At 36.9% G+C, this 144,179-nt stretch overlaps 7 protein-coding genes, 1 non-coding gene and 2 pseudogenes across 9 annotated transcripts; 4 read left to right on the top strand and 6 right to left on the bottom strand.

Moving 5' to 3' along the window:
* Positions 1–25,023: 25,023 nt before the first annotated feature.
* Positions 25,024–28,732, bottom strand: LOC143582117 (zinc finger CCCH domain-containing protein 32-like). Its single transcript, XM_077064749.1, has 6 exons — positions 27,810–28,732; positions 27,399–27,467; positions 27,214–27,333; positions 26,841–27,131; positions 26,480–26,767; positions 25,024–25,596 (listed from the first exon to the last, which is right to left on the bottom strand). The coding sequence occupies exons 1-6, from the start codon at positions 28,092–28,094 to the stop codon at positions 25,300–25,302; spliced, it is 1,350 nt and encodes a 449-aa protein (XP_076920864.1). The 5' UTR covers positions 28,095–28,732; the 3' UTR covers positions 25,024–25,299.
* Positions 28,733–47,062: 18,330 nt separating this feature from the next.
* On the top strand, positions 47,063–52,221 carry LOC143582119 (peptide chain release factor APG3, chloroplastic-like). Its single transcript, XM_077064750.1, has 15 exons — positions 47,063–47,295; positions 47,384–47,440; positions 48,070–48,150; positions 48,249–48,306; positions 48,389–48,492; positions 48,581–48,632; positions 49,242–49,291; positions 50,018–50,083; positions 50,163–50,327; positions 51,137–51,209; positions 51,308–51,440; positions 51,521–51,578; positions 51,673–51,720; positions 51,807–51,890; positions 51,979–52,221. Exons 1-15 carry the CDS (start codon positions 47,134–47,136, stop codon positions 52,048–52,050), a joined length of 1,263 nt encoding a protein of 420 aa, XP_076920865.1. The 5' UTR covers positions 47,063–47,133; the 3' UTR covers positions 52,051–52,221.
* A 16,005-nt stretch (positions 52,222–68,226) lies between these two features.
* Positions 68,227–75,020, top strand: LOC143582118 (metal tolerance protein 2-like; annotated as a pseudogene). Its single transcript, XR_013143934.1, has 12 exons — positions 68,227–68,596; positions 69,966–70,035; positions 70,445–70,542; positions 70,655–70,800; positions 71,404–71,519; positions 71,600–71,696; positions 73,292–73,376; positions 73,493–73,555; positions 73,655–73,760; positions 73,851–73,957; positions 74,735–74,829; positions 74,912–75,020. The product of XR_013143934.1 is annotated as a metal tolerance protein 2-like (transcript).
* Positions 75,021–76,759: 1,739 nt separating this feature from the next.
* LOC143582127 (small nucleolar RNA Z103) lies at positions 76,760–76,845 on the bottom strand (annotated as a pseudogene).
* Positions 76,846–76,999: 154 nt separating this feature from the next.
* LOC143582128 (small nucleolar RNA R41) lies at positions 77,000–77,083 on the bottom strand. The gene has a single exon (XR_013143935.1). It is a non-coding gene; the product is annotated as a small nucleolar RNA R41 (small nucleolar RNA).
* A 30,492-nt stretch (positions 77,084–107,575) lies between these two features.
* On the top strand, positions 107,576–109,564 carry LOC143582125 (uncharacterized). Its single transcript, XM_077064755.1, has 2 exons — positions 107,576–108,328; positions 108,395–109,564. Exons 1-2 carry the CDS (start codon positions 107,801–107,803, stop codon positions 109,562–109,564), a joined length of 1,698 nt encoding a protein of 565 aa, XP_076920870.1. The 5' UTR covers positions 107,576–107,800.
* Positions 109,565–113,939: 4,375 nt separating this feature from the next.
* LOC143582120 (glutathione S-transferase APIC-like) lies at positions 113,940–115,558 on the bottom strand. The gene is made up of 3 exons (XM_077064751.1): positions 115,390–115,558; positions 115,272–115,320; positions 113,940–114,486 (listed from the first exon to the last, which is right to left on the bottom strand). The coding sequence occupies exons 1-3, from the start codon at positions 115,534–115,536 to the stop codon at positions 114,050–114,052; spliced, it is 633 nt and encodes a 210-aa protein (XP_076920866.1). The 5' UTR covers positions 115,537–115,558; the 3' UTR covers positions 113,940–114,049.
* Positions 115,559–120,537: 4,979 nt separating this feature from the next.
* On the bottom strand, positions 120,538–122,342 carry LOC143582121 (uncharacterized). Its single transcript, XM_077064752.1, has 2 exons — positions 121,680–122,342; positions 120,538–121,606 (listed from the first exon to the last, which is right to left on the bottom strand). The coding sequence occupies exons 1-2, from the start codon at positions 122,205–122,207 to the stop codon at positions 120,680–120,682; spliced, it is 1,455 nt and encodes a 484-aa protein (XP_076920867.1). The 5' UTR covers positions 122,208–122,342; the 3' UTR covers positions 120,538–120,679.
* A 3,100-nt stretch (positions 122,343–125,442) lies between these two features.
* On the bottom strand, positions 125,443–127,098 carry LOC143582126 (uncharacterized). The gene is made up of 2 exons (XM_077064756.1): positions 126,526–127,098; positions 125,443–126,453 (listed from the first exon to the last, which is right to left on the bottom strand). Exons 1-2 carry the CDS (start codon positions 127,051–127,053, stop codon positions 125,443–125,445), a joined length of 1,539 nt encoding a protein of 512 aa, XP_076920871.1. The 5' UTR covers positions 127,054–127,098.
* Positions 127,099–138,372: 11,274 nt separating this feature from the next.
* Positions 138,373–139,878, top strand: LOC143582122 (glutathione S-transferase APIC-like). The gene is made up of 3 exons (XM_077064753.1): positions 138,373–138,519; positions 138,589–138,637; positions 139,425–139,878. The coding sequence occupies exons 1-3, from the start codon at positions 138,373–138,375 to the stop codon at positions 139,859–139,861; spliced, it is 633 nt and encodes a 210-aa protein (XP_076920868.1). The 3' UTR covers positions 139,862–139,878.
* The last annotated feature ends 4,301 nt before the right edge of the window (positions 139,879–144,179 follow it).

A 144,179-nucleotide genomic window follows, 5' to 3' on the forward strand; every position in this document is an offset into this window, starting at 1 on the left:
TCTAGTTAATCAAACAACTTACCATACAACCACTTCATACAATATGTATGTATCCGAAGACACATAATCCACTGTCTAACCTGTCCACCTTACCACTTAACCACTTAACTGCCCCTAACCACTTAGCCACTTGTTTACGGAAACACATAGAGGCTTTCCCTCTCATGTGTTCACGTTATGCCACTTAATAACAGGGGCACGTATAGGCTTTCCCTATCACGCACTCACGTTATGCCACTTAATAACGAAAGCACGTATAGGCTTTCCCTATCACGCACTCACGTTATGCCACTAACACCCTTACTAGACTCTTGTCACTTCTAACACACTCTACCTCTACCTGCCTATATCACACTTCATATCAGTTCATTATTTACGTAATAAGCAAGTCACATCATAGCATTCATACACACTAACAACCACTTGGAATTTACTATCCTTGGCGATACGTGCAATATCCGAAGATCGTTCACGTACCGACAAGCATTATAAAATAGCTACCTCGTATAACATCTATAGCATACACTTACCACTTAAGGTAAGTGTATTCACACTTCACATCGAGTATGCACACAGCCCCGAAAACATAACAAGGAAATGGGGCTAGAAACTCACCTGAATGCGGTTCCTTTCTCCGTTTATCGTGGTTCCTCTCTTTAACTGTGCTCTGCTAACTGTATATAGGTTACACGTATCAATACTCGTCCTATCGTATCAGATTATTTCAACTTAGTGCTAAGTTAAACTCAGGTGAAGTTAAGCTTAGGTGAAGTTAACCTCAGGTGAAGTTAACCTCAGGCGAAGTTAACCTTAAGTGAAGTCATCAACAGGTGAAGTTAACCTTAGCGAAGTTAACCTTAGGCGAAGTTAACCTCAGGCGAAGTTAACCTTAGGTGAAGTTATCAACAGGTGAAGTTAACCTTAGGTGAAGTTATCAACAGGTGGCGGCGGTTTTGATTTTAACTTCATTAACACCCATGTTCAACCCGTAACCCTTAATGATGATGTTAATCAGTCTCGCGAACATCCCCATGGCCGTTTTTAAACATGGTTCGGCCCGAAAACGCGTAAAGGTTGGACCTTTAAGTTAAAACGTTCAATACTAGTTTAAGGTCCTCTTTTAATCGAGCCGTACATGATTATGGTTTCATTAGTTTCGTTTTGGTATCAAGTTTACAGCTTTTCGTTCTATTTACACCCGATCTAATCTTGTTCTAAGTTTCACGATTAAACGTTATTAAAAACATAAACTTTAAAGGCGAACGGCTTACCTCGATGCGTTCTTCGGTCTTGGTTAGCTTGCTTAAGGGCTCTAGATCTTGTGTCTATCTTGAATCGCGTGTGCTTGCTCGGATCTCACCTCTCTTTCTCTCAGCCGAAGGTTTATGGTGTAGGTGTGTGTGTTTTTTTAGTGTGTAGAGATTTGGGTGAAAGAAAATGAGGATTTAGGGTTTTAGGGTGGGTATTTATACTACTAAGGCCCATGGACTCTAAGCCCATCCCACTATCTTGATCCATTTTAATTACCCAAATCCATAATTCTTTTCTTTATTTAGTATTATTATTATTCCACTGACTCATTTAATTCACCTAACGAAAATATTATATTAAATATTAATCTGGAAATTTCGGGATGTTACAAATTTTGTAATTCACTTTGCGTGTTGTTGATCAATTAGACTATAACAATGGCGATGACTGATTTCGTGGACGATTGGATGGATGGATGGCTGCTCACTGATTGGGCGGCAGTGTTTGATTGTCTGGCAATGACGACATCGATCTCTTGCCGGCATATGGTTGAAGAAAAGAAGAGGAAAAAATGAGTACTACACTAACGGGGTGTTTGGTACAGAGAATGGAAAAGGAGAGAAAATAGAAATGGAAATGGAATTGTAGAGAAAGAGAATTGGTATGGAGAATGAGAATCATTTCTCTTGTTTGGTACACGAGAAAATAAACAGAGAACTCTTCCATACCCAACCCCACCTCCACCCAACCTGACACCACTCACCACCGCAGCCCCACCACCACAGCCCCACCACCACCAGCACCACCACCACAGCACCACCACCACAGCCCCACCACCACCACCAGCCCCACCACCACAGCCTCACACCACCAGCACCACCACCACAGCCCTTTCTTCAACCACAGCCCACCACCACCGGCTGCCGCCACCAAATCCCCTTCTTCAACCACAGTACACAAGAAATTAAAAAGATTCAAATTTTTGGAACATAAGATATAGAAAAAGGAGGCTCAGATCTGTCATCACTGCCTCTTTGGAGATTTTGTGGTGGTGGTTGTGGTGGCGATGATGATGATGATAATCAGAAGCCACCTGCGACCACCGCCGATTTCCACCACCACTGTCACCCACCTGCGACCACAATCACCCGACCATCTGAAAACCCTAACCTACCACGAACCACCACTTGAAACCCTAATCTCCGTTCACCCGTACCACCTGCAACCTACAACCGGTTACCATCTCTGTGTTCACCACTGCGAACGGCGGAGACGGGGTGGTGGTTGCAGACTTGGAGACGAGGTGGCGGTTGCAGACTTGGAGACGAGGTGGCGGCCGGAGACGGGGTGGTGGTCGGAGACGAGGTGGTGGCCAGAGACGAGGTGGTGACATGCTATGAGGAGGCTGCTGAGAAATGGATTTCTCTTTGTTTTAAAGAGAAATGGAATTCTCTAGTTTTAGAGAAATAGAAAGAGAAATAGAAATGAAAAGTGGAAAACAAACAAAAGAAATATTTCTAATTCCATTTCTCCCCAATCAAATCCCTCTACCAAACACCCCCTAAGAGAATTATAGTACAACAATATCCAACACTTAGCAGCCGGTTTTGGTATTATAACGTCAATAGTATTATGCTGATTTACCATAGTGTCGCTCAAATATCTCCTAACATACTCATGTTAAGGTTTGTGGACAATGAAGTCGCCATGGTCTGCAAAGTCTTCTCGGCTGCATAACTCGACATCCTAGTTCAAGGGAGCAACCCCAAAAACAACCCAGAGTTTTTCACTTCGTACCTTCACCAATCACTAAAGCATCCAATTTGCGGACTTCATGTGTTCTATTGTCCTAATTTGATCTTTCGTTCATCACAATAAGTCATAACCACCTTCAAAGTATTAAAAATAGCCAAGAATGAAAGTACTTCAATAGAAACGAAAAACCCTAATCATAAAACCATATATTTCTAATGAAAGAAATATAATATTAAGACAAGATTATGTAGTTCATGTAATATCAATAAAAGAATAAAAAAAGAGGTAAATATAAAAATTACTTGGTAAGTGTATAAAATGCAAGACAGGCCGAGTTATACTGCATTAAAAACTATTATAGCCTTAAGTGAGCCAGACCATAAACCGCAATTTCTTACTAATTTATTTGTCTAACTGGTTAATTCATATATTGTGTTTTAACTAATTACCTCTAAAATAAGTTGATTCAATTGTCTAAATGAGTTATGTGAAGCGTAGCGCAATTTAGAGTTGTACAAAACCAGTTTATTTGAAAAAAGAAACGATTCAATTTACAAAGCGAACCGGGTTGGTCAACAGTTTAGTAGTTTACAACGGGTTTGTAATAACGGTTCAGATTATAAACCAGTATAAAAAGAAAAATGTTGGCACTTAACGAATAGATTCAGATTAAAAACCAGTTAGGAACAAATAAACAGTTTTTTTTTCTATGTTTTTCAAATCCAGGTCATGTTCAATACCAGCTCAGTAAATGCGACTACGCACTGGTATACGAACCTACAAGTTGAGTCAGGTTCGAACTGGTTAAGCCCAAACCAAACTTTTTGGTATTTTGTTTAGAAATTTGTTGTGGTTTAAGGTTGGACCGGCATAACAAGAACATCTAGAAAATACAGCATCTTGAAATATGGTAGAAGACTTAATGCATTGGTTGCACCCTCTACAAACGCATAAGATAATTGAAGGGTAGTTAATAGCAGCAGCCAAAAGCTCTCCATGACCATCATCTAAGGCAGTTTTTTTCAGCCAATTTACACAAAGCCATTGAAGCTTTAAATGGAATGGAATGATTGTAAAAGCTCCAAAAGTAAATCGAATGAATCAATGGGGAAAACTAAGTTGCATCTTATAAAATAAAAGTATTCTCTAAGATTGAAAATATTATTGTTCATTAACCGACAACTTAAGTTGAGACATTGATAATTAAATAAAGAAATGCATACATAACATCATTAACTAAGCATTCTAAATTGATGTTTTAGCATATGAAATTGATGATGTCTATGGAATTTAATCGAGATCAATTTGAAGTTTATGGATTAAATTCAATAGACATCAATGAGGTCAGTAATTATGATGAATGAAAATATAACTGAAACAATACTTGGATGCTGAACCTGCTTGGAATCATAAAGATGAGTGAATATTACTGAGTATTAGGTTTACCACCTTTTTACAAAAGTTCGTTCTTCGATCGGTAGCTGAAGAAACACTAATCGACCCCGGGCAGATTACGGATAATCTGGGGGTTAAATAGATGTTTCCCACGAGGGGTTAGACCCGGCAAAGATGGTTCTTCTGATAACCTGCAAAACAGACACCGTGAGCTCGTCACTGAGAAGGGGGGGTACCTCCTTGTGACCACCCTCCGGCGTGAGAATCAGACTAGATTGCTCTTGAATATAAGTATATATTAAGAGATTGCTAGAGCAGATATCAGGTATTAGATATAAGATACAAGATGAGATTAGATGATCATACCATTTGGGGTATTTATAGCCGAATGTAGGTTTCCAAGAAGGTATAGCCGGCTGAATAGTATTCCTGTTCTACCAACTGTGGCCTACGCACGTGCCATGCTGGTAGTTGGTGGGTAGGCAGCGGCTGACAGTGACCAGGCCTGCTGTGTACTATTCCTTTTCCACCAACTGCCGGCTATGCACGTGGTATGACAGGAGTTGGTGAGTAGGCAGCGGCTAATAGTGACATACAGTACAAGAGCATGCTGCTCGCCATACTGTTGTCAATGAGCTGTCGTATCTCTGGTCAGATCTTTTGCCCATACCTCTTCAGGTACAGTACAAAAGATCCTCCAGTATCGTACGGACTGGCTTATTTGGGCGGGAGTATTCCCCCTCCCGCCTTTGTGCGGGATTGTTCCCGGCTTTGCTCATTCCTTCAGGTGACTACTGAATTATTGAGAGCTAAGTGCCTTGTGCGTGTAGCCTTGCTGCGCGGGTGGCCTTCCCTGATGGCTTGTATCCGCAGCTGCGGGAACAGGCGGAGTACTTCACCATTGGGAGGCATTTCCTGCGGGAACAGCTTGCGTACTGCGCGTAAGGACGTCACGTCTCTGAGCATGGTGGGTCCTGCGGATCCAGTTGGTTTCTGCGCAGACGTCTCTCTTCAAGGTGAGTCCTGCGGGTCCAACTGGGCTCTGCTGGGACCTACCTCTTCAAGTCCCCCCAGTCCAATGTTCTTCTCATGAATGTTTAATAAAGTGAGGTGAACTTTTGGACTTAAGCAAAGGGTTTTGAAAAGGGTTTAGTTTTAAGGTTTTCCATGGGGATTCTTCCCGCGGAAGTCCTTATGTCACTTGCAGAAATTCCCGACTTTCCTGCTTGATCTTTGGGTATGATGCGGGTAGGTCTGTAACCTCCTCGCAAGTCAGGAGCGTTGAGTCCCACTTGTGTGGATTCTCCATGAGGTTTTGGTAGTTTTGAACATAGTGATCAATTATGTTAAAACCACCAATTCCATCTTGGAGCTTCAAACAATGTAGTTCTCGACGTTCCCGCTATGCGGGGATGTTATTCCCGTTTCCGCAAGCATTGCCCAGAAGATCCTTCTTGGTTTCAATTCCCTGCGGAGCGCTAGGTATGTGAAGGGTTTTGCCTTGACACTGTACCCGCACTCGTCTTATGGTTACTTTACTTCCAAGGTTTTCCTGGCGTCAATTCCCTGCAGGTGCTAAGTATGTGAAGGGTTTTGCCTTAACACTGTACTCGCACCTGTCTTACAGTTACTTGGTTGCCAAGGTAAGGGGTATTTTCCCGCTTACTTTTGAATCTTTTTGAATTTTTGAAATTCGAAGAGTTGGTGAAAGGATAAGAACAGTCCAAACTGTTGAAACGTCGTCCGACGGTTTCTCTGACTGTGTCAGGACGTGCAGGAAGTTATGGTGACGTGACAGTACATGGTCATTCCAGACGCTTTTTCAGGCGCGTGGGCGTGATTTTTCGGGCGCGTGGCCGCGAAATTAATGGCACGCGTCCTTTCAACAGCTGTTGCCAGCTTGCTTTTTTGCCACGTGTCATAGTTTCATTGCACCTGCGATTTCTCTCTCTTCCGCATTAAATTCATCGCATTGATTGCGATTAGTATATAAAGGGGGAGAGGGTCCTTTGTAATCCACACTTTCACTTTTCTCTTCATCTTCAAAACGATTTCCGGCGAATACTCACCTTTTCAGTCGAGCATTCTCTTGAAATCGTTCTCTTCTTTCATACCTACAAGATGTCTTCTGCTCACGATCTTGAGGCTACAGCCCAGGAGGCTGGGGTGTACGCCGAGAACCCGTCATCCACGTCCGACAAGGATGACAAAAGTACTGCTGGCGAGTGCCAGTGTGCTCTGCCTGTCGATCTATATCAGTACATCGTCAGGAAGTTCATGCTCGAGTTTTTCGAGCCTGAGTTTCCTGAACCTCATCAGACGGTGTATGATGCCCCCAGAGGCAAGATCGGGGTATATGCCGCATTCTTTGTCTATGGGAATCTTAGGTTCCCCTTGACGAAGTTTGTGTACCGTGTTCTGGAGAGGCACGGTGTACACCTGACCGAGGTACACCCGATGGCGATCGCAAAGATTCGCCACTTCGAGTGGGTGTGCCGGATTCTGGGCGTTGAGCCCTTCGTCGACCGCCTGATGACCTTCTACTCTTGGAGGTGCATCCAGGGGTGGTATACTCTGATAACCCGGATCAAGGGTTTGAAGATTTGCGCAACCGAGCGCAGTCTTCGTTCATGGAAACGGGAGTTCTTTTATATCTCCGCTCGCGCCATCCCCCTTGCCATGAAGTTTAAGAATGGGCAAGCACTCCCCAGCCTTCACGCCTCAAACTACCAGGAGGCGGAATGGTTCTCAAAGATTTCCCGAGTCCAATCTCCGGTTTACCGCTTTGCGGAGTCTGGGATGGTGATGCTCGGGATGAGCCGGGTGTGGAAGGATGCGGAGGCGCAAAAGATCCCGATCGTCCTTGAATACGGTTTGAACTCTGTCCCTTACGGTATGCTCTGTCTTCTTTGTTTATATAGGTTTGTCTTCTAACTGTTTTTCTTTTATTTCAGTGGGGAACGACTTGCAGTCGCTCCTGCATCCGCGGGAGGCTGATAGTCCCGCTCGGATGGGTACTCGTGCTCTAGATGAGAACGAGTTGCCCATCCTTGAACAGACGGCGGATCGGTTCGTGGAGGTCTACCCGCCAGGCCACGAGATCCTGAGCGCCAGGCGGCCAGGTAAGGCGTTATTCAACCCTCGACCCCTCAATGCTGAAACCTCTGCTGGAATTCCTCTAATCTTGTGTTCTGATGAGGAATCCGCAGATGGTCCTCCGTTGGTGCGGAAGAAGAAGGTTGCCGGCGGGAAGGGGAAGGCGAAGGTGGCCTCCACTGTCGATCCGGTGCCTCGGTCTGATTCAGAGACCGAGAGCGAGGAGGTGGCGGGGAACCCTGGTGGTGATAAGACCACTGCTCCGGAGGCTGCGACGACTGTCACCTCCGGAGAGCCCAGGATGACGACGGTGAGCGGCGTAAAGAGGCCGGCTCCATCGGGTTCGTCCCCGCCTGTCCGCACTTTTAGGCTCAAGAAAACCCGTAAGTACAAACTTCCTTTATTTGACTTCATAGCTTTCCATCATTAATACTTATCTTCCTTGTGCAGGCGTGGATGCTACCGCATTCCAGGGTGGAGCGGGGAGGAGTACCTCCGGACCCATGACGGTAGGCTTGGTCAGCCTACCTGAGGCGACGACCCAGGCGGCTGCGCCTGCTTCAGTTGGTTCAGTTGCTCACCCAGTTGAGCCAACTGTTCCAACTGTGATGACATCACCGCCGGCTGTCAGTGCCATATTTACTGAATCTTTCACTGAGCCGGCGGTGACTATTTCTGCGGGTACTTCCGCAGCGGCGACCACGGTTGTGAGTTCACCTCCGTTGGCTTCTACCGCGGCGGCCTCCATGCCTCCGACGTCGGCAGCTACAGCCGATCCTTCAGGTATGCTTGGGGCTTCTCGCCAACCTCTGCCTCCTTCCCATCTGCCTGACCTCTTGGATGGATTTCCCTTGGGTTCAGGTGATGGGTTTGGCGGCTATCGGCCTGTTGTCGACCCTACAGGTGCGTAGGGTTCTTTTGGCCTTTTTTTTTATATATCATCTTTTCCTAACTGCTTTTTGTTTTTTGCAGTGTCGGATTCCAATGAAGTGTATGTTCCACGATGGAACATCCGCCGAGGAACAACCCTTCGCACGCCTGTGGAGTGCGTGGAGTGGGCTCGTCACGCAGCTCCCAGTGGTGCGTTGGGGGAAGCAATGGCTAGCTACCAGGAGGGTAGGCTAACCAATGAGCTGCGGATTCTCCTGGCCCGGATGCAGCCGCGCGTCGAGCTGCTTTGTCGTGAAAACGACAAGTTAAAAGCAGCTCGCATCCAAGAAGTAGCTCAGGCGCGGGCTGTCCGGGAGGAGAACAAGAGGCTTACCGCAGTGGCTGCGGAAAAGGAGAAGGCCTTCAAGGCCCTCGAGGTTGAAGTTCAGGCCCGTCTCGAGGCCCGTTCCAAGGCTGCCCAAGCTGTTAACGAACAGCTTCGGCTGGCTAAGGAAACTGCACGGAACGCAACTGAGAGGGCCACCAAGGCTGAAGCTGTTGCTGAGCCTCTACGCCTCGAGAATGAGGAACTTAAAGCCAAACTACAGGCGCTCCAACAGGCTCATGATGCCTTGGCGATGGAAGACGCCAAGAAGCTCCAAGAGATCTTGGACCAGAGGGGGGTGCTTGACCACACTGAGCGGAAGCTAAAGGGCGTTGAAGAGGCTGCGGCTAAAGAAGTGTTGCTTGCCAACCTCAACAAAAGTGAATCCGAATGCGCCCGTAACCAAGCTCAAGCTGCCCTCCAGGAGGCTCTGGTTGCCAAGGAATGGCTTCTTCGAGAAGCGTTGTCTCAGGTATGTTTAATTTCATTATATCTTTACGCTTTTCTTTGTAAATAGAAAAGGTTTTGATACTTGTATTTTTTCTTTTTGTAGGTTGTGCATCGAGTCTTCACGGACACATCATACGACGATGCCATGAGCGCAGCTCTCAACGCTTCTCATGAGGATGGGGAAAATGCCGGCTTCCTGCTTGGTCTAGGGTTCGTTGAGAAAGGCATCCCGCCTTCCAACTTCCCTTTGTATGATGTGGATACTGAAGCTGTTTATGACCAAGCAGTGAATCAGTATGCCGCCTTCCCGCATCTGGTGGTGGAGAAGGTGAACGAAGTTGCTGCTGCTGATGATGGGCTAGCTATCCTTAAAGCTTTCCTTGAACCGCCACGCTCTACTGATGGTGCTGGTCCAAGTGGAAGTGGTCCTGAAGCTTGATCCTGAAGATCCCTTCCCACTGTTAGGATAGGTTTAGCTTGTATAGATTTATATTCTTGTAGGCGGGTAGTTACCCGGCCATTCTTGTAATTAATATTATGAAATATAAATCTTTGTGCGGGTAAGACCGCTACTTTCACTGGATGACTTGCTTTATAAACGTTATATGACTTGCTCATGCATACTTTAGTTTAAATTAGCAATTTTCCAAGTGTTTAGAATAAGTTAACCTTTGAACGTGGTAGATAATAGGTTGAAGTTTTGCTTCCTCCTTCGTGATTGTGCGGGTAGGACCGTCACTTCCACTTAGTAGGATGGCTAAACTTTACCTATATCTGACCTGCGTGGAGGTTTTCCTCATCTTTTTAGAAATTTTCTAAGTGTTTAGAATAAGTTAACCTTTGAACGTGGTAGATAATAGGTTGAAGTTTTGCTTCCTCCTTCGTGATTGTGCGGGTAGGACCGTCACTTGCACTTAGTAGGATGGCTAAACTTTACCTATATCTGACCTGCGTGGAGGTTTTCCTCATCTTTTTAGAAATTTTCTAAGTGTTTAGAATAAGTTAACCTTTGAACGTGGTAGATAATAGGTTGAAGTTTTGCTTCCTCTTTCGTGATTGTGCGGGTAGGACCGTCACTTGCACTTAGTAGGATGGCTAAACTTTACCTACATCTAACCTGCGTGGAGGTTTTCCTCATCCTTCTGTTAGAAATTTTCTAAAGTATTTTGAATAAGTTAACCGTTCGACGCGCGGTTGTCAATAGGTTCGGTTTCCTCTCATGATTTGTGCGGTTAGGACCGGCACTTTCATTTAGTTGGATGACCAAAGTTTACTTATGACTGACCTGCGTGAAGGTTTGCCGTTTTTTGGGTTTATGCGGGTTTTGCCGCCTTCCCCACGCAACGATTTTCTACGTAATTATGCGGTGAAAACCGGCATATCAGTGTTGAGTAAATTAACCGTTCGACGCGCAGTTGTTAATAGGTTAGTGTTCAGTTTCCTCTATCATGATTCGTGCGGTTAGGACCGGCACTTTCATTTAGTGAGATGACTGAACTTTACCTTTAACTGACCTGCGTGAAGGTTTGCCGTTTTTTGGGTTTATGCGGGTTTTGCCGCCTTCCCCACGCAACGACTTTCCACGTAATTATGCGGTGAAAACCGGCATCAGTGTTGAGTAAATTAACCGTTCGACGCGCGGTTGTTAATAGGTTAGTGTTCAGTTTCCTCTATCATGATTCGTGCAGTTAGGACCGGCACTTTCATTTAGTGGGATGACTGAACTTTACCTTTAACTGACCTGCGTGAAGGTTTGCCGTTTTTTGGGTTTATGCGGGTTTTGCCGCCTTCCCCACGCAACGACTTTCCACGTAATTATGCGGTGAAAACCGGCATCAGTGTTGAATAAATTAACCGTTCGACGCGCGGTTGTTAATAGGTTAGTGTTCAGTTTCCTCTATCAAGATTCGTGCGGATAGACCGGCACTTTCATTTAGTGGGATGACTGAACTTTACCTTTAACTGACCTGCGTGAAGGTTTGCCGTTTTTTGGGTTTATGCGGGTTTTGCCTCCTTTCCCACGCAACGACTTTCACACTTATGTATGCGGTGAAGACCGGCATATCCGTGTGGAAAGTTCATTAAGTATAAATGTAAAACCATCAGCGTCGATGTTCTAAGGAGAATCATTTCCATTAGAAGTGGCTCTGGGCCTTTTCTTTACAAATTTGGAATTGATCTACATGCAAACTGTGTAATTGAGCTCCCTTCCATGTTGTTGGGATGGGAGTGCCATCGAGCCGATATGCACCTGGTTCGGGATCTCGTTGTTTACGCAGTATGTAGTCTCCAACATTGAAGCTGCAATTTTATTCGTGTTTTCCCCAACTGGGGTTCTACACGCATCAGCCTGCTCAGCGTTCATTGCGCCACGAGGTGCGCGAGCGTCCCATCTCTGACAAATGCTTCGACCATGTCCTTTACGTCTGTGCATTCTTCAGTGTTGTGGCCTTTTGTCCTGTGAAAGTCACAGTATTTGCTCCGATCAGCATTGTGACAATGTCGGATTATTGGAGCCTTTGGCCATGGGAGCTCCTTAGTGGCGAATATCTCGGTGACGCTTTTGGTGAGTGGCGTCCATCTGGAGTTCTGGTTCGACTGTACGTTATCCCTTCCGCCTAACCGATGTTGCAAGCCGGATGAGGTGTCAAAGTTTACCCTTGACTGCCAAATGCCTAGCTTCCGCGTTTTGTTTAGTCGGGCGGTAAGGACGTTGTCTTCTCTTGTTTTCTGGGTGTAGAGGTTTGTGCTCTGGGGGAGATCTCTACTCAGTTGCTTCTCCGTTTCCGCAAAGCGTTTAGCTGCTGTCATGATGGCATCCCATGTGGATGGCATGCCATCTTTACCCGTTAAGGTGCGGATGAGCTCTGGGTCGTTCGCGCCCTGGATAAAAGCAGCGCGAACAAGATCTTCGCTAATATTACCCAGACTTAGCTTCTTTGAGTTGAAGCGAGTGATGAAGTCTGGCAAAGATTCATCTTCCTCTCGAATGCATTTGAGGATTGTCCATTGCTCTTCGGTATACTTTCTTTGTTGGCTGAAGTGTTGGCTAAACTTCTGTTGGAAGTCTGCCCAGTCGTAGATGTGGTTGACCGGTAGACGATCGAACCACGCTCTAGCTGGCCCAACAAGCGTCATTTGGAACATGTAACACCACGTAGGTTCCGTCCAACTACTGACGGTTGCCCCCGCTATGAACCTTTTCAAATGATCGTCTGGATCAGATATACCATCGTAAGTGCCGATGTTGGACATCTGTTTGGCACTTTTCGGGACGATTGCTTCCGCAATGTCCCTTGCAAATTTGGACGTTCCCGCCTTTGCAGCAGTTGGTGTAAATGTTTTGGAGAAGTCACGTGGGTTTCCACCCGCGTTTTTTGGTTTGAAGGTTTCTCCAAAATGCCTTCTCGGTTGGGAGTCCGTTTCCTTACGCTTCCCTTTCGCCCTATGACGAGGGTTTGCGTCACTATCGGATTCCTCCGAATCATCGTCAAAGTACTCTACGAATTCATCAGCCTGTTGGAGTAAACGTAAGCGTTCATCCAACTCAGCTTGGAATTCTTTTTGACGTGCTTCCGCCCACGCTTTAACTTCATCGAGTGTTTGGCGGGGGAGCCTCGTTCGTTGTCTCTCTAACTGGGTATCGATGAATCCCAGTGAGCGATTATTTACTGCACTTGCCCCAGCTTGGGTAACTGGGGTAGTGTTCGTAAAATTTACTGCACTTGCCCCGGCTTGGGTAACCGAGGTAGTGTTCGTAAAAACTGTGTAGTCGCCGGTATTCCCCCCAGTAGCTGGGGTTGTGGTTACCGGAGTTTCTTTAACCATCTTTCCAGAAGTTTGAAAAAACTGAAAAGAAATGAAGTTCTAGCTTTTATGCACGGATGGCGCCAATGAAGAAACACTAATCGACCCCGGGCAGATTACGGATAATCTGGGGGTTAAATAGATGTTTCCCACGAGGGGTTAGACCCGGCAAAGATGGTTCTTCTGATAACCTGCAAAACAGACACCGTGAGCTCGTCACTGAGAAGGGGGGGTACCTCCTTGTGACCACCCTCCGGCGTGAGAATCAGACTAGATTGCTCTTGAATATAAGTATATATTAAGAGATTGCTAGAGCAGATATCAGGTATAAGATATAAGATACAAGATGAGATTAGATGATCATACCATTTGGGGTATTTATAGCCGAAGATAGGTTTCCAAGAAGGTATAGCCGGCTGAATAGTATTCCTGTTCTACCAACTGTGGCCTACGCACGTGCCATGCTGGTAGTTGGTGGGTAGGCAGCGGCTGACAGTGACCAGGCCTACTGTGTACTATTCCTTTTCCACCAACTGCCGGCTATGCACGTGGTATGACAGGAGTTGGTGAGTAGGCAGCGGCTAATAGTGACATACAGTACAAGAGCATGCTGCTCGCCATACTGTTGTCAATGAGCTGTCGTATCTCTGGTCAGATCTTTTGCCCATACCTCGTCAGGTACAGTACAAAAGATCCTCCAGTATCGTACGGACTGGCTTATTTGGGCGGGAGTATTCCCCCTCCCGCCTTTGTGCGGGATTGTTCCCGGCTTTGCTCATTCCTTCAGGTGACTACTGAATTATTGAGAGCTAAGTGCCTTGTGCGTGTAGCCTTGCTGCGCAGGTGGCCTTCCCTGATGGCTTGTATCCGTAGCTGCGGGAACAGGCGGAATACTTCACCATTGGGAGGCATTTCCTGCGGGAACAGCTTGCGTACTGCGCGTAAGGACGTCACGTCTCTGAGCATGGTGGGTCCTGCGGATCCAGTTGGTTTCTGCGCAGACGTCTCTCTTCAAGGTGAGTCCTGCGGGTCCAACTGGGCTCTGCTGGGACCTTCCTCTTCAGTAGCATTAAATTAAGAGGGTGACGATTCTGAGGTGTTTCGATTTCTGCTTCCTCTACCTGCTTCTAATCTTCATTAGCAAGAGCCAAGTTGAAACAAAGGGGGTGTTTGGCTTAGCTTTTTTAACAAAGCTTATAGCTTTTTAGCTTTTTTTTATATATATATATAAAATAAGCTAAATTTAGTGTTTGGTTTAGCTTTTTAAGCTTATGCTTATAGGCTTATATAAGTTCATTTGAATAAGCTTATGTGAATATGGTTTTTTAGCTTATTTGTATAAGGTTGTATGTTACTCATTTGCACTCAAATGATGATGGATTAGTCTTATTGAAGCAACTTATTACTCTAACAAATTAAAAAATTGTTGATTTAACAATTTATTAAGACACATAATTAACTTGTAGAATATAAGCTAATCCAAACACTTGAAGATAGCTTATCAAATAATACAAAATAAGCTATAAGCTTCTGTAAAATATAAGCATAAACCAAAATAAAAAAGCTAGGCCAAACACCCACAAAGAATCAAGGAGAGGTGTGGAGCAGAAGAGAAGATGAGAGAGAATTCAAATTTTGGAGTGCGCTATAGAATTTGAATTTGAGATTCAGATAGAGATTTAGGGGTTTAAAGGCTCCGGATTTAATTTGAGATGGATCTCACGGTGACAATTTGGTTACGTTCACCGGAAACAATATATTATATAATTCTTATAATCTAGTTTATCTCTTTGTTATATCTCTCCCTCTTTGTTATTTCTCATTCTTTTATTGAACTTCATACTAATTATGGGGCAATAGGATGATGAGCCTACTTTAACCGCTAACCTTTGGAGACTAATCAAGTCACCAGCTATTTAGCTATGAAATGTTTGAAAGTGATTTTACTTACATGTACAATTAACAGAGATATTCTTTACTTGTATACACACACACTGGGCCCGGGCTTGTTTATAAACGAGTTAAACCTGAGCCCACATTTTGTGTTTGTGTGTATATAACGTATGCGGTGTTGTTTAATAAATGAGCCCGAGCTCGGTGTGTGTGTATAAAATAATACTAGTCAAACAAGCCGCCACGGGTAGCTTGTGACACGCTTTGTTTATGTGCATATGTGTAAACAGTAACAGGGGATGGTTCAAGAGATAAATCATATTTATGTGAGAAATGCGAGAAATAAATCTTGACCATTGATTATGTGTAATCAATGGTAAATAACAATAATGACAATGTTGTAATAAACTTGAAATAAAATGTTTACTAATTTACGTAAAAAGGTTATATAGGTCTTTGTGTAGATAATGTATTATAGGAAAGATACAAGACTAATTACATTCTTCAACATCTTCTAAAAATAATAGGTAGAAACTTTAATCTCACGTTCACACATCTTTGTCATCTTCTTTACTACTTAGACATATAAAATTAAGGAAAATTGAATTTTAATAATCCAAACTATTGATATTTGACCAATATTAATCTCAACTATCACTTTGACCGGTGGCAATTCCAACTATCACTTTTGTTACTAAGAACAATCCTAGACTAACAAAATATTAACCCCGTTAGTTATGTTCTTTTAAGTTAATGTGAAATGACCAAACTACCCTCACTAACAAATAAATAGATAAATAATAATAATAATAATAATAATAATAATAATAATAAAGAGAACAAACCAAACTCATCAGTCATCTTCTTCGACTTAACTCCACCGGAAAATCGGGAACTCCGGTAACCACCACCAAAACTGCAACTAGACTAAATCAATAAATAATCACAAACTATACTCTCAGACAATGTTAGAGATCGCATTTGTTTGGTCGTATCACGTCCGATCTAAAATCAACGCATAATCACAAACTTCAATATGAAACTCTACTTCCAAATTGGCTCAGATCTGGTTCAGAGAGTATGAAATGTCATCTGAAACGCTGTTAGAGACAACCATCATCTTTCTTATCGACCGACCGCACCCGACAAAGAGAGAGCGAGAAATCTGGTTGTCTACGGTGGAGATGGTGATTCATGGTAAATAGGTGGAGAAGGAGGCGGAGACCGGGGATGTGAAGAATGGTTGTCGGAGCAGGTTTGTGGTGGTCGCCGGAGTGGAGTTCTGCGGCTTCTGCCCGTTTTAGCCGGTGATGAATTGTTGGCCGGTGAACAATTTATTTTGATTACTCCTGGTTTTAACTTTTACATAGGGGCGATTTCGGTATTTCAGTCATTTCACATTAACTTAAAAGAACATAACTAACGGAGTTAACATTTCGTTAGACTAGGATTGTTATCGGCAACAAAAGTGATAGTTGGGACTGTCACCGGTCAAAGTGATAGTTGGGATTAATATTGGCCAATACTTAATAATTTGGATTATTAAAGTCCAATTTTCCTAAAATTAATTATATATAATTAGCTTGCCCTTTAAGTAGTTTGATTTAATAAATTAAAATTATTTAAATAAAATCAATAGATTACTAAAAAAATGTTTAAGTTGATTTAAGATACTTTTATTTTCTCATAGCGCACTCATGGTCTCGTGAAATTTTCAAAATATATTAAAAAAAGTTTAAGCTTTATTAAAATTTTATCCTACACGTATGGGACTTTCAACCTATATTGTGTATGTCTATGTTGAACTTTATAGGAAACATTTTACCTTGTGTGTGTATTTTTTTATTTAGTAATAAAAATGGATTGTGTGTAAGAAATGTTCTACCTTGTAGGAAAGAATTCTAACGCTTATATAGTTTAAGTGAATGTAAAAATTATTAAAGACAATGACCCTACACAAATGTTAGTAAAGCCAATAATCCTACACAAATGTTAGTACCATACCCCTACAGTAGGTACTAAACCCGGCTTACGACCTTAATTTATTATGTCTGGCTTATTTTATTATATGGACTAATACAATATTATTGGGCTGAGGGGTTTTGTGGAGGTAACCCTAACTGGGCTAGGCCCATTAGGGTACCATGATGGTGGCCATGAGGCTAGAGGTGGTCAAAAAAAACCGGTTCGGGAACCGGTTTGCCGGTTTAAACCGGAAACCGGTTTTTACAAAAACCGGTTTTTTAAAAACCGGTTTGACCGGTTTACAAACCGGCGGTTTGTACTTCGGTTACAACTTTTAGATCCAAAACCGGTTTTCAAACCGGTTAACGAAAAAAACCGGTTTTTTTTTAATAACCGGTTTTTATAAACCGGTTAACCGGTTTTTACCGTTGGAAAAAAACCGGTTAACCGGTTTTTTTATAACCGGTTAACCGGTTAAAAACCGGTTTAGACCGTTGTATAACGGCTATATAGCCGTTTTTTTTTTTGACCGTTTTTTTTTTTTACCATTTTACCCCCACAAACATCTATATATAGTTTAGGTTGGGTATTGGTTACATCACACTCGATTATACAACTCCAAACGCTCTAAACGTTTATTTCATACGCGATTATTTTGTTATCTCACGCTCAATTATACCACATTACCACTCCATACGCTCTTATTTCGTAGTCGATTATCATGGCCTCCCAAAGTGCTGCTTCATCCGTCAACATGGGTGCCTCGAACACGGGAGAAACGGTCGTTCGGGTCATCCCCACGAAACGAAACCAAGATGTTTGGCAACATTTCGACCTATGCGAAATGTCTAACGGTAGCCAAAAAGCTCGATGCAAACATTGTTTGAAGTTTTATGGCAAAGATGCAAACTCCACTTTAAAAGCGCATGTACAAAGGCCCTTTTGCAAGGCCTTGAAGGACGAATCAGAAAGTAGTTCGCAGCCGGAGATGACGAATCAAGGAGCGGTGTTTACGTACGACCTTGAAGCGGTACGTCAAAAGTTTTCAAACTTTGTGATTCAACAAACACTTCCTTTCAACCACTTCGACAACCCTCACTTCACGGAGATGATGCAAAAGTATGTTCAACCACGCTACCAACACGTAAGTCGTTCGACCCTTAGAAGAGATTGTCTTAAAGCATGGAAAAAAGCTAAATCCGAACTAATTTCATACTTTTCAAACTTACAAACTGGTGTAAACTTAACAACGGATGTGTGGTCGGTACCTAATGGTTCGCCCGACTCATACATTTGTGTGACGGCTCATTGGGTTGACCCCGAGTCGTGGCAAATGATGAAACGAACCGTTGCGTTTCAATTGTTTGATTACCCGCACACGGGTAGAAATATTTTTAAACTCTTGGATAAAGTCATTCGACAATACAAGATTGAACATAAAATCTTTTCAATTTCGTTTGATAACGCGTCCAACAATACGGCCGCGGTTGGCCATTTAAAATTAAAGTATAAACCTATTTGTGATGGAGCGTTTTTTCATAGCCGATGCATTGCACATATTATCAACTTGGCCGTGCAAGATGGGTTAAACGTGATCGAAACGCAAAGAAACAATTTTAAAAGAATGTTACGAGATGTTTTCAGCAACAATAAAACATTTTCAATATACAAAAAATTTTGTGTAGAAGCTAATTGTCAATGGTTGGGGCCAAATTGGGATTGTCCAACAAGATGGAACTCGACTTGTGATATGTTTGAGAAAGCCATCCAACAAAAAGAATCATTAATTGCGTTTCATCAAATTTTGTCAAGTAGGGGTAAATGTGCACCGTACGATCCTAGAAACTGGTTATTGATTGAGATCGTTACGGAGGTCCTTCAAATTTTTAAATCTTGCACAATTAGTTTATCCGGGGTTTACTATCCAACAAGCCCCATTGCTTTACCAAAAATTGCTGTCATGTGCACAAAGTTGAGTGAACTTCATTGTAGGGGTGCACCTTATTTTGATATGGGTGTAAAAATGAAAGAAAAATTTAGAAAATATTTTCAAGAACTACCCGCTGTTTTGACATGTGCTGCTGCGTTAAACCCTTGCATCAATGTTGGTGGTGTTGAAGCTTTAATAGAAAAAATTTGTGATGAGCTAGAGTTAAACGACGATCAAACCCCCTATTATAGCCAAACTTTAAAGAATGCTTTCAACACCACATTGTCAAACATGTATGATGTTTACCTTACAAAATACGGGTCGTCTTCCCAAATTCATGACTCGTTAAGAGCTGTTGCCCAATCCCAATCCCAAACCGACCTTGAAATGGGGATGTACTACATGATTTGGGAAGACGCCGGTAAACGTCAAAAGGTAAACACCCCAAGCAGTGAACTTGGAAGGTATGGTGGTACCAACTTTGTGAAACACATGACTCCGGATGAATTTAGAAGTCTTGATTTGCTGGCTTGGTGGAGAGGTAAGGAGGATGAGTTTCCGATCCTCGCCGCCATGGCCAAAGATTTACTAACGGTCCAAGCTTCCACGGTAGCTTCGGAGTCTGCTTTTTCTGTTTCTGGCAGGGTTATATCGATTAGGAGGACTCGACTCACTCCACCAGCTGTAGAGATGTCGATTTGCTACAAGGATTACTTGGACTCTTTAGATAGGGCACAACATCAACGCTCACTCGAGGGGGAAATGGAGTATGAGGCGGGCTTGTATGAAGACGAGGTCAATCAAGGACACACTCAACCAATGACCGATAAAGAAGCCGCGTACGACGATTACCTAAGGAATAGCTCGGGATCGGGTAGCGAAGAAAATTAGTTAAAGAAACAGCAAACATGGAGGCAAATAATGAGTAAGAAACAGCAAGTTGTTCATGTAATCGTGTCTAAGCATTCTTTAATGTTTGTATTTTTGAGTTACGAATATGCGATAACGATTTAATGTTTGTATTTTTAATATAAAAACTATAAATGAAAGTTATGTGTTTTTAATCTTCCAAGCAAAGAACCCTAACAACGAAAGCAAAGAATGGCTTCGGTCTTCCAAACTAAACCCTAAACCCTAAACCAAAAAAAAAAAAAAAAAAACGGTTAACCTAAAAATCGGTTATTAAAAAACCGGTTAATAAAAAAACCGGTTCTAACCGGTTTCTAAACCGGTCCTAACCGGTTAGACCGGTTAGGGTTTTCAGATACAAAAACCGGTTATTAACCGGTCCGGTTATTAACCGAACCGGTTTTTTTCCGGGCCAAAAAAACCGGTCCGGTTAATAACCGAACCGGTTTTTTTAAAAAAACCGATTTGTGCACCTCTACATGAGGCTCCCTATATAAGGAGGTCTCCACCTCCTTATTAAGGGTGGGTTGTTCTCAATAAGAGCCACCACCATAACCATTTTTGTGTATGTAAACAAAAGATCCTTGAGATTTCTTAGCAGTCACCTCCACACCCCCAAAAACCTTTGCAGATCTTAAGCTACCGGAGAAGAAGATCGAGTCGTGGTTCGTTCATCTCGAAGACCGGGGAACATCGTCATGGATCAGGTCAGATTCATTTCATGTTTCTACATTGGCGCCATCCGTGGGACCGGCAACGAACCACGTCTTGTTTTTCGTCTCGGTCCTCCGATCTGTTCATCAAATACTCTAGGTTCTACGATTTCTTCTTTCGTCTCGGTCCTACGATTTCTTCATCAAATACTCTAGGTTCATCAAATACTCTAGGTTCTACGATTTCTTCTTTCAAATACTCTAGGTTCTACGATTTCTTCTTTCAAATACTCTAGGTTCTACGATTTCTTCTTGTTTTTCGTCTCGGTCCTCCGATCTGTTCATCAAATACTCGGTCCTCCGATCAGGTCAGGTTCTACGCCATCCGTGGGACCGGCAACGAACCACGTCTTGTTTTTCGTCTCGGTCCTCCGATCTGTTCATCAAATACTCTAGGTTCTACGATTTCTTCTTTCAGATCTGTTCTATGGAAGTCCAAAAATCCGTAGATCTGAAAATATTTCTAGATCCGGAAATATACAAGAAGAAATACCACCAAACTTTGGGGAAAACCCTTAGATCTGTGTGTTTTATAAGTGAAATATACCAGATCTAGTTATGATTTTTTCAGATCTGGGTTCGTTTGAGCAATAATCACCTTTCATATTCATAGATCTATAAATCCTTTCAGATGTGTTGGTTTTTACATAAAACCTACCTGATGTGGATATTCAGATCTGTTCCACGCGCGCTCAACCCCCCGCCATGCATGCGCGCTCAACCCCCCGCCATGCATGCGCGCTCAACCCCGCCATGCATGCGCGCTCAACCCCCCGCCATGCAACCGCGCTCAACCCCCCGCCATGCATGCGCGCTCAACCCCCCGCCATGCATGCGCGCTCAACCCCCGCCATGCATGCGCGCTCAACCCCCCGCCATGCATGCGCGCTCAACCCCGCCATGCATGCGCGCTCAACTCCCCGCCATGCATGCGCGCTCAACTCCCCGCCATGCATGCGCGCTCAACCCTCCGCCATGCATGCGCGCTCAACCCCCCGCCATGCATGCGCGCTCAACCCCCCGCCATGCATGCGCGCTCAACCCCCCGCCATGCAACCGCGCTCAACCCCCCGCCATGCATGCGCGCTCAACCCCCCGCCATGCATGCGCGCTCAACCCCCGCCATGCATGCGCGCTCAACCCCCCGCCATGCATGCGCGCTCAACCCCGCCATGCATGCGCGCTCAACCCCCCGCCATGCATGCGCGCTCAACCCCCCGCCATGCATGCGCGCTCAACCCTCCGCCATGCATGCGCGCTCAACACCCCGCCATGCATGCGCGCTCAACCCTCCGCCATGCATGCGCGCTCAACCCTCCGCCATGCATGCGCGCTCAACACTCCGCCATGCATGCGCGCTCAACCCCGCCATGCATGCGCGCTTAACCCTTCGACATGCATGCGCGCTCAACCCTTCGCCATGCATGCGCGCTCAACCCCGCCATGCATGCGCGCTCAACCCTTCGCCATGCATGCGCGCTCAACCCCGCCATGCATGCGCGCTCAACCCCCCGCTCAACCCCCGCCATGCATGCGCGCTCAACCCCCGCCATGCATGCGCGCTCAACTCCCCGCCATGCATGCGCGCTCAACCCCCCGCTCAACCCCCGCCATGCATGCGTGCTCAACCCCCCGCTCAACCCCCGCCATGCATGCGCGCTCAACCCCCGCCATGCATGCGCGCTCAACTCCCCGCCATGCATGCGCGCTCAACCCCCCGCTCAACCCCCGCCATGCATGCGCGCTCAACCCCCGCCATGCATGCGCGCTCAACCCTCCGCCATGAATGCGCGCTCAACCCTCCGCCATGAATGCGCGCTCAACCCTTCACCATACATGCACCGAAAGCTCTCGCATAACGTATGTTAGCCTAATAATATCCCAAACGGCCACGCGCCAAACATAAAGGTCGGGAGCCTAATAATATCCCAAACGGCCACGCGCCAAACATAAAGGTCGGGAGCCTAATAATATCCCAAACGGCCACGCGCCAAACATAAAGGAGCCTAATAATATCCCAAACGGCCACGCGCCAAACATAAAGGTCGGGAGCCCAATAATATCCCACATGGCCACGCGCCAAACATAAAGGTCGGGAGCCTAATAATATCCCACATGGCCACGCGCCAAACATAAAGGTAGGGAGCCTAATAATATCCCAAACGGCCACGCGCCAACGTAGGTTGGGCACACCTCATAATTTGCCCGAGGATGGGAACCTTGTAATACATCCACTTTTAGTTGATATGTTTTTGCAGGTTCGGCTACGAGTCGCACAAGCACATATGACATTATTATTATTATCTGGCCGTTTGTGCCTCCATTATTATTTTGAAGACAAGCCGGGATAGTCATCCTGCGTAGAAGAGGCCCTTGTGGGCCAGTCATTATCATCATATTATAGCTCATAAGCCGCAACTCGCGCATGCTTCGTTATTTTATAGCTCGTAAGTTGCCTCGCGCGCAAGCTTCATTATTTTTATAGCTCGTAAGCTGCCTCGCGCGCAAGTTGCATTACATTATTATCGAGATGCGCACTCTATCTTTTATCAGGCCCCGCGCCACTACTGTTATGATGCGTGCTATATCTTATTCATGCCAGTGCACCATTATTATCATAAGGATCACAACATGTCACCATCATGGAGGAAACCTCTCAAAACTCAAAGACAATAAAGACAAGGCCGAAGAAAGAGGAAAAAACCGCCTCATATCCTAACACACCTTATGAAGTCCAGCGCTCCACCTAAACGCTTGCACGCCTAGGAGCAACACTGGACTTGGGGGGCTTGTAGGGGTATGGTACTAAACCCGGCTTACGACCTTAATTTATTATGTCTGGCTTATATTATTATATGAACTAATACAATATTATTGGGCTGAGGGGGTTTTGTGGAGGTAACCCTAACTGGGCTAGGCCCATTAGGGTAACATGATGGTGGCCATGAGGCTCCCTATATAAAGAGGTCTCCACCTCCTTATTAAGGGTGGGTTGTTCTCAATAAGAGCCACCACCATAACCATTTTTATGTCTGTAAACAAGAGATCCTTGAGATTTCTTAGCAGTCACCTCCACACCCCCAAAAACCATTGCAGATCTTAAGCTACCGGAGAAGAAGATCGAGTCGTGGTTCGTTCATCTCGAAGACCGGGGAACATTGTCATGGATCAGGTCAGATTCATTTCATGTTTCTACAGTAACATTTTACTATTATGCCCCATAATTAATTTAAATAGAAATGAAAAGGATAAATTGTGATTGGTTGAATTAATTTCTCACACTTTTTGCAATAAAATGACTTCTCTCTTGAACTTAAACCAACAGTAACAAAGTTATATATATTTTTAAAAAAATAAACAACTTGGCTCGCGAGCCGACTTGAACTCGGCTCGTTTATACATGAGTTGATTCAAGCTTTAACTCGGTATCGTTCTTGTATTATATACATGTCTTCTCTAGAGGTTTTAGAGATTACAAAGTGTTGAAAACACATGACAATATAAAGCTTAGCAGAGTTAGCTAAACATAATCAAACTGCATTTACTCATTCAAAGGTTAATTTGGTACTATTCTTTTAACGAGGTTAACTGAAATGTGATTGTTATAGATCTTTTCGTGACATGCAGGCTCAAGTGCAATCTTTAAAGCAACGGTTTTTAAAAAATTTAGATGAGATTTTACTGATGGATGATTTGCCTTTTTTGGAGCCTTGGGTCTCGCATCTAATTTACTTGGTGACGCTCTTAGAAGTGGCGCTAATATCTCATCTATGCACCCAGGTATATAAGTTTGGCGTGTTTATAAATCGATAGCAATTAACTTTGATATCCCTCCTTATATATGATTATAGTTTACATTTATCATATTTATGTTTTTGAGAAAAAGGTTAGTAGACCTTCTGGTCGCGCAGCCGGTTCTCCAAACTTCTACTGGAGAGACCCAACTACCCAAGCTTGAACCTTACTATTTGCCAACATTTCTCTAGGTAAGCAAGTCAGGGGGTTTTACAAGCTAATCGGCTTCCTCCTGGGATGGCTTGGCGTCATCCTCGAGTATCAAACTAACAATGGACGATTGTAACTCCGTCTTGGATATGGATATATACCTAATCGGCTGAGCTATGAAGAAACTCGTTATTGAGCCCGAATACACCTCCGCTCAAAAAAACATGTAGTATATTATTGCTGACTATATCAAATAAATAATTTACTTTTAATCTTTAAAGACGAATATTAGACATATATTTCGTTGTGCAATAGAAATTTCTTTCTGTTGTAGTTTATGATGGAAAGTAATACTTATATTCCTTATTATGTGACATCATATACCGTCCAATCAAACACATAAAAAGTTGTGCTCGGTTTAGCACTTTAGCCTATAGAATGGAATACCATATTCCTTTTGAATCATCTCGTTCCATCCAATCAAACACAGTTCATATGTCAAAAGTTGTATTCTGTGTTTTCTTGTGCCTGTAGGATATATGTTTGTTGGATTTATATATAAAAGATACACCATATAATATAATAGAATTATTTAGTATATACACAAATCATTTAAAATAAAATCAACAACCTTATATAAATTAGAAGTTGCATTCATAGAGGTTAGAAGCCTTGTGGCTCATCCTTTTATTCCCAAACTAGACAGAATGCAACCAAAAGTGTCATAAATTTCAAGTTACACAGACTCAGTATTAGCATAGATATTTGCTATACATAAATATAATATTAAATATAAATATAAATAACGCTTCACAAACATGCACCATACTTCATACAACACACTTCACATATTATATATATTTATCTTACTATGTAACACCTGAAAAATGCAGCACCACGTGGAACCCGATTCATATCTAAATTGCCATCTTCGACTACCTTGTTTGAGAAGAACTTTGACTCTGACTTTGACTTTGAACCGAGAGCTGCACTTCACTGGTGGAACTTGGTTGACCCTGGGGAAACATCAAACCGACTGAACTACTTGAATGAGGATCCATTTGGGACCGTTCTGAGAATGAACCCGAAGAAGCCATGGTCATGTATGGTGCGATTGGTATGTCAGATGTTGGTCCGTAGCTAACCACACCTGGTAGCGGGTGGTCAAATTTGCAGGTGCGCCCGAACTTGCAGTGTCCGTTTTGCATGTAGAAGTTACATGGCTCCACCCCCTGTTCAAGTTCACTCACAAAAGTTAATTTTAGTCTAAAGGAAATCGTATTTATGGTTAAATGAAAGTCTTGTGAATCACATACATAGCAGCAGATACAAATGCATTATGCGGTTCTCAACATACTACTGGTTTATTTGGTTCTGAACATATATAGATATAGATATAGGGTTCTATGCAGAAGACATTTTTTGCAAAAACAAAAGGAAGAAAATAAATTATTCATTTTTCAGATTTAAAAAGTTTCAATATAAGAAAACAGTATAATGCAATGACTATTCGTCTCTTCTAACATTCTAAAAGTACATAAACAAAATTCATTAATATAGGACCTACACTAGTAAATCATGTGAAGGTATATTTCCTACAAATAACCTTAACCTAAACGTTTAAAGATGAAAAAAAATTATGACCAATAAGTTTAGTGGTTTTTTTATGTACATAACATAGACATATGTATGTAAGGAGTGAAAGTTTTAAAAATATCAACCATTGATAGAAAAAAATAAACGATTTTAGGTTTTAACTTTTTGTTCTCGTATTAGTCTTTTATAAATACACACACACACACACATATACATGCACACACACATATACAAATATTATATATATATATACACATTTTTGAAGTGGTTGGTATTACACTCACACATAACACATGTATCAGCTTTTAATGCCGAAGAAAGTTAACCAACTTCAAAAAAAATTACCATCTTTCATATACTATGTTATCTTTATATTAATAAGATTACAATTTCAGTCTTAATCAGTGAATCCAAAATCATCAGTGTACTTATCACACATAGTTAATCTCATAAAATCAGTTCACCGACATGAGCATGATCTTATAAATAATAAGATTATTATAACATTAACGGGCTTACCGGGCGCAGAGGAAACCCGAGGGGGCTAAGCACACAATTATCCTTTGTTATTGCCCAATCTGGCGGATGATGAAACTTACAAGACGCCCCAAACTTACAATCACCAGTTTTCATGTAGTATTGACATTCAGGTTGACCAGGTCTTTCAGGAAATATCTTTTCAGTTTGACTACTACTTATCGGGCCAGGTGTCAAGGGCCGATATTGTGCTGCAAAAGACGTGCCCGAAGTATTCACTCCATATACAGAAGGTTGAGCACCCGGAGACAAAGCCGGGCTCACACGTCCCTGCAACTCATTAAATTTTAACACAATAACCGAATACACGAGTATTAAGTTACGAAATAATATTATTTCTTACCGAATAAGGACTCCAATTTGGTAAAGGAACCATGCCAGGTGAGAGTAATATAGGACCATAAGCACCTGGCGGGTATGAACCGGGTACTAGTGGCGGCCTTGCAACCCTAAACGAGGGGGCTGATGGGCCCGCATACTGTTCAGGTGAGGGAGACTGCACTGTTGAATAAAATGGACGTGCAGATGCTACTGGCGGCATTGGCTCGCCAGCTGGTTGAGGGTGGTTGAATTTACAAGCTATACCAAATTTGCACTGCCCCGTTTTCAAATAGTAGGAGCATTCTTTCTCTTCCTGTTTCGATACATAAAAAGTTCACACCTTTAACATTCGTGCACACGAACAAGAACAAAAAAATACGGATTACAATAGTTACCGGTCGTAATGGATATCCATAAGTATTTAGTGGCACGTTACTCAAAGATCCACCCGCATGTCTTGGATGGTTAAACTTACAAGATGCACCAAACTTACAGGTGCCCGTTCTTAAATAATACTGCACGTTCACAAATTAACACAATCAAACAGATTTAACGCAGAAGTTGAATTAATAAAGCATGCCTGACAAGAAGGTTCTCCAGGCCGCTCTGGATAAGATCCCATTCCCGCAGCCCTTGCAGCACCTCCAGCCTAATAACAACCATCAAAATCATAACTTACACTAACAGTCTATACTTTATACGTGCTCTGTTTTTTATTAGTGACAACAGTTTATACGCGCTCTGTTTCATGACAAGACGGAGTCTAGTTAGATTCAAAACATAAGCGTACCAATAACCTATTTTTCAATCATAATAAATATTTTTATGCATCTCCAGCCTAATAATATTAATAAGCATCAAAATCATAACTTATAAATTAATGATTTAACCATTTACACGCACTCTAATTTCACGCCCTAATTTAGAATAATAACAAAATATAAAACCATTATCAACCGAACACGATAACTTATTAGGATTGAACGATTACCGAGCTACTCCGACCGGGAGGATGATTATATCTGCACTTGGTACCATATCCACAAGTTCCAGTCCTCATATAATAAGCACAATCCGCCATTCCGGGTCTCTCGGGATAATACTCACCTCCTCTTACACCCAATAACCCCAACCGCCTCATTGATTCTACACACATTCCCCAAATGACACACAAACAAGACCAATCAATAATAAAACACCGTACATTGTTCAAACTCCAAAACCCTAAAAAACCCACCAACAAAATCAATATCTGAACCCAAAAATGAGAACCCATTACCTTCAAACCCGGTATCTTGCTGAATATGATCCGTTGTGGTCCGTCCGTACAACTCCATTAATTAGGTTTTTCGAGGTTTTATTTACAAAATTGGGTGACGAATTTGACGAAAGTGGAAGTGAAACAGCACCGGCAGGGGTTAATGCGAACTGGGTTTTCGAAAAGATCGATCAATTTGAGCTTGATCGATCGATCGAGCCAAGGGTTAATTTGATGCGTGTGTGTGTGGGTGTACGAGTCTTCACTGCATCATCAACTTTATTGTGTTCGATTGTATTGTATGCAATTGCAAGTGACACTTTATTTGTTTGATTTTGTTTGGTGGAAAAAGAAAAACGAGATGAGTAACCGACACTGCTGACTTTGAAATTACAGTTTTACCCTTCAGGTTGTGAGGGTAACGTGAGTAAGATGTGTGGTTTTGAAGGGTAGTTTTGTCTTTTGTTATGAAGTTCTAATTATTGGGTGTGTGAATATGGAGTAAATTCTTCTCAGTTTATGTTTGTCCCGGAATAAATATGATTATATTTATGTGAATGTTTATGGAGGTTTGAAGCAAGAATAGGTGAAGAAAAGATCGGTTTGTTAGGAGAGAATTGATGTAAACTTTGGTTGTAATTGTTGTTTAACATGTTTAGGTGGTTGGTTTGGTTGTTAAACTTGGTTGGTCTAAAGTCTTGTTAGATTATTAATAAAATTTTATTGGTCGTTAAAAAAATAACAAGAATTGAATTGGGAAATATGTGTTTGTTTATGATAGTTTTTATTGGATGAAATAAAAGTTAACCTCGGGTACCCTGTGTCAATGAAGGAGGGAGCGGGGGTAGGATGAGTGGCGTAAAGAATTGATGGTGTCGGGTAAGGGAGGGGAGGCGGCTCAATTTTGATTTGCCACAACGAAGAAATAGGTGGAGCAGAGAAGGACGCGGGATGTCAAAAGATTGACGCTCAGTACCTTTATAATTTTTAAATTTTTTACACTTTAAATATAAATTAAATTAACGAGATGTAAAGTAATACGTAATTTTAGTTGTAACACATTTGAAAGACGTGATAGAAATATATTGTGTGAGAAAAGTTGCTATCATTCTCTTTTCAATAATACTAGAAGTCGTATTTCTCTATTTATATCGTGTAAAACTTTACTCATTTATAACTTTAACAAAAACTCAGAACATTGTAATTAATTACCATAAACAACCTACTAATATGACACTTTAACATAAGTGATTTTTTCAAAACTTTGATCTCTTGTTCGTCCAAATACCTGGTATTCAATCAACCATCGACTTGAAACGCCTTACTTGAAATTATATGACACACACTACATTAGTAATCAAAGTAATAAACTCAAACCCCAACATGTTTATAAAAGTTACACATCAACGTATCATACGTTGGTAAGTTAGTCGGTATGTGATTTCAACTTTTGATTATTTTAAGATTTAAAATAAAATATATTTTTTTATCCGGTATAGGTATTTGATTTAAGATTTAAAAATAAACATATTTTTTTATTTATTATCTATAATACATATAAACGAAAACATAAAAATCCTACGTGTCGCGTTATGGTCGCTCCCCTTTTTTTGGAGTCACCAGATTTACTTGATTTTTAAATGGAGGCTTCTCATGCATTTGACCCGAATTCATGGGTATGGGTCTTACCAAACCCAGATATTCCTTAAACGGGTTATAACATCTCATTAAATTAAAAATTATTCTCACCAAATTATTGATGTAAAAATCCTATTAAATAGGATATACTAAAAGTTAATATCTTATTTATTTTAAAATATATATTATATATATCATTTAAATTAAAAAACCAATTTTATAGTAAAAAAAATAAACGGGTCTTGAGTCTCATCAAACTACAAGTATATTATTAACTTTCATAAATATTATTTATAATTAAAAAAATCCAATTTTATAGTAAAAAAATAAACGGGTATTAGGTCTCATAAAAACCATATACTCCCTCCGTCCCATTATAAGTGTCTTAGTTTGACTTTTCAAGTTATTCTTTTGCAACCTTGATCGTAGATATTTTTGTTCGTGTCATATAATACTTGATGAAAATTATATCAATGTATAATAAATTTAAAACCCAATCCATTCATATATTTTACATCAAGTATTATATAACACAAACAAAAATATTGTCGGTCAAGTTAAACAAGAAAGACTTGAAAAATCAAACTATGACACTTATAATGGGACAGAGGGAGTAGCTTTTAAATTGGGTTATAACATCTCATTTATTTGTGAAACAATTTATCATCAAACCATAAGTATGTTATTAACTTTTATTAAAGAAAAAAATTCAAAAAATAAATAAATATTATAACAAACAATATAAAACAACCCCCGTAATACGGGATAAAAACTAGTTGTTTATATATATTTAAATGATATTATTATTTGATGGTGAATAATAATTTAAAATACATTTTCTTTTATTTCTATTTCTAGACTTAAATAATTGATAGTGGACCCCAAAATGTGTCGGTGAATACACTCCAAGTTTTACCTCCTCGGCTCCTTGAAAGATTATTAAAATACATATTTTTTTGGTTCTTTAAATAAGCGTATATTTTAACAGGTTTATTTAATTTTGTGTTTAAACAGTGTTTTAAGGATTCGTATACGTCGATGTGGATTAGTTTTAGGTTCTAGGCTCAAATTGAATTAAAATTCAAGTTTTTGTTTTTCAAATTCTCTTTTTTTTTATAGTTTACCTTAAAGAAACAATAAAGTTGATAGAAAACCTATGGTATGTCATAACTCATGAATACTTTAAATAGTAACTTAATCTAGTTGTCATCAACAGCAAATCCGGATTCTAAAGAGCACCAAAGACTAAGTTTTCTTAAATCAATCGTTTGGATTTTGATTATGAGACAATAAGTTTGACAGTCTTAGCATAGTGCTTTTGATTGGTTGTTTAGACTCTTTTAGGTCAACTTGGTTGGATTTTATGTCGGTTATGTCCTTTAATTATCAAAACAATTATTATCTTGTTTATCTGGTTTTCTAATAAGGAATTTGAACTTGGTTATACGAATAGGATCCAAACTCAAAACTAAACGGTTGATCTTATTTTACATGTTAGAACTAAACATAAATTAGTTAACATTAAACAATATTTCTAAACAAATCAATTATAACCATTGCAAGCTTTATAAGTGTTATTTTAGTAAATCGAGCAAACCTAATGCGTTGATCACTAATTCCCTTGAATTTGACACCATACTTGAGTTAAGGTACTTAGAAACATGTTTTTAAACTTATCTTTAACTGGGACTTCGACCCTGATCATTTTCATAATGTTTATCTATTGTTAAAAACTACATAAGGCATGGGGCGTCCTAAGTTGGTGTTAGTAGCATCATGTAGGCGTCACATTGAAAGATGGCACCACTCACGCTCATATGGGGTGGGCGTAAGTTGTTTGAGTGTGAGTGGGTTTTTAAATAAAATATTGTCTTCACTTATTGACTACTCCTCCGTCAAATACATGTTGCAACACTAACATGATCTCTATTCATGGCCGACTCACAACCACAGGAGACGTCTTGAAAGTTTTATGTTCACGTAGACAATGGTACACCCCATATCTAAATTCTTAAAATTAAATGCTTATGAGAATAGAAATACAGTATTTTATTTACATTTTTCCTTAAATTGGGGAAATGAAAATGATAGGATAGCCTCTTTATACGATTATGACCGATCTTATTGAATTTAATTTGTACTATTCCTATATTGTCTTTTTCTATGTTGTCTATATATTTAGTTGTCTAATTTAAATTTATATATTTTATTAAAGTAATTTAATATTTAAGGCATATAAATAAGCGGTATGACATTGAGTCCGAATACATACTTTATCGTACAAAATTTTTATTAAAGGAATTGGGTTATTCTAAAAAATATTCTACACAATTAATCTTTAACTAGTATAACAAGCTTTTTAATCCTACTCTTAAATCTATACATTTGTTCATCGTGCCCTAATACTTATAGGAAAAGACACATTTCATCCACAACTTGATACCAACATCATTAGTGGGCTAACGCCTTGCTCAACATCAGTTGAAAACCACACAAAACACCAAAGCAGGTGACGCGTAGAATTTTATCAATATGACATGATAAAATATTATAATTTTAAAACATTTTATATATGTAAAACAAACAATTCTCATACTCATAAAAAAAAATAATCCCTCAAAATCTCTCTAAATGCTTTTAAAAAAATCCATATCGTCAAATTCATATGAGGAATATGAGTCGTTAAAATGTGTGTTCCAACTTATACACAAAAACGTCTTGTACACGACTATTTTATGATAATTGCACATACAATGAATGTTATTTTAGGCTCCTCTTTTAAATGACTTGACTACTTTAACAAATAGTTGACGATTTGGAGAGACAATTTTAGTATTTTTAACAAAGAGAAAACGCTCGACGTAAGCTAGTTTCACGGCTTTACAAAGTGTATGTCCCCAATTCGTCAACTTGCATACAACATTGCACATGATTCATTTGATGAATATTTACAGATGTTAGAAAAATCATCATGAGACAGTTTTTGTAAAAGTGTATAATAGATAATTATTATCGTTATTATTATTATTGTTATTGTTTTTATAAGTTTTATTGGTGTGATTGATCTCTACAAAAAGAGATGATTTTAGAAGAAAGGCGTTAACTGTCATTCAATAAATATATGAGGCCCATGAAGACATAGGTGAACCTTATATAGAGACCCGGACCCCCCCCCCCTTTTCCCTTTTCTCAATAGTGTAAATTTAAGCAGTTTCATCAGAGGATTTTGAGACCCCCCTCCCCCTTCTCTTGCGTCCAAGCCTTGCAACTGCATGAAGTCGTACATTACATTCCAAGGATGTTTGATAATATTGATTGCACGTAGGGTAGTCAAATTGTCATACGACGTGGCAAAGTCAATGTTACACCACCATCTAGGGCCTAGGAGTGCGATCGACAGTTGTTACCACAATTGTAAATAAATCAGAATTGCGTTAATTTGAGGAAGACTTTATAAACTTTAAGGATCAAAATATAACATTTACATATTCAAAAGACGAGATTTATAAAATACCCGTTTAAGTTGTTACAAAAGTATTACTTGTTTTATAATTACAAACCATCATTTAATATGTTAAGTTTACAAAATAAATCCGAGCCATCGGATATTCAAAGCACTTCGTCACTCCAAGTGCTAACTTTGTTCACCTGCAAAATGTAAATAAAATACGTCAGCAACGAATGCTGGTGAACACGCTGACGCAAAAATACTTTATTTTACTTTATTACCCCTCGAGACTACGCCTGTCTCGGCCAAACGTGGCTTAGGAATAACAAAGTTAAATCAACACATTTATAAATTCGAGTCTCTACTCTAGGTCACCCCAGCAAACACCGCAGCGTTCGACTTAGTTAAGTACCCGTAAATATACACAAAAGGTCGTACTCCCTGCAGGAGAGCGTCCTACGACCAAGGGTGGTGCGGTGTGCCCACCGCGTAGTACCACCATGTAAGGATCCATACACACGTATACCACAGCCTGAGGGCTAGGTTTATACTCTTATTTATAACGGTTTTAGGAACACATAGTTCCTTGTAAACAATTTTCATATAACACGTTTGACTCATTTGAAAATAAGTTTATAAAAGTTTGGGCCTTGGGGGCGTATTCACCTTGTCGCTTTGGGATCGGCTTCACTCACCATCCGAGGGTCTTTCACTTTTTATCTCGCACCTATAGTACGAGTATAAATATTTGTTAGTCGGATATACAATCCGGCTTAAGACTTTTAGTCTTGTTCTATACCTCGATGAACCTTTAGTTCATATATCTCATTTACTTGAAAACCTTTAGTTTAAAAGTAATTTATAAACTAAAAGTTTAAAAGTAATTTATAAACCTTTAGTTTATATAAAAACCCGACTTTTCTTCTTCTCTAAGAAACGTATTCTTTTTCTTTTATCATTTAAGAATACTCATTATTGCTTAAATAATAATTCCATAACAAAGAATATACATATACACACACACACACACACACACACACACACATATATATATATATATATATATATTTCCAACTTAATCTCTTTATTCTTTTCTTTGTTATGTTGATTTCTCCTTTATCGAGGCATCGAGTATAACCTCGACTTAAGGCTTAAGCCTCTAATATAATATTGTATTATATTCATTTGTTACGCCTAACCTTGTTGGCGTATTGGAAACCCTAGGAACTCGAGCAGCACTCCGTTGCCGCTTCACTTCTTGATCAACTTTGGTATGCCAATGACGACACCAATCTTTCAATATTCGACAACATTTTTTACGAGATTCGTCGTCATGATAACAACACCTTCTTGGTTGTATGCGGGTGATGGGTGGCACGAACTTTGAGGAAACGTTGGTACACAAACGAGGAACCAGGGCACGCATATCGAGGTGGATCGTTAATATAATTGTCGGGATCTAGTGAGAAGTTAGAGAGAAAAAGGAGAGCAGGTTTTGGATGTCAGAAAATGAAAGCTCGGACCTGCTATTTATAGACAAAAATTTGGATCCCATCGCGGTACGCGATGGGCTCCTGGGCACCCGTCGCGTACCGCGACGTAGCCCTGCCCAGTCACATAGTAGGTCTGCCCAGGCCCGGCTCATGGGGAAGGCAGGGAGGGCTCAAGTCCCAGGCCCATCCCCTATGAGGGCCCATGGATATTTAATTTCTTCTTTTGTATATATATGTATTGCAGGCCCAATTGATTAAAAGACCCAGCTCATTTAATTTAAATAATAACAACAAATCAAAAACAGTCATATCTGTTTGAATGAAGCGTACGTAGCCAGGGTTTCATTTCTTCGTTCAACCATCGGACTTCCTGCCGGCTACCTTGAGATCTTCTGTTTGTCCGGTGGCCGGTGACCAGAGGAAGAGACCTTCGTCGACCTTCCATTGCCTTCTCTAACATTGAATCTTGACTCTTGAGAGTACTTTTCTTCTTTGTATGTTCGGTCTTTCAAGAAAAGGCAAACCACAACCAAGTCGGGTAAGGTTATTAATTTATTAGTTATCAGTCATGTTATTTCCTATTTGTTATTTGTTAGATTTTATTTAAGTTTTAAACTTTTATTGTTAACTAATTTCTTATTTGTTTAACATTATTTTTTATTTTTTATGTGTTTGTCAGTTGGACAATTGATTATTAGTTGGACAATTGATTATTGATAGTTAATTAGTTATGTTAATATATGTTTCTTTTATATATTATGCATCCTAAGCCTAAGCACTTATCTGGTTGTCAAAGCGAAAAAAAAAAGAAAGATATAAGAAGAGTTATGAAAGACATAAAGAGTACTTAGTTGAGGGCCTTGCTTCCAAAAATGCTAAACATCACGATTCGTTTAAGTATTTTAGTTAGAAGTTTTTGCTAAAAAATATAGTTTTGTTTTATTATTATTATTATTATTATTATATAAGAGTTTTTGAGTTTGTATTTTAGGGTCTTTTGTTTTACATGTCCCAGGCCCAATTTATTTTTTGTATTCTCGGAGCCGGCCCTGGGTCTGCCACGTGGCGACACATGGCAGCAGGTGGTGTCACCGTGTGCCATGTGGCACACGTGTCAAAACGTGTCAGACCACGTCATCGCGATACGCGATGACGTTGGTTCAACAGCGATCGCGTATCGCTGTTGATCCTTTCCAGAAGCTTTGACCAAGCCTCATCGCGATACGCGATGGGCTTGTCTTTTGTCACGTCACGTATCGCGATAGGACAAGAAATCAGAATTTTCACTTTAAACCCTAAGGTTTGGAATTTGGCATTTTTAGTCCCTTAACTTTGAAAAGTTGACATTTTGAACTCGAAATTCACGATGTTACAGTCAACATCAACAAGGAGACCATCCACGCCCGACATTAATGTTTGAGATTTTGAGTGATAAAATTATATAATCTTTGGATATGACATGTATTCTTTGATGTTGCTGCACGTATAAAACAACGATATTAACAATCACCTATTTTTGACGACATCATAGACATAGTTGCACCCAGCTCTTCATTATAGCCAATGATATGGGGTACAAATACAAGTATTATCTTGATGATGGTATTATCCAGATTACTTCACATTTTTGTGAGCATTTGCATGTCCACAAAACTATGAAGATGGCACCAAACCGGCGAGCGTACTCCTAACAGCTGAAGGGAAACAATCAATTCGCATAGTTTACATAGTACAGAAACGGATTTACTATAGTCTTGGTTTATAGCTACTTCCATAAATGAAAGGATGGCAAACTAATCCAAACCCGACGGATAATGCCGAAACATCTAAGACTGGTTTTCGAGTATGTTACAAGGTATGAGACTGGTTTTTAAAAACTCTTAGTGGACGGGAAGGGGTGTGGCATTATGTCGGGGTATTGCATTAAGGGTTATCGATCTAATTACGACGGGGTATTACATTAAGGGTTATCGATCTAGTTACGTGAAACTCACATAGTTTTTTACTGGAGCCATCCCTTAAAATAGTAAAATAATATAGTAATCTGAAACATGATTAAATACATTTTATTTTTAATATGAAAACAGTGAAAAACAATTTGTTTTTATGATTAGGTTTATTTTTATAGGTGTTTGTTGTTATTTTTTGTTCGTATTTGCTAATTTTCGATTATGAGACATTATAAGTATTTGCTGATTTATATTTTGTTGTTATTATTATATTTTTTTTCTTTTGTTGTTATAAGTATTTGATGTTATTATTTTGTTCTTGATTTCGATTATTTTGTTGTAATTGTTAGATTTTTTTCATTGTTATTATAAATCATTGTTTGTGTAGATTGCTATTGTAGTTGGTATTGTTTATTACGTTCTCATTTTTTTATACATTAGTATTATTTCTCACATTCTCATGTTAAGATTAAAATGTACATGAACCTTCCCCACAGTAATCTACTAGTCCATTAACTTTAGTTTTTATATCTATAATTTATTTATTTAATAAAATTATATAAGAATTAACATAGTAAATATGCATTTGAAATTCACAGTGAGTAATTTTATAACACTCTGTTTAAATTTATAAAAGTTTTTCAACTGTTTTTTTATCATTTGGCAATCCTCATTCAGCTATCTTATATATCATTACATGAACTTTTCTCATTATAAAAAAAACTAGATGTGGCAATTCGGCTGTTAGGAGTTTTTTTAATCAACAAAATCAAAATTTAATCATTTAGACATCATTTCTCGTGTTTGGGGAACGTACGATATGGACATATGAATAATTGCATTTATCATTTTTATAGCATGTTAAACAAGGTACACATTTTACAATGTGTGATCACGTCTTCACCAATAGTACATGATTAGAAGTTTAGGCTGAGGGGTGTGGGGCTTCAGCGGGGGCGCGAGCGGAGGGCACCACACCACCGGGGCGCGAGAGGGGCGCGAGAGGGGCGCGAGCGCGGAATTCAAAGCAGGCGCAAGGGGGGTCGCGGGAGAAAGGTGGCGTAAAGGAGCATTGGGGTGCGTGACATAGATTCAGGTTATAGTTACGACGATTTATGGTCGTCGTAACTAAAACAATTACCTAAAACAATTACCACACCCAAAATCACATAAAACAATTACCACAACTTCAAAAAAAAAACCCAAAATCAACCCATCTTCCAAACTTTTTTTTAAAAACATGTCTGGAAATTGGTACCCAAACCTAGATTCAGGTTATAGTTACGACGATTTATGGTCGTCACCAGACCAATCGATGTTTTTTTCGGGGTCGCAAGAAACATCCGGCTTTCAACAATCCAACATACAACCGTCTCCTAACTTTGTTGTTCCGGAGACACAAGAATCACACGGTGATGCTACGGGAGCAAGGAGACGCGTCCACCGAAAAAACAACTTGCAACGGAAGGGCCGGGACCGGCTTCGACTCCGAGGATGAAACGGAAAACCACTCCGTGGTCATCAGATGAGAAGGAAGCCTTGTGTCGGGCTTGGATAGTCATTTCTGAGGATCGGCGTTGCGGTAATTGTTTTAACGTTTTTAATAATGATTTTTAAAAAAATAGTTAAGTAAAAAAGTTAACTGGAAATCTAATTTAATTATTCATTTTGCAGCCGACTACCAAAAAAACAAGGTTTTTTGGACAAATGTTAGGGAGACGTTCTATACGCTCGTTGGGAGTACAGAGCGAAATGCCGATATGATTTCGGGTCGGTGGTCCGAAATCAGAAAATTTGTCGGCTTGTTTACTAATCTTTTCAACAGGAACGCCGGTCGTATGAGACCAAGTGGCAGTGATGATTTGGCGGTTTACAATTTCACTGTCGAAGAGTGGAGGCAGGAGTGTTTGCGGAGGTATGGGACGGTGAAGACGTGGGACGATGTAAAGTTATGGGAGAGGTTGAAAAGGTGTTCCAAGTGGGTTGAGCTGGTGGCGCCGGACACTGATGCGGAAGTAGGGCCGAAACGGTCTAAAACTAGTTCGTCTGGAGCGTATAGCACTACTGCCGGGTCGGATTGCCGCGTTGGATTCGACCTAAACATTGCGGGGGAGGAAACGTCTTCACCGCCGAGGAGGCGGCCATTGGGACGGGACGCCAAGGGGAAAAAACCGGCTGAGGGGGGAGCCGTAAACATCGTCGATCTTGTTGAATCCCTCAATAAATTCAACAAAACCATGGAGGTGGTCTCTAATGACAAAAAGGAAAAAAGTCGAATGAGAGATTTGGACTTCCTTACAAGTGACTTCAGTAACCTAAATCCGGTCGATCAAATGCTGATGGAAAAGCAAAAGGAACGTATCCGAAAGAGGTTGATCGAAGAAGACCAAGCCGAAGAATAAGAATAATGTTTTTTTAGTACTTTAATTTTTTTTTATTTTTAGATATTAATGTGTGTTTTTTTAATAATTTATGAGTTTTTTTAATAATACGTTTTTTGAATATATTTATAAAAAAATATAAAAAAATCCGCTGGAGCCCCTGCTGGAGCCCCTCCACACCAGGGCCAGGGGCTCCAGCGGGGGCTCCATCACCCATCTTATCCAGTTTCTCTCTCTGCCACACGTCACAATATTATTGGCTGGAGCCCCCACTCGCGCCCCCGTTAGAGCCCCCCACACCCCTCAGCCTTATAATTTTATTACTTTGGTATACTTAACTTCACATCAATCACTATTTATACATTCCAAGTGGTGCCTACCGAGACCAATATGTTCACTATTGTGGCTCTGATGGGTCCAAAGTTCTCTCTTGGTTATAAAATGTTTCAATATCTAGTCTTTTCATATTAATAGTTTTCTTATAACTTCATTTACCTTCTTTAATGCGAATAATCCAATCAATATATATTTCACCACTGATTTAATTATGCTCATGGTTACTTAATTACCAAATTTGCATTAAATTACACATGTTTCAAGATACATTTTCCAAACATAATATTGGTTACTAACAGTTAAAATTATTAAGTTATAACATATTTCATTCACCCATTACCTTCAAGTAATTTGAGCGCATACCCCAAAAGAATTATCCGGACACATACTTTTGTCACTTCTTGTTCGTGAGCACGTCCATGCTTGTACGAAAGGTCAAAGTCTTTGTTAGATTTCGAATCTTCTGCACTTTGTCTTGTTTGATGGTTTTTGTCTTTAGTTGGCAAGATCGTGCCAAGGTGTGCACGGCCGTGCAAGTTCTCAACCTTGCCAACTCGTTTCTTATAGTTTTTCACCAATACATGGTTTAGACGTAGCGATGATCAATCACTGGTTTAAAAACACTTGAGAGTATGTATTGGACATATATAAAATCATCATCAGCCAAGTAAAGTTGCCAATTTGTTAATTTTATGATGTGGCAATTTTGTAAAAAAAAAATAAGCGTTTTAACTAATTTCTTCAATTACTAGTTTCCATTAACACTTTATTTGCGTTCGAAAAAAATTACCACACTTTATTTAAGGAGGTGGGGGCACATGCCAGTACAAGGCATTTGATAGTTCGGGTTACGCGGGTACACCGCCGCCACCCACTCCTTTTCCTTTTTCGGGTACATGCAACGGAGGAAAATTAACCACCCTCGCCAATTTGGGTTTGTTTAGGTAGTTTTGAGTTGTCTCCATGTGAATGGTTGGAAGATTTGAGTAATTTGTTTATTTCGGGTTGTTACGTTAGTGTTATTAACCAATATAATCCATGATTTGGTGTCTTGACCAATTTCACTCATATGCATGTGTAAATTCTCTTGCTAAATTATCTATTTGAACATGTCTAAAATTTCTAAACGTATTAATAACATTTATAAGCAAGAACTTAAATAGAAAAAAGCCACCATAAATGAGTTAAAACCCTATTTTTAGGCAAGAACTTAAATAGAAAAGAGTTAGCTTACTCCATTTATATTTCTTTAATTTAAGACCTTTATTTGATGTTTAGATCATTTATTTACATTTATTGCAACGAAATTGACGTGCATGAGCTCCTAGAAGAACCGTATGTAAAGTAACCACACTAGTTAACACACTCCATCCTTTATGTTTTTCATCATGTGATCTCAACCATACATCCCTTTATTTGGGATACCACAATACTTTAAAGTGTATTAACAAATAGTTCATTCTTTTGTAACTCCAAAATAAAATATTAAAATGAACACACTAGTTGCATTATGTTTTTTTTATATAATCACTACTTTTAAATTTTATAAGTTTTAATTCAATAATAAACCTTTTAAATTTAGGGATCTTACGGTTTATGTTATATCCTTTGCAATAACCAGGGGTGGTTTAGGGGGGGTGAAATAAAACAATAAGTTTAGACCCTCACTTCTCTAACACCCAAATAATAAAAAGTAATAAATTATATATAGGTAATTTTGGTTTTGAGATTTATTAATTATAGGCTTTCTGGTCTATAATTAAGCATATACATAGATGACATAAGAGTAACAAGATCGAAGACAATTTTTTTTCTATATTATGCGTGTTAGCCCGGAATAAAATTAAAACCACCATGGCAATAACCAATACTATATAAGAGTACAATACATGAACATATATTTATTAAGAATCAAAGTTGTGTTACTAAGTTTTAATCTTCACTAAACAATACAATTCAATTGAATATACCAATATATCCATTTTGAGCATGCCCATGTTTTTCTTTAGCTTATTAAGAAGGGTTAAAGAATTATCTCTCTTAAGATAGACGAGAGTACAATTAAATACTTATATACTTATTCCTTTTTTACATTGTTTCCCATAAACGTTGAAATTTGCCAAAAAGCCCTCATTTTTGTCTAACATTCAAGAAACCCAATAACATTTAGAAATACACTTCTATTAAATAAAACAATGATAGAAAGGTTAACTACAAATGATAATATCATATGATCACAACGTATTTTACTCGTATTATATGCATAAAAGACACAAGAAATAAACAACAAAAAGAGAAGCCGTGTCATCGGTACATATATTACATATCACAATGGAACTCGTACCCGATGGAATACCCAAACCATCCGGGACGAGTTTAGAGTCAAGTAATTAGGAACGAGACAGAGCATGATTACTTTTGAAAATTTTCGTAAATATGGGATAGTTATGGGATTTGGTGGTATATCTGTTTACCCAACCCGATTACCAGGTAACATAAACCCGTTTACCAGATTATATACCCGTCATGATTTTCTTGTTTGATTTATATTTTGTTTTAAGTACGATTATATATCTAGTTCCCACCAACCCGATTTACTTTATGCGGTATATATTATATATGATAATTGTGACATTCGTCAATTTCGGGTCACTTTTGTTATGTAAACCCGACCCGTTTGTAACCCGAACATTTCAAATATATAAAATATTAGATCTTGTCATTTAAAATATATAAAATATTGTTTTTTTTATATTATGCATTGTTTGACCATTTAAACATACCCATTTTATGCAAACCATAAAAGAATCTTTATACCCAACCCTTCACTCCTTCCCTATATATACACATCCATCTTCTTCATTTTACTCTTGCTACATCTCCAAAAAACTCTCTCAAACTCCATAGATTCAAGGTTGTTATTTCTTATGTATTTTTGAAGTTTTGACTTCTCAAGTCAAACTAACTATAGTCTTTCATTCTAACTTGTTCATCTAACATTACTAACTCTTGAATATGGTGGTACAACATATATATAATACACACCCCTTGTTTCCTTTATTTGTTACTTCACCGACTTTGGTTGGTTAAGTTTCGAATGTCATAAGGCAAGGCTTCATGGAGGACTTCGTGTTCTTGATATATATTTACACACACATAACTTATTATACATATCACTTATGACTAACTTCTAACCCTTTAGTTTGTTCATCTTATTTACAAGTTCCATGGTGTGGGTTTGTATAAGACTAACCTCGGTTTAACCGAAACTAGTCCAAACCGGAAACCAAACTTTTGCTTACTAGTTTTGTTAAAATAGTTGTTTAAACATGTTTATTGCTAGATTTGAGTTTCAAAAATCATTTTTACAAGTTCTTTGATATTAAGCATATGGAATCCATCTATGAACTCGTTGGGAGATGAAAACCGAACTAAACCGAAACTTTTGCTTAAAAGACTTGTAGTTAACTTTTTTTGTTGTAAAATTTAAGTTTTCTTCATTTATAAACCAATATACAAGTTCTATGATATTTGGGCATGTAGAAACCATCTATGAACTATTTGTGAGATGGAGACCGAACTATACCGACTTTTACTCGCTTAAGACACACAAGTGTGTTTTTAGTTATCAAGACTTGTATATTTATTTAAAAAATAGTTTACAAACTGATTTTAATTATTTTTCTTAAGTACTTGGAATAGTTGGATCCAACTTGATCTCATAACATAGTTTGGACCGACAAAACCGAACACTCGCTTAACGTGCGTTGTTAGTTCTAAACAATAGATCTACGTACTTGGTTAAGTGTTAGTATGTTTTAATGAGTTATCTCATAACAATTAATATTTTGGAAAGTTGACTTTGGGTTCGACCATTTTTCAAGACCCGAACCGACAACCCGAACACTCGTTAAAAACCCGTTTTAGTATCTTTAGCCTAATGAAACTTGCATTTTAGCATTTTCCCCACCTTATGACTTAACATTGGTTAAGTAAATATTAAGGTTAGATACTTTAACCCGGTTTTGAGCAAACTTATATTTTTTAAAAGGGTTATTATTATAAATTCTTAAATAGTTACATTTTAAACCTTGAACTTTAATTGATTAGTTTTTGCAACAATTATTTTATTTAAAGATCTTCAAGACAACTTTTCTAAATCCAAGACTTTCTTTTATTTAGGCTTCATACGTTAAACTCGTCGTTCCGGCAAATCTCCAAATAATCAATCTTTCAAGTTTATTACTTGAACGTGAGTAACTTCATACCCCGTTTTCTATCTTTTATTTTGGGGGTGACATTTCAACTTATCTAAACTAAATGTTTTATACTTGGGTCTTAAACCACAAACGTTGCTGTATACCTTACTTGAATAATTGCTCGATTTGGTGTTCTATGCTTATTTGACTATGTGTTTATCGCTTTTGGATGGTGGAACTATAAATCCTAGACCATTTGGCAACCCCTCATGGCAAGGTGTCGTTAACTTAATGCAATTAACGATAACTATAAAATCCTAAACTATTTGGCAACCCCTTATAGTTGGGTGTCGCTAACTTGTTAGCGATAACTATTTATCCAAGTTTATAGCTATTATTTATGGTTTTGTATACTAGTTTTGTGGCTTTTCATACTATATATCTATTGTTCAAACTTATGAATTGCTCACCAACCTTTGTGTTGATAAACTTTATTTTATGAAATGTTACAGGTTTTCATCTAGGTTGATTATGGAGTTCGGTGAAGAAAACGTCACAAATACCGTTAGGATATTAGCAAAAATGAACAATATTTGATTTGCTATATTTTGTTATATTTTGTTGTATTTGAGTTATGAATATTTGGTTATGTGACATTTTCGATGATGTGAAATGAAATGAGTTTGTTAAATATTGTCGCTTTAAATAGTGTCATGCGCTTATGAGCAATCGTTGCACCCCGGCATGTTCCGCCGCCTTTGGTCGGGGTGTGACAATAATAAACGTGAAACATGCGGGTATCTCTGATACCCGATAGGCACTGGGTATATTTTGGGTCGAGTTCTTGACAAGCTTTTATAGTCGGGTATGAGGTTGGAATTACCTAAATCCATCTCATTGACATCCCTATCAGTACATGGATTAAGTGATTAACTATGTAATTGAGGTGAACAAATTCAAATTCTCAATATGTTATTAATTAATGGTGTCACGGTCTAACTGTGAGACGACCAGACAAAATTGATTTGTTGAACTCCAATATGTTACGCTATATTTTAACAAAGTCAGCAATTCTGAGGTTGAGAGAGAAAAGATATCAAGCAAGAAACACGAGATGGTATACGATGAAAGATCGTTTGACAAAACTTTCTAGAGAATTTTGTCTTGGAAAGCTTAAATCTGAATTTGCTTGTTTTTTTTATATATAAAACACTTAAATTGTCTCACAAAAAATTATTTGTGTTTTATAAATATGTTGAAGGTCTAAAGCTTGTGTAGTTTAGTGAGGTATTAAGTCTTCAAAGTGTATAACTGAGAAAACATCCAAAAGCCAAGTTATCAAACTGAAAATGACAAAGAGTAGAAGTTACAACGGAGCGGACACTTTTTGGTATTTGAAAAATGCTTCGGTATAAATTAATATTTTTGATTTTTTCCACTGCTTGCATTAACATTAACCTTTTGAAAATTCAAATGCCAGAATATTGTCTCAGAATATTAACCTTTTGCACATTTCATTATTTGAAATTTCATGATCAAGAGTTGAATAAGAAAAAAGTGTTTTTGTAATTATATTGTATAATTTATTTCTAACACTCTTATATTTGCGTGTATGTATTATGTATGTATATTGTGTATGTATGTACGTATCTACTATGTATGTATGCATGCATAAGAGATGGTCACTATAAGATAAAGATGTGACCACTTCCTTGAACAACGAGATCCTTTCTAGCATTGTAAAATTTATAAAGTTGTGGTGATTTCTACCCTTTTTAAAATGAAATTCTATAACACGGATCTGTATTGATTTTGGAGGGAGTCAACTTCTTATGGAGGACCAATGATTGGATATAAAGTGAAATTTGTTATCATTCACCCCATGATTCTTATAAAACTTTTCCTTTATTTTTAGACACTCATGATCCATCCAATTGACTAAATCCCTAGGCTATTTAGATAAAGAGAAATCCATCTCAAGCCACTTTGAAATTGCCAATCACACTCTCTCTACGAGCTAACACTCTCCCAAAAGATGCATGATACCCTCACTTTATCACATGAAAAGCACACTAAAGAATTCATATCTATACCTTATCCAACAAGTTGTGTCTCGTAGGATACTGATGTAAAAGCACCGTTTATGCATAAAATATTTACTTTCCTCGGAATAAATCGGTTCAATCTTGTTGGATGATCATCATATGAAAGAGTGACCCGGTCAATATGATTCCGAACATCTTAACAACATAAACATCTTTTAACTCTAGCTCCCAAATCCAAGCATCAGTCCACTGAATCCCTTCAATCTCGGCCACTAGCTTCGCCAATTGTGAGTCCATTCAATTCAATCTTGGTCACTAGCTCCCTATTCTAACTTCTACAATCAACGGTCAATGAATTATTTTTATCAATATCTCTCATTACCCACTTTTTACTAAGAGCATCCACAACAACAAATCCATGCTAACCGTCACATCATCGTCACGTCATATTTCAAACTTTTCTCAAAACCTTATTTTCTTTCACAACAACAAACCCTAACAAAAAAAATTAATACTAAATATGTATGCATATGTGTATATTATATAATATGGGTGTGTTTGAGAGAAACAAATACTGCCACAATAATTCTATTGTGTCTTAATTACGCCAAGAATACTAATACACAACATATTAACATCATAAAAAACATGTAAATTTAAACTATCTCATAAAAAAGAAATAAACCTTTTTACTAGTTTACAACTAGTGTTCGCTATAAACACCAAAACTGCCACCAACATCAAAGAACTTCATTTATCATCAACCAAGCATGACGATGATATTTTGCTTAACGAAGCACTTTAGTCAGTGAATTAACTAAGCTTCCATTATTTTGGAATCATGCACATCTTGTCATTACACACCGAAATATTTAAACCACTAAACTGTGTAACATAAATTGTTCGACTAACCTGCTTTGATTCAAACGATGGTTCAGCTTTAACACCCGTAGTGTACTTTACTTACAAATAATAATGAAATAAAAATGTAACCAAAATATTACATGCAAAACTGAACATTAAAGGTATACAAAGAAAAGTTTGGTCCCGCCAACCTAGTTTACAACTCGACCCACTACACCAAAAAACCCGGAGCCAACCCAACCCGTCAATTCATAAACCATTTCGTGGTCTCATTCCCTCAAAACCGATTTGGACCCAACCCAATTTGAATAACATGCAAAAAAAAACGTTTTTCTTTTGTCCCAAGCTGGTTTCAACCCGATCCAACTAGTCAGATTGGGCTTTGTATTTTTGCATCCAAACCAGTTTCCAATCCAAGCCAATCCTATTTATCTTTAACCGGTTTCCAACCCGATTCAATTTATCCCAAACCGGTTTTGACCAAGAGTTGACCAACCTATACCGGTTTTTAACCCAAACTAGTTTTGAGTTTAAAAGTGTTTTTGTAGTTTTGTACATTACCAAACCAACAATAAAACATATACAAGGTCCGACGGGCCATTAATAATTCCGGGTTCGAATCCAAGTACCCGAACAAAAACTCACTTTATCCGTTAACACATTCCACTGGTTCAGAACAGAGCTCTGTAGTAGTCCGTACACTAATGGTGTTCCTGTCCGCAATGAACAACATTCAAATGACGTCATCGCGAATCCTTCCTTCAAGACCACCACAATTCTCACCTCGATTCAACCTACCGAACAGATGCCTCTTCGTTCGCCCTTCGCGAACTCAAAAACCGCTCACGCGAATCGTTTGCATGGCTGTAAGTTCGAGTTCCACTTCGTAATAGCTCTAATTGCAGTAGTTAGGGCTTATGATATTAATTTTGATGTTTTGTTGTGTGAATTTAGGAGCCTTATCTGTTGAAGAAACTCGATTCGGCTGAGAAAACGTGGAAAGAGTTATCGGTAATTCTGTTTAATTTCCTGTTAATTTGTGACTTTTAGTTACTGTTTAAATAACTGTTGTGAATTTGATTAGTACAAAATTTATTTTAGGTAATAGTTCAGTACAGACATATATTTTAGTGCAGTGTCGTATTCGATACAAATTTCGCACTTGTTATTAGGGTTGTAAACTAAGCAAGCGGAAGTGCGGGACGTCTGGTGTATTGTTCGGTGGGAAGTTCGTTAATTAAATATTGAACGAACATGAACAAGAAATTTTCTAATCATATCATGTAGATTTAAGCAAAATTATTAACTATAAATAAAAAATATATGATTAGCCGGAGTGCCGGACCGAACCGTCGACACTGATTATTCTCGGTTAGACAAATGCTCAAATCAGATAAAAGTCTTAAACATTGTTTGTTTTCAGTTGTGTTCGTGAACTGTTCACGAACAAGTTCATTTCCTTAATGAACGAATACGAACAAGAAATTTTGTTCGGTTAGATGTTTGTGAATCGTTCGCTTGTCTGATGAAAGCTTAACGAACGAAGTGATGAACATGAATAACGCCTTGTTTGGTTCAGTTGGGTTAGTTTACAGCCCTACTTGTTATAATATGAATATTGGTTGATCATCTTGATATAGGTTAAGTTAGCAGATCCTGATGTGGTTTCAAATCCTAGTGAGTACCAAAAGCTAGCACAATCTATGTCTGAACTTGATGAGGTAATGTCTTTTCCTTTGATCTTCACTAGATTCTTGATGGTTTGCGTTTCAGTAATTAACATTTACATGAACAAATTTGCAATGTTGTGAACTACTAGGTTGTAGCAACATATAGAGGATTCAAGGATTGTGAGAAACAACTTGAAGAGTCCAAAGGTTTTGTTCGCTAATCACTGTTTTGTAATTGTTTATATACTTTTGATGTTTGATTATTTAAGATGTTATGTTTATGTTTCAGTTTTATCAAAAGATCCTGACATTGATGAAGAGATGGCTGAGATGATAGCTTCTGAAATTGAAACTTTATCTGACCAACTTTTAGTTTTTGAAGAAAAACTTAAGGTTCGGTTTTCTGAAATGAAGATTAATCTTGCTTTCTTTTTTTATTAGTTCTTGTAGTATTAATTTAATACCTTGCATCTACTGACAGATGTTACTGATTCCAACTGATCCTCTGGATTCTAGAAACATCTTGCTTGAAGGTATGTTTTTTGCTAGTAACCTGATGACATGCCATTAGGCTTGTAAACGAACCGAATGAAATTATTTTGGCTTTAAACGAAAAAATGATTGGATATATACAGGGGTTTCCTGTTTGTGGTCTTTCGTTAAAAAAAATGAACATGTTTGTGAACAGTATGAACTAACGGTTCGGAACGTAAATGAATGAACATAACTGTGCTAAACTAGTTAAAAGTAATGTGAAAAACAATGTGTTTGGGCCTAAAAAGTTATTAGAACTAGACTAAGTTGTAAATTGTAATGGGCCAAAAAATTTAAATGAATGTATTAACGAACCTAAACGAACAAAATTAAACAAACGTAAACTAATGAAAGAATTTAAATGCACGAACGAGACATGTGTCCATGTTTGTTCGTTTAACTAAATAAACAAATGTTTTCGTTCGTTTATTAATAACCAAACATAAAAAAACTTCCCGGCGAGGCGTTCACAAGCTGTTCACTGAACGTTCAGTTTGTTTACAGGCCTACACATCATCATATTTTCAACGGTACTGAATTATTTAGCCTGCACAAGCCAATAAAATCTTGTTTATTTACACGTAATCGATCTAATTTTTATACTGCAGTTAGGGCTGGTACAGGCGGTGAAGAGGCTGGACTTTGGGCCGCTGACCTTGTAGGTACATTATTTTGTTAAATATTTCATCATCATCGTACTCAGTATATCCCACCAATAGCAATGCTATGGTAGGGTCTGAGGAGGGTAAGATGTAGACAACCTTACCTCTACCCCATAGGGATAGAGAGGCTGCTTCCGATGAGACCCCCGGCTCGATAGTAGTTTTGCATCAAGCCTTGGACATAAGGCACATAGCACTCAATCATCGGGACACCGGCTGATTGGTGCATGTGCCCTTGTCTTTCGGCTATCAACACCACCACATGATGCCTGAATAACCTTCCCCCACTTTTAACGTTATTTTCACGAGATTAGTAAAATAACGTCAAAATTAGTGCAATTTTACTTTTGCCCACCCGAGAGTTCACACATATATACATTATATGCGTGCACCGCCAGCAGGGCAAATTTTGTTAAATATTTAGATGCAACTAATATTATTACTGCAGAAAGGACATGAACTCTGAAAATAGTTTTCTTTAGGCCTATAAACGAACAAGAACGAACATGAACAGGGCATGCTCATGCTTGGTCGTTTAAGTAAATGAACAAAATATGTTGTTCTTGTTCGTTTGTATTATTAAATAAACGAACTTCCCGTAGAACAGTTCACAAACAGTTCACTGAATGTTCAGTTTGTTTACATATTATTACACTTGTTTATGATCCAATACATTCAGATTTCAAATTTACTGATTAATTCAGACATAGTGTTAAAAATAGGTACGTATGTACCAGAGGTATTGTGAACGAAATTCGTTGAGATACTCACCACTTTCATCTTCAGAGGTATACATATTATTACATTCGTTTTTTTTCTTGCTTTTACAAATTTAAGTTTTAATCAAAATTATCTTAATAAGTTAAGGCTGAAAGAGGAGGATACAAGACTTATGTTATGGAAGTTAAAGGTGCTCTGGTATATAGTAAACTAAAGTATGAATCGGGTGTCCACAGAGTCCAACGTGTCCCTCAAACCGAAACCCAAGGCCGTATACACACTTCAACTGCCACAGTGGCCATCATGCCAGAGGTAGTTACTTTACGCCTTATGCAACTTTTAACTACTTTGTTAGTGCTACTTAAAAAGTTTGAAGTGATGAGACTCGAGTTCATAGTTAGAGATGGCAAAATTGGCAAGTGGGCGGGTTCAGGTGATGGGTCAAGGGTCAGAACAGGTTTGGGCCAATATGGGTTCTAAGCATATTGAGTTCGGGTCAAAACGGACCATTTTAAACAGTCCCAATTTGGTTCGGTCAAAATGGCCAAATGGAGTGGGGTTGAAGTGAGTTGTTTTAAATTAAAAATACCAAAATAGGGTTACCCGCTATATATCTTTATTGCCGCTGTTAGCGATGACGGAGGTGGCTACGTCGGCGATAATGATAATTTTGGACGTGGTGGGGTTATGGCAGGGACCAAGGCGGAAGTAGTGGTGGTTGGTGACGGTGGGATGGTTGAGGCGATGATGGTGCGCGTGTTAGAGTTAATTGTCTTTTGTTACGAACAATATGTGCTACAAGATTTAGTGGAAGCATGATACATGTCCTGGGTTTACCACTTATTCAAAGTTCCAGTTAAATATATATAAACTGTTATAAAAACATTAATAGAATGTCCTTTGAAAATTGTTTATTTTAAAATGAAGGTTGATTTATATTATATGGCACTGCCACTCCCTTTGGCAGAATAATATAATGGACAGGTGGAGTCCATACCTATACAATATATATGTCCAAAATTTTAGATATTTTTATAAATATTGTGTATCAAATATGATTACAAAATCTATAAATTGTTTATAATATAAATTTTCTAAACTTGATAACATCTTGGTTTTAGGCTGAAGAAGTTGATGTGGTAATTGATCCAAAAGATATTGATCTTACAACTGCAAGATCTGGTGGTGCTGGAGGTATAAGTACTCTTTAGCACATATATTATTTGTTTCATGCGTTATAACCAAATCTATGTTACTGATTTAATTTGTTCCCATATAATTTTAATATACAGGTCAGAATGTGAATAAGGTGGAAACCGCAGTGGATCTTTTCCACAAGCCAACCGGAATCAGAATCTTTTGCACAGAAGAAAGAAGCCAACTTAAAAATAAAACTCGTGCACTTCAACTATTGCGTGCAAAACTGTAAGTCAACAGTACAAACTTTAAAGTTATAATATCACCTCACTTAGTGTGTAACTATCTTTTACTTCATCTTATTACAGGTATGAAATAAAACTGAAGGAACAACAAGAGTCTCAAAGAAATCAAAGAAAATCTCAGGTTTGGAAATAAATTATGTTACACAATAAGTTGCATTATAATTTATAAACATTAAAATGCAACTGTGAGATAAACGATTCGTTTTTAATGGCAGGTTGGTAGTGGCTCGCGTTCAGAAAAGATCCGCACGTATAATTACAAGGTATCTCCACAAACTAGAATCATAATATTTCAACTCGTGTTATTAATTTATATAACGTGGATTCTATTTTATAACGTCTTCATTAGGACAATAGGGTCACTGATCATAGATTAAAGATGAACTTTGAGCTCACTTCATTTCTTGATGGTGACATTGAGACAGCTATTCAGGTTCAATTTCAATTTCTTTTCACTATTATTGTTTTTTCTTTCTATAAATATTATTTATACTTATTATTTATTTGACTTTTTTATGCAGTCTTGTGCTTCTATGGAGCAAAGGGAATTGCTAGAAGAGCTTGCTGATTCGGTAGGAACTGCAGCACGATAATTTTCCGTTTTTCGAGTCGTAGCTGGGTCGATAATCAAAATTCAAAACCAATGAAGTAGGGATACGGTTGTTTCATTGTTTTGTATATCTAACAGTATTTTACGCATGTAATATTAGAATTTGATGCGATGTTGATACATTTATATATTTTAATACAAACTTAGGTACTTTTATATATATTATATCATTGGTTGCGCTATGAATTCGGTTCTCTGTATGTATATATATTAAGAAACCAACTTATGATTGGAGGGGTTGGATTTTCTGGTTACATGTATATGTCTAACCGAACCACTACTGTCAGTTATTAAAAAACTGTAACCGAATATGAATATCAGTGGGTCTGTTGTTGGTTCAGCTAATTTGGTCATGAGTGATTACCCAAAATGTTTTTAAAAAGTGGGAGTTGGGATTTGATCGAGGACCAGAGCCGTGAGTGTTTTAGCCAAGACGACCAGAGTTTAGTTCATGCTTAACAGTCAACTATTTGTGTCGGTTGCTGCTCTGGTTAAGTCAGCACATTCGCCACCCGACCTCGGTCGAGAACCACCAGCGCACAGTCGGTTTGAACTCGGGCCCGGGCCAATTTATTCACACCGTGGATCCCCTACCAACACACCTAAAGACTGAGAACAGCAATGCATATATAAAGCATTGCCCACGAACCTTTTAGAGCCCGAGACTTAACACCATTCTAGCCAAGTGGGAGTTGGGATTTGATCGAGGACCAGAGCCGTGAGTGTTTTAGCCAAGACAACCAGAGTTTAGTTCATGCTTAACAGTCAACTATTTGTGTCGGTTGCTGCTCTGGTTAAGTCAGCACATTCGCCACCCGACCTCGGTCAGATGTAAACAGATATTCCAATGGCTCATTCTTTATGAGAGTGAACCACCAGCGCACAGTCGGTTTGAACTCGGGCCCGGGCCAATTTATTCACACCGTGGATCCCCTACCAACACACCTAAAGACTGAGAACAGCAATACATATATAAAGCATTGCCCACGAACCTTTTAGAGCCCGAGACTTAACACCATTCTAATCACGTCGTCTAAAACTTTCTTTGGCTCAATTGATAGTCTTCTTTCAATGGCACCCTCCGAACCCACCATAATGCCCCCACTTGGGTCACAGACTCGCGTCACAAAGTCTGGCAGTTTTTGGAAGTTGCAGAAAGCTTATAAACAGTAACAAGTTCTTTTCCCTGGGCGATGTGGGAGGGTTCTCACATGGGATTTAAATTATAGAAAATGGATATGAAGCAGAAGTGTAAATATCTTTTTGTAATATAATTATGTTTTGACAATAATATGTAAACTACTTTATTAAGAAGATAAATAACCTTATATTGAATGGTTAAAATATAAATTTTATATAATTTGGGTAGAAATTATATAAAAGGGTATCGTTCTTATTTTAGATGTTATTCACTTATTCATTTAAGGGTGTTAAACGGGTTGGATCAGATTTATTCGAATCAGATGCTAACCAGACTTAAATATACGGAAACCAAATTCGACTTCGATTTTGACTATTTTTTCAAGTTTTTGGTTCAGTTAACCGAGATTTTGAAGTTTTGCCCGTTAAATTGGTTTGTTGTTAAGTTACACCAGTTTGTTACTATATATTGATTTAGTCAGTTGGTTGTATGTATATCTAAATTGGTTTGGTTCGTTTATTCGATTAGATAATGTTTGTTATCAAAACCGGACCACCATACTCGGTTATATAAAAAACGTAACTGAACACCGGTATGTTGGTTCAATTAATGATTACGAGCGACTCACGAGTTAGTTAAACCACCATAACCAACCAAGGTTTACAAAAAATAAAATTAATGATTACGAGCGACTCACGAGTTAGTTAAACCACCATAACCAACCAAGGTTTACAAAAAATAAAAAGATAGGAGTTAGTTTTGATTGATTACGGGGGAACCATGGACAATTTAGCCAAGCCAACAAGAGCTGACAGCTCGTTTTATCCTTAACGGTCTGAGTATTTTTATCCTTAACGGTCTGAGTATTTATGCCGGTTAGCTGCTCTGATTAAGCCCGGCACGTACGCCACCCAACCTAGGTTGGATGTAAGTAAACCGCCACAGCAACTTGAAGTCGGGCCCGGGCCAATTAATAGTTAAACCACCATAACCAACCAAGGTTTACAAAAAATAAAATTAATGATTACGAGCGACTCACGAGTTAGTTAAACCACCATAACCAACCAAGGTTTACAAAAAATAAAAAGATAGGAGTTAGTTTTGATTGATTACGGGGGAACCATGGACAATTTAGCCAAGCCAACAAGAGCTGACAGCTCGTTTTATCCTTAACGGTCTGAGTATTTTTATCCTTAACGGTCTGAGTATTTATGCCGGTTAGCTGCTCTGATTAAGCCCGGCACGTACGCCACCCAACCTAGGTTGGATGTAAGTAAACCGCCACAGCAACTTGAAGTCGGGCCCGGGCCAATTAATAGTTAAACCACCATAACCAACCAAGGTTTACAAAAAATAAAATTAATGATTACGAGCGACTCACGAGTTAGTTAAACCACCATAACCAACCAAGGTTTACAAAAAATAAAAAGATAGGAGTTAGTTTTGATTGATTACGGGGGAACCATGGACAATTTAGCCAAGCCAACAAGAGCTGACAGCTCGTTTTATCCTTAACGGTCTGAGTATTTATGCCGGTTAGCTGCTCTGATTAAGCCCGGCACGTACGCCACCCAACCTAGGTTGGATGTAAGTAAACCGCCACAGCAGCTTGAAGTCGGGCCCGGGCCAATTAATAGTCCGTGGATATGCGAACACTCAATTAGGAGTGATAAGTGCGAACCTTTAGAGCCCAACTTTTACCCACGCTCTCGAGTCCTTGGGTTGTTTGAAGTGTCATGGTCTCGTTCACTTTCATGACCTTCAAACCCACTATAATGCCCCCACTCGGGTCACAAACTCGCGTGAATGAGTCTAGCGGTGTTGACATTTTGTTGAAGACTTTTAAACTCTAATATTATCATTTCCTTGGGCGATGTGGGACGGTGCCCACGAGATTTAAATAAGGAAAGACAAATAAATAATAAACAAATGTTATTCAGTAATTGCAAAAACGTTGGTATTTTGCATGTAGGTTAAGGTGTCAAGCAGTTAAGATTATAAAAAGGTTATAACTTTTTATTTGTTTATATTTGATTATTATTTTTTATTGTTTTTTAATACTAGGTTAGATACTTATGTAATGCTAAGGATGAATAAATAGTAAAATACAAATATAAAAATGTAAATATAAAAACATAATTATGTAATTGTACATTTTGTAAATTTTGACGTGGTATCAATGAATTATTTATGCTTTTATAACTAAATTGGTAGGGGAGAACGGAAGTCTTATAATAGTGTTAAAACAATCAATATATTGTTTCATAAAATATTGATTAGTGGGTGTATAAGATTATAGATAATTTTTTTTTACGATCAATTTTATTGATGAAAATAACTACACTAGCAAGATGCTAGACTAGATACAATAATACACCCGGTTACATACACCAATAACAAGTATTGTAAAATGAAAAAAAACACATCATTTTCTCTCTATTATTCACCCAAAAGTAGTTAAGTCTCTTACTCTCTTAATGTCCTCGATTTTGTTGACCGAAGCCTTTTTATTTTTAAAAAGGGCCTTGTTTCTAGCCTTCCATAAACACCAACACGCCATGAGAATTACCGATTGGAATGCTCTATTTGACTTCTATTGGCCGCTAGTGTGATGGCTCTTCAGAAGATCATGGATCTCAAAAGGATACACCGGGTTGATTCCGTAACAACTGCCAATAAATTGTCAAATTACTGAGACAACATAGCATGAAATTAGTAAATGGTTCGCCAATTCCCTTTCTCCTTCACATATTGACGAACTGTTTATGTGGTGAATGTCCCGTCCCTCTCTAACTCCCATATTCACTTATCTTCCCTTTCATCCAATATATGTCCGACAACATAAGAGAGTCCAAAAATTCTAGGACTTCATTTTGGGTACACGATTTGTCGATTCCTCAACCCATGTCCAATTCCCCCATTATTTGTATTTAATTATTTTTTTAACATGAATAACTTGCCAATACATATATTTTTATCATATACCACGCAGCATTTATAAGGTTTGTTTGAAATGTTGCTCTTTACTTTGTTTCAAACCGATTAAACAAAACAAATTAGTCGAAACCAGTTAAAATTAAACCGAATTACATTTCGATTGTTGGTTCGATTTTAAACCGAAACAGAATGGGTTATTTGGTTTTAACCAAAGCAAATCTAATAACAAAAGAAGACAAAAGAACAAAATAAAGTTTATTCCGTCAATTCAAATCGAAACTTGAATTCAGTTTTAACCAAAGCAAATCAAATAACAAAAAAAAGGTAGAAGATTAAAATAAAGTTTACTTCGCCACTACTAAAAACCGATTTCTATCTTTTGCGACCGATTCCGGCCCAAAAGTTTTGTGTTATAAAAAAGTGGGAGTTGGGATTGAGCAGGAAACCATCAAAGTTCCTAGACAACAAAGCTCAATTGAGAAGAGAGGGTTAATTTTATAGTTGCTATGCTCGCTCTGAAGTCGACAATGTTGCTCTGGTTAAGTCAACACCATGCCGTCCGGACCTGGTTAGGGTTGGATGGAGTTAAACTTTCATCGTTCCCTGCTCACGTGACTGAGCCAGGCATGCAAAAAGTCTGACCAATGTTTATAAAAACTAATAATATTTATTCCTCAGGCGATGTGGGAGGCTGCTCAGTTGGTCAGACTAACAAATTGCAATTTTGGCTGATAAAATAATTGACTATTTTAACAAATATCAAGAAAACAATTGTTGAGATGAATCGCCATGAATCTATTACTTGGATTTTCTTTTTCGTCAACTTGCAAGGGTTAGCGGTAAGGGTGTTCACGATCCGGTTTTCACGGTTTTTGGGTCAAACCATAAACCAAACCATTGAATTTTTAAACCGAACCATACCGTTAGTAACGGTTTTATTCTTGTAAACCAAAACCAAACCATTGAATTTTTAAACTGAACCAAACCGTTAGTTACGGTTTGGACATGTTGGGCTATGAATAATATGCAAAAGTTTAACTTATTTATATAAGTTTCGTCCATAGTGATGTTTAAACACAAGTTGCCCGGAAACATGAAATGTATGTTATATATAGGTTAATAGTTTAATTATAAAACACCCAAAGTGAGATCCATTGCAACTTGTTACTGCGGTTAGGATTTGGGCCTCGACTCATTTTCCAATTAGTATTTAGTTAATCATTAATACGAATATTATACACTTACACTACCGGTTTATATTTAACAAAAATACTGATAATATATAACATAAATATTTTGAAAAGTAAGTATAATTAAATTGTACGGTCCGGTCCGGTTTTATACAGTTGGTTTTTGACACAAACTGTAAACCAAACAGTTCGCTACGGTTTGAAATTATTGAAACCGACCGGCCCCAACCCTTAAGAAAAATAACCAACCGTGAAACCGAAATGACCGGTTTGGGTTGTTTCACGGTTTCAAACTGAACCGTGAACAACCCTAGTTAGCGAGGCACCTAACCTGGAGCTTCCGAGCTCTTGCGGATAAAATTATTGACTATTCGAACAAATACCATGAAAGGAAACAACCAGGCAAAAGAAACAACAAGGTTAGCCATCATGTACCAAACCTGAGACGGGAACCGTGGACGCCCTAGGAAGGTGGGTTGACGATTGTGTGGTGGAGACCCTCAATACCAAAATGAATGTTAGCTTTTGTTAAACCGTAATTAAAGATTTGAAACCCATATGGGTTGGGAAATTTGCCACTCCGTTGATTAGTTATTGGCGAAATGGAAGGTGATCTGCCATAAGTGTGTAAGGCTTAACACGCTCTACCAACGCGCTATGAAGGACCAACCTGATTAGTGGACCGAAGAAGTTATGAATTTTGCGATCATCGACTATCGGTTGTACTACGAGCAACGGTATGAGTGGACTGAAGAAGAAGTTATGTTTTCAAGGAGGAGTGCCCCTCCCACCCCAACACATTAACCAAATCAACGTCATACTCAAGTTTTTGAATATGAACTCTTTGAATAAAAAGTCTTGTTCAAAATTATTCGGGTTTGAGATCAACAATACTTAATCAAAAGGTTCATTATGAGTGAGATAATTTGAACTAAATTTATGTTATGGATACATTTAATAAAAATTATACCTAAAGTTAAGAAACAATAGGAGGAAGGCAAAAGGAGCTCGATCAACAATAGTCCAGGAGGAAGGCATTCCAAGATAGCATTGCTATTTGCTACTGACCTCGTAAGCCTATATAATCTGCTAATGTAACATTCATTTTTCACTCTTTACTACAAATCTCACAATTATCTTATGACCGGATAACCTTCGACAAAGACTAAACGGTCTTCTATTTTTAACAGGTAGAATGTCTAGTCCAATTAAAACGAAGACTTCTCTAAATAACATAATCAATCCCCATCTCCCTCGTGGCTACAATAGTAATTTTCATAAAGACGTAAGCTGAAGAGGTAGGTCCCAGCAGAGCCCAGTTGGACCCGCAAGACTCACCTTGAAGAGGGACGTCTGCGCAGAAACCAACTGGATCCGCAGGACCCACCATGCTCAGAGACGTGACGTCCTTACGCGCAGTACGCAAGCTGTTCCCGCAGGAAATGCCTCCCAATGGTGAAGGATTCTGCCTGTTCCCGCAGTTGCGGATACAAGCCATCAGGGAAGGCCACCCGCGCAGCAAGGCTACACGCACAAGGCACTTAGCTCTCAATCATTCAGTGTCACCTGAAGGAATGAGCAAAGCCGGGAACAATCCCGCACAAAGGCGGGAGGGGGAATACTCCCGCCCAACTAAGCCAGTCCGTACGATACGGGAAGATCTTCTGTACTGTACCTGACGAGGTATGGGCAAAAGATCTGACTAAAGATACGACAGCTTATTGACAACAGTATGGCGAGCAGCATGCTCCTGTACTGTATGTCACTATTAGCCGCTGCCTACTCACCAACTCCTGTCATACCACGTGCATAGCCGGCAGTTGGTGGAAAATGAATAGTACACAGCAGGCCTGGTCGCTGTCAGCCGCTGCCTACCCACCAACTACCAGCAGGGCACGTGCGTAGGCCACAGTTGGTGGAACAGGAATACTGTTCAGCCGGCCACACCTCCTTGGAAACCTACCTTCGGCTATAAATACCCCAAATGGTATGATCATCTCATCTTATCATATTATCATCATATTATACCTGATATCTGCTCTAGCAATCTCTTAATATACATTTATATTTAAAGAGCAATCTAGTCTGATTCTCACGCCGGAGGGTGGTCACAAGGAGGAACCCCCCCCCCCCTTCTCAGTGACAAGCTCACGGTGTCTGTTTTGCAGGTTATCAGAAGAACCATCTTTACCGGGTCTAACCCCTCGTGGGAAACATCTATCTAACCCCCAGGTTACCCGTAATCTGCCCGGGGTCCGGTTAGTGTTTCTTCATTGGCGCCATCCGTGCATAAAGCTAGAACATTTTTTTTCAGTTTTCAAACTTCTGGAAAGATGGTTAAAGAAATTCCGGTAACCACAACCCCAGCTACTAGGGGGAATACCGGCTACACAGTCTTTACAAACACTACCCCGGTTACCCAAGCCGGGGCAAGTGAAGTAAATTTTGCGAACACTACCCCAGTTACCCAAGCTGGGGCAAGTGCAGTAAATAATCGCTCACTGGGATTCACCGATACCCAGTTAGAGAAACGAACAAGACTCCCCCGCCAAACACTCGATGAAGTCAAGGCATGGGCGGAGGCACGTCAGAGGGAATTCCAAGCTGAGTTGGACGAACACTTGCGTTCCGTCCAACAGGCTGACGAATTCGAAGAATACATGGACGATGACTCGGAGGAATCCGACACCGACGCGAACCCTCGCCATAGGGCAAAAGGGAAGCTTAAGGAAACGGACTCCCAACCGAGAAGGCGTTTTGGAGAAGCCTTCAAACCAAAAAACACAGGTGGAAGCCCACGTGACTTCTCCAAAACATTTAGACCAACTGTTGCAAATGCGGGAACGTCCAAATTTGCAAGGGACATTGCGGAAGCAATTGCCCCAAAAAGTGCCAAACAAATGTCCAACATAGGCACATATGATGGTATATCTGACCCAGATGATCATTTGAACAGATTCATAGCGGGGGCAACCGTTAGCAATTGGACGGAACCTACGTGGTGTTACATGTTCCAAATGACGCTTGTTGGGCCAGCTAGAGCGTGGTTCGATCGTCTACCGGTCAACCACATCTACGACTGGGCAGACTTCCAACAGAAGTTTAGCCAACACTTCAGCCAACAACGAAAGTATACCGAGGAGCAATGGACAATCCTCAAATGCATTCGAGAGGAAGATGAATCTTTGCCAGACTTCATCACTCGCTTCAACTCAAAGAAGCTAAGTCTGGGTAACATTAGCGAAGATCTTGTTCGCGCTGCTTTTATTCAGGGCGCGAACGACCCAGAGCTCATCCGCACCTTAACGGGTAAAGATGGCATGCCATCCACATGGGATGTCATCATGACAGCAGCTAAACGCTTTGCGGAAACTGAGAGGCAACTGGGTAGAGATCTCCCACAGAGCACAAACCTCTACACCCAGAAAACAAGAGAAGACAACGTCCTTACCGCCCGATTAAACAAAAAGCGGAAGCTAGGCATTTGGCAGTCAAGGGTAAACTTTGACACCTCATCTGGCTTGCAACATCGGTTAGGCGGAAGGGATAATGTACAGTCAAACCAGAACTCCAGATGGACGCCACTCACCAAAAGCGTCACCGAGATATTCGCCACTAAGGAGCTCCCATGGCCAAAGCCTCCAATAATCCGACATCGTCACAATGCTGATCGGAGCAAATACTGTGACTTTCACAGGACAAAAGGCCACAACACTGAAGAATGCATAGACGTAAAGGACATGGTCGGAGCATTTGTCAGAGATGGGACGCTCGCGCACCTCGTGGCGCAATGAACGCTGAGCAGGCTGATCCGTGTAGAACCCCAGCTGGGGAAAACACGAATAAAATTTCCAGCTTCAATGTGGAGACTACATGCTGCGTAAAGAACGAGATCCCGAACCAGGTGCATATCGGCTCGATGGCACTCCCATCCCAACAACATGGAAGGGAGCTCAATTACACAGTTTGCATGTAGATCAATTCCAAATTTGTAAAGAAAAGGCCCAGAGCCACTTCTAATGGAAATGGAACATCGACGCTGATGATTTTACATTTGTACTTTATGAACACTGATGTCGGTTTTCACCGCATACATAAGTGTTAGTCGTTACATGGGGAAGGCGGCAAAACCCGCATAAACCCAAAAAACGGCAAACCTTCACGCAGGTCAGTTGAAGGGGAAAAGTTCAGTCATCCCACTAAATGAAAGTGTCGGTCTATCCGCATGAATCATGAGAGGAAACTGAACACTAACCTATTAACAACCGCGCGTCGAACGGTTAATTTATTCAACACGGATATGCCGGTTTTCACCGCATAAATACGTGGAAAGTCGTTGCGTGGGGAAGGCGGCAAAACCCGCATAAACCCAAAAAACGGCAAACCTTCACGCAGGTCAGTTGAAGGGGAAAAGTTCAGTTATCCCACTAAATGAAAGTGCCGGTCTATCCGCATGAATCATGAGAGGAAACTGAACACTAACCTATTAACAACCGCGCGTCGAACGGTTATTCAAAACAGAGAATTTCTAACAAAAGGATGAGGAAAACCTACACGCAGGTCAGATGTAGGTAAAGTTTAGCCATCCTACTAAGTGCAAGTGACGGTCCTACCCGCACAATCACGAAAGAGGAAGCAAAACTTCAACCTATTATCTACCACGTTCAAAGGTTAACTTATCCTAAACACCTAGAAATTTCAAAAAAGATGAGGAAAACCTCCACGCAGGTCAGATGTAGGTAAAGTTTAGCCATCCTACTAAGTGCAAGTGACGGTCCTACCCGCACAATCACGAAAGAGGAAGCAAAACTTCAACCTATTATCTACCACGTTCAAAGGTTAATTTATCCTAAACACTTAGAAATTTCAAAAAAGATGAGGAAAACCTCCACGCAGGTCAGATGTAGGTAAAGTTTAGCCATCCTACTAAGTGCAAGTGACGGTCCTACCCGCACAATCACGAAAGAGGAAGCAAAACTTCAACCTATTATCTACCACGTTCAAAGGTTAACTTATTCTATACTTGGAAAATTGCTAGTTTAAACTAAAGTATGCAAGTCATAACGTTTATAAAGCAAGGAATCCAGAGAAAGTAGCGGTCTTACCCGCACAAAGATTTATATTTCACAATGATTCATTACAAGAATGGCCGGGTAACTACCCGCCTACAAGAAAATAAATCTATACAAGATAAATCTATCCTAGCAGTGGGAAGGGATCTTCAGGATCAAGCTTCAGGGCCACTTCCACTTGGACCAGCACCATCAGTAGATCGTGGCAGTTCAAGGAAAGCTTTAAGGATAGCTAACCCATCATCAGCAGCAGCAACTTGATTCACCTTCTCCACCACCGGATACGGGAAGGCGGCGTACTGATTCACTGCTTAGTCGTATACAGCTTCAGTATCTACATTATACAAAGGGAAGTTGGAAGGCGGGATGCCTTTCTCAACGAACCCTAGACCAAGCAGGAAGCCGGCCTTTTCCCCATCCTCGTGAGAAGCGTTGAGGGCTGCGCTCATAGCATCGTCATAAGACGTATCAGCAAAGACTCGATGCACAACCTACAAGAAAATATACAAGTATCAGAACCTTTTCTATTTACAAAGAAAAGCGTAAAGATATGAAAAGCATACCTGAGACAACGCTTCTCGAAGAAGCCATTCCTTGGCAACCAGAGCTTTTTGGAGGGCAGCTTGAGCTTCGTTACGGGCGCGTTCGGCTTCACTCTTGTTGAGGTTGGCAAGCAACACTTCTTTAGCCGCAGCCTCTTCGACGCCCTTTAGCTTCCGCTCAGTATGGTCAAGCACCCCCCACTGGTCCAAGATCTCCTGGAGCTTTTTGGCGTCTTCCATCGCCAAGGCATCATGAGCCTGCTGGAGAGCCTCTAATTTGGCTTTAAGCTCTTCATTCTCCACGCGTAGAGGCTCAGCAACAGCTTCAGCATTGGTGGCCATCTCGGTTGCGTTCCTTGCAGTTTCCTTAGCCAGCCGAAGCTGTTCATTAACAGCTTGGGCAGCCTTGGAACGGGCCTCGAGCCGGGCCTGAACTTCAACCTCGAGGGCCTTGAAGGCCTTCTCCTTTTCCGCAGCCACTGCGGTAAGCCTTTGGTTCTCCTCCCGGACAGCCCGCGCCTGAGCTACTTCTTTAAGACGAGCTGCTTTTAACTTGTCGTTTTCACGACAAAGCAGCTCGACGCGCGGCTGCATCCGGGCCAGGAGAACCCGAAGCTCATTGGTTAGCCTACCCTCCTGGTAGCTAGCCATGGCTTCCCCCAACGCACCATTGGGAGCAGCGTGACGAGCCCACTCCACGCACTCCACAGGGGTGCGAAGGGTTGTTCCTCGGCGAATGTTCCATCGTGGAACATACACTTCATTGGAATCCGACACTGCAAAAAACATAAAGCAGTTAGGAAAAGATGATAAAAAAATATATAAAATGGGCCAAAAGAACCCTACGCACTTGTAGGGTCAATAACAGGCCGATAGCCGCCAAACCCATCACCTGAACCCAAGGGAAATCCATCCAAAAGGTCAGGCAGATGGGAAGGAGGCAGAGGTTGGCGATAAGCCCCATGCATACCTGAAGGTTCGGCCGTCGTTGCCGATGACGGAGGCATGGTAACAGCCGCCGCGGTCGCCGCCGCGGAATCCGCAGCAAAAGTAACCGCCGGCTCGGTGAAAGATGCGGTAAAAACAGCACTCACAGCCGGCGGTGACGTCATCACAGCTGGAACAGTCGGCTCAAAGGAGTGAGCAACTGAACCAGCGGAAGCAGGCGCAGGCGCCTGGGTCGTCGCCTCAGGTAGGCTGACCAGGCCTACCGTCATGGGCGGAGGGATACTCTGCGCTCCACCCTGGAATGCGTCAACATCCACGCCTACAAAAAGAAGATAAGCATTAATGATGGAAAACTATGAAGTTAAAGAGAGGAAGTTTCTACTTACGGGTTTTCTTGAGCCTGAAAGTGCGGACGGGCGGGGATGAACCCGATGGAGCCGGCCTCTTCACGCCGGTCACCGTTGTCATCCTTGGCTCTCCGGAGGTGACAATCGTCGCAGCCTCCGGAGCGGCGGTCTTATCACCACCGGGATTCCCCGCCACCTCTTCGCTCTCGGCCTCTGAGTCAGACCGAGGCACTGGATCGGCAGTGGAGGCCACCTTCTCTTTCCCCTTCCCGCCGGCAGCCTTCTTCTTCCGCACCAACGGAGGACCATCTGCGGATTCCTCATCAGAACATACGATTAGAGGAATTCCAGCAGAGGTTTCAACATTGAGGGGTCGAGGGTTGAATAGCGCCTTACCTGGCCGCCTGGCGCTAAGGATCTCGTGGCCTAGCGGATAGACCTCCACGAACCGATCCGCCGTTTGTTCTAGGATGGGCAACTCGTTCTCGTCTAGAGCGCGAGTACCCATCCGAGCGGGACCATCAGCCTCCCGCGGGTACATGAGCGACTGCAAGTCGTTCCCCTCTGAAATAAACAGGAAAGAAGTTAGAAGAAATTCTAAATTAACAAAAAGAAAAAGAGCATACCGTAAGGAACAGAGTTCGAACCGTATTCAAGGACGATTGGGATTTTATGCGCATCCGCATCCTTCCACACCCGGCTCATCCCCAGCATCACCATCCCGGACTCCGCAAACCGGTAAACCGGAGATTGGACTCGGGATATCTTCGCAAACCATTCCGCCTCCTGGTAGTTGGAGGCGTGAAGGCTGGGAAGTGCTTGCCCATTCTTGAATTTCATGGCAAGGGGGATGGCGCGAGCGGAGATGTTGAAGAACTCCCGCTTCCACGAGCGAAGACTGCGCTCGGTTGCGCAAATCTTCAAACCCTTAATCCGGGTTATCAACGTGTACCACCCCTGGATGCACCTCCAGGAGTAGAAGGTCATCAGGCGGTCGACGAAGGGCTCAATGCCCAGTATCCGGCACACCCACTCGAAGTGGCGAACCTTGGCAATCACCATCGGATGCACCTCGGTCAGGTGCATACCGTGCCTTTCAAGGACACGATAAACAAACTTTGTCAATGGGAACCTAAGATTCCCATAGACAAAGAATGCAGCATAAACCCCGATCTTGCCTCTGGGGGCATCGTACACCGTCTGATGGGGTTCAGGAAACTCAGGCTCGAGAGACTCGAGCATGAACTTCCTGACGACGTACTGATACAGATCGACGGGCAGAGCACACTGGCACTCGCCAGCAGTACTCTTGTCATCGGCTGTAGATTCGAGATCATGAGAAGACATCTTACAAGATGAAAGAAGAAAACGATTTCAAGAGAATGCTTGCCTGAAAAGGTGAGTATTCGTCGGAAATCGTTTAGAAGATGAAGAGCAAAGTGAAAAGTGTGGATTACAAAGAACCCTCTCCCCCTTTATATACTAATCGCAATTAATGCGATGAATTTAATGCGGAAGAGAGAGAAATCGAAGGTGCAATGAAACTATGACACGTGGCAAAAAGCAAGCTGGCAACAGCTGCTGAAAGGACGCGTACCATTAATTTCGCGGCCACGCGCCCGAAAAATCGCGCCCACGCGCTTGAAAAAGCGTCTGTAATGACCATGTACTGTCACGTCACCATAACTTCCTGCACGTTCTGACACAGTCAGAAGAAACCGTCGCACGACGTTTCAGAGGTTTGGACTGTTCTTATCCTTTCACCAACTCTTCGAATTTCAAAATTCAAAAAGATTCAAAAGTAAGCGGGAAAATACCCCTTACCTTGGCAACTAAGTAACCATAAGACGGGTGCGGGTACAGTGTTAAGGCAAAACCCTTCACATACTTAGCACCTGTAGGGAATTGAAGCCAAGAATACCTTGGCAACCAAGTAACTATAAGACGGTTGCGGGTACAGTGTTAAGGCAAAACCCTTCACATACCTAGCACCCGCAGGGAATTGACGCCAGGAATACCTTGGAAGTAAAGTAACCGTAAGACGAGCGCGGGTACAGTGTTAAAGGCAAAACCCTTCACATACCTAGCGCTCCGCTGGGAATTGAAACCAAGAAGGATCTTCTGGGCAATGCTTGCGGAAACGGAAATAACATCCCCGCATAGCGGGAACGTCGAGAACTACATTGTTTGAAGCTCCAGGATGGAATTGGTGGTTTTAACATAATTGATCACTATGTTCAAAACTACCAAAACCCCGTGGAGAATCCACACAAGTGGGACTCAACGCTCCTGACTTCCGAGGAGGTTACAGACCTACCCGCATCATACCCAAAGATCAAGCAGGAAAGTCGGGAATTTCTGCAAGTGACAAGGACTTCCGCGGGAAGAATCCCCATGGAAAACCTTAAAAAACCCTTTGCTTAAAGTCCAAAAGTTCACCTCACTTTATTAAACATTCATGAGAAGAACATTGGACTGGGGGGACTTGAAGAGGTAGGTCCCAGCAGAGCCCAGTTGGACCCGCAAGACTCACCTTGAAGAGGGACGTCTGCGCAGAAACCAACTGGATCCGCAGGACCCACCATGCTCAGAGACGTGACGTCCTTACGCGCAGTACGCAAGCTGTTCCCGCAGGAAATGCCTCCCAATGGTGAAGGATTCTGCCTGTTCCCGCAGTTGCGGATACAAGCCATCAGGGAAGGCCACCCGCGCAGCAAGGCTACACGCACAAGGCACTTAGCTCTCAATCATTCAGTGTCACCTGAAGGAATGAGCAAAGCCGGGAACAATCCCGCACAAAGGCGGGAGGGGGAATACTCCCGCCCAACTAAGCCAGTCCGTACGATACGGGAAGATCTTCTGTACTGTACCTGACGAGGTATGGGCAAAAGATCTGACTAAAGATACGACAGCTTATTGACAACAGTATGGCGAGCAGCATGCTCCTGTACTGTATGTCACTATTAGCCGCTGCCTACTCACCAACTCCTGTCATACCACGTGCATAGCCGGCAGTTGGTGGAAAAGGAATAGTACACAGCAGGCCTGGTCGCTGTCAGCCGCTGCCTACCCACCAACTACCAGCAGGGCACGTGCGTAGGCCACAGTTGGTGGAACAGGAATACTGTTCAGCCGGCCACACCTCCTTGGAAACCTACCTTCGGCTATAAATACCCCAAATGGTATGATCATCTCATCTTATCATATTATCATCATATTATACCTGATATCTGCTCTAGCAATCTCTTAATATACATTTATATTTAAAGAGCAATCTAGTCTGATTATCACGCCGGAGGGTGGTCACAAGGAGGAACCCCCCCCCCCCCCTTCTCAGTGACAAGCTCACGGTGTCTGTGTTGCAGGTTATCAGAAGAACCATCTTTACCGGGTCTAACCCCTCGTGGGAAACATCTATCTAACCCCCAGGTTACCCGTAATCTGCCTGGGGTCCGGTTATTGTTTCTTCATAAGCACTTTTAAAAAGACATAGTTTCTTCAAACACCAAATAGGTTATCCAAACTTTGATATAGACATACACGAGGCATATAGTTCATCCGCACAAAGAAGTATACGAAGCGATAGTGCCTATACAAGGAATATATGGCCACAAAGAACTATATGACACATCAGGGCCTATATTACAAAAAGTCGTCTCCTTATTCCCTCTGTACACTTATCAGTCACGCATGGTTTATACAACTCATACGTCAAACATGCCTATAGACCACGGGGGTGGTGTTTGTATGTGTCATTTTTTTTAAATAAAAAGGCAATATCTTAACGCTATGAATCATATAGAGACTACCGTACCCCGTGTTTTCGACTTCATTTTTCTTAAAAAAAAATAAAAAAAAAAAGGCATAACCAAAAACAAACTGTCATCAAACTGAGTCAATCACAAAGATAACACTAATATTATTGTTATTACGAGAACATTTCAGATCCTTCCTTATTCTTCATAACCAGTTAATCACCCAACACTGAATCAATCACCACCAAAATGAAATTCAAACTCTTCAATCCAAATCTCATCAAACACTTTCACAAATCATCATCATCATTCACCAACAAAAGACCATTTCGCCCTCTGATTCCACACTTATCCGATCAATCATCATTCAATAATAATAATAATAATTACCGTGAAAACCCTGGTTTAACGACCTGGAAACGGTGGCACTTCAGTCATTCTCACCACCACCACGATCAGACCAGTAAAGAAGGCGATCGGATATTCAAGCTCGGATTGGCTGCTGACGTCGGATTAACCGCCGGTAAAGTATTGGCCGGTTATTTGTCCGGTAGCACTGCTATTATCGCCGATGCTGCGCATTCTATCTCCGATGTGGTAATATTATTATTATTATTCATTGATTACTTTGTACGCAATCATATTGAATTTTGTTGCCAGTTGAACATAATTATATGGTTAATTGTAAACTCGAGCAAGCTTGGCTCGGGCTCAACTCGTTTATTATTTATTAATTTTATCCTTATTTTTTTGTATATATTTTAATCATAACATAATATTATTATTATTATTATTATTATTATTCATGGATTATTCTGTACGCAATCATATTGATTTTTGTCATGTAATCTAAAATGTATATGAAAGTTGAAGATAAAACTAATATTTTCTATGATTTCTAGTTCATAATTATATCGTTAGTTATTTATTAGGGCTCTTAGCTAGTGAGTTTGGCTTGTTTCGAGCACTATTTCTAAAGCTCCAACTTGGATTGTGAGTAGTTTTTCAAAGTTGAGCTCGACTCATTTATTGTTTGTTAGTTACTATACTTATATTTATTTTTATTTTTTGTATATATTTTATTCATAGCATTATGTGTATTATTATTTCCTTATTTTTTTCATGCTTTTATATATAATAAAAAATATTATGAAATTCTATATTTAATATATTCAATAAAATTATATAAATAACGGCTCATTTAGGTTTGCGAGCCAGCTTGATCTCGATAAGTGAAGCTCACGAGTGGCTTGGCTTGTTTGCACCCCTAGTTAATTTATTAGATATAACGGGAATGTCACTTTGTGTCTTGGCTTTAGCTTATGGGCTTAGGTTCTACTACAATTTAGGTGGACCTTGCTTGTAATTGTTGTTTTGTTTCTATGTCTATTTGGGTTCTATGATCTCATATGTGCTTGTATTTTACTATGCGACCTTTTCACTATATGTTTTGTTATTGGTACATGTGTGTTTGTATGTTGTATGTTTTGGAGCCGGGGGTCTCTCTTGAAGTAGCCTCTCTATCCCCATGGATAGAAGTAAGGTCTTCCTACATCATACCCTCCCCAGACCCTACCGGTAGCTTTTGCTATTTGTGGAATTTACTGGGTACAGTTATTGTTGTTTGTTTAATTTGTAAATTAGGGTTTATTGTAATGTTGTTACCAAAAATAGGTGATGTAATTTGATTAGGGTTACTTTGTAATGATCCCTACTGATAAACTTAAAACAACTTTGTGTAGATGTTTATTTGTATGATTTTATATTTCTAATTCAATCCATTGGTTTATTTACATAACGTAGTGCGGTTTAATGGTTCATTGGACTTGTAAATGTATGCAAATGTGAACATCAACAACTTTGTATATGAATTATTCTTGTTTATTGCATTTATTGAAGTTGTTACAGATTAAGCTTTGAACACTGATGAAAAAATGAGCTTATTATGATATACTTTTTCATACAGATCCTAAGCAGTGTTGCTTTGCTGTCATTTAGAGCTTCACGGATTCCAAAGGACAAAGAACACCCATATGGTCACTTTTGATTTGTACCGACTTTCTTCTCCTTTGATTTGATCATTAGTTTGCCTGATTGATTTGTTAAAGAGGAACTCACTAGAAACTGTGTTGCACAATTAATTCTTATTTTTTACATTTTGAGACTATGTGAGACAGATAATTTCTGAATACAAGTCACTTGCTCTCTAGGCTAAGATTCTTAGATTAGACACATTTTTATTAGTCTGTTCAGTTCATGTTGAATAGGACATTATATTTGAAATTTAATTGTTTAAAATTAGCATGTGAATGTGACATGCTGTATATCCCATTTATGTCATGATTATTATGCTAATTATGATATATGAATAAACTTAAATACCTGTTTGACATAGCTCAAAGTCCTGCATGGTGAGATTTATCCTTAAATATTTACTAACTTCAGGGCATGGGAAGTTTGAAACTTTGGGTGCACTCGGTATTTCTGGTGTACTTTTGTTATCGGCTGGAGGTATCGCGTGGCATGCTTTGGATGTTTTGGTGGTATAATTCTCTATTAAAATTTAATAATATACTTGCTTATTTTGTGGGAAAAAAGAAGCTGACTAGTCACATTTTATTCTACAAGTAATACTGACACTAATCCTTTCTGCAGGGGGTACTGTCAGCAGCTTCTGAGATAGCTAATCAATCATTGCCACATCAGCATGCTGACAGTCACATCCATCATCATGGGATTGATATGAATCACCCTATCCTTGCTTTGAATACAACTATTGTTGCCATTGCTGTTAAAGAAGGGTACCTAGTAAATCAATTCTTTTCTGTTTTTAATATCTTTTTATTAGGCCTGGAAAACAGGGGCAGGTCAGGCGAATTTGGGTGAAAAAAGGCTGTTTTAAGAAAGTATTAGTTCGGTTCGGGTCAAAATGGAGTCTGTTGAAATGAGCTGTTTTATAAAAAGCAAAAATACGAGTAATATTTTAATTAAGTTTGATTAACAAACTATTTGTACATAGAGGGTGGTGCTAACTCATTTGGGCTCCTTTTTAAGTTAACGACTGTTATAATAGTTGCCTATTTTGATCTGTTAACTAATTTAAGTAGATCCAAATTGACTCAAAAGAAAAAAATTTGAGTAGACTTAAGTTGACCCGCTGACTAATTTGTGTAGATCCAAAGTGACCTGTTGGCTAATTTGAGATGACCTCCAAATGACCCTATATACAATTTATTTTTGCCCAAATTAACCCCACTATTTGAACAATGGGTCACGATTGCCGTCTGTACTTTTTATGCGATAGGTTCATCTCCACATCACAATATCCTCATTAACTAAAGTCCCCTTTATTGCGCCATTAGTTTCATATACATAATTGGTTTATGTTTTACTCTATATTTTAGATTGTTTTGGATAACAAAAAGGGCAGGAGAAAGAACTGGCAGTGGATTGATGATAGCAAACGCATGGCATCATCGTGCGGATGCAATTTCATCACTTGTTGCTCTTATCGGGGTAGGTAAGTATCATCAAACTTTGTGTGTGAAATACCCTTTTGTACTTTTATAATATGCATTAAATTTCTATGTTCAAATACAGGTGGATCTATTCTTGGGGTGCGGTTTCTTGATCCCCTTGCTGGACTTGTTGTCTCGGGCATGATCTTTAAGATTGGACTCCAAACTGGGTACCAAAGGTAATTACTAATTTTCCCTCCATTGCTTTCACTCTGATCTTGCACCAACATGTAATATTTAAAATTAAGAGTTAATTACACTTTTCGTCCTTTAGGTTTACCCAAATTGCAGGCTCTGTTATGTAATAACGTGATTACAAAGAACATCCTTTACTTGAAAAGTTGTAACACATGATGCCCTTTCCACTGACTATTGTTAAATAATCTGTTAAAACTTTTTCAAAATGACTATTTTGCCCTTACACCTAAAGGGCAAAATGTGTATTATATACAAATTTTTACCATTTCAATCTTCTTTTCTTTTCTTTCCTTTCCTTTTCTTTTATTCTTTTTCTCTCTTTTTTATAACTTCATTTTATTATTCTTTTATCTCCTCGTTAGCCGAGCTTGATGTATCTTAACTTAAGTTATCGAGCTTAGGCGAGGTCGGGCTCGGCTCAGCTAAATTCGTTTACACCCCTAAAATGATTAATTAATTTGTTTGTAATATAATATAATAACAATAAATTAAAAAAATAAATTACCTAATCAAACAAACGAAAATAAACAAAATTTTAATAAAAACTATATTTTTGTAAAATAAATAACTTGATTAGTTAATTAAAATAATTTATAAATTAAAAGATATTAGGCATGATTTGCTAGAGTTGCACCTCTATGAGGACATGGTCCATGATAGGAGCTCATGGAGGAGTAGAATTAAGGTTAAGGAATTTAGGGAATGTCACTTTTATGTCTTAGCTTTAGCTTAGGGGCTAAGAACCCTACTTTTTAGGTGGACTTTGCATGTGATCGTTCTTTTGTTTGTATGTCACAATGTCACATGTGCTTGTATTTACTATGCTACTTTATCACTATATGTCATGTTACTAGTACATTTGTGTTTCTATGTTGTATGCTTTGGAGCCGGGGGTCTCTTTTGAAGCGGCCTCTCTATCCTCATGGGTCGAGGTTAGGTTTGCCTACATCACACCCTTCTCAGACCCTGCCAATGGCTTTTGCTATTTGTGGGATTTACTGGTACGGTTGTTGTATAAATTAAAAGAGATAAAAAGCATATAAGAAAAAGAAAGATAATGAAAATATAAAAAGGAATTGTGAAAATTAAACATATCATCATTTAGGTGTAAGGGCAAAATAGTCTATTTAATACCAGTTAGTGGAAAGAACGTAATGCTTTACAATTCCTCAAATAAAATACCGTTCTTTGTTATTTACCTTTGTTATAGGACAAAACCTGCAATTTAGGTAAACCTAAAAGACGAAAAGTGTAATATTGGTTCCTGTCTAACATGCATTTTTCTTGCAAAAACTGAATATAATTGATGCAGTTTCGGAAGCGATCAATGGCTCGAGAGACTCATGATTAATCAAAGACGATAAAATGAACCAAAGGTTTAAAGAACAATGTTCTTATATCAATAAACTTAATCAAAAACTAATAACAAAGAAACCATAACACCCTATTTATACTAAAAGAAAAAGAGATAAACTTAAAATAATAAAAGATTAACTAATAATAAAAAGATACTCCGATGCTCCTGCATCAATAATATTCACATTTTTTTTACTGAAAATCCTACCTTTTTGTCCAGTATCATGGAGCTGGTGGATGCTTCAATACCATCACATGATTTAGACTCAATCAGAAAGACAGTATTACAAGTCAAAGGTGTCGAGGCAAGTTTATCCTGTAAACACTATTTTAGGATTTACATATTGGTTCTTATATAAAGGGAGTTTTGGTTTAATTATTATGTATGCAGTTTACGATTATTAATAGTTAAAGTTTGCAGGGTTGCAGACGCCTTAGGGGAAGGAGAGCTGGTTCAACTCTATATCTTGATGTTAAAATTCAGGTGACTTACATTCTATAAAACATAAACATCATGCGTTTTATCTCTGCTAACATGGCTGCAATTTTGTTTAAACATAAACATAAATATTTATATTTGCAGATTGATCCTTTTTGTAGTCTAAGCATAGCTCATCAAATTGGTGAAAGTGTTCGGGATCAGATTCAGAATTCTCACCCGGAAGTTTCTGAAGTCTTCATACAGTTAGGTATGCAATTCGTTACTATTAAGTTAACGGCTTCCATTGACGAAACAGGCCCGGAATTATTATTGTTATTTTTTTCTTCTTACTTTTCAGAACCCGCCACTAAGCTAGAAGTTGCAGATGATTTGAACGATTCGGTTTTGGAAGATGACGAGATTAAAGAAATGGTTACCAGGTTGCTGACTAAGGGGTTTTCTGAGGTACACACTTATACTTATTCATACATTTTCGATTTCTATTTTTGTGATATTACAAAAATGAATAATTTCATGCTTGTGATAATGGAAGCCGATTCCGCTCTTCTAGGATCGAGCTTGGCTCTTTTTAACTTATGAGAGCTCAAGCTCTAGCTTGGCTCGTTTCGAGGTCAGCTCAGCTTGTTTATTATTTTTTTAATTTATATACATTTATTATTATTATTATTGTATATTTTTATTATAACTTTTTATATATGGTATACTATATGTTATTAGTTTTTTTATCATAATTTTATACATAGTAGTTACTATAAAAGTATATATTTAATGCATGTAATATAATGATATGTTTAATGTATACATTGCAAACTATAAAGATATTAAACTCGTTTAGGCGCGCGAGCCAGCTCAGTAAGTGGCCTGCGCGCTCAGGAGCGTTTATTAAACAAACTTAGTTTTAGAATCTGGCTTGAGGTCATTTAAGCTTAGCTCGGTTCGAGCTTTTAGTGAGCTGATCTTGACTAGCTCATGCGTGGCTTGGCTCGTTTACACCACTAACTATACTCAACGGGAAATCATAATATTCAGTATACGTTTTAAATTTACAAAGTGTATTTTCTTTAAAAATTTGCATTAGGTTAAAGAAATTGGGTAATGCATTAGTTATGCGAGCTTTTAAATATTTTGAACAAGTATCTATATATTAAATTCCGTTCAAGTAAACATGGAAGTTAGTTTTGAGGATGAAATTACCCCGTACAATAATTGTTATGCTGGCAGAAAGCGGTAATCAAGCGTGTACGAAAGCGCAAACTGCAAGACAAGAGTTTGCTTGAAGTTGAAGTCTCCATGCCAGTTGATGCTTTGATCAGGAGGTAATTTTACCATTTAACATTTAATATTATTTCATTTTGTAAATGGCTTTTAGTAACATGAGTTTGTGGTTGGTTTTGTTAGTGATGAAATGAAAGTTCCAATGGAATACAAGGGCTTTGACATGCAAGTAAACATTTCAAATAGTAGTAAAGATTGACAACATACGATTGATGCAAGTTCAATCCACTAGGATTTAGAAAATCTTTTGATTTACAAATTGTAATAAACGGGAAAACATAGGAACATTTTGATTACACATAATTTTCTTATATGTTTACAAGAGTTGATTGTATCTCTTAACAAAAACATGTTACCAGAAAACTCATAAACCCTGCCTAAGAATCATCATTCCTGATTGATTGTCTTTTAAGTTGATTGTTGTGTATGAAACACTTTACCAGTGAGAAATTTTACATAATCAATTGCTTTGATTGAAATCGAAAATTGTACTATCCTACGTTTGGTTGTTAGGTAAATTTAATATAATGTTGGTTTTGTTATGAAAAATGGTGTCGAGATGGGTGGGAAATGACTTAACAATTGAAGTTGATGTTAACAAAGCTCCAGTTGAGCTAAGCTCGCATATAAGAAAAAATTGCTTAAACCTAATTGAGCAAAGCTAGACTTAAACCTTTAATTAGGATTGAAAGTATTTTATACGACTGAGATCTAATGTTTTATTGAATATGTAAATGAATAACAGTCATAACACGCGACTCCTTCGACTTTCAACTCAATTCTATATTTTGAATAATTCTTCGAGTGACGAAAACATTAAGCATATGGATATCTTAATATTTAAAAAAAGCTGGCTTTTTTAATTTGTTAATTTCAATCTTTTGATGAATTTATAAAAAATAAAGGATCCAATACAAATTCATAATTGTATACATAGTTGATTTCAAAAAATACAGTGGCAATATTTCTAATTTTCATAAACTCTGATCCGTTGTTCTTATTGATTCTATGAACCTTCACAATCACCATTCAACAATTTGTTATCGTCCAAAGTTTGTATTCACCGTCACAACTATTGACAATCCCATCATGAACACATCAATTGATCAAATTGACCAAGTAAAACTAAAACTGTTGAACTGATTGATCAATTAAACCTTAGAATTTATCCAATTAATCATTTAAGAGAAAAAATTTAGCTGAAACTTATATAGTTTAGATGATGACCTTTTAAAGTTTTGGAGAATTTTGATACTAAACTCCAAAACTCAAACATTTAAAGGTGTTCATTTTTGTCAGAACATTTAAATGTACATTGTCTTCAGTTTTATTTAACACCCATAATAAGTTAAATTAAAGGCTCAAATTTGTATAATTAGATGAAAAATTGAAAATCAAACAATGACAATCTATAGATTGATATGAATCAATGGTTAAATTATAATAATATTGTTGGACGCCCAAGGAATCAATTGATCAATTAGATTTAGATTATTTACAATTATGTCACCGAAATCAATATTTATATAGATCACATACCTAATGTATGATACCTGACTTTTGTACAATAATACATCCCTATATATATAAACCATAGAGTACAATTTAGTACGACCAAAATCAAGAATCAGAAACAAATTATATTATTTTATCATATTCATTACTCAAAAAATAAAGCCTTTAAAATAAGTGCCACGTTCAGCCGTAGAAAAAGAGCAATAAACTAACTAACCTCACTAAAAAAAGAAAACAATTAAAACGTAATATAGAAAACATTGGAGAAAATTAACTCCCACTCCACAGGTCAGGTCATGATAGACGGTAACAACAAACCATTTTTGAGTTGAGAAAGCATTACAAAATTCATGTGACAATTAACTTCATTAAACTGTTTTGACTTCGATACAAAGTCATAGAAGGCTCATAAACAAAAAACTCAAAACAAAAAATCATATTAATAAAGAAAAGAAGATGGATCAGATTTCTGGCTTGAGAAATAAAAATAGTGCGCAGTATAATCAGCTTCGATCATCTGGGGAAATAATCATCACTTCCATCTCGTATATTTAAATAAAAATAATAATATAAAAAAAAACTATAATAAAATGATTGATCAGATAATTGTAGTCTGGAAGTATTTTTCGATCGACATCGTGTTTTCCGATTACTTTCTCATCACCTCAACGAAACAAAAACATTAGATAACAAAAATAGAGTGCTCAGAAGGATCCATTGGTTGTTTCTAATCATGAAAGAAATCATAAAATAGGTAGATTTCAACATCATTGCAACTCTATATCATTCAAATAGCTTGTGCTATGAGTTACAAATACCTGGATTGTTGACGGCGGTGGTGATACGGAGTGGATGGGTGGTGGTGGTGGTATTTATAGTTGAATTTGGGTATTAGGGTTTCAATACGATAGGGCGAACAATGAAAACACATTTTACCCTTTTTGTCCTTCAAATGTTCATATTTTGTGTCACGCTCCTCTTATTTATAGTTATTTGTGTTTCATTCACATTTATTTTTATATATATGCTTACAAGTTACAACTTAAGAGCATGTTTGAGATCGAGTTTGAAAAATGTTTATTGACTTATTTGCTTTTTCAAAAAACCATTTTAAAAAACCATGATATGAGGCTTTTAAAAAACTGTTTTTTAACCATTTCAAAAAGTTAAAATAAAAATAATTTTGTGATTGACAAACACATTTTAACTTCTTGCTTTTTGAAAACACCAATAAGCATTTTTCAAACTCAATCCCAAACACATGATCTTTTTCTTTAATCAGTCATCATGCTTTTGACTTAATTCCATTCCATGTGAATTCTATTTTCTCTTTTCGCGACCCGTTTTGTTGAGGGGCGTAACTTGTCGTGAGTTGATGATGAATTCCCACTTTCTTAGACAATTTTGAAACTGTACACTACAATATTCTCTGCTCCTATCCGTCCAGATGCATTTGGTCAGACAATTTTATGATTGTTTAATAATATTTTTGAACGAAGATGATAGATAAACATTTTTTTTTACTTTTTTCATTTTTGCGTTGCTTTTTTGGTTTTATAATATTTAAAAATAAAACTTGAAGGAGTTTTTTTGTTTTACAAAAATGATGTGATGTAGTTTATCGAGGGTGCACAGTAAGGTGGGAGATGATCAACGGCTGGGAATGGGGTTTTCCGTTTGCACACTTTTTAGGAGTTCTCTTTTGAACCTAACTGATTATCCTATGTTTATGTAAATTATGATATATTCTATGATTGTTCTCTTCTGCAACATTGTGTAGCAGGAAGTTATAGAATCTTTGTCTAAATATAATTAGTTATTAATTATTTATTTTCCCGTTGTTAAATAAAAGTCAAATGCTTAGCTGCTGACATGATGGTTTGCTTTTAAGTGATTGTGGACTTAAAGTTGAAGAGGATGGGTCATAGATCCACCCGCAAGACAAAGAAAGCCATCCACGGAAGGCACCAGCTACCCATGAGGCAAAGAAAGTTTTATGCGGATCGACCACAGTCATCCATGGAGACATCCTTATCAGATTATGAAATACCCGCAGGCACCTCTCGCAGGCAAAAGACCTACCACCCATGGATCATGTGGTGGATAGCCCTTAAGTCAATCACAATACAAGATTCCCCAAAGGATTATGATTGCACAATAAACCAATCAAGGGACGCCACGTTGTACTCTTAGGAGCCTCATGTCTCCGTATGCCAGATGTCTCGTCCAATCAAAAACATCAAACATGCTCACCCATGATAATAGAAGGTTATACTTATAGTGATAGCTGGTCTACTCCTTTTCAACATCTCCGACTATAAATACCTTACTCCTACCAATGGTAAAATGATCCAAACTCTCTTATTCAATACTTTACTCTCACTACTCATACTGATTGACACACAAGATAGTGGTTACGAGAAGAACAACCATATTCCCCTACTCATAACGAGCTCACGATGTTTTGTTTTGCATGTTAGATCCGCATTAGCTCGTAGAGGTTGGATTGCACCAAACCCCCAGTTGAGATATTAGATTAACCCTGTGTGGGTTCAACTAGTGTTTTTTCATGATATATAAGTGTTCAGATTCTCGTTAATTTCTTTTTGTTGTAGACTGCTTTTGGTCTTATATTACATTCAGTTGAGTTCTTTACAGATCTGGTGGGAAAATTTAAATATGCTTAATGTCTACACCATGTTGAAATTGCGTAAGATTGTCAAGTTGTTAGAAGTGAAAAAAATATACAACTTATTTATGACACATCTAGATGGCCTACATATTTTAGTTTGGATTGTTTTTTTGATTCTTCGTTCTACTTTATATGTGAAGACTGTACGTTTTTGCCATTGTACTTTCTCAAGGTCCTTTTTACGATTTGATTAGGGTTCAGGGTTGATTGTTAACGATAAATTCTAGAAAGTGTATTAATCCTTGGAAAAATTTTAAAGAAAAGTTCAGATTTGATTTTCTATTGTTAATCGTTAATTGTTTCATGCTTACTAAGGTAGGATTAAGGAAGTTATATTTCTTTATTCTTATTAATTGATTGATTGATTTCAATTTGTCAACCTCACTAAAATATTTTTTGAAAAAAAACAAACAAACTATATTTTGTTCAAGCATAATTCATTCAGGGGCAACGTTCTTGTTATTAATACGTAGATATTTGAAGTGTTTAAAGTTTAGATTAATGGATATGTTTGAATTAGGGGGGGTGGGGTGATGTTGAAATTATGTGATTAAAACATCAAACATATATGACTGTTTTTAGTTAGTTTGGGTTCTTATACATTTTTTTCTATGTTTTTTGGGCATAAGGCTAAATATTCTGGGTATCGGCTAAAATTTGCCGCTGGTTGCTGGTTATATTGAAGAGATCGGAGTACCTTATCTTCAACCCGCTTCCTCTCTAAACAATGCACGGATCCTAACAGTTTGGGTACTCTGGCTAATTAGTTGTTGGAGCTTACAAAAAAAGAAGATAGTGGCAGCATATAAAGAGTTTATATGCCAGATTGTCTCCCATCTCCTTTGTTGCTCAATTTGAGTTCTCTTTATTGTGATGCTTAGTTGCAAGTTCTTACCGCATCTAGAGTGTTTTTCCATCTTCAATTGACTGATAGAGTCTTGTTAGTGAGACTTGTTTGCAAATTTAATCTTTCATATTGAAAGATTTGTATCTCTGAGTGACTTCTGTTTCCATTTATGAGATTGTTTTTACCAATTAAAGAAGTTTTACGTTAAATATGTCGTGTTCTTGAATTGATTTTAACTATATTGACAGAAGTACATCATACTAGAAGATCACAAACTCGATGCCAAACAAATTAGCTTCTAAAAACATACCGTTACCACAACAATTTTACATGGTGCAGTATCTAATTTCACCTTATTTTAGGAGCTAGGGTCATATATTATTAAACAACTAATCATATACAGGAAAAGTTAAAATTCTAAGTTATATAGTTTATTGGTGCTCATTGCATTGAAACAGAAGGTGTCATATATTAATCTCTGTTTCCGAAACGGAGCTAGTCTCTTGCACACCTCTTTTTCTCTTCGAAAGGAAGTCAGATCCACTGGTTCGACCTTCTTGTTTTCTTCCGGTCAATGGCCAGTTTCTTTTTGTTATACTTTCACCATCTGATAGGTCAGAAAGAAAATACGTATTAAGGAGCTGAACTTTAATCTTTTGTTGTAACTTCTAACAGCAATGCATTTGTATTTCTGTTTAATTACAAGTCTATAATAGTGTTTTGGTTTATAATGAAATAACTAAAATTATGTTCTCTAACACATGTCATAATTTCTTTTTAGTATTGGTAGTACTTACATTGGGTGGAAATTCTGTATTTATCTGAGAAACGGTTTTGAATCATTTTCTGATTCTGAATTTCATTAGCTGAATCTTCTTCGTCGCTAAGTTCAGAATCTCGTAGACTTCTCGTTTTCCCCATTTTAGAAATCTGATTTTCCAGATACTTTAAGCTGGAATCCACCTCTTCTCTAGGAGAGCATTGTTTTTCTTCAAGATTCAGCATGTCCTGGTCCTGATCAAGCTCAATAAGTTGCGGCTTCAAAGCCACCTTATTCAGAATATCGGCAAATGACAAAAATAATGAATTCCGTTTGTCTGCCACCTTAAGGAAAACTTTGCGACTCCAGGTGCAAGAAACACAAATGAGATATTGGAACTATCGAAATCATAGTTTTTTAGCTGCCGATAGTTCCAGCCTCGTGCTTGTAGACGAGGCCAGACAGCTTCCCAAAATAAGCCAGATAAGTTCTCTTTACTTAGTTGAAACCCATATTTCAAAAGATTGATGATAGCATCTGTTGTAAGAGAAGAGAATGGCGGGTGATCTAGATTTTCTTTTGTCAACCGACTCTTGGACCTTCTAGACGTAAGATCTAAATTTTCTTTTCCGATGGCAGCAGCTTCTACAAGCATGTTGATCCCAACAATATCCAGTATGCTGAATACATATGCTTCAAATGAAATTTCTTTATTATTGAGAAGATATCAAACATAAATGACAAGATCAGCATTTTATTAAACCTTTATAAATGCATGATGTTTTCTAATGGTACTATTAAAGTAGAACTTATTGAAATCTATAAAGTAAACTTGTAGTATTCTTTGTATTACTATTTTTATAAATGACAAGATAAGCGTTTTTTAAATGTTTAGGTGCATAGGTTGTTTTCCAAAGGATGCGTCGTTTGAAGCACAAGTTCGATATTCTTATAAAGGGCGCCGATATATGTGGAACGATATATGAATTTGTAATTAAGATACTATTTATGTGTATTAATCTCTGATCTTTGTTCAATCAAGTTCAAATCTGATTTTATACATTTGATATTAGAGCGCTTATGATCAAGACCTAGCAAATCGAGAAGAACACTATAGCAGTATTGATCGGTTGACTACAGAGCAGTGTTGATCAATTGATACATAGGAACATCATCAAAAAAATAAAGAAAAAAAACAATTAAGACCGAGCGATTAAAAAGAAATAGAGACGAACTAAGGAAATGGTTAAATATCGATTAGATAGGAAGCAATCCAAAAATCTAACATCCAATCTAGAGAAGGGGGGCAGCGGAATTTATATCAAGAACTAATTTCTGCTGCATGGGAAATCAACATTAGATCGCTGCATTCAATCGAAAACTTTCATAATCAAAATTCCTGAGAATGATTTGTAGTCGTTAATCGCAAATAAAACAGTCCCAATGGGGAGAGTCAAAAATTTTGTTCGTAAGGGGAATTGAGCAAATTGTGTTAACATCAAATGCCAATCTAATGAAGATCACGAGTGTATTTTACAGTCCGGATTTAGACATGAATGTCATCAGATTCAATCAACTCATATTGCAAGGATTTGTGATAAAAATTGAAGGGATTAAATGCAAGATAAGTAAGTTTTTTAAGGAAAAAAGATATGGGATCTTCCGTTGCCTACGCACACTGACACACACTGATATCCAAATCAGCAAATGTAAGAAAAGGCTACCATACTTGGTAACAATAAGGCACATGATGATTTTGAGAACCTTATCCATTCAAGTGAAAAGTTGGTTGGATCACAACGATCATCAACACTCTCACGTTTGAAACACTTGAAGATTGCATGACACTCCTTGATGCAATTGAGGGGATCATGGACTTGTTTAAGTAAAGAGATGAATTGAAAGATAAATTCTTACAAATGGTACCACCTTGGTTTTTAAATTTCTATCTCAAAATCCTCGCAAATAGTTTGAACCATGGCAGGAATATCGCAAAAACTACCGGGTAATTTTATGTATAAATTAAGGTGTCTGTGGATCTTTGTTGGCCCCAAAATTGACTCCAATTGTTCCGTCTGCATATTAATCTCTGCCAATCTCATTCGATATACATAGATCAAACTTTGTTAGCTTTGATCTCATTTATGCATTTTGAATTCGATACTCTCCGATATGGGCATGTAAACACAAATTCATCCTTTATAATTCAAACTATTCATTTTATTGTTCTAGTAATCAATTGTGACAAGAAAGAAGACCAGTGCAACAAATCCAAAATTTGCTATAAAAGACTGAAACTAAGTATGCATGCTTAAAAAGGAAACTGTACGTCAATTGTGAATGGATATTGTACACTTCTTGTGAGGATATTGTAAGGAAACTAAACTTATGGAGTATGAAAACTTTTTGCGTGTGTTGTGTAGTTGAAACGGAAAGTAGCAGTAATGTTTATATACACTTATAGAAATATTACCTTTGTCGGTTGATATTTGTTTTCATCGGTGACGTTTGGAAATATGCAACCAAAAAGCTCCTCTAGCCTCCATCCTTCGAAAATCTTCATTCCGGGTTTCTTCTTTTTGTTTTTGTTCATCCAAGAGCTAGACCATATTTTGCGTTTATTATCGCCATAAAACTGTCCATAGTAGTAAAATAATACATCTGACATTCCCTTGTTACCTATGAATTTCTTCACATGTTTAAAGTTCTTGCCAAATATATATAAACCAAGAAGAAAAGCATCCTCATCAATTATAGGGACCGCAGGAAGTTGAACATCTTTTTCTACAGAACCTATGTATTTGTTTTCCTCATTTTTTATGGTTTCTTTCATAAGTACATCGGGGATTTGTGTCTGATACGCGTCTCCTATTCGAGTACATTTTGTTGGTTCTCCAAAAATGTTATCCATCTGATCCACATAAAATGACGTCAGTTAATAAAACATTGTAATGAAATTAGTAAACAAGTGATATCTGGCCAAGTCTTAAGTACAATTATTATCTAGATTATGTTTGAACACCCTGATTTAAATTCTAAATGCTACACAGAAACTCTATAGGAATATTGTGACTTACAATGTTCCTGCAAAAAAAATTAGAGCAAAACTTGTGAGCTATGATTTTAAAACACATATGCCACAGCTTGTGTAAACTTAAGTGAGCATTTCTGGTTTACTTGTTACAGGTAATTCAATTAAACGATCATGCTGATGCCAAAAAGGGAACTCAGTCTTGGGCTAATTAAACCTATGATAACCAGGATATATGTGTACAAATATCGTTATGATTTACTGTTTCCTTATTTTTAAGGCAACTCGTTCTTTCATATTCGATAATATATAAACAGACAAGGTTTTATCATTAATTAAATCCCAATGAGAGACTGTTGATCAAATCAGGTCTCACTTGAATTACACAACATAAAATCGCTACGGCTGTAATCTTATAGAGGGAAGTGATATTTAACTAAGTATTCAATTAAATTATCAAGTACTCTAATGCCTTTTGTTTACCGCTAGAGACAAGCTAAACAACTTCCTATTGAGAAATTTCTCAATGTTCCGAGCAAAATAGAGTTCAAATGCAATAATTCTTAAAAATACTTATGATAAATATATTTATCAATACAAAAATTAAAGATCAACGGATTCTTGAACTCAGAAATCATATCAAAATATTGACTGTTCAGATCCATTGTAATGCAAATGCAATGAATTTATTAAAAAAGAAAAAAAAAACCTTGTTAAGCACATTTATATATTTCAAATTAGTAAAAATAAAAATCTTTTTTTTTTAATTCACAGACTAGTTAGATGATTAAAAATACAAAGAACAATCAGAGAAAAGTTTCTTAATATATTAATCATTTTTTTATCATCAATTATAACCCATTTAATGATTTATAAGAACTTTTTTGTTAACCTAAATTAATAAAAAAGGAAAAACATAATAACCAAAATGGCAAGTGATTAATCATGTATAAAATCACCTTTTTATTAAAACAGAAGTGATCGTTGGTAGTGATAATATTCTTTATGGAGAGAGATCGAATTGACAAATTTGTGAAAAAAGAAGATGAGGAAAGTCTAAGCAAGGTTTCTTCAGATGGCCGGGTAAAGTTTAGAGAGAGAGAGAGAGAGTAGCAAAATAAGGCTTATTCGGCTAAAATTTTTAAGGCTATATTTATGGTATGTCTTGATGTGTAGTTGATTGAATTGACTAAGAAATGGATTAAAATTAAATTGTAAATAATGTTCTTTTAGTTACTTTCACATTTATAATACTTATTACTTTATTATTGTTTGACACAATAAATGTACATATTAATTACACAAACATTTATTTATTTTTTATTTGTTTTGCTTTGTCTGCATATACTAACTTAGAAATGTGTATTACATTGTTTGAATACTAACATAAAAAAAACGTTCATAAAAAAGAAGTAAATTATAGTAGTTTAAAGATAAAAAGTTCGTATAATCGATCTAAATTTTGTGAGTAAATAAACACGTTGCAACACACATGAATGTTATGTATTTTTTGTTTGGTATAATGGTTCCACTGCTAAGTGCAAGTCCTAAGTACAAGTTAAAGCTAAAAACAAATTAATGCGTGATTAGAATATAATTGCAAAAATAAAAATAAAAAATGAAGATAATTAAATATAGAAAGATTTAATCTTTAGTTAATAATGAGTGGTTAAATGACATAACTACCCCTCCACCACCATGATCATCACCACCACCACCACCACCGTCGTCTTCATTTAAGTAACAAAACCACATTTCAAGAAATCAACAATATTCAAGATTTATCAAGAACCCTAAAACCTAAACCTATTTACCATAATTGAGCAACATAACATCAACCCGCAAAGAGTCACATCTAAGTTTCTAAAAGATGCATATTCAAATTCAGATTATAATAATAGCAAACATGTAAATACTGAATTATTAATTAATATAAACAGTATGGATCAGACACACAATTCTCAACAGGTAGGGCACACCATATTTGACAAAGCTTTATATCCATCAAAACCTTGAAATTCCATATGGAAAAGAATTTAAAGTAACAAGTTTTTGAACACAGTAACCAAATTGAAGTTGTCATCAAATTAATCTTAAAACTCGCCTCATCTTGTTACATCTGAGCAAAACGATCATCAAAGAACAAGGATCGATCTTCAATGGATGAAAATGAGTGGATCTGAAATATAGCAGCTTGTACGCATACGAACATACTACTATTCTTTGCATATAATGGTTGTATGGTAAGTTGCTTGATTAACTAGAACTCACTCAGCGTAGCTAACTTTTAGTATGCACGCAGGTGAACATATTGAAAGAGCTGGTATGAGGACGACACATGACAATGATTGAACGGCTGACATCTGAAGATGGAAGAAATAATGTTTTAAATATGATGTTTTATGTTATGACTTTAAAGAAAAGATTGAATGTTTTGTAATGAATAGTTGAAGTTAACGTTTCCGCGGAAAATTTAAATTAACTCTGATTTGCAAGAACTGTGTTTATGAGTAAATCCGGCGCTAAAGTAGGGCACCGGCAACGGGGCCTTACAGCTCAACATTTCTCTTTCTATTTATCATTGTGTTTTAGTCAATGTGTAATACGTTCATTGATTTTGTTCGGAATTGACATGTGGCATTCACTTAATTTGAGAAAAATAGTATTATGTTCATTGTGTATTATGTTTAAGTCATTGTGTAATATGTAGTTTCTAATTGTGTTTTACGTTTCAGGTCATTGTGATATGGATTCGCCATTATGCCTTATGTCTCAGGTCATTGTGTTATATGCATTCATCATTGTGTTTTACGTTTTAGGATATTGTGTATTAATATGTATTCATCATTGTGTTTTATGTATTAGATAATTTGTTGGCATTTTTCATTATATTTACATATTATTATTACACAACGGTGTTATTAGTATTTAAAAAAAACATAATGACGAAAAAAACACAATGACAAACAGAAAGAAGAAGAAAAAACACAATGGTAAGCAAAAATACACAATGACATAAATTTTGTTTTAATTTTTATATAACAAAATAATACTAATATTAAAGATAAAACGTGCTTGTAATTATGGTAATTTTTTTAAATATCACATGAAAAAGTTATAGACGATTTAAAATGTTTGGGGAATTTACATGTGACTTGCATGTGAAGAGAGAAAATGTGTACTATGTTGTGAAACAAGCCTAATAGCCAAACATGTGAGAAAGAGATGTAGGGAGAAAGATGGTGATTTCATTGAGAGTGTGTCATACAATGAAATACAATGAGTTGTATATATAGGAGTAAATAACTTGGAGGAAAAGCCTAATCTATATTTGGTATTGATAACCACAATAATATATATTTATAACACTTCCCCTTGGTTATCAACTCAATACGCTTAAAGATGTTGCCTCATTAAAAACCTTGCTAGGAAAACCCATTTGGGACAAAACCATAGCTAAGGGAAAAAGAGTGCAACGCGTATTGTCTCCCCCTGATTTATGTATCCTTTAAAATGGTAAATATCGATCTTCTGTGAAAGTTACCCAAAGCTTTTGTAGTCAATCATATGCGTCTTCGTCCCTTGACATTTGAATCCTTAAGTTGAATAATATTGTATGATCTTCACGTGAAAACTTCTATTGCTTCATCTGGTAAACACTATGATCCTGTTGTGTTTCTCTGCATCAACAAGACTAACCAAACTTGTTTTGATGGGCTGGTGAATTATAAACACATACATTTCATACCTGAAATATATGTTTTAACCCATTCTGATGTCTCCTAGCAGGACACATGCCAATAAATATAAATAAATAAAAGAATAATCATATATAGCTAACATGACAACATAATGCACATACTCATTTAATTATGGTATTTCCGAACCAATAACATTTCATATTCAGATAGACAATGATATAGAGTCATTGTTAGACATCCTTTAACATGCTAAATATGATTAAACTTGTCCACGGTAAAATGTATCAACTTTGATGGATTTATAAGCATATAATTACACATCTACTCGAACTATAAGTCGAACAATAATCACACTATGTCAAGATCTTTCAAAAAGAATTTTCTCTTTAAAAGCTTATAAGTTTCTTTTTGTGATATGTACATCATTGTAAAATGTGATTATAATGACCTTTTAAGAGTGAAATTTTGATAAAAGTATGACTAATTATCTCCCTCTCTATCAAAATATCTCTAGAGTTGTGTCAAGCTCAATCCAAATAATTTAGTCCATACGTAATAAGCATAAATCCATGCATTTACCAATCCATTATGGACTCTTTCAACTTGACAAATAATGCATATGCATTCACTTTTTCATGATTTTTTTACATAAAATTGCTCATTAACACATCATTTTGTATCACATATCAAAAATCCATATTGTACGATTTATTTGTTTATTGAGATATTATGCTCATCACGTACAATCTCTTCTATGTGTATGCTTGTTGATGCACATAATCAATTAATTTTTCAAGTATTCAATTACCTTAAAAAACTCTTCAGGAGTTCCATTTATGTTCAACATATTCAATAATTGTAAAGTATTGAAAATATGAATCTATACACAACAATCATTGTGTTCTCGAGAACTTACTTTACATGATTTGATAATTCAAATCCTTCATAGATTTTATTGTAAACTCTCGGTATCAACTAAATAACAATATTTATTGGACGCATGTCAATTCTCTCTTTATATTACCAGACTGTTTAGTTATCGGAAAATCATTGCTTCCACCATTGAAGAATGTGTCTCCTCATATTTAATCATGGTTCTTGGCAAAATCCTTATGCCATCAGTTTTGCCTTATATCACTTGATGTATTTTCATAACTCATATACAAGACCGTTTGTATCTAACATATTTTACAACTTTAGTTGTACGGACTGCTGGTCCAACAAACTTTCCATTTTTTAGAGAATTCAACTCTGCCCTATTTGCGTCTTTCCACTTTGGCCAATCATTTTTCATAAGCAGATTTAGAATCTTGATCCTCATCATCATTTCAAGCGCTAATTATATATATAAATGAAAGTATAACGACGTCGACTTTATTTCGATTCCATATATCTTTATAGACATGATACAATAATTTATTGAGAGCTCTTTGTTTTCAGGTACCTAAGGTTCTTTAAGAACCATCATGTCTAATCTCATTCAAGAGACCTTTTACTGTACCTCGACTTGACCATCTTTATTACTTGCTCCAATTTTCGAGGAAATTTTACCTTTGGAACCGATCAATCTACCACACTACAAGCGTGCATTAGAATTATTATCAATACGTGTTTGTCCTTCTGGGACATTTATCAATTGGAGCTTTAGCAGTTCGTATAGGTGTCTTAGCTAGACACTCTCTTTTGGTCAGTGAATCGTCCGGTAATTCATTCGTTAATTTTTATTCATGAATTATCCTTTGAACTTTTAGTTCATATAATTTAGTTTGAGGATCAATGATAATTCATTCCAACTGCTTTATATCTCACCCTAATGTTGGGAATGTTGATTCATTAAAGTGAAAACTAATGTGCCATATGCAAATATCTCATTAGTGGCTCTAAGTATATAATCATAAATAATATTTAATACCGACATAAATTCTCAACTTCCTTTGTGACCTCATCTTTGTGTTTTATGGTGGATTAATTTCAGTATATAACACACACGAAATATTAGATGAGAATTGCTTGGTTACTGACCAAAAACCAATTATAATGGGAAGGAAGTTCATAATGTGTTGGCTTGATGTGGATTAGTTTTTAAGACATGTAAAATCATATGTACTCAAATACAAACATGAACATTTGCTCTCGTGATAATTGCCTATGCGACCAATTATATACGTTGAATAATCGTCTTTAACAAAACAATTTATGTAAGAACATAATCTGTTATAAAGTTCAACACTTATTCCAATGATCATTATTAACTTGGGAATCAAATTCATTATTATAATCGAATGTAAATATATCAACCTGGAATAATATGCTTGCTATCTTATTAGCTAAGCCATAGATCATGCAAACATGAAGTTGCAATCTTGATAACCATTTAGACGATGCATCGATTTTCAAAACACTAAATGGTATCATGTTAGGATATGTGTATCTCTTTCTCAATTTCATAACATCTACGGATTCACACCCTCCTTCAGTTGTAAATATGATTTCCCTTGAGAGCAATATTACATGTATAATTATTATGAACAATCTTTTGGTTCCTCAATAAATATCACATCATTGACTCAGTGTGGTCTAACTGGTCACGTCAAAAGTTAATCATGATCCATAAACTTTAGGTTTATGATCGTATATGCATCATGCTTCTTTAGTATAAGATTGTAAATATGAGTGAACATTGTATTATCGTTTCAAACAATCATGTGATTTCACTTTTGTATTTCTAGATTTTGTTCTCATATATGATCAATCTCTTTTCCACTTCTGGTGGTCGATCTTATTATTAGCATGACCATCATTATGATGGTCGATCTCATTACTGATATAATCATCGTTACAAGTTTCTGAATTTTATCCATGATTGCAATGATTAATACATTATCACATTCACTTCGGGAATGTATTTATTCAAAATTTTCTCGAACACGGATATTAAATCACCTCAAATGTTTCATATGTTTTAATGATATGCTACTTCAGGAGCATATTTGAGGTTTGACAAATGAAAAATAGCTGTGTCCGGTTTTTTCTCATAATTAATCTTCTCTTCATGTAATAAATCGAGAAGTAATTACATGAATAAGTAATGTAAGATAATCGAGCTAATATTTATATCTTTTAATAATGAAATTTAGGAAGCATGACACTTTGGGTACCATATCAAAGTATATTCACACTCTGTCATGAGAATGATATATCTTTAATAACTTCGATTTAGTTGTTTTGTATATAAATAAATAATGAAATACAAAGTACAAAGTAAACATATTGTCAAATTGTACAATACATGATTATATAAGATTTCACCATATAACATGAGTTATAATAAAACTTTATGAAATAATGTTATTTACTTTTCACCACTTAAAAGAAAAATAGTTAATAATTATCATTGTATAACCAAGCACACTCATATATGATAACACACAATACAAAATTATACACTCGTACTTCATATTAAAGCTACTGTTAAACTTACAATAACTATAAACGTTGATGATAGTACATACATATCATCAATTGAACAGTACTACAATAAGGAATTAATATTGTGTATACTTAGCTTTGACAATACATTTGTATTTTAACTTAATGTTACAAGTTAACAAAATTTTATTACTATATTCACATGTACATGTAAACGCAATAAACAACAAAACAATCATAATATGTGACACGATTATGTTAACTTATTAACATATATATATATATATAACTGATGTATAAAATCAAATATTATTATTAATGTAATACCAATATTATGAATTCAAATTACAAATAAAACTAATACCAATATTAGTTTGAACTTACATATGCATTGTAACAATAACTCTTATTATGCATGTAATCTAATACTCTATTAAAAAGTATCCATTTATATATAATATCATTACCAACAATAACACGTAATATATAACTTTTGGTTATAAGGTTTACATGCTAAATATAAAATTAGCAGAAGATTTACAACTGTTACTTTGAATACCATAATGTCTTAAGATAAGACAAACAAGAATTTTATATTGCAATTTTGAAGTTATTCTCTCTTAAATTAAATCAATATAATAAAACAATATATTTCTAGGATATGCGAACTGAAGCAAACCAAATATTATCTTTACGTATGGTTTAACAAAAGAAGAATGAAAAAGACTAAACTCTAAACATATTAATTTGCATTTGATTGCTAAAATATTTTCGCTTGATAAGAGACTTAATTTACTTTTAACAGCATGTATACTCAATTAAAAGGAATAAGTATACTTACAATATCATTACTAATTAGCATATGCAAGCGGTACTTATGTTATCTTATTAATCAAAACTAAAGCATAGAAAATAACATAGCAAAATAATTGTAAATGGTTTAACCCTCTCTCATTACCTTTGAGGCTTTGACATGATAATCTTAATATTAATCATTAATCAACTCCCCATTATTTACTCAAAATTTTTGTATAAATTCGTATAAAATTTATGTGGGGTCACATGGTTTGATTTTTATTTTGATAGATAATTCTGTATTGTAAAAAATGTCAACAAATATTCTAACTATTATTGTAATATCGTATTAGTAATTACCAACAGTTAACTAGAATTATTGTAAATCATTCATTTAGAGATAAAAACAAATCTCTACCACATCCCACTGTCCCACTATTGTATGAATTACAATATGACTTACGTTTGAGTAATAAACAAGGAAAAATTAATTACCTTATGATACCCAGACCAAACCCAAAAGCAATTCGTGCTGATAACGTGTTGTGAAACAAGCCTAATAGCCAAACATGTGAGAAAGAGATGTAGGGAGAAAGATGGTGATTTCATTGAGAGTGTGTCATACAATGAAATACAATGAGATGTATATATAGGAGTAAATAACTTGGAGGAAAAGCCTAATCTATATTTGGTATTGATAACCACAATAATATATATTTATAACATACTATTATTTTTATAACATTTTTCCTTTGGTCCCAATTGATTCTCACACTTTTTAATTTTTATTGACCTCTGTAGAATAACTCAACCCCATAATTAAACTAAAGTATAGTTTGAAACTTTCAAAAACTTAATACTTGCCAAAATATAATAATTTAATCTTTACCATTATGCCATTGGATTTAGTTATTTGAAAAAAAAAAAGAAAATTTTTGATTGGTTGGAATAACTTATCGTATTTCTCACACTAAGATGATTTATCGCATGAACTTATACATGTGTGTGTGTAGCTGCAGGTTCAAAAGATAATCACAAAATTGTTGAGAACTAGGAACCATGTCTTTTACATGTAAAAAAAATAAAAATTCATTTTTACATGTAAAAAATGCATTTTTATATAATCTTTGTTTTTAGATTTTACATATAAACACATATAGAAGCCGTTCTCTTTAAACAAAAATTTTTATTTTTTTATTTGTTTTATAAAATATCAGTTAAAAATGTAAAAAAAATAGTATTTCTTACAAAATTAAATTTTTTGTATCGGAATGCTTTCAAGATGTATTTATAAACAAAGAGTTCAAAAAGTTTATGCTAAAACTATTTTTTTTTTCACGTGAAATTGAGTTTTATATTATTTTTTTACATGTAAACCGCATGGTTCCCTAGTTCCTCGCCTTTTTGAAGTTTTCCATTGAACCCTCCCCAAAACTTTTGTGCCCTGAATAAAAGTGCATTGGTCGGTCGCCCACATTGCCCACCCTCAGAGCCTCCCTTGGTTGTGTGGATGAGATCTACACCTTAAAGGCTTCTTTTCTTGAATCCGAGAGACAAATCGAGTGTGTGTTTCTAAGGTGTATGTGACATTCGTCAATTTTCGGGTCTCTATTCGTATTCGTTTTGTAAACATTATTTATGTAAACCGACCCGTTTTATAAACCGAAACTTTGGATATAATAAAAATGATGGATTTTATGTTACAATATTGTTTTACACTTGTTGGGTCTTGAAAACATTCAATTCGGTCTTTAAAACACTTAAAAATCACTTAAAACGAACCTCGGGGGCCAAAACTGCCATTTTTGAAAATATTAAAAAATCAGGAAATCCACCCCATCGCGCCGCGCGACGGGGGACCCCTATTCTGGTTGCGTAGCGCGACGGGCTGCAGATCAGCAGCCCGTTTATTTGTTTGTTTGTGCTCGTTTTGACTCCTTTTTGCATGTAATTTCTTGTGTTTAACACCCATATTTGACCACCAACATTACCCTATATATACACACTCTTTCCCCCTCATTTACACCTGCTACATCTTCATTTTCTCTCCCAAATACAAAGATCTTAAGGTTGTTTTCTTAGTGTTTTTGAGTGTTTGACTTCCAAAAGTCAAACTGAGTTAAATCTTTCTTTCTAATTAGCTTATGTAGTCTTATTAATACTTATTTATGGTGTAACAACATAAATATAATACACACCCCTTGTTTCCTTTGGTAGTTGCTTCTCCGGTTCCGATCGGTTGAGTCTCGACCTCGTAAGGCAAGGCTTTATGGAGGACTACGTGTTCTTGATATACACACACATAAGTTGTTTGCACATATTATTTATGACTAACTTCTGCTCATTTTAGTTTATTTACAAGTTCCATGGTGTGGGTTCTAAGAATCTATGCTTCTGTTTAACCGTAAATAGCACTAAACCGGAAACCGAACTTTTGCTTACTAGTTTTGTTAAAAATAGTTGTTTAAACATGTTTAATGTTAGATTTGAGTTTCTAAAATCATTTTTTTACAAGTTCTTTGATATTAAGCATGTGGAATCCAACTATGAACTCGTTGGGAGATGAAAACCGAACTAAACCGAAACTTTTTCTTAAAAGACTTGTTGTTAACTTTTTAGTTGTAAAACTTAAATATTTCTCATCTATAAGTTATTATACAAGATCTATGATAATTGGGCATGTGGAGACCATCAAGGAACATATTGTGAGATGGAAACCGAACCAATTCGATTTTACTCGCTTAAGACACACAAGTGTGTTTTTAGCTATCAAGACTTGTATATTTCTTTAAAAATAGTTTACAAACTGATTTTAAGTATTTTCTTAAGTACTTGAAATTGTTGGATCCAACTTGATATCATAACATAGTTGGACCAACAAAACTGAACATCCGCTTAACGTACGTTGTTAGTTCTAAAACAATAGATCTACATGTTTGGCTAAGTGTTATTATGTTTTAATGAGTTATCTCATAATAATTAATATTTTGGAAAGTTGACTTTGGGTTTGACCATTTGTCAAGACCCGAACCGACAACCCAAACACTCATTAAAAACCCGTTTTAGTATCTTTATTCCAATGGAACTTGCATTTTAGCATTTTTCCCACCTTATTACTTAACATTGGTTAAGTAAATATTAAGGTTAGATACTTTAACCCGGTTTTTGAGCAAACTTACAATTTTAAAGGGTTATTATTATAAATTCTTAAATAGTTACATTTTAAACCTCGAACTTTAAATTGTTTACTTTTTGCAACAATTATTTTATTTAAACATCTTCAAGACAACCTAAATCCAAGACTTTCTTTTGTTTAGGCTTCATACATTAAACTCGTTGTTCCGGCAAATCTCCAAGTAATCAATCTTTCAAGTTTATTACTTGAACGTGAATAACTTCATACCCCGTTTTCTATCTTTTGTTTTGGGGGTGACATTTCATCTTATCTAAACTAAATGTTTTATACTCGGGTCTTAAATCACAAACGTTGTTGTATACTTTACTTGAATAATTGCTCGATTTGGTGTTCTATGCTTATTTGCCTATGTGTTTATCGCTTTCGGATGGTGGAACTATAAATCCTAGACCATTTGGCAACCCCTCATGGCAAGGTGTCGTTAACGTAATGCAATTAACGATAACTATAAAATCCTAAACTATTTGGCAACCCCTTATAGTTGGGTGTCGCTAACTTGTTAGCGATAACTATTTTATCCAAGTTTATAGCTATTATTTATGGTTTTGTATACTAGTTTTGTGGTTTTTCATACTATATATCTATTGTTCAAACTTATGATTTGCTCACCAACCTTTGTGTTGACAAACTTTATTTTATGAAATGTTACAGGTTTGCATCTAGGTTGATTTGATGATTGTGGAGGAAACGGAAGTCAAGACCTTTAAGTTATTAGCAAAAATGAACAATATTTGATTTGTTTATTTTTGTTATATCTTGTTGTTGACTATCTCTTGAATATTGTCATGTGACAGTTTCGATGTTGTGAAATTAAATGAGTTTGTTAAATATTGTTGCTTTAAATTAGTGTCATGCGCTTATGGGCAATCGTTACACCTCGGCATGTTCCGTCGCCTTTGGTCAGGGTGTGACAGTGTAATTATGGTGAAGTATTATTCCCCATAAATATATATATTTGGGTATTTATATTTATGGTTTTTTCCAAGCCCATAATTAAGTTCACCTTTAAAGAAAGCCCAGAATGAATTCATTGATATTATTGCAATAATTAAAATCCTTTTATTTATTTAAAATAACCGGTTCTTACATAAGGAATATGAAAGGAATGATTCGGACCCAAAAACCCGGCCCTTTATGGTTGTAAACTACATTGAATAATACATATCTCCTAATAAGGACCAAACCTAACTATCGGCTATCATCCCCAATTAAACCAAAACCCTAGCCGTCGAATTGCATTTTCCCGTTTAGCCTACCGCATTGACAAACGAGAGCAAAGGTGCATGCCATTGCTTATTTGCATTCCCGATTGACTTTTACGGGTTTCTAATTGTAACTAAGGTAAACACATTTTCCTCTTCCAGTTCTTAGTGTAAACAAACTCTATAGATTGTATTCTAAATAAAGGGGCTTAACTGATTGACGGAATTATAACTTTTTATTAGTTTCCACATTTGTTGATTTTATTTGGGTAATTCTTTTACTTCATTGTTTTGAATCAAGAACATTACTTATAATGATCTTGTTACTTTCTTTATTGTTCATTCATCTTATGAATTTATGTACCATGTGTCTTATTTTTTTAACAAATCATACATGTGTTTTAGGGAATTAAGCTAGTTATCTGTAACGTTTTATATCTTTAACATGTTCCAAAACAATCATGTTCACATCTATATATATAATTTATTTATTTTTTATTGGTAAATGGGAACAAATCCCAATAAATTTATGAATTTAAAAGGGGTAATTCTCAAAATAGTCCTCATCATGAGAGAGAAATCCTAAATAGTCCATGGAGACATATCTGCAGCGTGATATTGGTATTCGTTACGTGAGATTTGAGTAACCAATCACAATCTTCCTAAATATTTTGCTAGTAAAATCCACCAATAGACTATACCTATTGTCATATTAACCATTATGTATACTACCAACAATACCAGACATTTGTAAGTAAAATATATAGGTATAGTCTTAAATAAAATATTGATGAGGATAAAAACTATCATATCGAGCTAATACAAAATCATGAATGTATGTAAGTTGTCTGCCAGTGTTGTAAAACTCACTAGCATTATTCGGTTGATGGGTGAAAACTAGTGATTAATCAGATTGAATTTTTTATATGTAATTTCATTCATACACACATTTTTATATGAAAAACTTTAAAGGAGATAGGTTTAAGCTCCCCTCAATCTATTTAGGACTGAAATCATAAGGATTTGGTGGGAATTGGTCATAATTGTGGAGAAATGGTCGTGTGTTATGTCACATCTGACTTCCAAGGCCTAGAAGTATAACCAATAGTTAGTACATGTTTTGTAAATATATAGTTGCTTTATTTTAGTGGAAGTTTTTTCAATATAATATTCTTTTATAAGATCTCGGGATTTAAATACCCGTTTGATAATACAAATCATGTCTGAGAAAATATAATTTACATTATTTATAATTTCAAACATTTGAGCCATAAGATAAATCTCCTATTATGTCTTGCTTGTCTAGTATAACCTTACTGATTTGCTGTAAAACAGTTTTGAAAATATGTCAGCGATATGCTTGTGAATCACTCCAAAACATTTTCCGAAATATTATTAAAACACAAATATAGTTTTATGTACAACTAAGAAGGACATTTACTCTGTCCCTTGGGAGTCAACAGTATCTGCAAAACTTAGCCCATTAGAGATATGGTCTGAGACTAACACATAACTTGCATGCTAATTGTCAATTATGTTTGGATCCAGACATATGTTCATTCAAGACATATGTGCATTTAGTCTGAGTGCTTTTATTTTTTATCTTGTGTTATAATGTTTTATAAACGTTTTCAGTCTCTTTGAGATAAACTGTACATTTGTCTTTAATGCTTTAAGACAAATGACATATCAATCTTTTCAGAGTAAAAATAAATTTGTTCAGACTCTTTAAGATAGACGACATAATTGTCTTTTCAACCTTAAGACAAAATAACATGACTGTCATTTTAGAGTAAAATCAACTTATTAAACAATTAAACATATTCATCTTTCGGCTTAGCGGTGAATCTGTTTAAAAGTTCTCATTTGTAAATATGTTTTGACTATTTTGAAACAAATACATAGGAGTAAGACTGGGGATGAGATCGGTACCGTACCAGCACCAAAAATCCTGATCCTGAAAATCGCAAATTCTTGGTACCGGTACCAAAATATTTGGTTTGATATCGGTTCGGTACCAATACGATATCGGGATGGTATCGGTATTGAATGTAAAATTCTGGAAATATCGGCACCGTACTGAAACTCAAAACTTTGGTAATAACTGTACCAAATCGGTATGATTTTGTACCGGTATCGGTTCGGTATCAATACCAATCGGTACCAATACTGGATTTGCTCATCCCTAAGTACGAGTGTTAAATAAGTTTAGCGCATTCACCTCTGCTATGATGATCTGTTGAACTGATGTCTGCTTTGATGAGTTACCTCACACCTATAGTACGAGATTAACTTTGTTTAAATTTCTAGATCAAATGATCTAGCTTTAGATATTTAATCTAATTCATATAGCCTTAAACCTTGATACACCATTTGCTTGAGTAAAATATTTAGACCTATAGTGTTTGATATACCACGTTTCTTCTTTCGAATAAACGTTATGACTATAACCTTTGTGTGTACAACGTACTCTTACGTTTCTAGCTTAGTCATGAAGTAGCATCTATTAAATGAACTTTAATTTATGAAAAGCAAAAAATATCTATTTAAAACTTCTCAAGGTTTAGACTATACCTACGACTAGGGTCTAAGCTATGCATTTGAAATAATTCAAATAGAACCCCTACCTTAACACATGTATTTGGAGTATACAAGTTTAGGTTAACAATTGTCAGAACTCCGGAGTGGCGTCGAGATTCGAACTTAATGGCACACATTACGAGGCTCGGGGATTCTTTAGATCGTCGTAAGGGGTCGATCATGGAAACCGAGACTAAGTGTGTCAAAAGGAAGGTGTGTTTGGAATGGAGAGTGAAATCCCCAACCACTTACATAGAAGATTTTGCGATCCGTAACGTAGGGATGATAATGGGTCGGGTTTGTGACGGGTTTAGGTATTCCCAGACCCATACCCGATTATTCAACCCCGTCCCAAACCCGTCGGGTATTTATCGAGTTTTACCCGTCGGGTTTCGGGTTTTCCCATCGGGTCTAACCGGCCCAAACATGTCGGGTTTTTATCAGGTTTTCACATAATATAACCAATGCAATACTGAACTTATGTTTAAAAATAATCTTATCGTCTGGGCATCTTGGGAATGTGGGAAACTGGATGAGAATAATCTTTCACACTTCGTTGGATATGGGAAGTAGAATACTAGAATTATTGATGGAAATTTAAACGACAACTTTAGTTTCTAAAAATATGGAAATATAGTGTTTTGTTTCCGTGTGTAGTTGTGTACTAATATATAAACATATATTTAAAATAAATATTTATAAAAAGTTATGTTGGGTATATCGGGTTTATAATCGAGTATTTGGGTCAATGTTATCTGGTAATCGGGTATGCTACGAATCCTAAACCCACAAAAAATTTCAAACTAGTCCCAAACGCTAATGGGTCGGGTAGTACCCGTCCCAATTATGTCCAGTTTCATATTTCACTGCCATCCCGTCGTGTATCACAATGGAGCAAGGAATAGGCCGTCGCGTAGCGTGTCGCCGTAGGCATGTTGAGTCATGTCTAGATTCGCCACGTGTCGCTGAGTCATCGACACATGGCTTTACATGTGTTCCTAGTTACTTAATGACCACTTCGTGTATCGTGATGGTCAAAAGGGTGAATCCATCACGTAGCGCGACACCACCCAAGATATTAGATATTTTAAGTCCTTTGCGTACCGCGATGGACATTAGTTTTATCCGTCGCAATGCGTGACAAACAAATATTGTGTTTTTTTTTTGTTTTTCGTGTTGGTTTTCTCTGTATGTATTTGGGGATTTGGTTTCTAGTTATTTTGAGGACATTTTTTATCCAACAACTTTCCAAAGTTGGAAAATTTGACTCGAATTTTTTGGGATGTTACGTGTTAGTAAAACTGGCTCAAATTTGGCCGACTAGGTCCAATTAGGGCCGGCTAGACCCGATTATAAGGATCGACTAGCGACTGATACACCGACTCGCTAAAAATTAATCAGTCACAAGCCAATTATCGTCACCTACTCAATCCTGATTTTTCAAACACTAAAATTGGCTCATGAGCTCACGACTCTAGTATAAGTTACAATAATTAATTTATTTTGTTAAACCATCTCAAGTACATAAGTTCAAACAAAAACTAACGAAGAATAACCCAACAATCAAATAAAAGACATTGTTCCAGTTTATTGATAACCTAAATGTAAAAACTAAACGAATCTTCATTTTGACAAGGATCATACAATAGCATTTACAGTTTGCCGCGAATGCGTAACATAAATGCACGTAACATGTGAAACATAGATTTGTCAATTTAAAAAAAAAATACTATCGACGTTTTTTTTGTATCATATTTAACCGAAATACTACTAAAAGTGTAGAAGCTCTTCCATTTTTTTTCCAAAACATGTTTTTTTAGCTCTCAAAGTTCTCACGACTCATGATAGGAGTTTTCAAAATATCCGAACAAGATATATATATATATATGTGTGTAGAGTTGAGCAAATTCGGTACCGGTACCGATTGATACGGTAGCGAAATTGGTACCGAATCGGTACCGGTACAGGTACGTTACGGTACCGGTATTTCCTGAAATTTGGCCTTCAATACCGGTACCAAGAATTGGTGATTTTAGAGATCAGTATTTTCAGTACCGTACAAGCTCATCCCTATGTGTGTGTGTGTTTCAGTTCAACTGTACTATTCCAGGGTTTTGTGCTTTTAATTGTTGTATCGAAGATAGAACATTTGATTTTTGTCATTTATTCTTGAAGTTATATGAATATATTTCGGTATAAAAATATACATATAAATGTACCAGGTTTGTACACACGTAAAAGTGTTATAAATTTAAATAAATTTATTCAATGTGTTAAATTTACATAGTTAAACAAAGTAGTTGATATGCTTACATAGTTAGTAGAGGAACTAAACATTGAAGCAATTTGCTTACATATATTAACAGGAAACAAGATGTTATGTTAATGCAGTTATATGCATATATTAACGAATTTAAACAAATTAACCGATACTTAATTACAGATGTGGAGGGATTAAATATTGAAGTTATTTTCACTTGTTAACAGGAAACAATATTCAAGTGTACTAAAAAGTGTGTATGTTTATTGTGAGTTGTGAGTAGCCAAAAACTTTTATCCTCCGCATCTCAAAATTAACTCTTTCATGGTTTGGGTTTAGTCTATTCGGGTTTGAATCACTATTTAGAGCCTGTAATCAAAAGCTATATATACATCTTTTAATTAGTCTTTACTAAGTGCAAAATTAAACAGGTTGCTGAACCCAGACGCTATTCACTATCTTGGATACCAGTTTTCGAACACTACTTGTGCAAGATGTCATCTGAACAAAGAGAAATGTCGTTTATGTCTGAACTGGCTGAATTGGTATTGTCTGATGCTAATCAAAGCATCGAAGCCTGGCCGGTGAACAGCAATGATTCCAGAATATACGGTCCTGGTAAGAGCTAAGAAGATACTTTCAAAAATGGTTTTTTTTTGGTTATATATTACTATACTCAAGGTTTATCATGGATTCTCCCTCATCAGTGAGTGAATCACATTTTTTTCAAAAGGTGTTCGCTAAGGTATTTATGGCTGATGTTCTTTGTTCTAAAACATAAAGAACATTCATTGTAGATATGTTAGTTAAAGGACAACCTCATGAAATTTGATCAAAACATAAATGACAGAAAATGCAATTTACGTATTATATAATAATAAAAAAAATATATGCTTTCTCTATTTTCAATTTTCACTTAAGGGGTGTTTGGGATTCCTTATTTTACTTCCTTATAACTTTTCATTAAGTTAATAAGTTACAAAAGTGTAACTTATGAAACTTTTCCTCTCATAAGTTTATAAGTCATAAGTTGATGAAAATAAGCAATCCCAAACACCCCCTATATATGACTTAGCTTTAATTAACACTTTGTAAAGCAAACATCTATATATATATATGCTTTGTTATTTGGTTGTATTTGTATGGATTTCAATATAAATTTTATAAGAGATTAACTTTAACATAAAGTACTTTTTGATATGGAGAAAAATGAAATGAAAAATAATAGTGAGAAATCGAATAAAACTTTGTATCTAGATTTTTCATAAAACAAAAGCTGAAATGAAAAATAATTGTGGGATTGGCTGGGAGCCTGGGATACAATAAAAATATAAATAAAAACCCAATATTTGTTACAAATAATTTGTAAAAAAAAATAGCAATGTTTACAACATAAAGAATCATGTGTTTTACTGGTGTTATATGCAGAGCAACACATTGAAGCTGATGTTGAAAGCTGTAAGAGTACAGTGACTACAACTACGTTGGGAACCGTTGCTAATGAAGTCAAGAAATCAAGGAAGAGAGGACGAGATGACTACAATGACGGTATTTATCTTCTTGCTCTGGCTGCTCAACATGATTTGTACCCACTGGATCAAGTCGTCAATGATGTTTCTGATGCGGAGTCTTCAACGCGTTCGCCGTGACATGGTTCGGTTTCAACCTTTAGTAACTTGCTGTCAAATGGAACTCTTTAACTTTATGAATATCACATAAGAAGAAACCTGAACCTTCTTTTGATATTTGTTAAAAATTGTGCTTTCTCTGTGTGTTCTATTCTGGATATAGACTTCAAACACATCTTTTGTGTTTTGTGATGAAATTGCACCAACTTTTGAACTTATCAGTTGTTTGGGTTTGATTTTGTGTGTACTTTGACAGTCCGGTCATCTTTGTCTTGGTTCCATGCGTGGATTCATATGAATCTAGTATAGTGTGATTAAATACAAAATTCATTATCACATAAGCAAATGTGATTCAGAATTGTGAAAGCAAATAATCAAATAAAACTTTGACTTGCAAATAAGAGAAGTTTGATTAACTCCCCATATACTCAACTTCCATGTTAGAGTTACTCATCGCACCTTTCGTTATATAAAAAGATTGTGGGTTTGAACGAGTATTGTATTAAGTTACACCCGCCTGATTACCTTAAAAGAGTATCGTATTCTTTTACATGCATCGAAACTGAATATGTTAGTATATTATCGTAATTGCAAATTATATGGTAAATAGTATTTTGAATTTGTTAGAAACTTAGAAATTTATAAAACTAAAGAATTGTGAAAAGGGTAGTGCAACATTTGTTCAAGATAATTTTGGAGCAAGTTTAATATTGATTAATGAGAATTTGAACGAGTTTTTTTTATCCATGTAAGATTATAAATAAGCGTAAGTTTTGTAATTCGAAAAGGGTTGGATGTTTGTAAAAGTTGTGTAAAGATAACTTTTAGATTGTGATATTTCGATGGTACGTACTTTGGAAGATTCAATCGTATACTCCAAAAAGAAAACAAGAGCCAATATGTAACACCTCGAAATCTACCGGTAAATGGTTTGGGTTTTGATGGTTAATTCTGTAAACTTGTCACACAATTCAATTAACGAGTTTACTGCAAAAGAGTATTATTAAACGAAGCGTATGTGGATGGATTAGCGTAGTCGGAAAATGAAACGTGAAATATTGAATTATATCGACAAGGAGCAACCTTGAGGGGCTTGAATGTAAATTTTGGGAGCAATATTCCCCACCCTAAGCCCTACTCAACATTATCAAAGCCTGGTGGAGTGTGTGTACCGCGAATAAGAAGAAGAGCCGAGGGAGAGAGAAAGCGACACAAGGAAGGGGGCGGCGATGATGGTCCTTAGTGGCGCTAGGCGACAGGTTTGGTTCATTTAGGGTGTGGGTTGTGGTTCGGTTCGGTTAGCGTTGTTTATTGAACAAACTTTTTAACACTTGTTTTCAGTAGTTTTAAACGGTTAACATCTTTATCAAACTAAAATGTTAGATTATAAAGAAGAAAAGAAAAAAAAAACGCTATATATAATCTATATTTGTATCCTTTTTGACGGTTCTACAAAGAACCGTTCTAAAAACTTCAAAAGATTTGCTAACTTACACTGGTTATAATTGCGAAAGAGTTCACATTGTCACTCAGGACTTAAAATCATCATCAAGACCAATGATGGGGTCGTCCTTCACCATAAGGTGATCTTTATTGGTCACACCTTTACAAGTTCTTACATTCTTGAAGTTTTTGTTTTGTTTAATTTATTTTAATTCATGAACCATAAGGATTTTAATGATACATGACCATACTTATTGTATTTGTCATACCACACGTGATTCATAATTTTTCTTTTCAAAATTCATTCCAAAGCATCAAAACATTGTTATTTACAATGTTCCAGATTTGACAGCATAATTGTTCAACAAAGGTTGAGCAATAATTTGGTCATAACAAACTAGAACTATGTAAGGCCAAATCCTATCATTTAATTATTGAGTTACAGTTCTAAAGACTTTTTATTTGTATTTTTTTTCCTTTCGTATGGCTTCGTAATTGTTATTTTAAAATCAGTGCGCATATATTTCTATCCTTTATGAAGACCGACTATTTTAGCCTATCTCAGGTCCGTATCTTGGCAAACCTTCTAAAGAAAAGTTGTTCCTTACATATTAATTTAGTTGAATGGATATTTTTATATTTTTGAGAAGTTAATGATATTTTTAAGCATTTATGCAATCGGTCACATAAATCTGTCCAAACTTATTTAGTTTTTCTGGTTTCTTTTTCAACTTCTAGCTATGTTATTTTAATATATATATATATATTATATATATATATATGTGTGTGTGTGTGTGTTTCTTTAACCTCTATTTATCAAGCACATTCTAAAGAAGCATTATTTACTTGGATTTAGGGATTAGTCATTAGGACTCACCCAAGCTTAACCAAAAACCCGATCTTTTCATTCACCAATCAAGGTGAGTAATCACATCCATTTTCCGTCTATTATTTTGAGGGTAACATGTGTACTACTATTTAAATTGTTTATGCTCAATTGATTGATTATATGCTACTTGTATATGTGTTTGTTTATTTATTTATTTATTGTTTGGCAGTTGGACCACTTCATCCTCATCCTTCCTCATTTAGTATGATCATACACCGTTCGAGTAACCATTGACGGGACTAGCGTCATGGCCAAAAGACACATTATTTGTTTAGTCAATTGTTTATTTAATTAATGTGATACCACAAGCCGCATATGAATTGTATTTTCATTAATATGTTATATTAAATCTTGTGTTTGCTCACTTAACAATTATGTTCACAAAACCATATTTTTACGCATGTTGCATGTAGCTTTATTGGATGTTTGAAGTTTGAAGCTCGTAAAAGCTATGTCTTAGGTTATGAACAAAATAAAAACAATTATTTAAATTAGTTATTTATTTTTTATTTGTTATTGAATATTTGTAAAGTGCACTTCGGTTTATGCCAATAAAATAATTAGATAATGATGACTTATTTAATAGTGTCTTATGAGCTACTCAGTCGCGTCTCGATATATTCCGTCGTAGATTGAGGTGTGACGGCGAGTACGCTCTATATTGCTTAGGGCAACTTGACTTAGTCTAAAAACGTGTTGGCATAGGGAGTATGGGTGTCGGGGATTTGTGTCATGACTCCCGGGAGTTTAGTTGATTGTGTCAGGGCAACGGGTTAGTTATTTTTCAGGCAGGTTAAAGTAGTCTATCCTTGAGCATTAATGATTTCCAATTAAAAAGGAACTTACTTAAAACCGGACATGTTAATTAACAATTTATGAAACTGAGTTATCCTTTAAAAGTTATTGATGTGACTCACTCAGCGTAGCTGACTTTTGCGTTTATGTTAGATTGTATGCAAGTCAATATTTTTAGGACGATGAGCTCTTGGTTTGGCCGGTGGATCTCGTAGGCATGGCTTGTCGTTCGTTGGAGAGTAGTATTGTTGTATAAACTAGCGATGTACACTTTTAAATAATAATCGACAATTTTATGTAAGGTGTTCCATTGCAATTATTAAATGAAGTAAAGCTTTTTTTAACGTACAAACGATGTGACGGCATCCAGCTATAGGGTGCTTGGTTTAGGTACTTACACTTTATATAGTTGGAGAATTATCACAACACTTAAGTTCAAACAACATAACTCTTCGCATAATAGTATGTTTGAGTGAATTGCACATAACTTGATAGAGCTTCACTTATCTGAGGACATAGTTCATGATAGGAGCTTATGAAAACGTAGGATTAAGTTAATGATTTTCAGGGGATGACACTCTTGTGTCTTAGCTTTGTCTTAGGGCTTAGATTCTACTACATCTTAGGTAGACTTTGAATGCGATTATTTTTCTGTAGTTATGTCTATTTGTGTTTTGTGATGTTAAATGTGTTTTTGTCTACTATGTCAGTCTGCCATCATTGGTTTTGTTATTGGTATATGTGCGTTTGCGTGTTGTTTCTTTTTGAGTCGGTGGTCTCTCGTGAAGCAATCTCTCTATCCCCATGGATAGAGGTAATACTTACCTACATCCTACCCTTCCCACTCTACTAATACCTTTTGCCCGGATATTATGGTGGTTGTTGTTGACTTGTTCCTCTTTTACATCTTAAATAAGGGCGTGTTTGGGATTGTTATAAGCTTGTTTGATATTGGGAATGTTTGTGAATGTATAAGTCAATAAGTTACAATATTATAACTTATTGACTTACGAAAAAAAATCAAAAGAAAAGAAAATAAGAAATCCCAAACACCCCTAAATACACCTAGATACATAATCGACTAAAAATGACTAGATAACCTTAAAGTTAACAATACTTATCGTACCCAAATGTCCTTTTATAATTAGATCCCAAAATACAAATAAATACTAGTCGTCTCTTTTTATTTTAAAACACCCAACACATACATTCTGGCTTTGGGTTTTCTCTTCTCTTCTCTTCTCTTTCTGCAATCGCGAAGTCTACAGCAACAACCTCTTCAGCTTCAAAGGTGAATTATTTCATCCCATCTTTTCTTGATCATCAATTACAGGTGTATATCTTTGTTTCTTACATTTCTCATCACCCTGTTGTGCGTTCTCAACTCATTAGTGTGTGCATCAAAGGAATTAATTAATCTTCCAACAAATTAAGATTATAACATTTGAATTTGAATACCCATCTGCTAATCTTTGCGTCTTCACGTGGATTCATTACATTCAAGTTTAGCAAAGTTTTTTAGTTGTGTGTTTGATCCTTTGCTTCAGTGTTTAGTCATAAATTTATCTAGTAATAAACAAATGTGTTGAAGAGTGTACTGTGTTCATAGTTTGGGGGTATCTCGTATCAGCAATATATAGGTTTCATCTGATTCTTTCTGAGTGCTTTTGTCTTGATGTTTAGTGTGTTCATGGCATTTATTGTTTTCATTGATGTTAGTTTCTGTTTAATTTGGGATTGTTGTATCTGTTCCAATTGCTACCAATTTGCTGTCATTTTATATGGATCTGAGAGTGGTTTTCTGTACTTAATAATAGAACAGTCCTAAATCGCATTAAATTCGAGGGGAAATTTAGGTTCCCGTTAGTTTTTGGCAGCCGCTAGACAAGCACCACTTCTGTGCTATCCAGACAAGACAGGCGTGTCATACAACCCGTTTAGTCAAACGCACCGGATGGGAGAGCAAAAAGTGGTCAAACGGGTCGTATGGTAGAGAGGATAAGCTTATACGGATTGTATGAGGGCCAAATCGTACGGCTCTTATAATTTGTTGACCGGCAAACAAATGACTGATTCAACCACTGACAAAGCCATACGGGCCCGTATGACCTTTTTACGCGCTGGGCCCGTGGTTTTTTTCCTTTGTATGATGAAATTATGTTGTTTCTATTAGTTTGTTGTTTAAATGCAGCTTATCATCATTGAAACGCGAAGCTAACAACTCTGTTTTCATGTTTGGTTGTGGATAGATGGATAACGACCTTGATGATGTAGATAAACGAGTCGAATGGCTCCATTCTGAAGAGTATTCGTCTGCTGCTAGCATATTTGGAGAGCCACAAAAGGCCACACGGATTGGTGTTGAATATCAGGCAGAAATCCCATCTTTGATGACAAAACACGAGCGGTTCCAGCTCATAAAGGGTAAATCTGGTCTTATAGGTTGTAAAACAGACAAGGATTTGCTTGCAGTTCCTTGTTCATCAAGTAAAGAACCTTGGAGCGAGATTGAACATGATAGTTTTATTCTTGGTTTATATATATTTGGGAAGAATTTTCGCCTTGTGAATAATTTCATGGGGAACAAAGGGCTGCCAAATGTATTATCTTATTACTATGGGAGGTTTTATAGAAGCAGTGAACACCAAAAATGGTCATTGTATCGCAAGAAACGAATTCGCATTGGAAAAAAGATTTTCAACGGGTGGAGACTTAATGAGCTTTTGTCTCGGTTACATTCTATTGTCACAGACAAATGCAAAGCTAGTTTGACACAGGTATTTTAATGTTTACTTTACACACTTTTTAAGAAAAACCGGTTATTGAGATATGGTTTCTTGCAGGTTATTAAAGCGTTTGAAGAGGGAGACCTTTCGTTTGAGGAGTATGTATTCAGTTTAAAGGATACAATGGGCCTCGAGCTTCTCGTACAATCCGTAGGCATTGGTAAAGGAAAACAAGACCTTACTATCAAGACCCGAACGCGTTTAAGAAGCACAAAAGTTCAATCCACATGCTCGTCTCTTAAAACAGAAGAAATTGTTAATACTTTGAAGGATCGGATCGGATTAAGCAAACTGAGCGTAAATGAGTTCTTCTGGGCAGCCGTGTGGCCTCGTCTTTTAGCTCAAGGGTGGCACTATGAAGAGTCTAGAAACTATGCGTCAACAAACTCTAAGAATTTGGTGTTTCTTAAACCTGGTGTGACAAAGTTTTCAAGGCGGAGCTTGGTCAAAGGAAGTCAATATTTTGAGTCATTAACTGAAGTGTTGAATAAAGTTGCATCTGAACCCCACCTTCTTGAACACGAACCTGACAAGGACGGGTTGGTCGAGCCACATGCGACAGGAGGCTCGGATGATGAACAAGATTTAATGAAATACACGGTTGTGGATACCAGTTTGGTTGGGACTGTTAAAGTCAAAGAGCTCAAAGGTTTGACTGCTTTTGATCCTGCTGATATGCAAGCGTCGGCTAGTGTGTCTGGAGAAACCAATAATGAATATGTGAATCATAACACACTGGTGAACAATCTTGATCCCGGTGGGCAACCAATAAGGAAACAGAAGTTAGTATTCAAACTAAAAACGAAATGCCAAGTGGTTGATAATATTAAAAATGGCAACACAAGAGGTGAAGATGAAGCAATGAAAGATGCTGCGTGTTCTGAGATAGTGATTGACTTGAACAACCCTCGAGCGCGTCCAGGTTCAGATGATGACAGCATTAACAAGTCAACTACTGAAAAACAATCGGTTTTATCTGAAACAGCCACAAACCAGATTGACTCGTTGACTCCTCTTGCTAATGGTCATCGACATAGCCGAAGGAACCGTACATTGACCACAAAAGCATTGGAAGCTCTTGAGAATGGACTCGTGACCCCGAAGAAGACGAGGAGAAGGCTGGAGGATGGAGGCCAGAGGCATGTTCATGCTAAAACAGCTCCTGTCTCGAGTTGTGGTGCACGTAGAGATTTCCGGTTCTGTGATAGCACATCAGTTTTACTATGAGGTTATCGATGTTATTGATAACATAGATAGATTGTTGAAGAAAAAAATGATAAGACTTTTTTTATTTTATGACAATGGCACCATTGATGAAACATAAGTTTGATATATATTTTGGAGATTAAGGTAAAAAATATATATTGTTGTTCGAGTTTGCAGTTATAATGCATCCTCGTATGAAGCTTCAAATTATATAGTTTGGATGTAAAATTAAACAGCATATATTCTATGTTCATCAGAGATCTAATAATAAGAAACATAATCAAATTAAACAGACGGTAGGCTGATGATGTTAAAAAACGACCAGTAGGATTTGGATTCTGCTTCAAATTTATATCAGCATATATTCGTGTCTGTATTTATATTTTGTGTTGATTCATTGGCACTTTTATTATTGTTCATTATGGCTGAAAAGAATACCATTTTTCTGCTATATCAGTATCAGCATATATTCATGTCCGTACTATATCAATGGAACAATATGCTCACCTTCCAGAATTAATCAATTTTTCTGCTCTGACTGCCACATTTACTGACGCGGGTAAACCAAGTGTCTTTTATCTACACCGGCTCAATGAAATTAGAACACGAACTAACGTTTATGTAAAAACCCTACGTAGTGACAATGCAAAAGAATATGTGTCCAAGTCTTTCAGTCTTATCTCCTTCAACAAGGTATTATTCGCGACTCATCATGTGTTGACACACAGGCTAGAATGGGATAGCCGAACTAAAAAACCAACATCTTGAAGTTGCTCGAGCTCTGTCGTTAGAAATGTTTGTTCCTAAACCATTTTTGGGCTTACTGCTTGTTTTTTCATCAATCGAATGCCTTCTGCAGTTCTCGACAATAATGTTCCATGAATTTTTCTAATGAAACTCTTAATTCCACCTAAGACGTTAGGTAGTACTTTCTTTGTTTATGATACGTGTCCCAGGCGTCCAAATTAGACCCAAAGTCCCTCAAATGTGTGTTCCTTGGCTACTCTCATCTACAAAATGGTTATAGATAGATCGATACCCTTCAACGTCATATTGTATCTCAAGATGCTACCTTCCATGAAGATGTTCCTTTCCTACCATTGTCACACCCTCATCGTTCGAGGGAGATTGATAAATTATTGATCTACCTCTTAACCTGAATCTAGCCACTCCTGAGAAGTCTTGGTCCCTAAGCAATCTCACATCCCTTGGTAGTCTAAGTTCGTAAGCAGCCATCTGTATCTATCTCTCAGAAATCACATGTTCTCATCCTTGTTGTTAGTTGATTTACATGTGTATAAAAGGCAAACTGGTTGTAAATGGGGAATCACTATTACATAAAATCTAGAAATTTACTTTGCTCGATTAGAAGGCCAGGTAGTAGCCAAAGGTTATGCTCCGACATTAGGGGTGAATCACTTCAAGACATTCTCTCCTCTTGCCAAACTTTAATCTATCTATTTTGTTTCCATGTGTAAATGGGGTCTTCGTTAACTTGATATAAAGAATGCATCTTTACACTGAGATCTACTAGAAGAGGTATATATGGAGCAACCACCTTGGTTTGTGCTCAAGCTTATGGGAAAGTGTGTAAGCTAAGAAAGTCTTTGTATGGCCTAATGCAGTATCCTAGTGCTAGGTTTGGGATTTAATTTTATGGTTACCGAATTTGGCTTGAATAAAAGTGAGTATGATTATTCGGTGTTCTTTACTTCATCTGACCTGGAATGCATTCTTCTGGTTGTGTATGTAGATGATATAGCAATTACTTAGAACGATATAACCAACATCTAGAAAGGTAAGGCATTTCTGTTAACTCACTCTTAAACAAAAGATCTTGGTCCATTAGAGTATTTCTTAGAAATCGAAGCCGCTCATCATAAAAAAGGACATATGCTTAGCTCAACCAAAATATTGTTCGGGTGCTCTAAAAATTCAAAGATGATTGAAGCAAAGAGTTGTGATGCTTTAATCATATCGAATATTAAGTTGAAGGCACATGAAGGTAAGCTTCTTGAAGTTCCATAATAGTGTAGAAGAGTCGTTCGAAAGCTAAACTGTCTCACTAGTACTTGGCCAGATATTCTTTTTCCTGTTTGTCACATTCTTAAGTATCCGAAAGGGTGCTCCAGGAGTCCAGGTTGTGGCATTCTGTATTAATACAATGTCACCATATTGTAGAAGGATTTACATATGTTGATTATAATGAAGACCTGCTGGTGTTCCACTACCGGATATTGTGTTGTTGGTGGGATAGTCTTGTGTCATGGAATAGTAAGAAACAAAGTGTTGTATCTCGGTCAAGTGCAGAATATTTAGGGTATGAGTTTGGCAGCTATGCACCTTGCAAATAGCCCAGTATTTAATGAACCACACACATACATCTTGATTGTCACTTCGCTTGGGAAAAGTTTGAAGATGGGACATGATTATAACACCTCATGTTAGAAGCGGATTACACTAGTTAGGTGATGTATTTACTAAAGCTGTGACGAGAAGATGAGTTCGTCATATTTGTCACAGGCTACGCATTATTAATTAATATCTATGCTCCGGCCAATTTGAAGTAAAATTTTGGATTATGTAGTTTATTAATTACTATGTTATTGTCCCATATGTATCCCACTAAGCCCAAGGTTTAGCTTAGCTTGTGTTCCCACATCCTTGTTTTATACATGGGACATAATATGCAAATCATTTGTATATTTATTTTCCTTTGTTCTATGGTTACATGTGATAGTTTATGGTTAGATCAATCTGAACAATATTAAGGCAATGGTGTTTGATAATTGATGATCAGACGGAGCTAGAATAGCAACTAGAGACAATTTTGATCGATATGCTTATGTAACGATACGTCTAGGTGTGCAACTCTACCTAAGAGGTGAAAGGTAATACTTATTATTTGTATATGCTTATATATTGATATACTTGATGCAAATTATTGTTTATGTTTTAGATATTTTTGGTATTTCAGTTTTAGTGATACCTTCTTAGTCGATTTTTCGTACGAGCTAACGGTGATGGACTTGTATACAAGGTCATTGTCCACTACTAATCTTGAGGCATTAATCTATCCGCAAGATTGGATTCGAACGGGAAGAAGGGAATCTATGGACGTGAGAATTTACAACAAAAATTATGATATTAAAAAAGTAAAATAAAATTTTCATTTTAGTCACATTAGGTCAAAGTTTTTGAAGTGCTATATCACTATTCATTATATGGTTTAACCATTAAGTTTTTGTTATTTTTTTACACTTTATTATATGAATTGATCTAAATTCAAGTTGATCCTAATTAACAAAATTGAAAGTTTGTTATTATTTTATAAAACGTTTCCAATCCAGTTCTAGTGTTTAAAATTAAGTTATAGTAATGGTTTTGTCCCCAAGTGCTTAGGTTCAGGACGGTTCAGTCATGACCCCTAAATCACCCCTAAAAGTGAGGATAAGTTTTTTTCTTTAATAAACTTTATCCTGGTAGTTATTGTGTAATTACCACTCTTAGACATACATTATGATACTTGTTTAGCACGTATAGTGAAAATATTCTGTATATATATAGCAGTTATGTAGTCGAAATTCCCATGAAATAAGCGATTTCTTGTTTGTTTTGTTAACCCATATGGCCATATGAGACTATACTCAATTATATATAAAGAAATATGATATCCAGAAATGTTGACCAGAGTGCAGTTAGACATTAGAAAAAGGTTCATCTTATCAACTTTAGGACCACTCACGATAGGAAACTATTAAAAAGAATACAATTTTTTTTAAACCAATAACGGATAACCAATTAACGTATGACTTAGTTTGGCCCATCTAAACCCACTCTCAGTTAAACTAGTTCAGCGAGTTGAGTTACGAAGTATACCCATTATCATTAGCCCATTTAAATCATAACTTTAAAACTCAATTAAAAATAAAAAAAAGGTCATTAGCCCATGTAAATCATAATTTAACTCAACTGAAAACAAAAAATCATAATTTTAAAACTCAATTAAAAACAAAAAGGGCAGTATGGCGCACGAAGGGATGTGAGACGATCAAAGGCTAATATCTGACGAAGACGAAGTGATGTGAGACGATCAAAGGCTAATGGACAAAGGAATGTGAGACGATCAAAGGCTAATGGTCGAAAAATAGAAGGGATGAGAGACAATCAAAGGCTAATGGTCGAAAAACAGTCTGAAACATTGTTGATTGATTCAATCGGACGTACATCCACAATCGAAAAGGCGAACCCATCTTTCAGTAACTATCATATTTAATAACTTTTTTCTTTATTAATTATTATACTACCTTTTATAAGTTCAATTAAACAAAATTAGCACTTTTAATAAGCTCTAAAATCGTCAAACACAAGTTTATAACATTAAAAGTTTTATTTTATTATTACGAGATTAGAGGGCAACAAACATTGCACCTCACACATACCCATCAATACAAAACATCACTCGTTAACACGTAGGTGCGTCCGAAACCACACGTCTAGAACTATCTAAGTGGTGGTAGCTTTGACCCATGCAGGACGGGACAGAATGTCAGCAGCCCACGCGCTGACATGCGGCCGCGCGTCGAACACCTTCTTAGTCTGCGTACCCATCAAATACTTGATGTTCGGGAGGTGGTGAAGATCCGTCAACGTGAAGCTTTCACCACCCAAATACTTACTTTCGGACAACCGCGACTCGTACACGTCAAGCACTTGCTCCAGTTTCTTCTCGTTCTCTTCCACCACCGCTTCGTCGGTTGTCATCCCGAACATCGGCTTGTATGCTAGCTCCCATGCCAGTTTTGACGAAGCCGGCTCGAATTTCTGAGACTCCACTTCGATCCACACAGCCAGAATTGCCATCTGTTTAGGATCCTTGATGATCAGATCGGTTCCTTTATCCGTGTATGTGTGAGCTAGATATTGCGTAATCGCCCTTGATTCTGAAGCAAAACAATCAATCTATCATCTAACGATCCGAATTTAGACATTCGGATGAAAAATACGAAATTCTTAACCACAATTATGAATTATATCCGAAATTTCAGATGTTTGAACTTCTAATATGTATTGTACGTTGTAGCTAGGGTGTGATGAAACCGAAAAACAAATCCGAAACCTTACAAATCAAAAAAAACCGAACCAAAACAAAATCGAACAGATATCATAGATTTTCATTTTTTTTAAGTACTTTAGAAAAATTTAATAAACATGTAACTTAAATTAACTCAATTATTTCAATTCAAATTTAATAATCAACTGGTTATATTTTAATAAATGATTTACCCCAAATTCGTTATTTGGATCACATTTTTTTAAGCTCAAATGACAAAACTGGAAAAATCAAACCAATCATAACCAAAGAGCAAAATAACCGAAAAACCAAAACCCAGTGATCAAAACCTCAATAACCAAAGTTTTGGTATTTTGGTTCAATTATAAATCGACTCAAACCAATCCTTACACACCCCTAATAATCAGTTTCGGATACTTATTTCAAATTTTTAATTATTTGTAAATTATATTCAATCGTTGTACAAAGTTTGTTTTGGTTTTTTCTTATGTACGTATTGGGTTCAGTATTCATATCCGTATCCGAAATTTTATACATATTGGATGTTGGAATCAACTATCCAAAATTTTCAGATACCCGAATCGATCAATTGTTTAAAATGAACAAAAAACTGAAATCAATTTGAAACGAATTGAATTTCTGGGGTATCCGTACCGAACAGCTTGAGATCTCCGTCTTCAAACGCCGGAACCTGACCGAACGGCTGCCAAATTGCAAAAACATTATTATACAAAATAATACAAGTAATATATGATAATTTCATTTTGCATACGTTACGTGATAGGAATTCAGGACTCTTGTGTTCTTGTTTACTCATGTCCACATTAACGAACTCGTACTCAAGGCCCTTCTCGGCGAGGCAAGCCTTCACTCGGAGAGTGGCGGTTGAACCGACGGCTCCGAAGAGTTTGATGGCCATTATTCGATTTTGCAACTTCGGATTGACGGAAGATTGAATTAATATGATGGGTAGTGATAATGTATAATATATATACAGAGATTGTGAAAGTAGGGTTTATGAAAGAAGGGCTAAGATGGACGGATCAAAAGGTTCGAGTAATTAATATGTGGACCGACAAGTGGCCTCATGCGTTCATAAATGAAACTCTTGTGTGGTTAGTATAGAATGGTGGTTTGGATGAGGTATGTGATGACGTTAATTAGCTGAATATACACACATGGGAGGTGGAAGTTAGATGGTGAGAAAATGGCACATGAGTGTGTAATGAATGTCAGAATGGGCGGTTAACCATAGGTAGGTTAACTGTTAATTATATATTATATTGAAGTAGAGGTAACCCCTAAACCTTTATTTCATTTGACTGATAATCTGGTCTTTTGTCAAATGCCTCATATGTTATTTTAGATTATAGAAGAAATATCTATTTGATAGTTATATATCTCAATTAATGCAGTCTAATGCTCTCTGTCATCGTCGCAAGTCACAACAGTTGTCTACATATTTATGTCTTCTCTTTGAATTTATTCATAACCACATGAGGATCTGGGTGTTAGCTTCAAATATTCTGAAGGTCATTGCTGTTTTTGGGTTTTGCGGATGGACCACCGACCACAGTTATGTGAAAACTTCTGGAGGGATTAGAAGCAATGTTGATTGCCGAGGTATTTTTTTCTATTTAATTGATAAAACAAGTCTTGCTGACATAAATGTAACCAAGCATACCATACCTGCATTCTTCATACAATAATGTTTTATGATGTTGATGCTAAATGACTATTTGCTCATATAATAAGGCTCTCGCTCCAAGCACTGTCCAACGTGCAAACACTGTGGAACGGTTTGACCATCACTGCACTGGATCTTAAATACTTTGGTTTACAAGAGATTAAACAAACAGGCATTATAGTCCAATGGACCAACTTAAAAATAGTTGCTTTAGGTGAGAAACTTTATATATCTGCTAGATTAAAATGATATTATGATTAAACGAGAAATTAGATATCAAGATGATGTGCTTAACTATTAAAAACTTACTGTTTTTTTCCTTTCTTTTTTGCATATGCAGACTGAAATGACATGAAAGAATTTAGAGAACCTTAGCCCTCCTATGGGCTCAATTTCAGCCCAGGAGGCAAATGCGGGGAACTTGGGACCATTGGTGGCCCCGTGTATTAGAAATCATAAAGGGAATAATCACAGATGGTACCGTCTTGTAAGTTCCATTAGTCTAAATATGGATCTTTCGGGATAATTTTGGGTCAAGCTCACGACCCCGTTTTGTTCACTTCACAGGCTGGACGTTTAACCAATTAATTTTTTTTTTAATAATTGGTTTGGTTCATTCTGTAGTACAACTTCGAACTTCCAATATAAAAAGAGAGGAAGCATGCTAAAAATTCCCTACACCATCAGAATTCACCAACAAGACTTTTTGTCGCCTAATCACTCCGTTTAACCCTTTAGTTTTTTTATGTAATTTTTTAAAAATATGTATTTTTGTAAGAACTTAAATTGTTAACTGTCTTATGCCAAATCTTAAAACTAAAAAGAAAATTTGACATAAGATTTTATAACAATGTAACTGTTTTATATGAATTTATATATTTGCTGCTGTGAAAATATAAAATATTTTTTTGTGGGTCAAATGGGTTGTGTTCGGTTTAACCCGTGAATAGTCAGTTTGATTAGTAATTGAAACTTGTAATGTTGACACTATGATTTCTTTTTGTATATATTCTAAAACCATGAAGCCAAACCGAAGCGAGACCGTTCACTACGGTTTGGTTCGTTTTCAGATTTTAACAGATGTTTCGCTGTAGAAAGATCAAAACCCGCTACTAATGACTGACTTTGTTAAATCATTTTCATTTTCATTTTCTTTTAGTTTAAAAGGACCTGATGGCTGATGCGTCCCATCTACCCAAATCAAACAGGTATGAAATTTGTATATGAGCAACAACAATGATGAAGCACTTTGTTGCTATTAATTTTTATGTTTGATATTGTTAAATATTTGAAGGAAGACGAGGGACATTATGGTGACCCAATCCCAATCTTTTGATCTTAAGGAGTTGGTTTTAAAGTGCATTCCTGATTCAGTTGGTAGAGATATTGAGAAAACATCAAACCAACATCTAGCATCCATCCATTGCAGAATGGTTTCAAGTGAAAAGTTAAGATTTTGAGGGTTCCCAAATTTGACATTGGGAAATTGATGGAGGTATTGTACTAATTTTTTGTTTATGGCATTTAGTTATTCATGATACTTCTGTTATGTGATTGTGTTTTGTTGAACTGACATGGTATTTATGGAAGAGTCTCTAAAGATGTAGGTATGAAGATGGAAAGGCATGCTAATGAGTCGACTCCTCAAGCATATCAATGCCAATGCTAATAGTTCAAAAACAAATTATCAATGCTGATAATACTGTTATGATCATTTTTATATTATAATTAAAATATTATTACTATTACTATTATGATTATTCTGATGAAGAGCCCGCCGTTTATTTTAATCAAATTGGCTTATTTTAAACAAATACTATTTTCTTTTAAAATGCAATGATAGTTATAACATTTTGGCATTAAGCAACCCGTCCACCGGACGGGTATAAAACTAGTTATGAGTTGGTTTTGGTTAAGTTTGTCTAATGTATTTCTTTTATTTTAGTTGAGTTGAAAATAGTTCGATTATGGTGTTTAAAACACGGTTAGGAAATTTCAAAGCTGGAATATGTCGGTTCCAAGCTTGGTTATGATGTGTCAAGTTATGTTATAGACAATTGCTACATAAATTTAAATGTTCGAAACTGGAAATTGAGGTATAAAATTTGAAAAGCACAAACATACAAGGTTTGGTATCCGTTAAAGTCGGTTAATAGAGGTGACATATAAACTTTAACGATAACAGAATGATCAGTTAATCAGATTCGTCGCTTAACCATAAGCGCTGGTTTTGTTCGATTATGGTTATAGTGGGTCAACTTTTTTGGTTAGCGATTGGTTTTCGATTATGATTCAGTTTTTGTTCACCCCTATCCTAGAGCCAAAACCTTCCAAGTGAGTAGTGAGATAAAACTAAATCGATTGTTTTGAGGATGATGTGTCATTTGTTTTGTCTTTTTAAAATTTTTCTCTTGAAGAAGTATGAAAACCATATGCCCTTTGATTAAACTGATATATGTATAACTAGAAGATCATCGAAAAAATGTGGTCTCTCTTATGAAATGTGAAAAGGATTTAGAGAAGTTATAGTGATATTTGGATTGTCATTAGGAAATTATTGTTTAATAATTATGTTTAATGTAATTATGTAATTAAAATATAGCATACATGTATATGGTTGAGTTGTGAACTTGTGATTGTCACATAGACTGATAGAAAGCGGTACCCATTTCTTTCTCAGCCTAGTAGGCCAACTGCTCAGGCCCATTACTCACATCCCCTTTAATAAACTGGGAAGTGGGAACCACAGTGATGAAAAGCAGGTTTATCTAGCCCAAACCGGTTTGATTTGGTCAACTGAAATTAAAATCGACTTTGTCTTAAACCGGTTTGATTTAGATTATTTTTTGGGCTATTTTAGTTATTATTTCGATGCATGTTGCCACATTAATACACACATACATGACTTAGTGCTGGTCTAATAGTAGTGTTGGCGAAATTAAGGCTTAAGGACCTCAAAGAAATAGGCCCCTGTTTAAGTATATGAATTATTATTTATATATAGAGAGAAACGGATACCAATAATATGTCATTGATAAATATGATAGTAATATATGGTGGCCCAGACCTAGTGCTTACCTGCTTGTTTTTTTACTTCTAAAATTAGAAGCTTCTCATTTCCAACTATGTTCGACTAAGTCGTATTTCTTTATTTTTGTTGATTTTCTATGGTCATTTCTTATTTATTTTGTTTTCCTTTTTTTTTTCCAGGTCATTTCTTATTATTGTTGGCGAGTGCCCTTTATAGTAAAACCATCCAAAGTTTTGAAGAAAGGTTTGGTATGTCCTCTCGTCAGAGAGCAATGTCTTCAGGCTCCTCATGCTCAAGACTTTTTTACTATCACCTCATCGAAGGGTTAGGCCAGCACATGTCAGCAGTGGAGTACCGAGGCATTCTTAAATATCGTTTAATGATCCCCTGTTCCCAGCTGATGAACCATGCCTGGTCTACCGTAAAGTTTGTTTAGATAATTTTGGTGAACACGCGGTTCATTGCAAAGAACTCCTAGGGTTTAAATATAGACATGAGTTGGTCAGGGATGTCCTTTGTGATGTGTTAAAACGGACGGGAATCTCGCCAAGAAAAGAGTCTCCTATGAATTTCTTTGCGGATTCGGTGAATGGAGGTCTACTGACATTGTGGTGTTTGGATGGGCGGTGGAAAACATGCTTGTGTGGACCTTACTGGGGTGTCCCCTCTTGTTGGGCTTAGGGACACCGGGTTTGTTGCTAGGCAGGCTGTGCTAAAGTCAGAAGCAGGAAAAATTGTTAAGCAAGAGAAAGCGTGTGTTGAGAATCAACTGTCTTCATTTCTTTTGCTTTTGATACATTTGGGTCCTTGCCCCCCGATGCTGCTACATTTATAAAAAGAATTTAGCTAGTCGTGCACAGTAACCTAACGACGCCGAAGAACGCTAACTTTGTTTTCAGTAGGATTGGTTTTGTCATTCAAAAGGGGGTGGCGGCACAACTTATTGCCCGCTTACCTGCTCTATATTGTAATTGGATCCTTTTTTTAGTTAAAATAAAGATTCAAAATTTTATAATTTCATATACGAAACACGATAATCCCTCAATAAATTTTAAAATAAAAATTAGAAATGCCATAATTTCATCTCTCTAACTCTCGACAAGAACCTCGAAATTTCCTTTTGTTTTAGGCCATTAAAACGGTTGGGCCGCTACACATGTATTTATATGAAGCTCAACATGTTCATATAAAACTCAAACCACAATCTGTAACTATGAAAGTAATATTTGCCATTTTGACCACAGCAAGCTGTTAACATTCAAAGTCTACCTCATGTCATTTTGGAGAACAATCAAAGACTCTATCCACCAAGTAACCCGCACCACAACTCGATACAGGACACGTTTAAGCACAGACACGACTACGAGCCCCACCCTCCGCCACTCTCCTCTTCTTTGGGTTCATGAGTTCATTCTCAAGAGCTTCCAATGCTTTTGTGGTCAATGCACGGTTCCTTCGACTCCGTCGTTGACCATTAGCAGGAGTCAACGAGTCAATCTGGTTGGTGGTTGGTTCAGATAAAACCGATTTGTTAATATTGTCATCATCGGAACTGGGACGTACTCGAGGCTTGTTCAAGTCAATCACTATCTCAAAACACGCAGCATCTTTCATGGCTTCATCTTCGCCACTAGTGTTGTCATTTTTTATATTATCAACCGGGTCAACAGAAGTCAAACTTGTGAGGTCTTCGACTTTAACAGCCCCAACCAAACTGGTATCTGCAACCGTACACTTCATCAAATCTTGTTCATCATCCGAGCCTCGTGTCACAGGTGGCTCGACCAACCGGTCCTTGTCAGATACGTGCTCAAGAAGCTGTGGTTCGGACGCAACTTTAATCAACACTTCAGTTAACGAGTCAAAATATTGACTTCCTTTGACCAAGCTCCGTCTTGAAAACTTTATCACGCCAGGTGCAAGAAACACCAAATTCTTCGAGTTTTGTGACGCGTAGTTTCTAAACTGTTCATAGTGCCATCCTTGAGCTACAAGACGAGGCCAAACGGCTGCCCAGAAGAACTCTTTTAGCCTCGGTTTGCTTAATCCGATCCTATCCTTCAAAATATTAACAATTTCTTCTGTTTTTAGAGACGAGCATGTCGATTGAACCTTTTTGCTTCTTAAACGCGTCCGTGTCTTGATTGTAAGGTCTTGTTTTCCTTTACCAATGGCTACGGCTTGTACCAGAAGATCGAGGCCCATTATATCCCTTAAACTGAATACATACTTCTCAAACGAAAGTTTTCCCTCCTCGAACGTTTTAATAACCTGCAAGAAACCGCATCTTAATGGCCGAGTTTTTTTTATAAGAGTTTGGTGAACATGAGAAAAGATTAACTACCTGTGTCAAACTAGCTTTACATTCATCTGTGACATTAGAAAGTAACCGAGACAAAAGCTCGTGTAGCCTCCACCCGTTGAAAATCTTTTTTCCAATGCGAACTCGTTTCTTCCGATACAATGACCATTTTTGGTGTTCACTGCTTTTATAAAACTTCCCATAGTAATAAGATAATACATTTGGCAGCCCTTTATTCCCCATGAACTTGTTCACTAGGCGAAGATTCTTCCCAAATACATATAAACCAAGAACAAAACTATCATGTTCAATCTCGCTCCAAGGTTCTTTACTTGATGAACAAGGAGCTGCAAGCAAATTATTGTCTGTTTTACAACCTATGATACCAGATTTACCCTTTATGAGTTGTAACCGCTCGTTTTCTGTCATCAAAGATGGGATTTGTGCCTGGTATTCATCCCCAATTCGCGTGGTCTTTTGCGGCTCTCCAAATATGTCACCAGTAGCAGAATACTTTTCAGAATGGAGCCAATCGACTCGTTTATCAACATCCTCAATGTCTTTATCCATCTATCCACAACCAAACACAAAAACAAACTATTTTTGTTAGCTTCAGTTTTCGATCAAGAAAAGCCTGACCAAACAGTATTTCATCATACAAGGAAATAAAAACCAAGGGTTATGTACACCAGCTTGTCTGTCAAATCATACGGCCCGGAAGACCTTTGTTCACATCAGTCATTTACTTGTCAGTAAACAAGTCATACAACCCGTATGACCTTTTTCTCCCAATCATACGTGGCCTGGATGATACTCAAAACGACCCGTTGACCAATTTTCTCTCTACTATACATAATGACTATTTCTTTTCTTCTTTTTATCCCCAAAACAGCAAATATGTCAAGTTTATGTTAAGTTAAACATAAAGTATAATAACAAATTAAACATCAGATCCAAATGGAACCACAAAGTGGTAACTAGTTGAACACATACAACAATCCCAAATCGAACAGAAATTAACATCAATGAGCACAGAATCAAACAATCAGATGAAACCCCCAATTATGAGCTCAGTACACTGTTCACATAATCTGTTTTTAACATTTTCATTCAATACATAAGTTTATGACTACAAGTGTACAAAAAAGCTTGGTAAGCATGAATGTAACGAATCCCACGTGAAGACGCAAAGATTAACAGATGGGTATTATTAATTTGCATCATATTCAAATGTTATAATGGTTGTTGGAAGATTAATTAATTACTTTGATGCACACTAATGAGTTAAGAACGCACAACAAGATGATGATGTAAAATGCAGAAAACAAAGACATATTAACATGTAGTTTATGATCAAGATACGATGGTAAGAAAGAATATAACCTTTGAAGAAACTGAACAAGTTGTTGTTGCAGCGTGCGATTGCAGAAAGACTTTTGTTTTGGTCGATGTTACGAGGTTTGAGTATTTATGGTAGTCGCGACACCGAACCACCGAACAAGTCTCACCAACGTTGTCTTTCTTAAACTATTTATTTGTCTTCTTTAAATTGGATTAAGATTAAGATGTCTTTGCTTGACCATTATGGTTGGTTACCTCATGATCTATTACTTAGGGATGGGTTTCATCACTTCATGATTATATAAATGACTAGACAGGTGCCCGCGTGATGCTGCGGGAAACACGGCTTTGGTAATCACATTGCAAGTTTACGTGTGTTCGTTGTTAAGTTTGAAACCATGAAACATTTCAAACTAGTCATCGGCTTTGGCCAACCGATTTCATTTTTCAACAGGGTGGTTTCGGTTTTCGACGACAAAAGACGTTACTAACGTTTTGGCTCAAGGTTTAATTTAAAAACCATCAGAAGCAAACCGCAAACACTCATACATAAAATGTTATTTTTTTAACTGAAAAACTATAGCAATATGATACTCAAATTAAAGATAATAAAATGCTCGTTTTTTATGGTGCAATGCTTTATAAAAAAATATTAACGTATAAAAAAGTTATGGTCGTTCAAACTTCGTGGGGGAAGTTGGATTAAAAGTGAAAATAAAAGGAGTATATAGGTAAAAGATTAAGGTTCATAGTTGTAAGTATTGTTTAAATTTACAAAAAGTGATTAAAGTTAAGGGGGAAAAATTATAAGTATCTTTAATGAATTGAAAATGCACATGATAATATCATTCAAAAGACAATATTGTCCTTTTCAACATGCTTTGTTAGGTTGTAAGTTATGTATTAAGGATTGTAATTTACTTAAAATTAAACGTCTTAATTTGCCCATGTTTACCTCATTATATATAGTATAGATATAGATAAATCATATATGTCTCTCTACTTGTTTGGTACACTTTGCGTTACCAAATCACTTCTCTATTAATCTCGTATTTATTTCATTTGTATCATATGCTATTTAATTTTTATCACATTTCGATATTTTGCTTTTTTTCTGTTAGAGTATTAGTAAGTTCGCTTTTCGTCCTTTTGAGTATCAATAATAACTTTTACTAAGAATACTGATTGAGTTTGAAATTTTAATAAACCATTTTTTAATAACAATACTTTATAAATTTTTAATTGCTCTATACACTATTCATTCAAACTCACTTAAAAAATAAATGTGATTTTATTGTTATTTTTCACGACATAATAAATTTAAAGAAAATAATTTAATATTTAAAATTTCTAAATACATATTATATTCACATGACATAAAAAAGAAATATTATCTCATTACTCTGCAAAGTCATGCAAATATTAGACTTTTACATGTCAGTGCAATTATTATTTACATATAATTATCAAACCAATCAAATTAAAAAAGCTTGATTGTATAAGGGCGGAGTCCCACACCTAATTAGGTCTTCTTTTTTTTAAGAGTCAAACATATTATTTACAAACCACCTCAAATGAGGATTGAACTCTTGACCACAATTTTAAAACTAAACCACATTTATCACCACACCAAATGGTTAGGTCTCACTCACACTCGCTGCACAATATATCTTATTTGGATCGGTTATATTAATGTATCTTATTTCAACTTAAATTGACAACTCTTTAAAACTTAATGAAACAATGCAAGGTGAAATAAAAAAATATGGACAATTGAATATACATTCTTATAAACTTCATTAATAGATACTTATCCAACTTCCCTTAATGAAAAATTTTACTAATTTTGATTTATTTTATTAAAACTGAAGAATATATTAATTATTTCACCCAATATATAACTTTAAGATTTTCTAAGTTTTCATATTTATCCAATTTTAACTGTTTTTTCTTTTCTTTTTTTGCTTTTTCTGTTTTTTTTATGTTCCGCTAATGAACTTTTTTAAAATCTTTTTTGTGTTTTACCATACTTTCTTTTATTTTTTATTTATATATATTTTTTGCATTTTGCCATTATATTTTTTTCTAGTGTTTGGTTACACGAATTTAAATTATTGTTAATATTGTTCACACGAATAAATATATGGGTCTTGTTTGAGTTGAACAAATCAACCTTTCATCCAGCCAACTCGAAACCTGTCAGCCCCAAACCCACACAATTAACAATCCTAAAACCGAATTGCAAGACATGGGAGCTGCTAGCATCATGGCAAGGGTCAAAGATTGTTCCATCATGCTCATTGTTGGATATATAGACATTGGATATGCAAGCTTAAACTCAAAACATATATTTTTTTTATATTCATCTCCAAAATATTTATCAAACTTGCTACGGTCATAAAATCAAAATGTTAAATCTTTTTTCCTTCAACAATCTATCTAAGTATCAGCAAGATCCATAACCTCATAATAGAACTGATGTGCTATCACATAAGTTGGAACGAAAATCTCTATGAGCATCGCAACTCGAGACAAAAGTCGTTTTAGCACGAACACGCTTACGGGCCCCATCCTCTGGCCGTCTCCTTGTCTTCTTTGGGTTCATGAGTCCATTCTCAAGAGCTTCCAATGCTTTTGTGGTCAATGCACGGTTCCTTCGGCTCTGTCGTTGACCATGTGCAACAGGAGTCGATGAGTCAATCTGGTTGGTAGTTGGTTCAGATAAAACCGGTTTGTTAATATTGGCATCATCTGAACAGGCACGCGCTCGAGGCTTGTTCAAGTCAATCACTATCTCAGAACACGCGACCTCTTTCATGGCTTCATCTTCACTACCAGTGTAGTCGTTTTTTATATTATCAACCGGGTCAACAGAAGTCAAACTTGTGAGGTCTTCGACTTTAACAGCCCCAACCAAACTGGTATCTGCAACCGTACACTTCATCAAATCTTGTTCATCATCCGAGCCTCGTGTCACAGGTGGCTCGACCAACCGGTCCTTGTCAGATACGTGCTCAAGAAGCCGCGGTCCGGACGCAACTTTATTCAACACTTCAGTTAACGAGTCAAAATATTGACTTCCTTTGACCAAGCTCCGTCTTGAAAACTTTATCACGCCAGGTGCAAGAAACACCAAATTCTTCGAGTTTTGTGACGCGTAGTTTCTAAACTGTTCATAGTGCCATCCTTGAGCTACAAGACGAGGCCAAACGGCTGCCCAGAAGAACTCTTTTAGCCTCGGTTTGCTTAATCCGATCCTATCCTTCAAAATATTAACAATTTCTTCTGTTTTTAGAGACGAGCATGTCGATTGAACCTTTTTGCTTCTTAAACGCGTCCGTGTCTTGATTGTAAGGTCCTGTTTTCCTTTACCAATGGCTACGGCTTGTACCAGAAGATCGAGGCCCATTATATCCCTTAAACTGAATGCATACTTCTCAAACGAAAGTTTTCCCTCCTCGAACGTTTTAATAACCTGCAAGAAACCACATCTTAATGGCCGAGTTTTTTTATAAGAGTTTGGTGAACATGACAAAAGATTAACTACCTGTGTCAAACTAGCTTTACATTCGTCTGTGACATTAGAAAGTAACCGGGACAAAAGCTCGTGTAGCCTCCACCCGTTGAAAATCTTTTTCCCAATTCGAACTCGTTTCTTCCGATACATTGACCATTTTTGGTGTTCACAGATTTTATAAAACTTCCCATAGTAATAAGATAATACCTTTGGCAGCCCTTTATTCCCCATGAACTTGTTCACAACGCGAAGATTCTTCCCAAATACATATAAACCAAGAACAAAACTATCATGTTCAATCTCGCTCCAAGGTTCTTTACTTGATGAACAAGGAGCTGCAAGCAAATTATTGTCTGTTTTACAACCTATGATACCAGATTTACCCTTTATGAGTTGTAACCGCTCGTTTTCTGTCATCAAAGATGGGATTTGTGCCTGGTATTCGTCCCCAATTCGCGTGGTCTTTTGTGGCTCTCCAAATATGTTACCAGCAGCAGAATACTTTTCAGAATGGAGCCGATCGACTCGTTTATCAGCATCCTCAATGTCTTTATCCATCTATCCACAACCAAACACAAAAACAGACTATTTTTGTTAGCTTCAGTTTTCGATCAAGAAAAGCCCGACCAAACCATGATATGCTATACATTAACAGAAATAACAATCTTTCATCGCACAAGGGTTATGTACACCAGCTTGTCTGTCAAATCATACGGGCCATATGACTTTTGTTCCCATCAGACATTTTGTTATAGTTAATAAAATTTTCAACATAAAATTGACAAAATTGCTGTTTTGGGGATAAAAATTAAGAAATAGTCCTAAGCTGTATGGCAGAGCGAAAATAGGTCTATCATCCAGGTCGCGTATGATAGGGAGAAAATGGTCACACGGTTGTATAACTTGTTTACTGATAAATAACAAAAAAAAAAATTTAATCTACATAACTAGACATCCTTATATATCAGCTACTACAAAGCGATTACAATAAAGTGGCAGGCAAACGGGCAACAAGCTGCGCCACAACCTCCTTTTGGATAGCAAAGTCAATCCTACTAAAAACGAAGCTTTGGGACCAAGGAGCTGAAGAGGTTCCATGTACGACACACTGAACCCTACTCAAAAAATTCACAGCCCCTGGGCCAGAAAAGCAAATGGGAGAAAGACATGTTGATTCTCTAAACAAGTTTTCTCGTGTTTAACAACTTTGCCCGATTCAGCCTTCAACGCAGCGTGAGTCATATCAAAATAAGTAACTAGTTGAACACATATAACAATCCCAAATCGAACAGAAATTAACATCAATAAATGCTATGAGCTGCAGATTAAACATCAACGAAGACACAAGTAAACAATCAGATCAAAGCCCCAATTATGAACTCAGTACACTGTTCAAGATAATATATATGTTTAAGAGTAATTCATTCAATACATAAGTTTATGACTACAGTCTACAAACCGAAACAACAGATAAAAAAAACACGACTAGAGAAGCTTGAAAAGCATGAATGCAACGAATCCCACGTGAAGACGCAAAGAAAAACAGATGGGTATTATTAATTTGCATCAAACTCAAACCTATGTTGGAAGATTAATTCCTTTGATGACCACCAATGAATTACAACACAATGATGAAAAATGCAATAAACAAAGACATAATTTCGTAAACATCTAGTTGAGGATCAAGATACGATAGTAAGAAAGAATTTAACCTTTGAAGATGGTGTGTTCGAAGTGAACAAGTTGTGCTTGCAGCGTGCGATTGCAGAAAGACTTTTGTTTTGGTCGATGTTACGAGGTTTGTGTATTTACGGTAGTCGCGACACCGAACCACCGAACAAGTCTCGCCAACGTTGTCTTTCTTAAAGTATTTACTTGTCTTCTTTAAATTGGATTAGGATTAAGATGTCTTTGCTTGACCATAATGGTTGGTTACCTCTTGATCTATTTATTACTTGAGATGAATTTTATGATTATATAAATGGTTGGTATCTCTACATATTTCATATTTGTTTGGTACATGTTACTCATGATTTAAGTTTACTTGTTATTATAGGTAGTTTTAATGTCATCAAGTTATTTTAGTTAAAATGATATTTACTTAAAAACAAAGAGAATAAGAATGAAACTTTATATGAGGAGTCCAAAATTAATCTTATTTAATAAGGCAAATAAGACTTGGGATTTATCAGCCACAACCCTTGATGAATGGCATCCATAGTAGAATTTTTTTATTTAATTCATAATTGATAAGTCACTAAAATTTGCTTTGAATTTTCATGAATAATAAAAATTGCAAGAAATTAATCTTAAGTGGAAATTGATTATCAAAAGTAACTTACTACTACTGATAATTGAGATACTTAGCAAACTGGTCTATCAAGAGTAAGTTGCAACTGATGATGAACAACATGTTCCTTCATTGACAAGTGTGATATATTGTAATTGATTAGCAACAACTACGAGTAATTGTAACCGGTCACTAGTAGTAATTAGGGCTCAATGGTAATTAATCATCATTGTAATTGAGTTACTTATAAGGGTCTTCTACTGACGAAATGTAATTAAATACTTGTTCACAATTATAACCGTGAGCTGCCATACTTTGTTCTAAGGAGTTGTTTTGTTTCAACTTAACCATCATAATGGTTGCCCCAAATATATAAAAATAAAAAACAAAATATTTACTAATTTACAAACTATTATAACTTTTTTTTATCTAAAATTTGAACCATTAAAATCCATTTGATCTAAAATTATTTTATTCTAAAACATTAATTATTATTATTATTATTGATCTCAAACGTGAAGTATGTTATTCTTTGATTTTAATCAACCGATGTAGTGTATGCTTATGTAATGTAGACACGGTTACGTAATGTAGTGTAAACATGTCTAATATAATATAGGCAAAACTAATGTATTTTAGTGTCAAAGACCATATATTTGAATATCGAATTACTTTATTGTCTGACCTTTGGGTTTTCTGGCTAGTTTCGGACTTCCTCGGACACGACCTCAGCGGGAAAGGAAGGTGTTCAAGCCTCAGGGTGCTTGCACTCGCAAAACAACAGTTATTGCGAGTTGTCGTCGCTCACATGTTAAGTCCAATGCGGGATGAAACCAGTAGACCATTATCATAAGCGGGCGTTTTGGCGAGCGTTAGGGGGCCACGCGAAGTTTGAGAGGATTGCTCTGTGATAACTGGTACAACGCCAGGTTGAACCTTGGATACGTTGGAACGTGTACACTCACCCAAAAATGACCATAAAGGTTGAGAATGAGTTATGTAATGGTGGTGGGAGAAGATCTAATGGTCTTCGTGTGCCACGAGTATGGGGGAGTGTTGTCACACCCCCATCTAAAGCCTAGGAGTGCGACCAACAGTTGGTACCATGTTCGTAAATAAATCACAGTTACGGGTTATTAGCGGAAGTCTTTATAAAACATGTGGATTAAAGTTGTAAATATTTACATTACAAAAAGACAAGACGAAAGTCTCGTTTGAGTTTACTTGTTTATATGTTTACAAAAACCACCATTCATTAATATTTAAGTTAACAAAATATCCAAGTCATTGGAATTATGAGCACTTCGTTCTTCAAGCCCTTATTCTTGACCTGCAAAATGTAAATAAAACACGTCAGCAACGAATGCTAATGAATATGCTGACGCAAAAATATTTTCTTTTACTTAATCACCCTCAAGACCACGTAAGTCTTGCCCCATCTTGGCTTATGAATAATTAAGTTAAAACAATATCATTATAAACTTGAGTCTCTACACTAGGTCATGTCACACCCCAACCAAATGCGGCGGAACATGCCGGGGTGCAACCGATTGCCCAAAAACACAAGACACTATTTAAAGTGACAATATTTAATCAGCTCATTTATTTCATAAATCAATAATCAACACATCTCATTCACACAAACAATTTGAATACAAGTAACAATTATATTGTTCGTTTTACTAATATCCTAATAGTCTTGGTAACGTTTTCGTCAAGTCCTCGAGTCAACAAAAGTCAAACCTGTAACATTTCATAAAATAAAGTTTATCAACACAAAGGTTGGTGAGAAATTCATAAGTTTGAGCATATAAGTATATAGTAATAAAAAGCCACAAAACTTGTATACGAAACGATAAATAAAAGCAACAACTTGGATAAATTGACAATCGCTAATAGAATTACGTTAGCGCCACCTAACTACAAGGGGTTGCCAAGTAGTCTAGGATTTTATTGACCATTGCTAAACACATTAGCACCACCTAGCTACAAGGGTTTGCCAAGTAGTCTAGGATTTTATAGTTATCGTTAATTGCATTACGTTAACAACACTGTGCTATAAGAGAATACCAGATAGTTCACGGATTTATAAATTCCACCAACCGAAGCGATAAACACATCAACATATAAGCATGTGAGCATAGAACACCAAATCGAGCAATTATTTAAGTAAAGTATACAATCACGTTTTTGGGTTTAAGATTCAAGTAAATAAAGCATTTAGTTTGATAGGTATGAAATGTCACCCCAAAACGAAAGATGGAAAAAGGGGTATGAAAGTACTCACCTCAATTGATGAACCAAGAAATAAATAGATAAATAAATGAAGCTCGAACGGTAAACGAACAGATCCGACTTGAAACGATAAACACCTTAGCTAAACTAAATAATGTAATATATATTAATGAACTTGAAACCATAATGTAACTATATTGAAAACATTGAACGATGAGGTTCGGTTGTAAATCGGATTACCGGTTAATTTGTTAATGATTAGGGACTCGTACTTAATTGACAATTTAAAAATAAAATAATATTGTTTTATTGGGCTTTTAAATAACTAACCCAAAATTGAATAGAAACAAGACGGGTTTAAATCAAGAGTTCGGTTTTATAAAAATGAATTGGTATTAAAGTTTATAATGTGTTATTAATGATAAAGATAGTAAGGATAATAATGACTTTAAAAATATGTTTTATATATATATATATAGTTATATATAAGATAATGATGATAATAATAATAACAATAATTATTTTCAATAATACTAATATAGTATAGTATTTATAACAATAATTATTATTCATAATACTAATAATAATAGTTATAGAATAAAAGTCTTGGTATAAATTAAAATGTTGTTGATAAAAATAGTAATAATAATAAATAATATTGATAGTAAATAATGATACCATACTCGATGTTGGCTCGATTTCTAAGCGTGTTCACAAAATAAAATACAATAATATTATTGCTAATAATTAATGATAAAAATATGATTTTAATAGATAATAATAATATGATCTTTAATAATAATAATAACAACTTTAATATTTATAATAATAATGATAATAATAATATTAATAATAAATAATTATAATAGTAAGTTATACGTAATAATACTAATAATAATTTTTATATATAGATATTAATACTAATAGTAACAATAAATTTGTTAAGTAATAAAAATGATATCAAAACCCGAGGCCTCTAGTTTAATAACTAACGTACAAACCAAACGAACCAAGATAACATTTGTTAATTAAACCCATAAGAACCTAATATATCCATTACCCGATCGTTCATCTTTTCCCTAATTCAAAACAATACCAAAATCCATCCAACCCGTTTCAAAGTATATAACCAAATATATAACCGATTATTAACGATTTAAATCTTATAATCGATATATATATATATAAACTAATAACACCAAAGCCTAATATTACTTTACCTTTTAGGTGTTTATATTCTTGTGGCTCTACACCGGGAAGAACCCGAATCGAAACTGCCGGAGACGAAAGACAGAAATCGGAGGGAGGGAGGGAGAGAGAGAGCGTCTTAGAGAGAGAGGGGGTGGGAGATGCGAGAGAGAGAGAGAGACGACGGTCACGCCGGTCTGGAACAGCGGCAGAAGGTGGTTTCCGGAACGACAATCAGCCCAAAAATTGGGTCACCGGAAAAACGGGAATCGCCGGAAAAACATCCGGCGGTCCGTTTGCGGGCGGGGTGGTGTTTTTAAACTGCGAATGAGGGTGATGGTGTTACCGGAGAAAGAGTTACAGGGGAGAGGGTAGCCGGAGATCAGTGGTGGTGCTTTGGAGTCGTCGGAGCTAGCCGGATACATAATCTTGTCGCCGGGAAACGGAAAAGAGGGAGGGTGGCGGCTGGTATAAGAAAGAAAGAGATGGGGGTGATGAGTGTTAAGTGGGTTAGGGTTAGGGTTAGGGTTGTATATGAATATGTATGTATTAATGAATTTACATAAAGGACCCTAGACTTTTATTAATAGTTTAAAACTTGAATGAAATATATGAACTCTTAAAAAAACGACCATTCCAACCCCTACGGTTTATTAACGATCCATTAGAAGACAACTAACGAACTTCACACTTATCGATCGATGCGATATAATTATTTATTAACCAAATGAAATGTTAAAATCACTGAGTTGGGTTTACAAATACGGATATGGATTCGAATGCAAATGTAATTTATTAAAATAAAATGCGAAAAATCGAAATGTTACAGGTCACCTCAGCAAAACACCGCAGCGTTTCGACATACTTAGGTACCATATATATACACATGGTCAGTCTCACTCGAACATACTTAGGTTCGACCCATCGTGGCTGGAGGTCGCGACCAAGCGTGGTGCGATGTGCCCACCGCATTTTACCACATATGTAAGGATCCAGACAAACGTATACTACAGCATGAGGGCTAGGCTTATACTCTTATTTACAATGTTTTTAGAGACACTTAGTCTCATGTAAAGTTTTACACATAACAAGTTGATTTGTTTAAAAATAAGTTTGTAAAAGTGGGGCCTATTCACTTTTTCAATTGGGATCGGCTTCAAACACCGTCCGAGGGTCTTTCCCTTTTGCTATCTCGCACCTATAGTACGAGTATAACTTTTTGTTAGTTGGATACACAATCCGGCTTAAGACCTTTAGTCTTTGTTTTATAATCGCCACATCGATTATGTGAACCTTTAGTTCAAATCTCTTTTCTTTACTTTTAAAACCTTTAGTTTAAAAGTAACATTATAAACCTTTAGTTTATTTTCATAAAACCCTACGTTTCTTCTTCTATAAGAAACGTATATCTTTCTTTTCTTTATTATTTAAGAATAGTTATTATTCCTTAAATAATAGTTTATAACAAAGATTACACACATATATACTTCATATATAATCATTATCTTTCTTTTCTTTGTTATATTTTCTTGTATTTTATCGAGGTATCGAGTATAACCTCGACTTAGGGTATTAAGTCTTTATAATATTTTTTATTATTTTATTCGGGCATTATGCCTACCTTCGTTGGCTTATAAATACCCTAGACAGTTGGGCAGCACTTCGACGGCGTTTCACCTTTTTCAACTTCTTGTTTGATCAACACTTTACTCGGCACGCAAATTGATGAACACCAATACTCCTTCTTACGTCGACACGCTTCACGAGGCGAGTCGTCGGAACGTTGGGATGGCACTACCTTTGTTGTTGGGATGTTGTTGGGTGATGGCACGAAAATCGAGGTATGGCACGGAAAACGAGGGATTGAGGACACGTTTATCGAGGCGGATCGAGGGTATGTTTGTCGAGATCTAGAGAGATGTTAGAGAGAGGATTGAGAGCAAGTTTTGTTGTGTGGGAAATGAAATCCCGCAGCCTTCTATTTATAAGCAAATTTGGGAGCCCGTCGCGGTACGCGACGGCCTCTTGGCTAGCCCGTCGCGTATCGCGACGTAGGCCGCCTGAGTCACCACGTAGACCTGCCACGTGGCGACACGTGGCACGCGTTGTGCCACGTGTTTACACGTAGCGGACGTGTTGCCACGTGGCGACACACTGTGCCACCGTCTGCCACGTGTCACATTGTGTCAGACAGGTCATCGCGATACGCGATGAACTTGATTCTAAGGCCGTCGCGTATCGGGATGGGCCAGAGAATCAAAATTTTCATTTTAGACCCTGGGTTTTGAAAATTTGGCTGAATTGGTCCCTTAACTTTGAAAGTTTGACATTTTTGGCTCGAAAATTTCGTGATGTTACAAGTGTGTGCCGCCCTAGTCATGTGTCATTGAAAAGGCCATTATGTTGTGTTAAAACACTACAATGTAGCAGAGCCATAACCGGCATGAAGTCAGCTATTTAGGCGAACGTCGACAACACCAAAACATAATGTGATAGCATATTTTACCGACACGGTTAACACTCATTGTTACTAAGCCACCGAGGTTCCCATTTATTTGAGTGAATCATTCTGAAAACACGTAGCTTCGCCTTGTGAGAAAGTATGATTTACAAGCTTGCCCTTCAGATATGCATGGCATAGGGGAAGACCACATCGTCCAAGTCTTGCACGCTACGCTGGTATGGGACGACAAAGTGCATGCACGAGGACGTACACAAGTATAGGTGGGAGAGTGTCACGAACCAAATATTTAAAAATGGAATTGCTTGATTGTGCTTAACCCTTGGGTTTGCTAGCTAGTACCGGACTTCATCAAGTACGACCTCAACGGGAAATGAAAGTGTTCAAGCCTTGCTTGCACTCGCGACACAACACGGGTTGCGAACTATTGGTGCTCGTCTGATAAGTCCAATGCATGACGAAACCAATAAAACCTGTTCATACGCGGATGGTTTGCAGGCCTTCGGGCACCACACAAAGCATGAGAGGATTTCTTCGTGACAATAGGAACCCTTTTAAACACAATGTAGTCATAACTAATATAGTGTAGACTTATTTAATGTATTGCAAGCTTCAGTTTGCTTATATAATACAAACAAAAAAAATAAAGTATAGACCTACCTCAATATATATTGTTTTGACACATAATACAAATAGTAATTTTAGATATCACAAAATATTATCTATTTAGGAAAAGTCATAATACATCGTATGGATCACGTAATGGTCTATACAAATAAATAAAATCTTAGATTTCACATAATATTATAGAAGTCATAAAGTATAATATATGCTTTAATAAACTTAACAGTATGTAAGACTAAGAGCATTCATAATATATGTTTTGGACTAAAATCAACCAAGGATAATGTATTCAAATTCGTTTAACGAGGATTAGTGCTATGATTACAATAGTGAATATATGAATGAAATAGAGATGAACACCATGATTTGTTGCGAGAAAAAACACTTGATCTTGTTTAGATCAAAGGAAAAAAAAACCCGGGTGATGACAAATCGTCTATCATCACTTTATTAATATAAAAAGGGTTACAATGGGTGAAGTTTATGATCAAAGATTACAAATAATCTAAGTGTGTATATGAACTGCTTATAGAGTTCTTGAGAGGGTGTTTATGAATGTGAGCCGTCAATAAGTGTGGCTGTGTATGTGAATGTGGCCTAATTTGATCATAGAACTCAATATCTAACAAGAATAAAACCTAACAAACTAGTCCTATAAATCCGCCATGTTCACATTATCTTTATCCATGACTTTTGACTACGTGTTTGACAAGTCCATTAGCGAGATATCCGGTGGAATAGGTCTTGTAGCCATTACACTTATTAAATATCAACCTACACACAAGAAACAATCGTTAAGAGTACCAATTACTGAGAATCATCGATCCTGACAAGATCTGACTAAGGATAACTGATCCAAGAACATATGCCAGGATAACGTATCCACAGTGTCAAATTTCTGTACACTAACAATATGAACTCTGAAAAACACCCAAAAAAACATGCATAATTACACGACACATCATGAAAACATCATTGTTTAAAAACACCCAAAATCCATCTAATAAGAAATCTTAAAAACATGAAAAAACATTGTCACGTCAATTGCCTTATTGGAGATGGTCTAATAATATAAAAATAGAGATACATTAATGCTTCATGCATATTAATAGTTACTCAATTAATTAAGCTATATATAAACATTCACAAATACCCTTTGGTATTAAAAAACATTGTGTTATATTAATAATGATTACAAATTTTCAATGTTGAATATAAACCATTGATTATTTAATTACACATAGTCAATGATAACAAATAATTTTTCGCACTTCTCAGATGAATCATTTCATACGAGAAGTGCAAAAAATCAATATATACCAATAATTTAAATTTTTCTTAATATTAAATACTTAAAAATATATAAGAAGCGTATTTTTGTAACATAAACTATAGTATCTCTTCAATTAATACAATTAATAAAACTGCAATAACTAAAAGATAAAAAACAATAAATTCATTCTAAAAAGGAAGAAGAATAAGAATAAGAAAGCAATATATTTATGTTTATAATTTTTTTAGCGTCTTTCTTGATTTCACTATATACAACTATAATTTCTTCTAACACCTATTTAAATTCTTCTCATCCATCTTTAATTTCTTCCCACATATATTTAGTTTCTTCCTATGCTTGTTCAAAATTTTCCTAACACATCTTTAATTTTTCTCATACGCATCTTATTTTTCCCCTCACATTTTCAATTAGTCGAACATATATTTAATATCATGCTACACATCTTCAAACTCTTCCTACACGTAACTTTTTTTTATTGCAAATGGCAAATGATTATGAAGAAAAAAAATCTTTCATTTGTAAAGAAAAAAAGCTTTTTTTTTTTTCAAAAGAACAATTAATGATGAAGATGTCAAATTTTAGCTTAACTATCATAAATTAAAATCCTTTTTTTATTAATTAAAAGAAATCTCACACTAAAAAAAACACATTAACAAACAAAGATGTAGGTAAAATTGTAACTCATAAATCATACTTGTCTTTAAAAAAAAGATGATTAACAAATTGTAACTCACAAGCATTTAAATGACTCTCATAATTTAATTAATTGCAATAAATGTCACTACTTTTCAACCATTAGTTAATAATTTAATTGCCAAAATCTCTTATTACATTTCTTTCATTTTTCATACTAAAAAGTACTTCTCGCATAAACTCGATGAAAAACTTGAGAAAACTCGACTCAAATTTTATTAGAAAAAATTCTTAACTATTTTATTATAAGATCACCTTTACAAAAAAATAAAATGATTCTAATATTTGACATATTACATATATGTTACATATATGTAATATCGTAATCAAGAATTTTGTTTTATATTTCTCTTAAATTTTGGTTAGAAACTACAAATATATAGTATAATATATAAGAGGAGTTCTTTTTTTATTTTTTATTATATTTTACAAATTTTTGTTCGAATTAATGTTTTTTTTGGAACGACCAACTAAGTAACGCCGGGTAATCCGTACGCGATCCCCATTGGATAAAGGTAGCCCGAGCCGACCACGAGTTCAGACAGACGAAGCCCCTAGCGGTCCACCTATTGAGGGATTCCCGGATAAAACCCGGCCCCCACGCCCGTCAAACAGCACGACAGCGAGGAGCCGATAAAACCGGGTGAGATCAGGACTCGAACCCTGGCAAGCCAGTGTCATCCCTCATATCTCCAATATATAAATTGGTGATAGTAAGATTTAAATCCTACCTCTCACTAGTAAAGGGGATACTCTATTATTAAACCACATCCAATTTATTTATTGTTTTTCATGTTTTTCATCCCTCATTTTTCTTATATTAATTGTTCTTCATTTAATTAAATAGTGGGTTGATTATACTGATATTCAATAATGATAAATTAGCTGCTGAATTTAATTTTCCATTGAAAGCCTTTATTAAAATATATTGACAACTCTAGAACCTTCCCGGCACAAAATTCACTTGGGTTTCTACCAACCACACCCATATTTAACCTCTATATAAACCCTCTAGGCCACTCCACATTTCCTCACAACATTCTTTCTTGACTCATCAACCTCTCCCCTCCTTCCGACAATACAATCATCTAAATGGCCATCAAACTCTTCGGAGCCGTCGGTTCAACCGCCACTCTCCGAGTGAAGGCTTGCCTCGCCGAGAAGGGCCTTGAGTACGAGTTCGTTAATGTGGACATGAGTAAACAAGAACACAAGAGTCCTGAATTCCTATCACGTAACGTATGCAAAATGAAATTATCATATATTACTTGTATTATTTTGTATAATAATGTTTTTGCAACTTGGCAGCCGTTCGGTCAGGTTCCGGCGTTTGAAGACGGAGATCTCAAGCTGTTCGGTACGGATACCCCAGAAATTCAATTCGTTTCAAATTCATTTCAGTTTTTTGTTCATTTTAAACAATTGATCGATTCGGGTATCTGAAAATTTTGGATAGTTGATTCCAACATCCAATATGTATAAAATTTCGGATACGGATATGAATACTGAACCCAATACGTACATAAGAAAAAACCAAAACAAACTTTGTACAACTATTGAATATAATTTACAAATAATTAAAAATTTGAAATAAGTATCCGAAACTGATTATTAGGGGTGTGTAAGGATTGGTTTGAGTCGATTTATAATTGAACCAAAATACCAAAACTTTGGTTATTGAGGTTTTGATCACTGGGTTTTGGTTTTTCGGTTATTTTGCTCTTTGGTTATGATTGGTTTGTTTTTTCCAGTTTTGTCATTTGAGCTTAAAAAAATGTGATCCAAATAACGAATTTGGGGTAAATCATTTATTAAAATATAACCAGTTGATTATTAAATTTGAATTGAAATAATTGAGTTAATTTAAGTTACATGTTTATATTAAATTTTTCTAAAGTACTTAAAAAAAATGAAAATCTATGATATCTGTTCGATTTTTGTTTTGGTTCGGTTTTTTTGATTTGTAAGGTTTCGGATTTGTTTTTCGGTTTCATCACACCCTAGCTACAACGTACAATACATATTAGAAGTTCAAACATCTGAAATTTCAGATATAATTCATAATTGTGGTTAAGAATTTCGTATTTTTCATCCGAATGTCTAAATTCGGATCGTTAGATGATTGATTGATTGTTTTGCTTCAGAATCAAGGGCGATTACGCAATATCTAGCTCACACATACACGGATAAAGGAACCGATCTGATCATCAAGGATCCTAAACAGATGGCAATTCTGGCTGTGTGGATCGAAGTGGAGTCTCAGAAATTCGAGCCGGCTTCGTCAAAACTGGCATGGGAGCTAGCATACAAGCCGATGTTCGGGATGACAACCGACGAAGCGGTGGTGGAAGAGAACGAGAAGAAACTGGAGCAAGTGCTTGACGTGTACGAGTCGCGGTTGTCCGAAAGTAAGTATTTGGGTGGTGAAAGCTTCACGTTGACGGATCTTCACCACCTCCCGAACATCAAGTATTTGATGGGTACGCAGACTAAGAAGGTGTTCGACGCGCGGCCGCATGTCAGCGCGTGGGCTGCTGACATTCTGTCCCGTCCTGCATGGGTCAAAGCTACCACCACTTAGATAGTTTTGACGTGTGGTGGTGTTATGTGAGACTGGATCGATGCATGTGTCGGGGCAATGTTTTCTTGCTCCCTTGAAGTGGTTTTTAATATTAATAAAGTGTTTGAAAATAAACTTTAAAGTGAGTGATAAAGTTAAATTTGTCATCTTGTTTCTTTGATATCTTATTTAAAATTATATTTATTTGATAGATACAATAAGTGGTGAAGTTTATACTAAGGCACCGAGGGTATTCAAATTGATGCAGAATTCCACAAACGATGGGACCGAGCTAAATTTTTATATAGAAAACAACTAAAATTACACTGCATATAAAAAAATTGGGCAAAAACTGATAAATGTACACTACTACGCTAAAAAACACGGGTGCCCCCGGCCCTAAGTAAGCTTCGTCAATGGATACAAGTTGTAACCAAAATTTAAAATATTAAATCAAAATATAATTGAATAAATCTTAATATTTATAGTCTTTATAGTATATAATGAATATAATAATGTATATTATAATTTATGTATATTAACATTGTAGAGGTAGGGTACCAAAAAGACCCAAATACCCTTAAGTAACACCCGCGGGTCACATAGAATGTTCTATAAGCCACCCGCGGGACATACGGATCACCCGCATATCACGTTAGAGGAGGAACGTCCTCATAACACGCGCGGAAGCATCCGGGCATCCTCAAAAATCATCCGCAGGACAAGACATCTGTCCGCATAAAACAACTGGAGGATAATGCCAGCGGGACAACTGTCACCATTCAAGTACTCTCTAGAAGAAGGCTCATAATTCTTACTTGGGGAATACGTAACATACTAACCAATGAACAAAGGACATCTGGCTAGGTTGTTATAACCGTGCACATGGCCAGGGCGTGATCCATCCTATCAGCTGGTGACGCGTGTCCAGGTTGTTATGCTCATGCACATGAGACGTATAGCTCAACCTATCACAAGAGGACATGTGTCTAGGCGGTTATCAAAGGTCTTCTGGAAGAGGACAGCTGCCCCAATCATCTTCCATCATCCTTCGGCTATAAATACCTTGTCAAACGGTATGAGGTATTCATTCACTCACCTATATTCTGACTACACTTAGTCTTTATACTTGAGTACTTTCTCGATTACGAACGTTACTGATTCTCACGTCAGATGGTGGTTACAGGAAGACCCCCCCTCTTGTCCTTCCTGTAACGAGACTCACGGTGTCTGTTTTGCAGGTTCCGGTCACTGGACTTCGGGAAGTCCTACTCATAACGTGTTGGCAGTTACCGTATTATACCCTGTGGACTCATTAGATCCAGGACCCATACTCGGGGAGTGGATCCGTGTTTCTTCATTGGCGCCATCCGTTTTTTGTGTTAGAACAACAATAGTTTTCGTTGGTTTTTTGGTTCGTTTGATATGAGTAAACTTCCTGAAGGGCCGACGGGAACCCCTGCACCTGATTCACGTGTAACTAATATAGAAGCACCTCCGGGTGTTAGTGTTTTTGCACGTATTACGACTCCAAGTGGCCGTACTCTTGAGCGTGTCACAACTCCGGGGTCAATAATCACCAATGTAACACCTGGGGGTTTTACCCTAGAGAATGCTACAACACCAACCGGTCCCACTCCCACAGATATGGGGTGTGGCTCGGCACCGGAAGGTTCAAATTTGGGTAATCTCAGACGGATTACGGATGAGACTCGCCGAAACCAGTCAGAATTTGATCTGGAAAATGATTTCTGGCAAATCTGACATGGCAAGATCCCATCAATCAAGAGAAAAGCTAATTCCCGAGGAGTGGTTTCATGTGCAACAACAAAGTTTGGTGGCTGAATATGAGCGCAGAAAACGTGATGAGCGATTTCATGCCCACACTTTGAATTATGAGGAATCTCCCTGGAGATCTCCTTCTCCTCCACCAACAGTAAGAGGAAGTCAGCTCCGTTACAGCCAATCAACGGAACCAGAGTTGGTGAATTACCGAGGTTACGCCCTCGTTTTCGCATAAATATGCGGATGCCATCTTACTTGAAAGAATTTGATAGTTACGACTCAACTTACCAACCGGGAGAATACAGTATGTATACCGGTGATAGTAGGATGAGTTCACGGGCAAGAAATAGTCGTATACAGGACATAGTCCGCCACACTGAATATCACAGCAATGCTGAACAGGACTTCACCAAACCATATCGTCTGGCAACCTTTGCCGAAAAATCGAAATTCATAGCAAGTATTGCTACTGCACCCTTCACTTTTAATGCCAAAATACCTACATCAGTAGGCAAATACAATGGTATGCCAGATCCAAGTGATCATCTCCAGAACTTTGTGGCGGTAGAGAGTGTTAGTGGTTGGGCGCTCCCTTATTGGTGTCATATGTTCGCATTGACATTAACAGGAGCAGCGAGAGAATGGTTTGAAAAATTACCTGATGGTCAAGTTTCCAGCTGGGATGACCTTGTAAAAAAGTTTTCTCAACAGTTCAGCCAGCAAAAAAACATACGCGAGACCAGTCAGAAATTTTGGATGTCGTCCGCCGCGACAACGAATCCATAGAAGATTTTATCACCAGGTTCAACGATGAAAGCCTGAACATTGGTGGGATAAGTAAGGACATGCTCCGTGGTGTTTTCCGCAAAAACGTCAAGTGCGATGATCTAGTCCGCACCCTCACTGGCAGAGATGGAATGCCAAAAGAGTGGGACGATCTTATGACTGCGGCAAAGGTGTATGCTAACACTGAGAAAACATTGAGGAATGGTAACCCAAAGCAAAAATTTAAAGTCGAATTTCAGAATTAGAGACCTAATAGACAGGCGAAAGGCCCTATCTGGTCAAGGCTTCAGCCAAGTGCGGAAGTGTCAAAACCATTTGATGCAAGATCCCTCATAGGCAACAAGAACAAAGCGGGACCCGCAAAACGAGGTCCCAACAATTGGACTCCTCTTTCAAAGACTCCCGCTGAAATTCTCACTACAGAAAATATAAGTTTCAGAAAGCCACAACCACTGACAAGAAGGTCATTCTTAGATGCTAAGAAGCATTGTTCGTATCACGATGACATCGGTCATAATACGAATGAATGTAGATAATTGAGAAATGAAATTGAGGCGGCTGTTAAATCTAGAAAACTGGGGCACCTGGTAAAAAATGGGAAACCTGATAATGGTAAAGCGCCCGTTCGGGACATCCAAGGCCCGAGTAAGAAGCAAATTAAAGATTTGAACGTTCATATGATACAAGGTGTAAGGCCCCGTTGCCGGTAGCCCTACTTTCGTGTTGGATTTACTCATAAACGCAGTTCTAAATATCAGAGTTAATTAAAACATTCGCGGAATATAAAAGCTTTCATAAAACATTTCATGACAAAACACATCTTGTCTTAAAACGTCATCTTGTCTTTCAAAATAAACAAAACATTAAACTTAAACGTCTTGAGTCTTCCGATGCCAGCCTCTTATTCAGTGCCACGTGTTTCCTCAAGCGAGCTGCCTCATCCTACTCACCTGCGTGCATACTAAAAGTCAGCTACGCTGAGTGAGTTCTAGTTAATCATACATTATACAATACACACAAACTTATATTCTTTCATTCATACTTTCATACTTTCATACTTTCTTTTGTATTAACTTGCTTTCATATCTTACGTTATAAAGAGCATTACGCCCTACATTCCTCGAGTATTATTAGGGCTCGGTACCCTCCTTCCTCGAGTATTATTAGGGCTTGGTACCCTCCTTCCTCGAGTATTATTAGGGCTCGGTACCCTCCTTCCTCGAGTATTATTAGGGCTCGGTTCCCTCTTTCCTCGAGTATTATTAGGGCTCGGTACCCTCTTTCCTCGAATATTAGTAGGGTTCGGTTCCCTAGTTCTCGAATATTAGTAGGGTTCGATTCCCTCTTCGTTACCATACAACCATACATCATACCTCGAGTATTATTAGGGCCCGGTACCCTCTTCGTAACCATACAACCATACAACCATCCTTTCCTTCTTTTATTAACTTTATCACATTCATACACAATAGCATACATATCATACTTACCTTATACATAGCGTTACAACCTGACAGTACGTGCAATATCATCAGGCAATCATTCATACATTTCACATTATTCACATAAGGCATACACTTATCTCTTAGGATAAGCGTATTAACAAACATGTTGAGTATGCACACAGCCCCGAAAACATAACACATAAATGGGGCTAGAAACTCACTTGAATCCTGTTACGCTCTCCGTTAATCGTTATTCCCTTCTTGAGCTGTGCACGGCTAACTGTATAATATTTACATGTATCAATTAACTACTACTACTCATG

The sequence above is a fragment of the Bidens hawaiensis genome, unplaced genomic scaffold (assembly GCF_021521415.1).
Source record: "Bidens hawaiensis isolate Kalapana, Puna unplaced genomic scaffold, B.hawaiensis_p1.1 tig00031459_1, whole genome shotgun sequence".
Taxonomy (NCBI): domain Eukaryota; kingdom Viridiplantae; phylum Streptophyta; class Magnoliopsida; order Asterales; family Asteraceae; genus Bidens; species Bidens hawaiensis.

Excerpts from the sequence above, each read along its gene's own strand:
- LOC143582122 (XM_077064753.1), top strand. The coding sequence starts at position 138,373 with ATGGCCATCAAACTCTTCGGAGCCGTCGGTTCAACCGCCACTCTCCGA. Across the intron at positions 138,520-138,588 it reads CTGAATTCCTATCACGTAAC|CCGTTCGGTCAGGTTCCGGC; the intron begins GTATGCAAAATG and ends GCAACTTGGCAG. Across the intron at positions 138,638-139,424 it reads CGGAGATCTCAAGCTGTTCG|AATCAAGGGCGATTACGCAA; the intron begins GTACGGATACCC and ends GTTTTGCTTCAG.
- LOC143582117 (XM_077064749.1), bottom strand. The coding sequence starts at position 28,094 with ATGGGTTCTCATTTTTGGGTTCAGATATTGATTTTGTTGGTGGGTTTT. Across the intron at positions 26,768-26,840 it reads CAAATTGGAGTCCTTATTCG|GGACGTGTGAGCCCGGCTTT; the intron begins GTAAGAAATAAT and ends AATGAGTTGCAG. Across the intron at positions 25,597-26,479 it reads TCGGGTTTCCTCTGCGCCCG|GGGGTGGAGCCATGTAACTT; the intron begins GTAAGCCCGTTA and ends GAACTTGAACAG.
- LOC143582121 (XM_077064752.1), bottom strand. The coding sequence starts at position 122,207 with ATGGATAAAGACATTGAGGATGTTGATAAACGAGTCGATTGGCTCCAT. Across the intron at positions 121,607-121,679 it reads GTAAAGCTAGTTTGACACAG|GTTATTAAAACGTTCGAGGA; the intron begins GTAGTTAATCTT and ends GGTTTCTTGCAG.
- LOC143582126 (XM_077064756.1), bottom strand. The coding sequence starts at position 127,053 with ATGGATAAAGACATTGAGGATGCTGATAAACGAGTCGATCGGCTCCAT. Across the intron at positions 126,454-126,525 it reads GTAAAGCTAGTTTGACACAG|GTTATTAAAACGTTCGAGGA; the intron begins GTAGTTAATCTT and ends GGTTTCTTGCAG.
- LOC143582125 (XM_077064755.1), top strand. The coding sequence starts at position 107,801 with ATGGATAACGACCTTGATGATGTAGATAAACGAGTCGAATGGCTCCAT. Across the intron at positions 108,329-108,394 it reads GCAAAGCTAGTTTGACACAG|GTTATTAAAGCGTTTGAAGA; the intron begins GTATTTTAATGT and ends GGTTTCTTGCAG.
- LOC143582119 (XM_077064750.1), top strand. The coding sequence starts at position 47,134 with ATGGTGTTCCTGTCCGCAATGAACAACATTCAAATGACGTCATCGCGA. Across the intron at positions 51,210-51,307 it reads AAGATCTGGTGGTGCTGGAG|GTCAGAATGTGAATAAGGTG; the intron begins GTATAAGTACTC and ends TTTAATATACAG. Across the intron at positions 51,891-51,978 it reads ACATTGAGACAGCTATTCAG|TCTTGTGCTTCTATGGAGCA; the intron begins GTTCAATTTCAA and ends TTTTTTATGCAG.
- LOC143582120 (XM_077064751.1), bottom strand. The coding sequence starts at position 115,536 with ATGGCCATCAAACTCTTCGGAGCCGTCGGTTCAACCGCCACTCTCCGA. Across the intron at positions 115,321-115,389 it reads CTGAATTCCTATCACGTAAC|CCGTTCGGTCAGGTTCCGGC; the intron begins GTATGCAAAATG and ends GCAATTTGGCAG. Across the intron at positions 114,487-115,271 it reads CGGAGATCTCAAGCTGTTCG|AATCAAGGGCGATTACGCAA; the intron begins GTACGGATACCC and ends GTTTTGCTTCAG.